This window comes from Neovison vison, chromosome 13, assembly GCF_020171115.1.
Source record: "Neovison vison isolate M4711 chromosome 13, ASM_NN_V1, whole genome shotgun sequence".
Taxonomy (NCBI): Eukaryota; Metazoa; Chordata; class Mammalia; order Carnivora; family Mustelidae; genus Neogale; species Neogale vison.
Window position 1 is genome coordinate 101,372,835 of NC_058103.1, and position 144,179 is coordinate 101,517,013.

Sequence of the window (144,179 nt, forward strand, 5' to 3'; positions counted from 1 at the left end):
TCCCTTTCTTTGCCCTTGAGAGTGAGGGAGTCTTGCAGCAAAAGAGCATCAAAATTATGCTTTGTAGGCCAGCAGAAGCAGCTGCAGGGAGTTTTTTCCTGGTTTATAGGTGCTGTACTCTGAGGAATACAAGAGTCCACTGTCCACCTCCTAGGAAGCCAGGGGTGGGTGTCCTGAGGCTCTGATTCAAAGAGTGGCAGGATGGAACTGGAACCAAGGAAGAGAGTGGAAAAGTAAGCAGAGAGGGGAAGTAAGACAGGGAGAACTTTCATGTGTTCATTTGAGATGCATGCCTTACACACTGGAAGGCAATCCAATAGGACAGGCAAGAAACATTGTGAACCTTCCTCAGGACTCTTGATGGTGGGTCCCAGGTTTGAATGGGCACTCTCCAGTAATACCTTCACACCCTTCCCGACATAGTGACAAGTTCCATATGGAAAGTCATTGGGAAACTAAGTGATACTGTTATCACTATGACATGGATTCAATTCAATATATATTTACTGAATGTATTCTGTGTGCCAGGCAGTGGGAACCTAAGGAAGGAAAGGAGACAATAATCATTGAGCCTTTGCAGCCCTAAAGGGATGCTGTTAGTCAGATCTTCTTATCATAGATCTCAAAGCCATATACTCTTCTTATCATGATGGCAGTTTCACATATGTCTGTGATTTTTTTTCTTACTGCGTCTCAGGCTGTAAGGTCTATGAGAGCAGAGAGCTGTGTCTTTTTCCTCTTCACCATCGTGTCTTAAAGCTAAGCATAGATGCTAGTATTGGAAAGACATCCAATATTGTTGATTCATGAGTGTTACTATGTATTACCCCTTTGTGTGTGTGTGTGTGTGTGTGTGTATTGGGGGGGGTATTATCCCATTTTATAAGTGTGGAAACAGCCACAAAATACCCAAGTCCACACCGAAGGCAGGATTCCAAACTGACGAAGGGAGGATTCCAAAACAGCTCAGGCTGACTCCACCACCCAGGGTCTTAATATCACGTCATGCTCCATTCCCCGGGGTTGGAGGGGCCCGGACTGGTGGGAGAGACGGACAAGAATGCATGTACTGGGTAAATACTAGCGACATGAAAGAGACACGAACCGGAGGCGGTGAGGCGGGGAAAGGTGTGGGGGGGTCCCCAACACTGTTTAAATCCCGCGCACCCAGAGGAAGCAAAATTGAGTGGATCGGCTTGTGCATCCTGCTCAGTATCAAAATTGCGAGGAAGGTGGAAAGAGTTAGGACGCCCTGGGAAAGGAATGAGGGAGAAGGGAGGAGGAAGGGAAGTCAAGAAGAGGGTTGGTAGCAGTTGCTTCTTGCGTCGTGTCTGTTGCGGCGCAACACAATCCTTGGACCCAGCGGGGGCCGTCAAGGCGATTCTTTAAAGGGCACTTGGCAGCCTCGAGGCTAAGTTCACCTGCCCAGGTGGGGCGTCAGCACGCGAGCAGCTTAGCAGACGGTGGCCTCATAAAATAGCTTCTCCCCGATCTGGAAGGGAGTGGAGGGGAGATAAATGACGCTTTCTTGTGGGAAAGAGGTTTAGTAAATGAGGAATGTGAGGGCTCTGGAGAGAATTACAGTGCAAGCACCATGGCTATTATCCTAATCAGACACCATTTCAACACCTCTCCCTTCAAGTCATCCAGCCCTACAACAGGATTTATTTTCCAATAAGCGAAATCCCCGCCCGCCAACTCCGAGCCGCTTGGATAAGAGCTCTGTGGGAAACAGCAGCGACGAGGAGAGGCTATTTTGGGTGTGGGAACGCGGAGGGAGGAGGGGCGGCGCCGCCAGGCTGGGCGCGGGTGCGCGGGGAAAGCCTCCAGCTCGGGCTGCCACGGCAACCGCGTCCAGGCAACGCGCCCGGAAGCGGCTCGGGCGGCGCGCGGCGGCTCGCGCCCCCCGGGAGCCGCGAACCCGGCCGGGCCGCGCGCCGGGCCAGGCGGCAGGCGCGCGCTGATTGGACGGCGCTCCCCGCGGCGCGGGCCCGCAGCCGGGCGCCCCGCACAGCCCGCGCCAGCGGCCGCCGCACCCAGCCGCGCCGGCGAGGACATGGGCAGCCGCGGCGCGCCCGCCCCCCGCGCCGGTGAGTGCCGCGCCCCGGGCCCCCCACCCCGGTCGGACGGGCTCCGCTCCCCGGTGGCGGGAGCTCCCTGGGACGGCCGGTGACCTTGGGGCAGCCGCCGGGGAGATAGGCTTGGGGGGCAGAGAGAGAGCTGCGCGTGGCCCATGTGACGTGCTGCCGGCGAGAGGGTTAACTGCATGCTGACGCGAGGGGATGAAGTTGGGCACGGAACGCAACTGGCATTGCATTTCTGCGGGGGCCGGGGGGAGTTGCGTGCTAGCAAACCAACAGAAGCCGGGAGGGACTGTCTGGGGGAGCTGGGGTGCTGCACATATTGCCAGGGGGTGGTGGTAAGTCAGCCGTCCCACTACTCAGAGCTGAGTGACCTTGGACAGGTTAACCTCTCTGCTTCCCCCCACCCCTTTCTCATTGAAGGGAGAGGCTTGGGCTCTTTGCGGTTCCACAGTGCTGTTGTTCCCTTGCACTGTAAGCTGAGAAAGGGTCCCAAAGTAGGGTTCTGCAGGAACAGGATCTACAGGACTCAATCATGTTTGTTAGACAAGGGGTTTCCATTAATTGGCTCTCAAAGTGGCAAGAAATGTTGCCGTTTTATGGAAGATAATGGACAGAAAACCGTGGGTGGCCCAGAGAGTGCCTTCTCGAGATGCCCAGGTTGAAACCTCTTGGGTGCTCTAAAAGTCAGGAACAAAATCAGGGTTAATCCTCCCGAGTTGTTCTTTACTGTAGTTAATCTCATAGGAAACTTTGTATTTGAACAGGTAAAATCAAAACCCAACAGTGGCAGGCAGCAGCAAATTAAGTGAGTCATTTCTTCAGTATGCACGAGGTTTTGTGTGTGTGTGTGTGTGTGTGTGTGTGTGTCTGAGCACGCGCGTGCGCGCGTGTGCGCGTGCCCGGCTGTGCTCACGCTCTCATCTTAAAGTCTGTGTATGTCAGTGATAGGAATTATTTCATAGGAGTAACCAGAAATAACGCTAGAATGATTTGAGTCCACAGGAGTGCAGCTCTCTGGGAAGCAGGGGCAAACATTTGCAGCTTGCTCTTTAAATAGTTGGGTTTGTGAAAGTAAATAGATTCTTTACTGAGAACCATCCCTAGGGTTTGCCCACTGTGTTCCGGTGGGGGCCTTGTCATGGAGTGTGTGTATTGGGAGGAAGGTACCTCTGAGACCCAGTAAGCTGTGACACCTTTTCTATTTTTAGTACTGGCTGGTGCTAAAAAGACACTCAGGCCCCTTTGTATATTCTCAGTACATAAACTTCCCTCTTCCAAGAACAGGAGAAGGAGAAAGTACCCTGTCCCTCTCATAGGTCCTTGGGGTTGCCTCTTCTGGCTTTCTGCTCTAAATCCTTAATGTTCATTCCAATCTGATTTCATCTGAAAAAAAAAATGTGGGCTGGGAAGACATTTTCAGTGTTAATGAATAAGCTTCTGTAAGCTTGTTTACCTGATGGTTTAATAATCTCTAATGGTTTACGTGTTAAAAATCTGATAGCATTCAGACAGAAAAATCCTTACTGCAGGAATTCAACCACTAAGCCCTACAAATCTTTAGTGAATCATACTTCATTACACTTGGAAACCTCGTGGACAAACTAGTCCACTTTCTCTCTCTCTAGACCACTGGCCTTTGTGTCTCCAAACCTGCCTTTCAGTCTCTTGTTTCTCACATCCTCCAGTGATACTCCTGAATTTTCATTTTTCTGCAGCTGAGCCTATCTTCCGTCCCTCCCCTAGCACCAGAGCCCGAGTGAACAATTTCTCTCAGAATAGCCCTCTCCCGTCTCAGTCTCACCGGAGCAGGGATTGGATTTCCTGCTTCTCAGTGCTACCTCCAAACCATTAACCCGTTCACTAACAAAGTCTTCCGTTCACAAGGTCATGGTGTCTGCTCAATGCCCTATACCCTCCTTCTTATGTTCTGGATCAGTGCTTGCTAAACCTGGTGGTTTCTTAGAATGACCCAGAGTATTATGAAAAAAATGTGGCACTTTGGACTACCTCAAACACACCAAATGAGAATCATCAAGATGGGCAAGACCTACAAATCCTTATTTTTTTTTATTTATTTTTTTAAAGATTTTATTTATTTATTTGACAGGCAGAGATTACAAGCAAGCAGAGAGGCAGGCAGAGAGAGAGGAGGAAGCAGGCTCCCCGTTGAGCAGAGAGCCCGAAGCGGGGCTCCATCCCAGGACCCTGGGATCATGACCTGAGCCGAAAGCAGAAGCTTTAACCCACTGAGCCACCCAGGCGCCCCACAAATCCTTATTTTAAAAACAAACCCAAAAAGAAGAAGGAGGAGGAAGGAAGATGGGGAGAGAAAACCGAGTTCTGTGGGTGATTCTGATGTATACCCCAGTTTGGCAAGAACTTCCCTTGATGCTACAAAAACGTAACAGACAGATAAACACGAGCTACTGGCTTGGTTCTCTTCTCTACCTTGTCTCTTGCCCATGACATTGGGGTTTATATTGAGGCTCTATTAACTCATTGACCTTGAAGTTCCTCAGGGTCTTCAACTCCTATGGCCTTAATGTTCACTTAACGTCAACCACTCACATTTTGGGTTTGTTTAGTTTGGGGAATTTTTTCCTACCTTCAAGATCTGGACTTTAGTCTGCTTGGCTGATTCTTTCTACTTACGGCACAGGATTTTAACCATTATTGAGGACTCTGGTCCCTTAATTGCTTGCTCTTCCAATCCCCTTATGGCTCCGTTTCTCCGCTTGGAGTCTAGATGTTGCCAGCCATTTCTGTTCTGTCTGGAATCCTGGAATCTTTATTCTTAACATATTGAGCTTCTCATATTCCAGTCCTCAATCCAAAATCACCCTCATTATCTACTTTTTCTTCTCCCAGCCTGCCAAGTTATCCAGGAGAAAGTCACAAGGACCTGTGGACTGGTTCCACTGCAAATTTATGCTGGCTCTAATTTCACCTAGGTCTTGCTTTTCTATGAAAAAAAAAAATCCATCTTTTATTAACTCACGACTGCATTCCTTTAGAGGTTGTGCCAGATCTTCCCATTTCTTACACTTCCAATCATTTTCCTTTCAGCAGACAGCCTTTTTTCACCGAAGAGATGAAGGATATCCACATCCTGGTTTACTGCCCTCTGCCTCAGTATAAGCTGTCATTGTACCTACCTTACCACCCCATACATCTTTCTTTCTTTCTTTTAGGATTTTATTTATTTATTGGAGAGAGAGAGAGCATAAGCAAGGTGAGGGACAGAGGGAGAAGCAGACTCCCTGCTGAGCAGGGAGCCCACTGAGGGGCTTGATCCCAGGACTCCAGGATCATGACCTGAGTCTAAGGCAGACATTTAACTGACTGAGCCACCCAGGCTCCCCCCGAAACATTTTTCTTTATCCATCTTTGTCCTTCTTTATTTCCTCTTTCTGTGAGGCAAAAAAATGTCTACAAGTCCCCTCCCCATAATTAACCCATATATACTGCACACTCTCCATTCTCTGGACTTCTGCCCTTCCTTCTTGCCTCAGGAGAGAGCTTGCTTTTTCTGTTATTCCCTCTCTTCAGTTTTTTTGGTCCCTCCTTACTCTGCCCAACTCTCACCCCACCGTCTGTGCAAGTCATCTTTCTCATAATAAAAGAAACAGAGTCCCAGGACGCCTGGGTGGCTCAGTTGGTTAAGCAGCTGCCTTCGGCTCAGGTCATGATCCCAGCGTCCTGGGATCGAGTCCCACATCAGGCTCCTTACTCGGCGGGGAGCCTGCTTCTCCCTCTGCCTCTGCCTGCCTCTGCCTGCCTCTCTGTCTACCTGTGCTCGCTCTCTCTCCCTCTCTCTCTGACAAATAAATAAATAAAAAAGAAACAGAGTCCCAAATCTGTCCACTAGAACTTTCTGTGATGTTGGAAATATCTTGTACCTGCGCTGTCCAGTGTGATTGTCACTGGCCACAGTGTGACTACTGAGCATGTGAAATGTGGCTAATGTGACTGAGGAGCACAATTTCCAGTTTTTGTTAATTTTTATTAAGATTTTTATTTATTTACGAGAGAGAGAGAGAGAGAGCGCTCGAGCGCGCGCACACACATTAGTAGGGGCAGAGGCAAAGGGAGAGGGATAAGTAGACTCCCCACTGAGCAGGTAGCCGGATGTGGGGCTGAATCCCAGGACCCTGAGGTTGTGACTTGAGCCGAAGGCAGACACCTTAACCTTAACCAACTGAGTCACCCAGGTGGCCCAGGTTTTTGTTAATTTTAAATTCATTTCAAGAGCACATGGGGCAAAGGCTCCAGTGTCTGGCAGTGTCGTGTGCACCCTGCTGCCGGGTTCTGCTGTCTTCTGGGTTTCCCTCCTCCGAGACTGCCCACTCACTTGTCTGGCCCCACCCTCACCTTTGTGCTGAAACTGCTTTCTTGTGGAGCTCCCGCAGTGGTGTCCTGGTGGCAGAGCTGAGGCCTTTTTCTGTCTTTCCCTCCTTGATCTGCCCTGCCGCCTGCTGCCTGGATCTCTCTCTTCCCTTGTCTCCGTGTCACTGGTTATCCACCAGCAGCTCAATCCTCTTTATCTCCTGTTTCCCCCAGACTTCCGGACGTGGGATTCTGGGGGGTCCTGTCCTTGGCGTTCTTCTCTTCCTCTGCTGACCTCCTGCCTTCTCCCATCCCAGCTGTCAACTCACCTTGCGGCTGACGTTAGTTGTCATTGGGTGGTTGTCCTGGGCGTTACTGGGCGTCGCAACTGACCCGTACCCTGTCCTTTCATCCCCTTCCACGTCTGTGGGGCACATACTCCCATCATTCCTGTTATGCAGGTGAAGAACTTGGAGGAGAGAGAAATGAAAATAACCTAAGTCAGTGACTGGTTGTGAAGGGGCAGACCTGAGAAAGGAATCCCGGCACTCTGACCTGAGAGCCTACTCTCACCAGGCTTTCCCTACACTTCCAGAGGCCTTCAAAGCAGCATTTCGAGCCCACCCTCTCCCAAATCCCATTCGGAATCTGATACCCAGAAGCCCGACTGTTCAGTCTCTAAACAGCTCCTTGTCATGGCTTCCTTAAATCACTTTCCCCTTTTTAACTTTTTATTATGAAATAATTCAGATTTACGGAAGAGTTGCAAGAATAACTTAAATAATTTGCATCTTTAACCCAAATTCTACAAATATTAACTATTTGCCCCACTTTCTTTATCCTTCTCTTTTGTGCTCTCTCCACACACATAGACACACACACACACACACACACACACACACGCATGCACACATACATATGTTGATACAGTTTTTCAGAGCCTTTTCAGAGTTAAGCTGTAGACACAATGCCCCTTTACCTACCTCCCCCAGTACTTCAGTGTTGTTTCCTAAAAAACAGGACATTTCAGGGCACCTGGGTGGCTCAGTGGGTTAAGCCTTTGCCTTCAGCTCAGGTCCTGATCCCAGGGTCCTGGGATTGAGCCCCTCACAGGGCTCTCTGCTCCGCAGGGAGCCTGCATTCCCCCTCTCTATACTTGCCTCCCTGCCTACTTGTGATCTCTCTCTGTCAAATAAATAAATAGAATCTTTACAATAAAATAAAATAAAATAAAACCATAAAACAAGGACATTCCTTGCATAACGAATGTCCAAAATTGAGACATTGCCATTGATTCCGTACTGTTGTCTAATCTACAGACCTTACTCGCGTGTCACCAGTAGCCCTAATAATGTCCTTCATAGTAGAAGAGGAGGAACAAATCTTTAAATCTTTAGCTGTGTTTAAATCTTTAGCTCTTGAATCTCCTTTCGTCTGGATGGTTCCTCAGTTGCCCTTGGACTCGTTGTCCTCGGACTTGACGCTTTGGAAGGGGACAGGCTGATATTTTGTATGGTATCCTTTAACTGGGGTTTGCCTGGAGCTTCTCATGGTGGATTTCAGGAGGCATCCCACAGGGCAACAGTGTGCCCCTCTCACTGCCTTCGCTAATGATTTCCATGCCTGTCACTGTCCTCTGTGACCCGCGCTTGATCACCTGGCTCATTCTCATTTCTCTTCGCCACCCTCCCACATGCAGGTGACCGCTGAGCGTTGAGGTGCTCCCTGCAAGGTCTCCCTCAACTGCTCTGCTTCCTTCCTGTTCCTACCGCCTCCCTCTGCCCACGATCCCAGCGGCCCTCCACCAGTAGCCCCTGCGCTGGGAATTTCCACAAGGCAGCGCTTCCTCTACTTTGCCCTCCCTCCACACTTTCTCTTGCTGCCCTGTGTTTCCTTAACTCATCCCTTTGAATGCCCAACAGTTGGCACCGGTCCTGCCTTCGGCCCAAAGGTGAGGCCTGGTTGGTGCCACTCACGCAGCAGGTACCAGCCTCTCTACTCTTCCCTGTCGGCATGAAGCTCTGGAGGAGGAGCTTTGTCTCGTTCAGCACTGTCGAGGCTCAATGAGTATTTGCTGACTGGACTCATTTCCTTGATGAAATCATTTCGCGAACTGCGCAGAGTGATCTTAGAGTTGTCTGCTAGCATCTGGTACGTGATGGTGGGTGGGAGCCCCATGCCTTACTCTGGGAGTCAGGTAGATGGGGGGTTCAAAATAGGGCCTTTTAGCAAATCGACAGGTAATTTGAAAAGGTACTAACGTGTTGGAAGTGGAGTAAGTGATTTTCCCCTAATGACACCTAATGACACAATGACTTGTGTATGTGTCAAGACAAAGAAATGGCACATTTGATTAAAAAAAGAGAGTAGAGAAAGCTAACATAGCATATTAAAAATGGCCCATCTATTCCTTCACACCCCAAATGAGCAGCTGCATGTGTGAGAAGCAGTTTCTCAGGCTCCCATCCTCCCTGGGAGCCCTCGGACCACCTGTTTCTCTCCTCTTCATTGTCTGGCTGCCTCTCCCTCCACGCCTGGCCCACAGCACTGCCTTTCCGCCTTCACTCCTGCCCCTCTTCTCCCTTGTATCTCCTTCCGCCCGTTCCTTTCTCTTAATAACTCTTCTGCTTTCATCCCTTTCTCTGTCTGCATTATTTTACTTTTTGATTTGTTGGGTGTGGTTTTAGGTTCCATGAATTTTAAATATAAAAGCAGGTGAAAAAAGATAAAAGAGTGTTTTTGTTTTTGTTTTTACTCTTCAGTGGTCTTCTGTTGATCCCCTCCCCAGCCCCCACCATGACTCAGTGGTTCTTGGTATTTTAAAAACATAGCAGAGATTATAAAATGGTTTATTCCGTTACCTTTCGGGCCCACCAGGAAAGTTCCTGGGAATGTGCTGGTTGACAGACATCAAAAGGCCTGAATTTCTCAGTCTCTGCTAAAGCAAAATTGGTATTTGAAGTCAGTCATCAGATTGTCGGGTGGTGAGCTGTTGAGATTGTTGGAATGACAGTATTTCGGCTCAAGGCGTGCCTGTGCTTGCTGGCCGGTGGTCAGCTTTCTTCTCATTCTTAAGAGAAAGCTTTTGTGCAGATGACATCTTCTCTGGCAAAAGTAGCTACAGAAGCGAAGGCAAGAGATAGTGCTGCTTAGCCGAGTGGGGCTTACATACAAAGCGTGTTTATGTGGGAGAGAATGTGTGGGGGTTGCTTTCACATTATGGAATTCTTAAAATTGTTTAACCGGGAAGATGTTATTCAGAAACCCCTGGTGACTTCAGCTTGTTTTTTTTGTTGATTTCAGATTTCTTTTTTCCACATTTTTAATTATCTCTGGAAGAGCACAGGAGTCCTCCCCTGCTCTCTCCAAAATAGTTATAAAATTAATGCACTGAAGTCAAGTTGTTACTCCAAATAAAAGAGTCTCTCATAGACTCTTGTGTTCAGCAGAGAAGTCCAGCCCCCTCCTGCTGTGTGTGAGAGAAAGGGCAGAAGCTGGAGGCTGGATCTTTCGCCCATGGCCACATTCTTAGCTTTTTAGAGATGCATGTAGGATAGAACCCAAATTCTGTCTACAGACACAGTCATGCCTGCCTTCCAGCGGTCCTTGGTGCATCTGGGGGTGTAGGTAATTTAGTAGGTAGAAAGTTTACACCAGCCTTTAGTAATATATTTTTCTTTCTGTTCTAGCTGTTGCCTTTGTCAGATTCCCTTTTTAACATTCAGTAATGTGTCTTCTCTAATGCTAGAAAGAAAGTTGCCAAATATAGCTGTTGAACATAATAAAACACCCTGAAAGTAATATTAAGACACTTCTTTTTGGTGTGGGTGCCCATGCGCACTGCAGGGCAGCCTAAAGGAGTCTGCCAGGCTCACAGCTGGAGGGGATCTTGAGTCAGCCATCGCTCTGTCATCCGGGCAGAGCAACTCAGTAATTAAAACGATGGGCCTTACCAAATTAGAAGAACAAGCCAATGAGCAAATATTTCCGAGTGTCTGTGAAGAGGTGCTGTGCTGGGCTTCACAGGGGTTATAGGTGCTGATGGTAAGGTGTCCGTACGGCCCCAAAGTAGCTCAGCTGGAGAGACATAATCCATGAGAAGTTCAAATAACAATAGAAGATTTAAATAGCATTTCAAAAATGGCTGTTATTAATAGATGGGAACAAAAACCAATCTGTTTTTGCAAGGTTCACCTAAAAACGTTAACATCGTTCTAAGGTGGGAGAATGGGTTAAAGCCATACTGGTGGCCATTCCTTGGGTTCTAGGGGTTTGGATGATTCCAATCCATTCCCATCTGGACCAGAGGCCACATATATGTTACAGATTTTCTGGATTGCCTCAGTTATATAGCGAGCCCTGCACTTGCTGGCAGCCACAATCAATGTTTTGAGCATTTGGAAGGTTTTTTTTTTGTTTGTTTGGTTTTGGTTTGTTGGTTTTTTTTTTTTTTTTAGGATTTATTTATTTATTTGACAGACAGAGATCACAAGTAGGCAGAGAGGCAGGCAGAGAGAGAGGCTGAGCAGAGAGCCCAACTTGGGGCTCAATTCCAGGACCCCAGGATCATGACCTGAGCCGAAGGCAGAGGCTTTAACCCACTGAGCCACCCAGGTGCCCCTGTTTGTTTGTTTTTAATGGGTCAGAAATACAGCCACTTTCCCCCTCAGCAGAGGGGAAAGAGAACAAGTTTTGCAAAGTAGAATTAAGGTCATTTTCACAAAAGGCATTAGAGATAGTTGCCTTGGGACCCTGTGGAGGGACTCGCGCTGTCGATGGAACGTGAGACTTTTGGGATGCCATGCTGGGGGCTCCCACCAACGGCAGCCATTGGACCTGTTTGCAACACCTGAATCCCAACGTAAGGGCAATCCAGGGCTTTGATGAAAGCTTCAGCGAGCGTACTGGGCTCAAGCCTCATGATGTGCCCACAGGGGAATGGGGCTTGGGGAATCATTCACAGGAAACCAGGAGCTGTTGTTTGATGTGTATAGAGTTTTAGTTTGGGAAGATGAAAAAGTTCTAGAGATCTTTATATCTCTAGATGTAGATCTTTATATCTTCTAGAACTCTAGATATAAAGATTTCTAGAACTAGATTTCTAGAGATAGAAAGTTAACACTACTGTAGTGCACACTTACATTTTTTAAAGATGATAAATCTTGTGTTACCTGTTTTTAACCACAGGAGAAAAAAAAAAGCCTATAAAACTTATTTTACCTGAACCATAGCATAACCTTTAAACCCAGAATCAGGCTTGTCTCTTGATTTTGATAACTATGCATGGGCAGTTTCTGTTTTGTTTTGTTTTGTTTTTGCTCATTGGCACTTTCTTTTCCTCAAGAAGTTTGTATTTAGATTTTTGTCATTGTGAAAACAACATACTTATTAAGGTATTTTCAAAATAAGGAAAAGTGGAATAAAAATGTACCCAATGCCACTATTTATATTTTGATTTATGCCTTTATGTTGTTTTAAGAAAATATTATTATAATAGTACTTCTAGTTCTGGAACCCCTGCTCTACTCTGCTCAGGACAGTTGAGGGACTTTTGGGTTGCTGGAGTAATGTAGAATTGGAAAGAAATGTCTGGGTGTGTCAGGTAAGATTAATTCGCCATTGACCTAAGGATATTTTGATATGAGGACACCCAGTGTCTTAGACGCTGTGTAAGGCCTTATAACATTCCCTCCTTTGGTGACTTACCCAGATTTCTCCAGATCCACCTCATAACCATAATGCCATTTCCATGCTCAAATGTGCCAGCCCAGTACATTTCTTGCAAGGATGGCTCGTCTATTCACCCACATGCTGTCCAGGTTTAGGGAGAGGGAGTTGTCTATTAAGAAGAAGACAGAGTGTTTTATAAAGACTTATTTGTGCTGTTTCATTTTCTTTGCACATAATGTGGTGGCATTCTCTCAATCTGAGCCCTGTGATGGACTTATGGAAGGCTCCTGCTGTTATCAGTGGTATCTTTTCGGCCATTTTTATCAATCTAATACTTTGGCTTTGGAATTAGTCATCCCTGGCCGCAGGTGCATGGCCTTCTTTCTCCTCCTTGTACTGAAAACAAATGATTTACCTAGATACCAGCTATTCCCATCCCAGAGCAGTGCCAGCAGTCTGGCACAGGGTGGGTTGGGGGAACGGCATTAAAGGTAGCTGCAAGTCAGGAAGTGTCCATTCATGGAGGCAGAGCCCTGTGGTGGGTCATTTCAGAGAGGGGAGGAAGGCAGATAAGGGTGGCCTGTGCTGGGGTGCTGGGGTGGCTCAGTCGTTAAGGGTCTGCCTTCTGTTGGGGTCAAGATCCTGGGGTCCTGGGATCAAGCCCCACTTTCTGCTCAGTGGAAAGCCTGCTTCGCCCTCACCTTCCTCCACTCCTCTGCTTGTGTTGCCTCTCTCTCTGACATATAAATAAATAAAATCTAAAAAAAAAAAGCATGGCCAGTGCTCACAGAGGGGTAGTGGTTTCCTTGTCCTTGATGGTTCCATCCACCTCCACAGGCCCAGGGTCAAGTGAGCTCCTCACCTTGGGGAGGAAGAGTGGAAAGAGAGGGGAGTATGGCAGATGACCTTAAAAAATTGGCCTGTCTTTTAAACTCAAGTTAAAATATTTGTACCATCTATATTGTGGTGCCAAGGAGCAAAGCTCTGGTTTCCAGGCTCTGATTATGGTTTTATATAGGGCTATAAATCCTTTTTCAAATCTTATTCTTTAAAAAAAAACTTAGCATTATAGCTGGCATATAAATATTTTTTTATGTTACTTCATAGTCTTTGTAACCATTATTTTAAATGGTTTTTGATATTCTCTTGAGTGGGTGTGCTGTGCTTTAGTTAACTGCTCTTTTATTGTTGGACATTTAACCAATAGCCATTTATAGAAATATTAACATTTAGATAAGATCACATGGTAAGTATGGATGAAATGCCTTAGGGCCAGGGATCTGATGAAGATTAGTTACTGTTCTCATTTCACGGTCCTCAGAAAGTCTAGGGAAAGACTGAGTTCTGAGTGTGTGTGCTGGGGAGACTAACACTCTGACTTCCTTCCACTTCATAGTCTTTACATGATTATGTGTTTGTTTTAAAGATTTTATTTGTCCAAGAGTGAGTGAGAGAGAGCAAGAGCGAGAGAGCATGAGCAGGGGGAGTAGCCGGCAGAGGGAGAAGCAGGCTCCCCACTGAGCAGGGATGTGGGACTTGATCCCAGGACCCTGGGATCCTGATCTGAGCTGGAGGCAGGTGCTTAACCGACTGAGCCACCCAGGCACCCCTGTTTGTTTATTTTTAAGTAGGGGTGGAAAGAAGTAATTTTTTTTTAATGATACAATGAAAAATGAAGAAGTAAAACATCATACATTTAGTTGGAAGTGTCTGTATCCATATGTCTGATCCCTCTGTCACTCAGAGACAAATATGACTCTGATCTGGTGTCTTCCATGCTCGTCTTTAAATATTACAGATTTGGCATATTAACTTGACATATTTTAAACCTTTATAAAAAGATCATTAGGTGTCCATATCCTTCTTCAGCTTGCTTTTTGACAATGTATTTGTGGGATTCATTCACATTGAGACTTGTAACACTAATCCATTTATCTCCACAACGGGTGATTCTTCATTGCATGAATGTGTCATGCTTTATTCATCCTTTTGCCTGATGATGGGTGTTCAATCCACACCCCCCAGCCACCACCTACTTTTTTGCTCTTAGAAATAATGCTGCCTTGAGTATTCTTGTAAATGTCTCTTTGTGAACATGTTTGAGAGGGCTTTTTTGGTGGTTTTGTTTTTGTTTTATTTCTTAGCAGTGGAATCATTGGGTCACAGAGTTTGCACATCTTCAGCTTTACTAGATACTGAAGATTGCCTTCCAGAGGAGTGGTACTGATTCACATTCCCATCTGGTGTTCCTCGTGTTCCATATATATTCCTGTCAATACCCGATCTTGCCACGCTTGATTTTTGCCATCCTGACGGGGTGAAATGGCATCCCTTGCAATCTGATCTCTTGTGGCAAATTAGATTTATTTTATGATTTGTTTCCACTGGCTAGCACGGAGCCAATGTTAGGAAAAAACTTGTTAAATTTCTTTTTCTTTCTTTAATGTATTTATTGAGATTTTTAAAAAGTAAAATAACCATTTAGAAATTTAGTAAAAGACTTAAACATCAGATTATAAAATAAATCATCTCTTCGCAGTGAGCAGAACTACACCCTGTGTGATTTGGTATCAGAATCCCGGGTGACTACAGCTGCTGACTGAAGACAGGGGACTGCCACTTGACTGGTCTCTGCCGTATTCTGTGGGTTAGGAGCAAGTCATATGTACCACCACATTCAGGGGGAGGGGATCACACAGATATGGACTCCAGGAGGCAGAGATCATGGGGGCTACCTTACATACTAGTCTGTCCCCCACAGCAGGTACCATGTTGGGATCCTCCTGTTTCAGTGTCAAGTTTCACGTCTCAGGTTTCGATGTTTAGCACTGCTATGGCAGTCAGAGACAGATTTTGGGAGACAGGCTCACACAAGTCTGGTTCCCAGCACAGTGAGAAAAGTAGCTGGCAGACTGGGGCTTGTGCTGCTTCTCGCATGTTCTACTTTTACACACATCCACACAGGAGGCTAAATGATACGCTTGGTGAATTTGGGCTCAGGGCAAGAGGAGCGAGCAGGAATACCTTGGGGGCTAATGGCCTTGGACCATGAGAACTTAATACATCCCTCTCCATCACAGAACCCTTTTTGCAGCCCCAGATTCTCAGGTTGCTGGAAACACTGATAAATTTTTCCTCTTTAAACTCTGCTTTTACTGGATATGCTGTGTATACTATCCCTCTTTCTGGTTGCGCATTCATTCTCTAGTCAGAATATAATTCAGTTGATTAAAGTCAACATTAGGAAATGTCTTCATTTCTGTCATCTGTCCTTGAGATTCATTGATCCAGTAAATATTCGTTGATCATCAGTGTGCCAGGTGCTCGGAATAAAGCTGTGGACAATTCAGCTCTTCATGGAGCCCACAGTATAGAGCCGAAGACTGACCTTGAACCAGTAATCACAAATGTGATGACTGCTTGCTCTGTTTTACTTGTGAGTGTTAGCAGTATCTTGGATTGTTCTTAAAGATCTGCTGATTTCATCCCTTCCTGATTCTTTAGATATCATTGTCAGAGTCACACTTTATTTATTTATATGACAGAGAGAGAGAGAGAGAGAAACCACAAGCAGGGAGAACAGCAGGCAGAGGGAGAGGGAGAAGCAGGTTCCCGGCTAAGCAGGGAGCCTGACATGGGGCTCAGTCCCAGGACCCTGGGATCATGACCTGAGCTGAAGGTAAATGCTTAACCCACTGAGCCACCCAGATCCCCTAGAGTCTCACTTTAACCTCAATTTTGGAAGTAGCTTGCACTCTGCCCCTCAGACTTTTATACTACCTGCATTATCTCATAAAAGAAAGGAAAGGAAAGGAAAATTGAGACAAAAATTTGAACTAAATCATGATTTAAAATAACATTTCTGTGTAAATGTTCATCAGTAAGGAGCTGCCTAACAATTTGGTATATCCATTCACTGTAATATTATGCCTGCATTAAAAATCATGATGTGTCTTTATATATGGAAAGATGTTCATGATACAGTGCCAATTAGGGAATGCAGGGCACACATGCTATAGAGAATGACTTTATTTTTTTCAGAAAGGAAAATGTATCCTGGGGAGAGATCTTTAAAAAAAAATGTAAATCAATACATTAACATCAATTTCTGAGGGGTAATTTTCACTTTGTTCTTTATGCCTTTATGTAGAGCTTAAATTTTAATCACAGAAAGCATTTTTCAGTTTAAAAAAAGGTGTTTCTTAAAATGTTTCAAATTTCCTCATACAAGGATGTGTGTTGCAAATTGTTCTTTGCACATGTGTGCCTGATTGAAAAACACGAGTGACAGCAAGACTTCACTGTAGCTGTACCCTCACCAGAGGAATAGCCTTGGCCAAATGAAAGGGTTAAAGCAGATGCCCGTCATTTCCCCACTGGTACCACCCAGGAAACCATCTGATACCTCCTTAAACAAATGGGTACTATTTGTAGGTAGAGAGGTAGGCAGAGAGAGAGAGAGAGAGAAAGGGAAGCAGGCTCCCTGCTGAGCAGAGAGCCTGATGTGGGGCTCGATCCTAGGACCCTGGGATCATGACCTGAGCTGAAGGCAGAGGCTTCAACCCACTGAGCCACCCAGGCACCCCTAAAGTGTTATTTTTAAAAAGAGATGTGTTTTCTCTCAGATGTGCATTTGCCAGGGAAGGGAAAGGAACCAGTCCTTCCTGGGAGCTTGTGGAGTGCCCTAAGGCCAGACAGCGTTGTCGATTCCCTGTAGTCCTCCTGTGGGGTAATGCCTGGTGAGGAAGAGGCAGAGGCCCAAGTTCAAATCCCTGTGTGTGGTTGGGCCAGTTCCTGAACCTTTCTAAATCTGTTTCCTCTGTGTAAATGGTGATGGTAAGAGCATTCCTTCGCCAATTGTGAGGATGAATTCGACGAATGCCCGAGAGTATGCTCCGGAGTGTCGGACAGGGGTTAGCCCTTGTTGAGAGTGAGCAGCTGTTATGTAAGAGGTCCCCAGGCCAACAAGCTAAGGCCAGCCTGCTAAGATCACATCTGGGAAGCCAGCCTTCAAATAAGGGTCTTTCTGACCTCACTGACCTCACAGTGCTTTCCAGTGCTGGACAAGTGTACCTGCGGTTGCACAAAGTGGGAGGAGGAGAGGCAGGGAGAGCACAGTCAGGAGGGGGAAGGAGAATGGACAGTGGGAATGAGAGAAAATGGAAGGGGCAAAGGAAAATGCACGGTGAGCCCTGAGGTATAGGAAAAGGAAGTGGAGAGGCCAGAGCAATGGGAAAAGCAAGAGGGAGGAGAGAGGAAGGCAGAAGCTCCTCTCCAGGCCCTGCCCCCCCCAGCTGAGTTCCTGGTCCTGGGACCTCTCCTCGCTTCTGACCCTCCCTCAGCTTGCCTTTCCCGTTCCCAGCCCTGGTCCCGTCACCCGTCTGCCCCCGCACTGCGCAGGGTGGAGACCAAGCCCTGAGCGTGGGACAGCTACGTTGGAGCACGGTTCCCTCCCACCTGTCTTTCTAGGCACACCTTCAGCTGTTCTCTGCTCTCTCTCCTTTCCCTTTATTTTTAACTATAAGAAAATAGACTTTTCCCCCTACCACCAGATTACAACCACTTTATTCATAAGTGCTTTGCCTATTTTTTTTTAAAATTCTGACACCTAGCAGAACCCATCAGTACTGTATTTTGATAGTAAAATGAAAAACTAACTTAATTTTTACATGATTGACATTGAATTTTTCTGAAAGTTAAAACTGCCATTAGCAAAAGTCATGTGTCATTTCACATTTGATGATACTAGGGGTATTTCTACCCTGTGTCATCTTACTTTATTTTTCAAAAGATGTATTTATTTTAGAGAGCAGGGAGGGGACAGAGGGAGAGAGAGAATCCAAGCAGACTTCCCACTGAGTGCAGAGCCCAAAGCCGGGCTCTGGATACCCCCTGGATATAATGACCCGAGCCAAAATCAAGAGCAGATGCTTAACCACCTGAGCCACCCAGGTGCCCTAAGTGTCATCTTACTTATAAAAATCTAATGAGAATCCTCATAATCACAATTAATTATTTTGGTTTAGATAAGAGCATTTTCCTTTACTCTTTTGTGAACTCCCAAACTCTATTGATATTGAACATTGTGGTTTTTACTTTTTTACATTTCTTTCAACTCTTCTCTCCTTTTGCTTACCTGTCCCTTCCTCTAATTTTCCCATGTTTTTTAAACTCATAAGCTGGGGATTAATATTATATCAGCAAAACACAGCAGAGTCAGACCAGTAGATAGTCTAGATCTGCCTAATAATGTTGTGGTACTACAAGCTCAGATTTATAAAAGATTTATAAAAGTGCAGGAACGGATGACCACAGGCAGGTCGGCCAGAATTGACAATGGGAAGATCTGGAAATGATCTTTGAGAAGTTATTTAACCCAATGACTTATTTATTTTAATCCTTATTTCTTTGTAATATAGGTCCCATTGTCTGATAAAGAATCACAACACTAACCAACCAAGCAAGCTTGCTCCCACCACATTTCTTGAAGAGGGCACCAGTTCTGAACAGACCACAGTGTGTGTTGTGACTTCATGCCACATGACATTTCCTGTCCTAGAGAGTGCATAGTGCTTTGTAATAGGTTTGTTACTGAAAAGCAATCTCAGCCAGAGTGGTGGATAGACTCCTTTTCCAGCTAGTTGATGTGGCTGGGCTTCTTTAGCTCAGGCAGGAAAATTCCAGAAGGATGAAATGACCTTCAGAGAAGGGGGTTCCAAAAGTGTCCATTCTTTTACAAATATTATATTGAGTGGCTGTTTGGGTGCAGTCTCAGTAAAGAACTATACTTTTTAACGAAACACTCTCTAATGCCTTCATTGCTCCAGTTTCTGATACTGGGATGTAAGTCATGCTTCCATTAACAGGCACGTATGGAGAGTTCTAGGTCAGCTCTGTGTCCATTAAGATTTGAAATATGCCCTGAAGGAGCATGTAGTTCAGTAAGGGAGACAGACTATTAAATAGCTAAAAATAATAGAGTGTAATAGGTAGTATAAAAACATACCGAGTAAAGTGCTGAAGAAATACAAACGAGGGAGCTATTTTATTGAACTGAAGGGCAGAGGGGCCTTAAGGGATGAATAGGAGTTTTCTTGGGAGGCAGAGAGAAGAGTGTTTCCCATAGAGCTCACAGACAAAGGTGTGAAGGCAGAAGAGTTCATGACATCTTCAAGGACAGTGGTGGGTGGAGTGGCAATGGGGAGGGTTGGCATTGGCTAGAGTGGCACCGTGTGCAGTTGAAGAATGGGTTAGGCCAGAGTGTGCTGAGAGCATAGAAGGTAGATGTGATGGTGGAGTCTTCAGGAAAGAAGGTGTAGAACAATCTCTCTATTCTGTACTTTGGGAAATCCTACTCATTTTCATTAGTTCCTCTCCTCCTAGCTCTCTTTCCTACCCAGGGGAAAGTAAGGCCTCTCCTTTTTCCCTCCCTGTGTGTTTTTGTTCATAGCCATTTATCCCATTGCTTCATGGTTGGCTTAGATATCTATCTTTCTCTGTAGGCTGTGAAGTCCCTGAGGGGTCTGGATTTTGTTGTATATATTTAGGTTACTCAGCTGCATCATAGATGCCAGATAAAGGTTTCTTAGATTGGGCTATTCCATAGATTAATATCTCAACGAAGGTACATTACAAATTTAAAATGGTAAAGATTCTATGATTCTAAATCTTAACATTTCCACATTGGCCTGATTTCATGTAGTCTTAATGACAGAGATGATTATCTTAAGAGCTGAAGATCTCCTTTGGCATCATAACTTGTTTGGCATGAATCACTTTTTTTCTTAAATGTAATTTGTTTGAATTCAAAGTTCTTTGTCTAGGAAAATGAAATGTTCACATTTTGAAACTCTAAAAATAAGACACTGGAAGAGTTGATGCCAAAACAATGGTTTCAATCAGAAATGCTCTCTGAATCCAGCATCTAAATGAGAACTAATTACTGAATCAGATCACAGTTACTAGGCATTCATTGTTTTAAGGCAATTAACAGCAGTATTGAGAAACCTAAGTAACAAAATATTTTTAAAACTCTCCAGTTTTGCTCAAATTTCTAATGTGTTAGGATGGCCAAATGTTTCTTACAGGCAAGATATAATATGAATGATGATATCTTATTAAAAAAAAGTTTTAAGGAATATCAATCACATTCTCTTCATGGATAGATAGGCTCCTCCAAATTAGATCCAATTGATGATGTATTTTTTGATTTATGATTAATTTAGAAGTAAGTGCTCTCTTAATTTGCTATGGAATTTGCTGAAGTTGCTGCGATCAGATTTACTAAGGTAGTTTCCTGCCTGACATGACTGAATAAAGCCTTTAAAGAAACTGTCTTGTGGGCGCCTGGGTGACTCAGTTGGGTAAGCAATTAACTGCCTTCAGCTCTGGTCGTGATTCCAGAGTCCCGGGATCGAGTCCCTCATCGGGCTCCCACTCCATGGGGAGTCTGCTTCTCCCTCTGACCTTCTCCCCTCTCATGCTCTCTCTCACTGTCTCTCTCTCTCAAATAAATAAATAAAATCTTAAAAAAAAAAAAAAAGGAAAGAAACTATCTCATTTGTGTAAAAGTGGTTTCTCAAGCTTAAAATGCAGTTATGGGGTGGGAGGGTAGGAAGTTTCAAGAAAATCTGCTTAACAGTCCCCAGTGATCTATCTAGCAAGGCTTGGCAGTATTAATTTTGATTTTGCTTGATTCTTTTCTCCCTACTTGGAACATTTACTGTTCATTTCATGTATAGGACATAAGACATTTAATAATATAACTGATCGGTGTGTCAGCATAATTTACAATCCACTTAGTGACTTAATAATAAGGTTTAGATGTCATTTCAATTCCAGATATAAACTGTTAAATAATTTAATGATTATTTTTTCAACAGATGTAAATTATTAAAAAGAAAATGGCCCAACGGAGCACTGCATTTCCTTCTCTCGTCACTGAGGAAAGGTATAATATATGGAAAATATGCATCTAAGGTATACTTTTCCTTTCCACCAATCCCATGAGGGCTGCTAGTGGGTGTGATGGTTATTATAAATGAAATTTTGTGGCTGTTACGTTACCCAGGGATGATTTTGTTCAAGGGCAAGAGAAGTACAGTTGCGTCCCTCTCCAGCATCCAATTTGTAGGATCTGCTCAGTGACAGTGAGAAGTGGAGACTTCATAATAACCTTACAGTACAGCTGTACTTCTGGTCCCTAGGAAAATGCAACTCTGGAGCCTTGAGGGCTAATGTCCCACTAACCCTTTTAAATCAGAAGTTGCAGATTGAGGGTCCATAGACCAGAATTGGCTCATGGAAGCACACTGTTTGGCCTGCATTATCTTAAATACTTTTTAAATGACTCATTAACATTTAAAAATCAGGTGATTTCACATACAAGTCTGAATTTCCGCTTTTAAAAAAAAATATGACATAATCTGAAAAAATAGACCTGCATTCCCAGATGGTCACTCGTGGATGGAGGAAAATTGTAGCTGCCTTTAGTGGAGGAGTGCCCTTTTCAGGTCTCCTAAGTACCCCCCATGTGATGGGCATGATTCATTTAGGTCACCTGCCTGACCCTTGTAGGCATTCAGAGTTCGTTATTATGTTAAAGAACTGCTGTAGGGGAATGGGGGAGGAGGGCATGTCAGGAGACTTTGTGAATATGCTTGATCTTTATAGATTTTTTAAAAAAGATTTATTTATTTTAGAGAGAGAGAGAGAGAGAGCATGCGCATGTGTGAGCAGGAAGTGGGGAGGGAAGGGGCGGGACCGGGGTGGAGAGAAAGAGAAAGAAGCAGGCTCCCTACTCAGTGGGGAGCCCAACGCGGGTCTTGATCTCAGGACTCTGAGATCATGACCTGAGCTGAAATCAAGAGCTGAGATGCTTAACCAACTGAGCGACCCAGGCGTCCCGATAAGCTTGGTCTCCATAAGCTTGGATTGGAATTGGGCACGTGTCAGCATGCCCAGTTCCACCAGCCTCCTGCTTTTGGAGGTTATCAAGCCTGCTACCTGCATGGTTAAGACTCTGAGTATGATTGCTTCAAGATGCCCAGCTCACCAAGAAAACTTGTGGCAGAAACCCTGCCTCAAGCCCCATTTAGCTTGTAGGGTGAGAGAATTTGCATTTACTTCTCTGGGCAGTCTTGAATCTGGCTTTTTGAAAATGACTTTTTCCCAGTGAACAACCTTGCAATGTGGCTCCCTTCCACAGGCGAGTTAGAACCATGCCCCGACACAGCCAGTCCCTGACCATGGCACCCTACTCATCTGTAAGCCTCGTGGAACAACTGGAAGATAGGATCCTCTGTCACGAGAAGACAACCGCGGCCCTTGTGGAGCACGCCTTCCGGATTAAGGACGACATTGTTAGCAGTTTGCAGAAAATGCAGAACAAAGGGGGCGGCGACCGCTTGGCCAGGCTCTTCTTGGAGGAGCACATCAGAAACATAACTGCCATTGTGAAGCAGCTCAATCGGGATATCGAGGTGAGTGAGGTGTGGGAAAGTCAGGGTGGCTGCTTGCCTTCTGCCCGGACCTGCTCCTCCCCGCGTGGGGGCCTGGGGTCAGCAAGTCGACTTCTGCCTCCCAGGCAAGTAATACATTCAGACCAGAGCTTTCTGTCTGTGTGTTCTAGTGATCACCAAGGAAACAGCTTGAGCAAATATCCTAATTAAATTTATTTCAGTATTTGATAGCAGTTACTGTCAGTGTTATTTATGTTTAATCTAAATTTACCTTGCTGACTATTAAATCACTTTGTTTTGTTTGGCTCTCAATAGAGAAAGAGAAGAACCAGTCAAATAGTTTCTCCGTGAAACCCTTCGTATCATTGAAGATAGCTATTAAGTCAATTACTAAGTCAGCCTTTGCTGCTTCAGATTAAATGTTTCTAGGCCATAATGATTATACATAATATGGTTTATTACTCAAACAATTTTGGGATTTGATTTGTTTCTCAGACTTTCCTTTTATTGCTTTATTTATTTTTTTTATCTGAAATGAGCCCAGTAAAAGGCCAATATGGTCAAAATTTTTAAGATATCTAAATCTACTGCTGTTTTTTGAACAGTCACAGGGACCACACAGTTTTTTTCAGGAGCTTAAGATCATTTAGGCTCTGAACACTGGTAATATCCTTCACCTATAATTTTTAAATATATAAGGAAGAGGAATGTGGATAGATTAAGGAGAACCTTTGATTCATGTCAGAGAGATTGTATCTGAGTTATGCTTCCTGAAATTTTCAGCATCAGGTTGTGTTTATTTACTTTTAATGGTTCTATTGAGGTATGAGTTATAAGGCACAAAAATCCACCCAGTGTAAGTATACAATTCAGTATCTTTAGAAAATTTATAGAATTGTGCGACCATCAACATGATTCAGTCATAGAACATTTCCATCACCCCCAATATTTGTATAGATCTGTGTTCAGTCAATCCCCACTTCTCCCCAGGGCCCAGGCAACCACTCATCTGCTTTCTGTCTCTAAATGTGTCTTTTCTGGACATTCCGTATAAATGGAGTCTTATAACATGGAGTCTTTTGCAACTGGCTTTTTTTCACCTCGTATAACATTTATGAAGGTCAGCCATGTTCTAGCCTGTATCAGTGCAGATAAACCTCCGAGATATGACAGGTTTGGCTGCAGATCACCATGATAAAGCAAATATGCAATACAACAAGTCAAATGAATGTTTGGTTTCCCAGTGCATATAAACGTTATGTTTATACTATACTGTGCTATACTGTAACTGTAATCCATAAAGTATACAGAAGCATTATGTCAAGAAAATGCACATACCTAAATTTAAAAACACTTTATTGGGGAGCCTGGGTGGCTCCGTTGGTTAAGCATCTGCCTCAGGCTCAGTCATGATCTCAGGGTCCTAAGATCGAGACTCACGTTGGGCTCCCTGCTCAGCTCATCCCTCTCTCTCTCTCCCTCTTTATGCGCTCGCTCTCTCTCTCTCTCACAGTTAAACAATCTTAAAAAACAAAAACCACTTTATTGCTGTTGAAAACAAATTAAAATAAATAAATAAATAAAATACTTTATTGCTAAAAACTGGTAACCATCATCTGATCTTCCAGTGAGTCATAATCATTTTTTTTTAAAATTTTTTTTTAAAGATTTTATTTATTTATTTGACAGAGGGAAATCACAGTAGACGGAGAGGCAGGCAGAGAGAGAGAGAGGGAAGCAGGCTCCCTGCCGAGCAGAGAGCCCGATGCGAGACTCGATCCCAGGACCCTGAGATCATGACCTGAGCCGAAGGCAGCGGCTTAACCCACTGAGCCACCCAGGCGCCCCCCCCCCCTTTTTTTTTTTTTAAAGATTTTATTTATTTATTTGACAGAGAGAAATCACAAGTAGGCAGAGAGGCAGGCAGAGAGAGAGAGGGAAGCAGGCTCCCTGCTGAGCAGAGAGCCCGATGCGGGACTCGATCCCAGGACCCTGAGATCATGACCTGAGCCGAAGGCAGCGGCTTAACCCGCTGCTGCTGGGTCTTGCCTCGAGGTGGATGGCCACTGACTGATCGGGGTGGGGGTTTTTGAAGTTGGGGTGGCTGTGGCAAGTTTTTAAAAATAAGACAGTGATGGGGCACCTGGGTGGCTCAGGGGGTTAAAGCCTCTGCCTTCGGCTCAGGTCATGATCCCAGGGTCCTGGGATTGAGCCCCACATCGGGCTCTCTGCTTGGCAAGGAGCCTGCTTCCCCCTCTCTCTGCCTGCTTGTGATCTCTGTCTGTCAAATAAATAAATAAATAAATCTTAAAAAAAAAAAGACGGTGATAGAGTTTGCTGTATTGATTGGTTCTCGTTTCGTGAATAGTTTCTCCATACACACAATGGTGTTGATACTATTTTACCCACAGTGAAACTTCTTTCTAAAGTTTTATCCATTAGGTTTATGTAATATTCTAAATGTTTTGTTGTCGTTTCAAGAGTCTTCACAGCATCTTTACTAAGAGTAGATGCATCTCAAGAAACCACTTTCTTTGCACTTCCATAAGAAGCAGCTCTTCATGCTTCGTCATGAGACGGCAGCAACTCAGTCCCCTCTGCAGGCTCCACTTCTAATTCCAGTTCTCTTGCTGTTTCTACCACATCTGCAGTTACTTCCTCCCCTGAAGTCCTGAACCCCTCAAAGTCATCATGAGGGTTGCAATCAACTTCTTCCAAACTCCTGCTAATGTTGATATTCTGACCTCTTCCCATAAACATAAATGTCCTTAACAGCATGGAGAACGGGGAACCCTTCCCAGAGGGACTTCCTGAAGGCATCACTCTTCATGGTAGCTCTAGTCCTGTGAAATGTGTTTCTTAAATAACATGACTTGAAAGTTAAATGTGCTCCTTGATCCATGGCTGCAGAATGGGTAGTGTGTGAGCAGGCGTGAAAACAACCCTAATCTCATGGTCTGTCCCCTTCAGAACTCTTGAGTGACCAGGTGCACTGTCCGTGAGCAGCAAGCTTTGGAAAGGGATCTTTTTTTTCTGAGCAGCAGATCTCAACAATGGGTTCAAAATACTCGGTAAACCATGTTGTAAAAGGATGTGCTGTCATCCAGGCTCTGTTCCGCGGACAGAGAGCACAGGCAGAGTAGATTAGCACAGTTCTTAAGGGCCCTAGGATTTTCAGAACGGTCAGGGAGCAGTGGCTTCAACCGCAGGTCACCAGCTCTCTCAGCTCCTAACAAGACAGTCAGCCTGTCTGTTGAAGCCTTGAAGCCAGGCATTGACTTTTCCTGTCCTAGATGGCCTCTTCTTCCAATGGAAGGCTGTTTCATTTATGCTGAAAATCTGTTGCTTAGTGTAACCACCTCCATTCATCATCTTAACGAGATCCTTCTGCATAACTGGCTAGAGCCTCTGTATCAGCAGTGTTGCTTCTTTGCATTTTGTATTACGGAAACAGCTTCCTTCCTTAAACCTCATGAATCAGGGGCGCCTGGGTGGCTCAGTGGGTTAAAGCCTCTGCCTTTGGCTCGGGTTGTGATCCCAGGGTCCTGGGATCGAGCCCTGCATCGGGCTCTCTGCTCAGCAGGGAGCCTGCTTCCTCCTCTCTCTCTGCCTGCCTCTCTGCCTAGTTGTGATCTCTCTCTGCCAAATAAATAAATAAAATCTTAAAAAAAAAACCAAACCAACAAAAACCTCATGAACCAGTCTCAGCTAGCTTCAGATTTTTCTTCAAGCAGCATCCTCACCTCTCAGCCTTCACAGATTTAAAGAGAGTTAGGGCCTTGCTCTGGATTAGGCTTTGGTTTACGCGAGTGCTGTGGCTGATTTGATCTTCTGTCCAGACCACGAAAACTTTCTCGGTATCAGCGACAAGTCTGTTTGTCTTTCTTATCATTTGTGCATTCACTGGAGTAGCCCTTGTAATTTCCTTCAAAAACTTTTCCTTTGTGGTCACGACTTGGTTAACTGTTTGACCCAGGAGACCTAGCTTTTAGCCCATCTTGGCTTTCAACATGCCTTCCTTACCGAGCTTAATCATTTCTAGCTTTTGATGTAAAAGGAGAGATGTGTGGGACACCTGGGTAGCATGGTTGGTTAAGTGCCTGACTCGTGGTTTGGGTTCAAGTCCTGGTCTCATGGTTATGAGATCCAGCCCCGCACTGGGCTCCGCACTCATTGTGGAGTCTGCTTAGGATTCTCTCTCCATCTCCTTCTGCCCCCCCCGACCCTCACTCATGCTCGCTCTCTCTCTGTCTTGCAAATAAATAAATTTAAAAGAAAATAAAAAATGGAGTGAGACATGTGCGACTCTTCCTTTTACTTGAACACTTCGTGGCCATTGCAGGGTTATTCGCTGGACTAATTTCAGTACTGTTGTGTCTCAGGGAACAGGGGAGCCTGAGGAGAGGGAGAGAGATGGAGGAATGGCTGGTTGGTGGAGTGGTCAGAGCACACACACGTTTAATGATTAAGTTCACTATCTTACATGAGTGCAGTTTGTGGGGTGCCAAAAATCACAGATCACCATAACAAATACAGTAATAATGAGAAAGTTTGAAATATTGTAGGAATTACCAAAATGTGACGTAGAACCATGAAGTGAACAAATGCTGTTAGAAAAATGGCAGAGGGCGCCTGGGTGGCTCAGTGGGTTAAGCCTCTGCCTTCGGCTCAGGTCATGATCCCAGCGTCCTGGGATCGAGCCCCGAGTTGGGCTCTCTGCTCAGCAGGGAGCCTGCTTCCCCCCCCCCATCTCTCTGACTGCTTCTCTGCCTACTTGTGATCTCTGCCTGTCCAATAAATAAATAAAATCTTCTAAAAAATAAAAAAATAAAAGAAAAATGGCAAAGATACACCTGCTTAATGCAGGGTGCCACAGATCTGCCGTTTGTAAAAAAAAACACAGTATCTGGGAAGCACAGTAAATTAAGGTGTGCCTGTAGCTTATCTCTTGTTTCTTTCTGAGAAATATCCTGTTGTGTGGCTATACCACATCTTGTGCATCTGTTCATTAATTGATGGACACCTGGATTGTCTCCAGGTCTTAACTATTACAAGTAAAGCTGCTATAAGTGAACACTTGTGTACAAGCTTGGGTGGATATGTTTTCATTTCTCTTGGGCAAATTGCTAGGAGTGGAATTCCTGGGTCTTAAAGTAAGCTTTGTTTGGGGCTCCTGGGTGGCTCCATCTTTGGGCATCTGCCCTCGGCTCAGGTCATGATCTCAGGGTCCTGGGATTGAGCCCCGCATCAGGCTCCCTGCTCAGTGGGAAGCCTGCTTCTCTCTCTTTCTCTCCTCCTGCTTGTGCTCCCTCTCTTGTGTCTCTTTCTGTCAAATAAATAAATAAAATCTTAAAAGAATAAATAAATAATATTTTAAAAAGTAAGCTTATGTTTAACCTTTTTTTTTTTTTTAAAAGATTTTATTTATTTATTTGACACAGAGAGGGAGAGAACACAAGCAGGGGGAGTGGCAGGGGGAGAGGGAGAAGCAGGCTTTCCCCTGAGCAGGGAGCCTGATGTGTGGTTCGATCCGAGGACCCTGAGATCACGACCTGAGCAAAAGGCAGATGCTCAATACATTGAGCCACCCAGGCGCCCTGTTTATGTTTAATTTTTTAACATAGCCAAATAATTTTCTAAAGTGGCTATACACATTTTACAATCCTATCAGCAGTGTATGAGATTTCTTGTTTGTCCACATCCTTATCAACATTGGGTATTCTGTCTCTCGGATTACAGTCATTCCAGCCGCTGTGCAATGGTATTTCACTGTAGTTTAATTTGTGTCTCCCCGATGACTAAAGATGCTGAGCACCTTTTCATGTACGTAGTGGTCATTTGCATGTCTGCTTTGGTGAAATGTCTACCCAGTCTTCTGCCCATTTTTAAAAATTATTTTTTAAATCGTGGTGAGATATTTACCATTTTAGCCATTAAGTATACAATTGTGTACAACCATCGCCACAAGCCACTTCCTGAACTTTTTAATCATCCGAAACAGAAACAGTGTCCCACTGAACAATAACTCCCCATTCCACACCATAACTCCCCATTCCACACCTGTCTCAGAGTAGAACCTCGGTTCTACTTTTTGTCTCTATGAATTTGCCTATCTTAGGTATGTCAAACATGTGGAATCACACAGTATTTGTTCTTTTGTGTTTGGGTTACTTCAGTTAGCTTAATGTTGTAGCATGTATCAGAACCTATTTTTAAATTGAGTTATTTGTCATATTACTGAGTTGTAAAAGTTCTTAAGATAGGCTAGATATAAATCCCTTATCATATATGTGAATTGCAAGTACTTTCTCCTATTCTGTGGCTTGTATTTTCATTTTCCTAATGGTGTCTTTTGAAGTACATTTTTTTATTTTAATAAAGTCCAGCTTACCAGTTTTTTCTTTTATGGTTTTTACTTTTCGTGTTGTGTGTTAAGAACTGTTTGCTTAACCCATGGTCAAAGATTTTTTCCTATGTGTTCTTCTGAAGTTTTAGTTTTAGTTCTTACATTTAGGTCTGTGATCTCTTTTGAGTTCATCTTCATGTAAAAAGTGAAGTAAAGGTCTAAGTTAACGTTTCCCCCATATAGATGCCGAAGGAGAAGTTTCCCATTTGTCCCTTTGTCGAAAACCAATTGACCATAAAATATAAGGCTTTCTTTCTAGATCCCGTTGATCTGTATTGTTTTCCTATCCCAATACCACACTGCCTTAATTCATTTCTACCTTTATAGTACATTTTGAAATCAGGTACTGTAGGCCTTCAACTTTGATTTCCTTTTCAGAATTGTTTTGGCTTTTCTAGGGCATTTGCATTTTTCATATAAATTTTAGGGTCAGCTTGTTTTCTATAGAAAAGCTTACTGGAAATTTTTAAATGATTATATAATTACTTTAATTATTATATAGTTATGAAAAAATTTAAGTGTGGAAGAGTTCTTTGAGACAAACTGATGAAAGTAAATCTCTTTCTAAGTTGCAAGCGTATTGAGATTTTGATAGAAATTGCTTTGAATGTATAAACCAATTTGGGGAGAATTGCTGTCTTCACCAGATTAAGTCATTAATCATTGCAGAGAACCAACTCTGTTTTATTCATTTTTTCTCTTGCTTTTTCATTTTCTGTTTCATTGATTTCACCTCCATATGATGTCCTTTTTTCCTGCTTGCTTTTATTTAGTTTGCTTTTCTTTTTCTTGTTTCTTAAGGTGGAAGCTTGGTTTGAGATCTTTGGTCTCTTCTGATAATGGTGTTTAAGGCTATACTGTATCCTCTAAGCACTGCTTTAGTTGCTTCCCATGATTTTTGGTATATTGTATTTTTGTTTTTATTCGGTTGAAAGTATTTTTGTGACTTTATTTTTGGCTTGTGTGTTATTTATAAGTCTGTTGTTTAATTTCCAGAGGTTGGGATTTCCCAAAACCTATTTCTATTGTGGCGCTCTAGTTTAATTCCATGTGGGTGGAGAACATACTTTTTATATACTTTTCGATCTCTTAAGTTTATTGACTCTCGTTTTATCAATTATTTAAGTCTCCAGCTCTAACTGTTGAATTATCTTTTTCTACTTTCAATTCTGTTAGTTTTTGCTTCAAGCGTTTTAAGGTTCTGTTTTTCAGTACATATACATTCAAAATGATATATTGGCCTTTTCATCATTATGAAATGTCTCTCTTTCAGGGCACCTGGGTGGCTCAGTCGGTTAAGCATCTGCTTTTGGCACAGGTCATGATCCCAGAATCCTGGGATGGAGCCCTGCATCTCTCTCAGCCCTTCCCTTGTGCGTGCGCTCTCTCTCTCTCTCACAAATAAATAAAATAAAATGTCTTTCTTTATAGTATATATATATAGTATATTTCTTTATATATAGTAATATTTCTTATCTTAAATTCAATTTTGTCTGATATTAATATAGCTATCCCAACTCTTTGATGGCTACTGTGTGGATAGTTAAATTTTTATTTATTTATTTATCTTTGGGTGGTAATTCTCACTTAGCTTATACCTAAGTGAGGTTCTGGTGTACCACATGGTTACCAACTTTCACTGTTCATTGAGATTCTCACATACCTTTACAAAGACAGGGTTTCACTAGAAATTGTACCCTAATTAAAATACATGTCTTCAGGGTTCTAAAATGTCTGTGTATCTTATGATGTTTAAAGAAAAGATTTATGTGTTTGTTGTTCAGGGGATGTAGTGGATCTTTATTGTTTTGATGACTGACAGTATCGATTCCAATTTCTTTTCTTTCCTGTCTTTCTTTTTTTTTAAGATTTTATGTATTTATTTGACAGAGAGAAATCACAAGTAGATGGAGAGGCAGGCAGAGAGAGAGAGGGAAGCAGGTTCCCTGCTGAGCAGAGAGCCCGATGCGGGACTCGATCCCAGGACCCTGAGATCATGACCTGAGCCGAAGGCAGTGGCTTAACCCACTGAGCCACCCAGGCGCCCCTCTTTCCTGTCTTTCTTTTTCTTCTTGTTTCTTTCTTTCTCTTTTTCTTTTTTTTCAGAGAAGGGGAGAGGGAAGGGGAGGGGCTGAGGGAGAGGAAGAGAGAGAATCTTAAGCAGGCTCCATGCCCAGCTCAGAGCCCGACGTGGTGCTCCATCTCATGACCCTGAGATCATGACCTGAGCTGAAGTCAAGAGTCATTTACTCAACCAACTGAGCCATCCAGGTGCTCCTCCAATCTCTTTCAGTTACAAAAACTTGTGTTCCTTTTGGTGTTTACCTTTCTTCCATTGGTTACAGATTGGGTAGCTATTCATCAGGTGCCATATCACCTTTTTAGCTGAGAGGATTGGAACACATAAATGATTCCAGAGCACTGAGACTCACTCCCTGGAACCTGAAACCTGAGCTGAGCGATCCAAGGAGTGGGAATGCTTGGAGCATCTTCCCTGCAGCCCCTGTGCCTGCAGGACACTGGCCAGTGTTCCTGCCACCCGAACTCTAGGGAACACCTTTTACGTCCCTTTCAGTCTGCATCCCCAGCTGCCCTGTTGGTCATGTGCCTCCCTCCCTGAATCATTCCAGTAAGTTCCATCTTTTCCTCTTAGCCCAGAGTCAGGTTTCCATTGCCTGCAACCAAAGAACTCAAGTGATATCAGAAGAGTGTAGGAATTTTTAAAGATCACTGTAGATAATATACATGTTTTTGGAAGGTGGTGTTGGTGTTTAGAGTGATCTTTCCAGTTTTCTTTTTGTGTGCTAAAGCAGTTTTATCCCAGAGGCTGAATGACTTGGCATCCCCAAGTTGGCATCTTTACTAGATTGAGGAACCCTAACTTAAGGATTTCAATTTTGGAAAAGGGTAGAGATATATTAGGGGGCTAATATTCTTGCTGTACCCAAGTCTAGAGAGGGAGACAGATCAAAACAGTTGGGGATAAATCATGATTCTCACATTCCCATCCCCTTAACCAATGGCAAAGAAGTGTTTCATAAACAAATACAAACACCCCTATGTCTCATGTCAGAAAATACTGTGACCCCTCCATCCTTTCCATGCCCCACTTTTCCCTGGAGGTACTCAGCTAACTTCCCTTTGCTCATGTGGGTGGCGGGCAGACTGAAGACTGCAGTAATACTATTCTGGCAGTACTGTTCTTAGGTAAAAGCATAGAATGTAACTGCGCCCTTAGAAAATCCAGGACTGGGGGTGCCTGGGTGGCTCAGTGGGTTAAGCCTCTGCCTTCAGCTCAGGTCATGATCTCAGGGTCCTGGGATTGAGCCTCACATCAGGCTCTCTGCTCAGCAGGAAGCCTGCTTCCTCCTCTCTCTCTCTGCCTGACTCTCCACCTAGTTGTGATCTCTGTCAAATAAATAAATAAAATCTCTAAAAAAAAAAAAAAAAGGAAAGAAAATTTGGTACTTGGGGCACCTGGCTAACTCATTCAGTGGAGCATGTGACTCTTGATCTTGGGGTTGTGAGTTCAAGCCTCATGTTGGGCGTAGAGCTTACTTAAAAAAATAAATTTAAAAACTTAAAAAAAAAAAAAAAAGGAAAAAAAATCCTAAGAAAACCCTGGCCTTAATTTTTGCTGTCATCGTAAAAAGTGATAGTGCTTTGGCTGCAGCTGTTGGGGCTGGGGAATAATTTCTTCTTTGGTAGATGCTATGTACTAATCCAGTGATCAGAACCATATAATCTCCAAGCTCAGTGGAGCCCTAAATGCTATTTAATAGTTTTTTTTTTTCATTACAGGAAGACCTCCCTGCCAGCTCCTCCTTTGCCTTGAATTCCCTTTCCCTAAAGGTATTCTGAGCACCCAGCACTTGCTGCTGTTACCACAGCATTTACCGAATAGGACTGGTATTGTTTCTTTACTAGTCTGTTTGCCCAGTAGCTTGTTAACTCCTCAGAAAGAAAGAAACCTTGTCTGATTCATCTATGCATTGTCCAGCACAGTGTTTGGAGCAAAATGCCATGAATGCTTATTAAGTGAATAAATACCCAATTCATAGTGAAGCTAGTTGCAGATATGCTGGTAGCAGAAAGAGAAGGAGAGGCCCTGAGGTCATCTTTACAGACTGCAGCTTTCTCATATAAGACATCCAAGGCTCAGGGAAGTGAAAGGACTTGTCTGAGATAACAAGGCCAGGAAGGAGCAGCGCTGAGACTAAACCCAGATTGTTAAAATCCGAAAATGTGCTGCTTTTCTTTTCTACTTTGCCTCTTGGAAGCTCTTCTAGAACTCTGATCTTAGGTGGCCAACTCTCAAATGTTACAGGGAGATTTTCAGCCATTCTTTGCTTTCTAAGTATCTTTGTCCCTTCAGGAAGAATTTCTTCATGAAAATAGATCATTCTAGCTTTAGTTCTCACTGAGTTCTCTCCTGCCCCATCATTCCTTTGATGCAAGTTCATTAAACTGCTCCATTTTAGTTATTAGCAAACATCGCTACGAATCCAGTTGTCAGTCCTGTAGGCTTTTCTTTTACTAATTATTTTTCTAAAGGTGTGTTTTTAAAATATGATTTTTGAGCACCTTCCAATGTAGTGAGTTTTAAAGTTATTTCAATTCTGCTGTTTTTTCATCTGAAACACGTTGTATGTAATGATTATTCTTGTCGGAGCCAGACAGCACTCTTTTCCATTTACATATATTTTTGGATTTGTGGTTTGCAAATGAAAAGATGATTTCCGTTTTAGAGAGGAAAAACTGAGTAAAATCTGATTCTGATAAAAATGTACTTTGCATGTATGAGCATTTACTTTTTATAACTGGTAATAACTATATATCATTATAAAGTAACAGAAGGAAGTTTGGAAATTTAATAGACTCCAGTATGAAACACTAATTATATGGTTTTACATATATTATGAGCCTAAGCATGTTTACCCAAACATAACTAAAATTAGGAGGCTTGATGAGATATCAGAATTGCCACATTGTAGCCAAAATTTGTTAAAGTAAAACCGTGGTGTAGATTGAAATTTAAAAAGTACTAAAAGGAAGTCTTTATGTATAAGTAGTATAAAATTCGGATGGTGGGTATTATGCAAAGGCAATATTTGCATATTTAAAGAAAAGAGGTGTGAAGATATTTAAACAGTATTTAAATGATGTGAGAGATGTATTTTTGTCTGTAGATTCTTTTTTTTTTTCCCAAGATTTTATTTATTTATTTGACAGAGATCACTAGTAGGCAGAGAGGCAGGCAGAAAGAGAGAGAGGAGGAAGCAGGCTCCCCACGGAGCAGAGAGTCCAACATGGGGCTCAATCCCAGGACCCTGGGATCATGACCTGAGCTGAAAGCAGAGCTTTAACCCACTGAGCCACCCAGGTGCCCCTCTTTTTTTTTTTTTTTTTTTAAAGTAGCCTCTGTGCCCAATGTGGGACTTGAACACACAACCCCAAGATCAAGAGTCACATGCCTTACTGAGTCACTGGGTGCCCCTTGTCTTTAAATTCCTTTTTTTCGGGGCGCCTGGGTGGCTCAGTGGGTTAAGCCGCTGCCTTTGGCTCAGGTCATGATCTCAGGGTCCTGGGATCGAGTCCCACATCGGGCTCTCTGCTCAGCAGGGAGCCTGCTTCCCTCTCTCTCTCTCTGCCTGCCTCTCCATCTACTTGTGATTTCTCTCTATCAAATAAATAAATAAATAAATCTTTTTAAAAAAATAAATAAATAAATTCCTTTTTTTCTTTTCAAGATTTTAAAATTTATTTTAGAGTGAGTGAGAGAGAGAGAGAGATAAAGAGAAGGAACATGGGAGGAGGGGCAAAGGGAGAGCGACAGAGAGACTGTCAGGCAGAGTCCCCGCTGAGCATAATGCCCCATGTGGGGCTGGATCCCTGATGTGGGGCTGGATCCCAGGACCCTGAGATCATGACCGGAGCCCAAATCAGGAGTCAGACCCTTACTGGACTGAGCCATCCAAGTGCCCCCTTGTCTTTAGATTCTTAATGAATTTCTTCAGTGAATTGCCTGATTTGAAAATTATTCTTATTACTGGTTTACATTTGTTTTTCAGTTCAATAAATAAAGTTTTACTGGGTATTTGTTTTGTTAAAATCTGTCCCTATAAATGATTTTGTATCACAAAACTAAAGCTGTAGCCATCTCCAGACTCCTAATAGAGCTCTTCAGATTGAGATATCTTAATACTGTATCTTGGTGAACTTACCTTGATAAGTCTTCCAGACTTTCTGTCATGTAGCTCTAATCACAGCACACAGGAAGAATAGTAGTGTCTTGTCCAACCACACACTGTGTGATCCTCAAGAGCTAGAACTGAATCTTCATTTTTCTATTGTCTAGCGCATAGTAGGAGCTCAAAAGATGTTTCATATCAAAGGTTCTGGGGATCCTGGCCCTTCCAAAACCCTATAGTTATTGCCTTTATTTGGTCAACAGACTCCAGTGTCAAAACAGATGACTCTTGTGTGCTAGTACACAGTAGGTGCTTGATAAATGTCAAATGAAAGAATCTATTGTTTTAATGCATCCCCACCCATTGTCTCCACTGGGAGTTTGCCTTATGATGTGGAGTATGTTATCAATTATTTATCCCTTGGAAACATTCCACAGATAATTGTCATCATTATAAATTTAGAAGAGGTAATGTGGTAAACTATGAATTATACATGTCTAGATTATCCATACTGTCTTTAATTTAAGCTTTTCTCAATCTCCGGAGGCTGACTCCTGATAAGCAGTCCATGGCTCTTTTGTTGGTGGTAAGCTTCCCCTTCAGTGCCACTTGGGTGGCTTGGGAAGTGGTTGAGACCCCCCTGTCTGCTGAAGGTTTTCACTGTCTTTGGACTTTGGGGAACCAGGCTGTGCTCCCTTGCTGGTTGAAATCAGCAGACATACTCTTGGTTTCCATGTGCTTAGGCTTCATTGTGTGTCTGGCTTGGGGTGGCTTTGACCTAGTGAGGTTATGGGGAACTGTGTCAAGCCCTCACCTATTGATTCAACTGCACATACTTTGCTAGTTTAGTAATTTGCATATGGACCTTATCAGCATGTCACAGCAGAGGTGTAGACAGTCATGTTAATGGGTAGTTGGATGCACAGATGGGAGCTTGGTTCAGTGTGCACCTGACACTGTCAGCAGAGAGTCTAGGCTGCCAGACTTCATATGTTTTGGCTAAACAGGGAATTTCAGCCTGCAGCTGTGTTTTTGTCCCATTGGAACAGGTTTATCAGCAGAGGGATTTTCATGTTATCATCTGTATTAGTCAGGGTTCCCCAGAGAAACAGAACCAATGGGTTGTTTACTTATTTATTATTAGGTATTGGCTCACATGGTTATGGAGGCTGAGAAGTCCTACCATCTGCTATCTGCAAGCTGGAGACCCAAGATAACCCGTGGTATAGTCCTGAGGCCTGCGAGCCAGAGAGCGGATAGTGCAGACTTGAGTCCACGTCTGAAGTCCTGAGCACGAAAGTGCTAAGGGCAGAAGATGGATTTCCCTGCTCAGGCAGAATAGGAATGCCACCTTCCTCCTCCTTTCCCTTCTATCATGGCTCTCAAAGGACTGGATCTGAGCGTCCCTTGGCTTGGTCAACTTGGCATATGATTAATCATCCCACTATCAAAAATCATTTTGTTTTCAGTCTACCCACTGGATTTGGCTTGTCATGTGACTTGACACTAGGGGGAGAAGACAGTGAATTGAATGCAGTTTGAGTATTTGTTCAGTTCTGCTGATAGAGGTTTTTCAGTGATAATAGAAAAAATTGGTGTTCCGCTGTGTGCCTTTGCCACTAATACATTTGAGCTTGTCCACGTCCATCTTTGAGGACCTAATCACCTCTGGGCACTGGCTAAATATAATCTCTAAGACTTGAATGTGGAAGACCAAGTCCTAGAACCAGAGCTAAGTTAATCGATCTCTGTTGGGAGCCAGGCATTGTTAGGAGCACTGGGGCTCTAGTAGTGACTAGACAGGCAAGACCCTGCTCTCAGGCCTGCTGCACATTCTAGTAATAGGGTTTACGGCCAGTAAACACTAAGTAACCAAGGTAATTTCAGCCTCAGTCCGGTGCTCTGGTAAGATAATATAGAGGAGAGTGTTTGTGGGGCTCTTTCAGGAAGAGGGTAGGTTAGGCAACGTGTGAACTGAGATTTAAGTCATGGAAGGGGCCAGCCAAGCCAAGGTGGCGGGGTGGCGGGGAGGAGACACACAGGGCAGAGAACATTCCAGAGAGAGGAAGCTGCATATACCAAGGCCATAAGCAGAAAGGAACTTGGCATATTTGCTGAGCAGAAAAAGGACCAATGGGATTGAAGTGCCATGGAATGAGTGAGGCAGGTGGGTGGGGTGTGTGGGAATAGGACCAGATCTTTAGCCTTAGAAGTTATGATGGGGAGTTTGGAGTTTGGAAATGGGGAGCCATTATTTAATTTTAAGCAAATGAACTTAATTCAAACACTTGGTGCTGGGGAAACATTAGTGAATGAAACATAAAACCCCTTGTCCTCCTGTTGCTTACAAACTGATTTGTGTTTCAAAAAGATCACTTTCTGGGACACCTGGATGGTTCAGTCGGTTGAGCTGCTGCCTTCAGCTTGGGTCATGATCCCGGGATCCTGGGATCGAGTCCCACATCGGGCTCCTTGCTCAGTGGGGAGCCTGCTTCTCCCTCTGCCTGCCACTCTGCCTGCTTGTGCACTCTCTCTTACTCTGACAAATAAATAAATAAATAAAATCCTTAAAAAAAAAAAAAAGATCACTCTGGCTACTGCATGGAGAAGGGGTTATGAGGGGGGGCACCTGGGTGGCTCAGTGGGCTAAAGCCTCTGCCTTCAGCTCAGGTCATGATCCCAGGTTCCTCGGATCAAGCCCCACATTGGACTCTCTGGTCAGTGGGGGGCGTGCTTCCTCCTCTCTCGCTGTCTGCCTCTTTGTCTACTTGTGATCTCTGTCAAATAAATAAATAAAATCTTAAAAAAAAAAAAGAAGGGGTTATGGGGAGCAAGAATGGAGGCAGGGAGATGGGTTGGGGCTGCCATGGCAGGAGAGGACCAAGGTGTTTAGGATGAGGGGAGTCACAGTAGAGATGGGGAGAAGTGGGTGGGTTTCGGATCTGTTCTGGAGGTAGACCTGACAGGACTTCTGGTACATAGGAGACAGAGAGACTTTGTTTAGGATGTGGCAAATTTTAGGGACCCCTCCCTTGTATGTCCACATGGAAATGCCCAGAACGCAGTTTGATGTGAAGCTGGAGCTCTGTGAAGTTTTAAGTCCTGTTGTGAAGATGAAAAGGCATGTAGAGGATACTGTCTTATGAGGCCGGCCCTGTTGTAGCTGGGCCTTTCTCTGGGTGATACTGGACTTACACTTTCTTTTCCAAGTCCTCACAAACCTGGGAAGAGTTGGAGGAGAAACAAGCAGAGCTGTTTCTTTCCAGGCCATTCCTAGGCAATATTAGCTTCTCCGGGGGGGCGAGGGCTGGGGGTGGGCCTGGATCGGTATCACTTTTGGGTAGACAGTGAGGCGTAGTGTGGCAGCACTCATAGGGGCGTGCCATTTCCTATTGTCTTTGCGAAGGGAGATTTTGTCAAGATAGGTCATATCTTAGAATAAATAAATGAAGACTTGGGAATCACTTTTTCCAAGTGTCTCTTTACTCTGTGAAACATTACTGTGTGGTTTTATTCTATGGGCTTATCACTCTACAGTCTGCTGTTGCCCCACTGAGCTCCCTCCCTGAAGGCAGGCCTGGGGCACAGCACATGATGGACACGCAAAAAATAGTCTCTTGGGACACCTGAGTGGTTCAGTTGGTTAAACATCTGCCTTTGGCTCCGGTCATGATCCCCCAGTCCTGGGACTGAGCCACACATCCCTCTCCTTACTCAGTAACAGGCTTGCTTCTCCCTTTCCCTCTGCCTGCTGCTCCCCCTGCTTGTGCCCTTTCTCTCTCTCTCTCTGTCAAATAAATAAATTAAGTCTTAAAAAAAAAATTCTCTTGAGTTGGACTGACAATAATGCAATGTCCATGATAGAGTAGGAATATAACCTTTTAAAAGTAAATGCATCATTTTGATACATTGTTCCAAAATGACATATGAGGGAACATTACTGGCTGTAGAGAGGGTTTGTTTTTCCAAGGCTTCATCAGAGAATTCTCTGATACTTTCTGTTTTTACATAACTTTTCAGTAACATGAATATTGCATTAGGTTTTGATGTAATTCTTTTCCATATTATTCAAAGAAAGCACTTCTAATACAATATCTTATTCGTCTGCTTAGGGATTGTGAAAGTTAAATGGGCTTTTCTTATTTTTAAGTATTAAAACACACACACACACACTTTTTTGCTGGTTATAGAAACAATGTAAGGCCTTTGTGGAAAATATAAAAAAAGAGGAAGCAAACATAGTCCCCCTTTAGAGAATAGCAACACGTTAATATTCTGTTATTTTATGTATCTTATATACTGCTGGAATTGTGCTGTATGTTTATTTTTATATTATTACCCTTTAATATATTTAATTTATTTTTAAAAATTTATTTAATTAATTTATAATATTACCCTTTCTTTTTGTTTGATATTAAGTTGTACACATTTTCTCTTATTTTTAAATATTTTCCATGAATTTCTTGCGTAATAATATATAGATACCTTAGAAAATACTAGGTATATCTTACTAGGAAGATAGCTTTGTGTATCCATTTTTGTCAGCTTTGTTATTATTTCCTTTAAGATTAATTTCAGGAGCTGGAGTCCCTGGATCAAACATTATGAACATTGTGCATCTGTTTGGATGGATGATGTCCTAGAAAGATGTATCAGGAAGGGCCAACTGTACATTTTTAATCTTGACATACATTTTAGTATTATAAATTTAAAATATTTACTTTTTTAACAAAAGAGAAACGATATGATTTTTAAAGTCTTAATTTTCAGTTGATTTTATTAGGAGAAGTTTAAGTTCACAGCAAAATTGAGCAGAAAGCACAGATTTCCCATAGACGCCCTGTCCCCACACTTACAGAGTGTCCCCCATTATCAGCACATTACAGTGGCGAATTATCAATCACAGTTATGACTTTTATTTTCTGTTTCTTTGTTTACTAGAAAGATCGAACCTTTTAAAACCTGTGTTAATTATTTTTAACACCGTTTTGTGGGTTGCTGTTCATTTTATTTGCTTAGTGATTTCTTGATTGAGAGACAACTCAGACGAAGTAAGATTGGTTATAGCCTTTGCCATTTTTCCTTTCAAGATTTTATTTATTTATTTGTCAGAGATATAGAGAACACAAGTAGGCAGAGCAGCAGGCAGAGGGAGAGGGAGAAGCAGTCTCTCCACTGAGCAGGGAGCCCGATGTGCTCGATCTCAGGACTCTGGGATCATGACCACAGCCAAAGGCAGCCCCTTAACCAACTAAGCCACCCAGGCATCCCACCTTTGTCATTTCTATGGCATCTGATGCAGCGTTCCTCGAGGGGTCTGTGGTCCTTGAACTTCTGCCTTTCTGGGCCCACACCCTAGCTTTGGCTCTCTGGCAGTTGGGCCCAGGGGATTTGTGTATTTAACAAGCCCCTGGGGATTCTTTTTTTTTTTTTTTTTTTTTTAAGATTTTACTTATTTATTTGACAGGCAGAGAGGCAGGTGCGGGAGTGAGGGGGTAAGAAGGCTCAGTGCTGAGCAGAGAGCCCGATGTGGGGCTCGATCCCAGGACCCTGGGATCATGACCCAAGCTGAAGGCAGAGGCTTTAACCCACTGAGCCACCCAGGTGTCCTGCCACCTGGGGATTCTTATGCACCTTAAAGATGCTTAAGAACCCCGGTCTTGAGTATTACAATAAAGGTTTGAAGCATTACATATAAAAGATACTTTATATAAACTGTAACGAATAAGTGTTACTTCCTATGAAAAGGGAACACCAGCGCCTTTTCATCAGTGGGAGAGTGTCAGAACCAGATTAGTCAGATATGAAGTTTTCTTACAAGAATGTGTTCAGATGACTAACGTTTTGTCATTCACCGGTATTGTAGCTGGTTTGCATTCTTCTTAATAGAGCTTTCTTCATTCAGAAAAAGCTGGAAACTATAGCAAATAACAGGTCTAGCAGTTCCAAATTCCTTTCAGTGAAATATTCCATATTACTGTTACTCTCATCTATACAGGCTCCAACTGGTTTCCAATAAGGAAGACACAAAGGCCTCCCATTGCTAATTTCTGCTTTTTACCAGGGAGTTTGAAAATCCTAAAAAATGTATGTAAGTGTAGTTGTCTGCATACTTAAAAAAGAATAGTTGAGAAAAGGCAGCACAGAAACAACTTAGATACATCTGTGCCCAAGTCTCTATGTTGTGCTGTGCGCACCACAAGTGTGGCTACCCACTATCCCCACGCAGTGCTATTACAGTGTCATTGACTGTATTCCCAAGGCTGTGCCTTTTTATTTTCCTGACATCCTCATTCTGTACCTGGAAGCCTGTGCCTCCCGCTCCCCTTCATCCCCGTTTGCCCATCCCCCACCCCTCCCCTGTGGCAACCATCAGTTTGGTCTTTACTTATTGGTCTATTTCTGCTTTTTATTTGTTTGTTTGCTCATGTGCTTTGTTTTTCCGCTGTGAGGACACAGTGAGAAGGAAAGCACACAGCCATCTGCAAGCCAAGGAAAGGACTCCCCACCCATCCCCCCGGAACAGACCAGATTTCCCAGTCTTAGAACTTCGAATAGATCTTTGTGGTTCATAGGCCACTCAGTCTGCAGCATTTTGTTCTTGTAGCCCCAGCTGACTAACACAGGACGCTTAGGAGATCTGGGTACAGCATAAAATTTCTCCCTTGAACTTAAATTTTTACAAAGCCAGTGGATGATTACTTTCATGAATTGAATTAGTTGCCCACAAGGCACAGTAGAAGAGATGCTGGAACATCAGAGTCAAATACAAAGAGAGAAACCATGAGGGGAAAGATAGGAGACCAGGGGACAGATCTAGGGCATGTGAATAATGGAGTTCCAGAAGGAGACAAAGAAACAGATGGAGAAGAAACAATAGCTACATAGGAGAATAATCTGAGACTACAGGTTGAAGATTTCACTGACTTCCAGGTAGAAATGAAATTTAAAAAAAAAAAAAATCCACAATTAGCTACATCCTGGTAAAACTGAACTCCAAAATAGAAGAACAAAATCTTACAAGCTTCTAAGTATAAGGAGCTGAGAAATGTACAGAGGAGAAAGCACCAGACTGGTCAGCCTCTAAGTTCACTGGGAGAAAAGGCCTTGAAGTCAAGAATTCCATACCCTTTCGATTGATTTCCACCCTCCAGGGTGAGAGAAGAAAGGTTGTCAACTTGGCCGGAATTCAGTTTCATCCAAACGCCTGATCTGAGGAAAGTGTTAGGGAGTCTACACAGAGACCCTAAGGTAGGAGAAAATGAAAAGGAGAAGCACAAAGGTAGTCAGTGATCCACAAGACCTGTAGTATTTCATGTAAATGGATATTGAAGGAAGCCTGGGACCGTGTAACAGAAGCACTGAAAGAAAGAGAAAAAACTGTTGAAATAGAAGCGACATTTTACAAGGAAAATTCTAATTATAACCCAACTAGAAGTCCCGAGTTATTTTAGCAAAGCTGAGTTGGGGAAGAAAAGTAAAATCCTTCCCAATAAGCCATCTGGGTTGGAGGGTGAAGGAGGGTGGGCGTGAGGTGTGCTGAGTGTCTCATGCGGAGGAGAGGGGAGCGGCACAGGAGCAGAGCCTGGGGTGGACACGTGTGGTTAGGGACGTGGGGAAGGGAAGGGAGCCATTCGTGGAATAGCAATGGCCACAAACATTCCCCAGTTCACAGGGGGAGGGAGGACGATGAATGGTAACCTGATTAAGCTGGTCAAAATAAAGAAAAGGAGTGAGGAAGCAACAAGAAGCAACATAAATTGTCTATATAAAGTGAGATGAAATGTTGAAGGAAAACACAAGCCAAGGGCAGTGTCATGATTGACAGCAGTCTGTGGAGCCAGAGTCCCCAGTTCAAATCCCAGTTCAGATCCTTACTGTCGGTGGCTTTGGGCAAGCTACTTAATATCTTAGAGATTTCACCTCCTGTGAAATGGGGGTAATAATGGTACCTGCTTCAGGGGGTACTATGTGAGGATTAAATGGGTGAACATACCTACAGTGTGCAGAATAGTGCCCGGCGTACAGTTGGACCAAGCAGGTGTTTGCCCTATTATTTACACAGCATAGTAGCAATGTTAATATTAGGCGAGAAGAAGCAGCACTACATCAGAAGAGAAGGTGATCGTGTAATGGTCAGTCCACTTTGATCACAAATCTGAATGTGCCAAATAAGATGGCAGCTAAAGACATAAAATGAAAAGTGTTAAAAATGTAAGGAGAACTTGATGAAAATATTTTACAAGGGGAGAATTCATAAACCGTCTTTCACAGATGGAGAGATCTACCAAAAATAAATAAAATCTAGAGAAAGTGAGTAGTGGAATCAGCAAACTCAGTCTAACAGACAATATTGAACCGTTTGTTCCTTCAGTAGTTTTTTTGCGTACAACATTTAATAATGTGCCACAAAGCAAATTCTAATATATTAAAAAATTAAATATATCACAGACCATATTTTTGATCCTCAGCCAGTAATGTAGAAATAAGTGAGAAAAATGACCAAAAAACTTAACTGTTTGACAATGAAAAAACACAACTCCAGGGACGCCTGGGTGGCGCAGTTGGTTGGACGACTGCCTTCGGCTCAGGGCGTGATCCTGGAGTCCCGGGATCGAGTCCCACATCAGGCTCCCAGCTCCATGGGGAGTCTGCTTCGCTCTCTGACCTTCTCCTCGCTCATGCTCTCTCTCACTGTCTCTCTCAAATAAATAAATAAAATCTTTAAAAAAAAAAAAAAAGACACAACTCCAATCCTTAGATACCTCAATATCTTCAGATCAAAGAGGAATTCAGAGCTGAAAACCGTAAGAAGGAAAGCACTTCACACCCAACCCGAGGACTCAGCAAATACTGTTCTAAGTCAAGTCTTCATTCTGAAGGAAGACATCATCTAAATAAAGGACTCAATTCTCATCTTGGGAAATTTCTAGAAGAGCGAGTAGACCCAAAAGGACGCAAGAAGGATGTAAAAATATGAAGCTGACATTAATCAAGTAGATGAACATGATTAAATGGTTGAAAGGGAAGAGATACAAGAAATCAAGAGTTTCTTTGCAAAGGGGAGGGAAGGTGGTGTCGGTGAGGGCGGCGTGAGGGGCGGAATAGAAGTGGAGAAGGGGAGACAGGAAGGAAGGCATGCATGAAAGAACAAGGAAATAGAGGAAATGTCGGATGTAACCTGCGCTTTTGTGAGGTCTCCTGTGACCTAGGACTCGGGTTCTCCAGTCTGTCCGTCTGTCTGTCTGTCGTGCTTCAGCCCAGGCTCTTTCCTATTCTGGGCGGGCAGCAAGGCAGCATGTGTTACAGTGTGGGTTCTGAAGCCTGGTTGCTGGGTCAGTGCTGGCTGGTCACTTGCCGTCCGTGGGACTCTGTAGCAGAGCAGCTGCTCGTACCTCGGTCCTGGCCTGTCACACGGGGCTCCTGAGAGCACGGATTTGCTTTGGCACATGGCACTGTGCAGGGCAGCACTAGGCTCCTCTTTCTGGTCCATGCTCAGTAAACAACAGGGTGACCTCCCCATCTGCACTGCCACCACTCCTTAGAGGCATTCCCAGCATGGATGTCCCACGAGGCTGTGCTTCCGCTGGGCCACCGGGTCTTCAAGCAGCTCTCCTTTCATTCAATGCTTCTCTAAGAGACACCATTCTGCCTTTGCAGCACCAGAACTGTTCTCAGATAAGTACGAGAAGAAGCATTTGCTGTCTTTGGGGCACGCTGGGCATTGCAAGTGCTTCCTATGCATTAGCTCACGTAACGTTCACCGTGCTCTGAAGAGTACAATCATCATTACTATGAACCGATGAGGAAAAGGAAGCTAGTACTTTGCACACCTCCCCGGATTGCCACACAGCGAGAGGAGCTGAATTTGGACCTTTTGGTCTGACAACCCGTGCCCATTCCTGTCTCTGCTTGCTCTTCATTTATTGCTTCTTGGTAGATTTAGGGAGTGTTCACTTAAAGCAATGACTATTGAAATGCAGCCTGGGGTGGTAAAAACAGCTCTGAACTATAGAGCAAATGTCCAGGGTCTGACTGAGCTTTGCCCCATCCTGCAGCAGCAGGGGGGAGCTGGGGGGTGGTGGGCTCCACCAAGTCACCGGACTTCCAAGTCTCAGGTTTTTTGTTTTTGTTTTTTTTTAAGATGTTATTTATTTCTTTGAGAGAGCAAGAGAGCACAAGCAAGAGGAGTGGCTGAAGGAGGGGGAGGTGCAGCAGGGAGCCGGATGCGGGGCTCAATTCCAGGACTCTGGGATCATGACTTGAGCCGAAGGTAGACGCTTAACCGACTGAGCCACCCAGGTGCCCCAGGTCTCAGGGGTTTTAGTAGCAGTTGAAGGGACTGGGTCTGTGTGAGAGCTCTGAGTTCTCTCTCAGCCCCTGGTTCTCTGTACACACATCTATCCTGTGGCTGTTAAAAAGAAGCCTCTTAGGAATGGAGTTAAATGGTCTTATTTTTGCCAAAAATAGAAAATGCTTTTGTGGCAGCACGTACATCTCAGCCAACCTTCTTGGTGGTTTTTTGTGTCGCTCAGGTACTGCAGGAGCAGATCCGGGCCCGGGACAACATCAGCTACGGAACGAATTCCGCCTTAAAGACCTTGGAGATGCGTCAGCTCTCGGGTTTGGGAGACCTGCGGGGAAGAGTGGCAAGGTAGGTGGTCAGATGTGTGGGACTCTGTCTGTCAAAAGCTGTCTTAAGTCAGCTCCATTTCACAAAGTATATATTCACAAAGCCCCGGAGCAAATTCTTTGCATTCTTCTAGTACAGCCCCTCCTTTGCCAGTATAATCTCAGGTAGAGCTTACACCTGATTATGAGCATGCCATGATTTCTTATGTTGCTGCAATTGGAGTTGTGTTCAGGGAAGGAAATGATGGGAAAGCGCAGCCGACCTGTGTAATTTGGCCTTCGAAATATTATATTTATTGACTTCAATAAGACAAAGTTGAGACTTCTATTTTGTGTGTCTCTTAAAATTTTCATTTTCCTTGTAATTTATTTTTATTTTATTTTCTGAAAATATTGGTCTGCCACAGATTAGAAATTTAGAAAAAGAGATCTTTGACCTCAGATAGTATGCAAGAGGCTGTTCCACAACTGAAAGCGCGCTCTGTGGACCAGCAGCCCTGGAGTCACCCGAGAACTTGTTGGAAATGCAGGATCTCGAAAATATTCATGGGCCTCTTCTGCCCTCTGCTGCTGTTAAGCATCAAGTACAAGTCTACACGGGAGCTGTGGAACCAATCAGCATTTCAAATCAGGCTGAGGTGAAAATGCAGGTGGTCTGTAAAGGGTTGGATGGAAGAAAGATCAGGACCCATAAGATCCAAAGCCTGTATGGAGTAGAGGAGGCGGTGTCGGGGGTATTTGTGCAGACAGCACGTGAAGAACCTTGAATGTGGGGCGTGTGTGTCCGGGTCTGGTGGGTGAACATCAGTCTCATAGCAGAGAACTGTGAATTGGATGTAGGCCTCATTGTGTGGTTTTCTATTCTCATTTGAGTCAGCTCCAGTCTTCTTAGCATGACCCTTGGTGATGAACCCCACTGACCTCCTTACCTCTCTTACCCCTGGCACTGTACCTTTCAGCAGTGATCTGCTATTTGTTATTTCCTGACTGGGCCATGCTCTCCTATCTGTGTATCTTTGCACATGCTGTTCTTGCACTCAGCATACCTTTCCCCCCTTTTTTCTAATGTCTAGTCAGCCTTTCAAGTTCAGCTCAAATATCACCTCCTTCAGGAAGTCTTCTGTGATTGCCCACTCTCCTGAGCTCTCCTAGCATTTTGTTCTATTGAATCTCTCTGTTTTCTTTACCGTCTTGGGGCGAGTACCACATCTTTTATTTTTGTAATGTGTATGCATAGAGCAGTCTCTGGAAAACAGTAGATAATTAATATTTGTTTGGATGAATCAGTAATCTAGAAAACCTCTGTAATAGGACTGAAAAACTTGAATCCTTTGTGTGGAGATTGGCTTAAAAGCAACCCCGTTCTGTAACACCTCCCAGAAGAGTGAGGAGTTAGAAGGACTTCAGAGCTACAGAGCAGAGCAGGGACTTCTGGAAAACTCTTGAGGACCTGTGTGTGCACTTTAGCTGCAGATGAAGATTAAGTGGAGCAACATATGGATGAGGCCTAGCACAGGGTGTGGCGCGGAGTGAACACATAACCTGCGGGAGTGCTTATTATCACAAGGGCAGCAGCCATGAAAATAGACTCATAAAGCTGGTTCCAATTACAAAATCAAGAGATGATCTTGAAATATTTTCAGGAATTTTACATTCTTCCTATGCAGTTTCTTACTAACTTCTCTACCCAGCAGGTTCCTTCTCTGTAATAAATACTTTATTTACTCTGAAACAATCATGAACATTTGTTATGAAAAACAATTTTTTCCTTTATCTGTGGTTCTACTAGTCTTTCCCCTGGAATGCTAATGAGACTGATTGTTGAAATCAGCTTCTGAGAAAGAAATTTGTTGGCAAAGTTTTGGCTTTCTTGCATTGAATTGGAAGAGTATAACTTTTTTTTTTAAGATTTTTTTGTTTATTTACTTGAGACAGAGAGTGAGAGAGCACAAGCAGTTTGCGGGGGGCGGTGGCAGAGGGAAAGGGAGAGGCATGTTCCCTGCAAGTAGGGAGCCCGATGCGGGACTTGATTCCAGGACCCTGCGGCCATGACCTGAGCCAAAGGTGAAGTCTTAACTGACTTAACTACCTGGGCGCCCCTAAACTTTTTCTTTTCTTTCTTTTTTTTTTAAAAGATTTTATTTATTTATTTGACAGAGAGAAATCACAAGTAGATGGAGAGGCAGGCAGAGAGAGAGAGAGGGAACCAGGCTCCCCGCTGAGCAGAGAGCCCGACGCGGGACTCGATCCCAGGACCCTGAGATCATGACCCGAGCTGAAGGCAGCGGCTTAACCCACTGAGCCACCCAGGCGCCCCTAAACTTTTTCTTTTTAAGATTAATTTATTCATTTGAGAGAGAGAAAGTGAGAGAAAGCACGGGTGAGCAAGGGGAGGGAAGAGGGAGAGGGAGAGAGAATCTTAAGCAGACTCCGTGCTAAGTGCAGAGCCCCGTGCAGGGCTCAGCACAGGGCTTTATCTCACGATTCTGAGAGCAGGACCAGAGCCAAAGCCAAGAGTCGGATGCTCAACCGACTCTCCCACCCAGACGCCTCAGTGATACGAACTTTTTAAGTGGTCATCTTCAATTACTAGTCTGCTGTCTTGTTTCAGGTTTTATTTTCCAGTGTTTGTGCATCCATGGGTGACGCCACACCATGCTAGGAAGCAGGACCTGCAGCTTCCCCCATGCTTCTGTGTGGAGGGGAGAGACACCCTTACCCCACTAAGAGTGGCACCCTCTGAACAGGACTTTCTCAGAGGGTTTCCCGTTCCCTCCTGAAGTGGAGCAAAGGGAGTTCAGCATTCCCATTCCCACTGGAGCTGGTCTGTTACTTGGCCTGCTGAATCATTTATTCTAGGGCTCAGTGGCCACTTCCACTTTCCCCTACAAGGTCTGTTTTCCTGGCATCAGAGCCTTAGAGGAGAAGTGGCTGCACACAGAGGCAGATACCCAAGTTCCCTCAAGGTAAGCAAGTCCAGGTGCACAGGAAAAAATAAATTGGACATCATCAGATTAAAAATCTTAGGCTCTTATAAATAATGCTGCTACCAACATTCATATACAAGTTTCTGTGTGGCCATATGTTTTCATTTCTTTTGGATATATATACCTAAGAGTGTAATTGTTGTATAATGTGGTAACTCTATATTTAACCTTTTTAAAAAAGATTTTATTTATTTATTTGAGAAAGAGATGAGAGAGGCACAAGTTGGGGGGGGGGGAGGATGGAGAAGAAGACTCCCCACCCAGCAGAGAGCCTGACATGGTGCTCGATCCCAGGACCAGGTATCATGACCTGAGCCGAAGGCAGATCCTTCATCTACTGAGCCACGCGGGCGCACCTGTATTTAACTTTTTGAGGAACAGAACAGTCAGACTGTTTTCCAAAATTGGCTGCACCGTTTTATGGTGTCAGCAGCCCTATGTGGGGGCTCTGATCTCCCCCCTTCCTCACCGACACTTGTCTGTCTCTGATTAGAGCCAACCTGATGGGTGGGAATGTGGTTTTGATTTGCATTTCCCTAGTGACTAATGGTGCTGAACATCATTCAGCATGTTTATTGGTCATTTGCAAGTCTTCCTTGGAGAACTGTTTTGGAAGATCCTTTGCCCATTTTTTTTTTTAAAAGATTTTATTTATTTATTTGACAGAGAGAAATCACAAGTAGATGGAGAGGCAGGCAGAGAGAGAGAGGGAAGCAGGCTCCCCGCTGAGCAGAGAGCCCGATGTGGGACTCGATCCCAGGACCCTGAGATCATGACCTGAGCCGAAGGCAGCGGCTTAACCCACTGAGCCACCCAGGAGCCCCCCTTTGCCCATTTTTAAGTGGATTAATTGTCTTCTTATTATTGAGCAGTAGGAGTTCTTTATTCTAGATTTAGTTCCCTTACCAGATATCTGAGTTGAAGAATTTTTCCCCTTTTCTGAGGGCTTTCTTTTCACTTTCTTGATTGGGTCCATTTTGTCCTTTAAAAAAATTACTTCTGTCTCTTTGTTGATACTCTCTATTTGATGAGACATTATCATTATACCTCCCTTTACTTCTTAAAGCGTGTTTTCTCTATTTCTTTGATCATCCTGCATTTATTATGGCTGCCTTGAAGTCTGTGTCTATTAAATCTGACACCTGTTTCCTCTCACTGGCAGTTTCTTTTCCTGCTTTTATTCTGTGCTTAGTTCACATTTTCTGGTGTTTTTCTCATAATTTTTTATTGAAGACTGGACTTTTTAGGTATTATAGCATAGCAGTCCTGAATACTGACAGCCCTTACCCCCATTTGCTTTTGTTGTTGTTGATTTGTTTAGTGACTTGGCTGGGTTATTCTAGTGATGTCTGTTTCCCCTGGAATATGAAGGGTCTGGTGCTCAGTCACCTTGTGAGGACAGTGGTTTTAGCAAGACTCTCTTTGACTCTTTCCCTGATCGATCGATTATTTATTTATTTATTTCCTCTCCCCCCCCCCGCCCGATCTTTTATTAAGCTGGCGGCCTCTGCAGGTATCACACCTAGATCTTAGGCTCCATTCATTGCTGGTAAATTGTTCTACTGTTTGTGTTTAAAGATTTCCTTATTTATCTTCTTACTGAGGTGGGGGAGAGAGAACGAGCAGAAGGGGCACAGGTAGAGGGAGAGAGACTCTTAAGCAGACTCTATGCTGAGTGTGGAGCCTGATTCAGGACTCGGTCTCACAACCCTGGATCATGACCTGAGCTGAAACCAAGAGTCGGACACTTAACCGACTATGCCACCCAGGTGCCTCTCTACTGTTTTTGACGATGCCCTGTGATAGAAATTGCTCTATGCTCTGATTCAATTAAATTATTGCCTGCCTTTAAGGGCTTAGCTGTGTATACATATAGGAATTATTATATATATAGGTAATATATATATATATATAGGTAATTGTAATATGGAATATGAACAACTTAATGTTTTAAATGTCACTGCATTTGGTGCACTATGCCACCATGTCACAAACTATAAGAAACATTCTGCTTAAGCACGTTGCCTGGTCAGTCTGTTGCTAGACCTCTAGGACTCTTGGGCTTCTGACCATGTCCCCATCACTGATCAGATTACCAGGTGAAAAGTTACTCTGCCACACAATGGCCACAATTGAGAACTGCACCTGGGAGGCAGCTACATCTAAAGACCTGAAAAGGGAAATTTTGTAATGACTACATTATTGGCTCATCTATAATATAAACTTGGGATAAAATAGGGCAAGGGCAACTTGTCAGTTTCATTGTGATTCTTGTTTAACAAAAGCTGCTGAGCCATTCACACAGTTATATTTAGAACCCTCAGGCTGTCTTTTATGAGTGTTTTTTGGGAAAGGACAGAAATGATGCTTTTAATTCAATATTAGCCAAGATAACTATATAGTTTCCCCCTTTTGTAGTATTTATCTATTTATTTATTTTGAAATAATTTGAAACCTACAGAAAATTTGCAAGATTCACAAGTGTTAACATTTTGTTTCATTTACTCTATTATTCTTTCATATGTAAGTTTTTTTTCCTGAAATATTTGAGAGCAAGGACAACTCTGTTTTTGACCAAGAAAACCAGAGTTGATTCCACTGTGTGTGTTTTCTGTTGGCAGGCTTTGGTTTTATACCCTGCATACTCCCCAACGATCAGTTTTGTCCCCTTACTTATAAAAGTATAGAAGTGACAGGGCACCTGGGTGGCTCAGTGGGTTAAGCCTCTGCCTTCGGATCAGGTCATGAGCCCAGGGTCCTAGGATCGAGCCCCGCATCAGGCTCTCTGCTCAACAGGGAGCCTGCTTCCTCCTCTCTCTCTGCCTGCCTCTCTGCCTACTTGTGATTTCTCTCTGTCAAATATATAAATAAAATCTTAAAAAAAACAAGTAAAATGTGCTGGTAATAAACAGTCAGAAACACTATGAAATATATAACATAAAAATGAAAGCTCACTAGCCCTTTGCTCTGTTGTACTCCTTACAGGTAACTAATGTTAGCAGCTTGCTGTCTGTCCTTTCAGACTTTTCTCATACATAGTTACAAGATAGTAACTTATCATCATAGTAGTATGATTTGCGCATAACAATCACCTAACAGTGTGATTTTAATTTTACAAGTGATATATTATGATGATGATGCAACTTCCGTGCTCCTATATAGCAATATATTGTGGGCTTTCTTCCAGTATACACATAGATCTAACATACTACTTCCTTGGATATGGCGTGTTGTGCTACATGGGGGTACCATAATTTAATCTATGTAATTACTGCTTGGTGTTAATAGAAATTTATGTTGTAGTATTTGTGTTTCCAAGTGAGAAATAGTATTGAAGCCAAGCTATAGCTCGTGAAAATTAGTGAGCCATGAGCATCAGGATAATTTTGAGGCCTTTCTAAATAACTTTTCAAACTTAGTCTGTCCCTCGAACAGCTTTGCAGAGATAATAAAACTGGTCTGATGTAGCGATACCTGACAGTTTCTAACCAGAAAGCTGTGTCTGGATTGGAAAATAAAGCCTTTCTATAATACCTTTTTTTATTTCGTGGTATGTTCAAACCTCGGATAACCCCAAATAAGATTTAAATAATATATGATAAAAAATTAAGAACTCAAAAAAAAAAAGAACTGTATTAGGTATTGTTTTTAATCATCATTTGTGAAATGGAGATGATTTATGAAGATGAAATGAAGTAATATGTATCAAGGATCTTGCACAGTGTGTGGTTTATAGTAAATATCTTTATGTTCATTCATTCAGTAATATTTATTGAGCCTCTCCTACATGCAAAGCAATGTACTGGGCACTAGGGTTTTTGTGATGAAAAGGGAAGATATTGTCCCTCTTGCTTGCAGTTTATATTCTGTCTAGTAGGGGAGACAGACATCAAACTTACTGTAAAACAATTATTTAATTTTACTTATGATTTGAATAATTTATTTTTAGTTATTTGGAGTTTTCTATAGAAATGTCATTTGTAAATAATGACAATTTTATTTTTTGTTTTTTTATCCTTGTATCCTTCGTTTCTTTTTCCTGTCATTTTGCAATGGCTAAACCCTCCAACACAGTGTTAAGTTGTGATTGGGGGCATCTTTCTCTTGGTTTTTACTTTAATGGAATTCTTCTATGTTTCTCCATTTGGAATGGTAATTGCTCTAGTTTTTTGTTCTTTTAAGTTTTAAAGTTTACTTATTTATTTTAAAGAGAGAGAGCATGCACAAGCAGTGGGGAGGGGCAGAGGGAGAGGGAGAGAGGGAATCCCATGCAGGCTCCATGCTTAGGCTTAATAATGCTCCACACTGAGTGTGGAGCCTGACCTGGGGCTGGATCCCAGGACCCTGATATCAGAATCAAGCTGAAACCAAGAGTTGCTCACTCGACTGACTGAGCCAGCCAGGTGCCCTTGCTCTAGTTTTTTTTTTTTTTTCTTTTTCTTTTTCCTTAAACATAGATTTATCAGATTAAGTTTTTCTACATGCCTAATTCGTTAAGAATCTATGAATTTGTATTGGGTTTTCTCAAGTGTTTTTTGCATCTGTTCAAGTCAGATGGTCTTCTCTTTCAATCTGTCAATGTGTATTTAACAAGGTGGGAAGATATATTAATATACGATTTACATATATATGTACTTAAATAGGTATGTGTATATAATTAATTGTCTTTTTAAAAAATTCCATTTAATTTTAATTCCAATTAAATTTCAGTAGTTAACACACTGTGTTACGTTAGTTTCAGGTGTATAGTACAGTGATCCAGCAAGTCCAGACATCACCTGGTGCTCATCACAAGCCCCCTCTGTCACCCCCATCACCTATTTCACACCCTCCCCCCACCTCCCTTCTGGTAACCTCTATGGTTCAAAATCTGTTTCATGGCTTGTAGTTAATTTTCTTAATAGGAAAACAAGGGAATGATGACACAAGATTCAAAATGCTTACTTTCATGGGTGCAGTTATTAAAAATAATTAACTGAATAAAGTGAGCCAGGCATGGACCAATAATGAGACTATATTATGAAACAAAAGTTGGAGTTCCAAAATAATAACTATCATAAAAAGTTTTAATTACAAGAAGTTCAGCAAAAGACGTAAGTGGGGCATTCCCAAAGTGTGTAATTGGTGTGTGCCTGATCTCTGGGGGCTCTGGGAAGACTTCCTTAAGGAAGTGACTTGTGCATTTAGCTCTGAGGGATGAGCAGTAACTAACCAAGTGAAGAGGTCAGTGATGAACATTCTAGACAGAGAATGGCATGGGTCAAGACCTTGAAGTGGGAAGGAGTGAGATAAGTTCAAAGCCCTGGAATATAATCGGCGTATGTGGATGAAGGGGGGAAAAGAGACAGAGATGTGTGAGATGATGCTGGAAGCTAGAGGATAGGAAGCAACACTTTGGGGGCATTTTTTTTTCTTTTGGGACATTTTCAAGGACTTTTAGTTTATATTCTAAAATAGTAGCAAGTTAAACCATAGGAATTTATACAGATACAGAATTATACTTAGTTTGCCTTTTTATCCCCTCAGTTTTGTTTCTTTGGGGTTAATATCTAAAATCTTTTTACTTAACCCACTTTGTATTCACTGAACACCAAATCGAAAGGCACAGGGAAATATATTTCTGTTTTGGAAAGCTTATAAAATTGATTTTTCTGCCAGTACTGTGTGATATACCTTGATTCTACAAACTTTCTTTAATATTGGGCATTCACATTCAAAAAGATTTCCAAAACAGAAGAACAAGGCATAATTATTGCTTAATTGTCTATATTGTACTATGAATACTGAAAAGATATAAATACATTATATATATAAAATGCATTTATATATAAATGCATATATATATTTATATATATATGCATTTTATATATAAAAGATATAAATGCAGTTTTTTCAGATTGTTTAACATATTTTAAAATATTTTAAGTATTTAAGTCAATATTTACAAAAAAAATTTGTCCCATTAATTTTTTTCTGTTACTTCCAAAAAGGATTATGGCATTTTAACAAAATGAGTTAAACAAGTTGTTCAACTTCAGGTAAATGTGAGTCAGTACCAAGAAAAGACTTTTAAGGTTGGAATAATTGTTCTGGGAGCTTACTTTCTTCGGCATATGCAGTATATTAAATTTACCAGTAATCTCAGTTTGTTCACCATTGTTTTGTGCATCCACTCCCTTCTCTGAATGCTTTTTTTTTTTTTTAAGATTTTATTTTTAATCTCTATATCCAATGTGGGGCTTAGATTTACAATCCAAAGATCCAAAGATCAAAGATCAAAAGTCACACACTTTACCAAGTGAGTCAGCCAGGCATTCCTGGATACTCTCTCTTTTCTTTCTAATGAAAGAAATGATTTAGTGACTCTTTCAGGTTAGGGTTTGTGGGCAATGCATTTCTTAATCTTTGCAAGTCTAAAAGTGTCTCTGTCTTTATTTTGCATTTGCATTTATTTTGCATTTGCATTTATTTTGCATTTGCATTTATTTTGCATTTGCCATTATGGTATCTACTGTCGTCTTTTTTTTTTTTTTTAAGATTTTATTTATTTATTTGACAGAGAGATCACAAGCAGGCAGAGAGTCAGGCAGAGAGAGAGGGGGAAGTAAGCTCCCCACCGAGCAGAGAGCCCGATGTGGGGCTTGATCCCAGGACCTTGAAACCATGACCTGAGCTGAAGGCAGAGGCTTAACTCACTGAGCCACCCAGATGCCCCATATCTGCTGTCTTATGGTACGTACTGTGGACTCTCAGTCTTACAGTAGGTCCTTGGTAGGTTACCTGTCTTCAGAATCTGGTGGCTTTTAAGATTTTCTCTGTAATGGGTTATTAGAATTTCATATGCCCTATTTACTTTATTTATGCCACTTTGTATTCACTGAACACTTGAAAACTCATGTTTTTCTTCAGTTTTAGAAAACTGTCAGCACTCACCCCTTAGGTCATTCTCTCTATTTCCATCTTTAGGGACTTCTCAACTCCTCTGTCACTTATGTTAACATCTTTTTATTTGTCCTCCTTGTCTCTTAGCAGTTTTCCCATGTTTTGACTCTCTGTCTTTGCTGCCTTCTGAGTGAACTCCTTGCTACGGTGTCCTGACTCACTGACTCTCCCTTCAGTCATGTCCAGTCAGAGTTCGTCAGGTCTGAAGACGCTGTGGTTTACTTCTAGTCTCTCTCATTTTTCTCTTATCCACCTGTTTTTCTTCCCTTTCTGCCTACTTTTGTTTAATAGTTTAGAGTTCTCTTGATAGATATTATTTGATTTTTTTTTTCAGTATCTTAAACATATTTCTTTTAAGTCATTTGATCCAGGTTTTTTGTTTGTTTTGTTTGGGTGTTTTGAGCTTTCCGTGGCTGGTGGAGCCCCACTCAAGTCTCTGGTTTTGGTTACCCTGGTTTCTGTGTTCTGTCCCGAGGGGAGCCTGTTCTTACCCCGCGTGCCCTCTGGAAACTAAAACTTCTTCTTACATCTACTCATTTTCAGGTCTGGAGCCCTTTAAGCTTCTAGCACCAGCTGTAGCAAAACATACGCTTTGCTCCATCTTCTGCACCATCTGTCTGTTTTCTGCTTTCTCCCAGACTTTTTTTCCCCTCCTATTCTTTTTTGTCCTTTTGGGTTTATACCTTTTTTATTCATCTGGAGTCATCTTGATGGGTTTTCAGGAGGGAGGCAAATGAGGGCATGTGTTCAGTCCACCATGTTTCACTGACAGAGCAGGTAGTAGTTTTGATTTGCAACATTTCAGTACAAAATGATTAGTAAATTGGTTAAATCTTATAGTTTATTAGAAAGCCCAACCAAGTACTAGCATCCCCTCTAATCTTTATTGAGCTCATAAGCTATAGATCAACATTTTATTTTTCAAACTTCTAGAGGGATATATACTTTAACCTTTATCAATTAATATGCTAGTTTTGATAGTTGATTGCAAATACTTTATATGAGTTAGTGAGTGGGATCCTTTTCAGTATCTAAGTTATATAGGGAACAGTTTATAAACCTCATTGAGGCCCCAGTGCAGATATACATATTAAAGAATACATTCCCAGGGCTTTTAGGAAGATCGCAGACTACTGATTTATTGACTGTGAGTGGTCACAGGTTTGTTCTTCAGTCTGTGTATTTATAGTAACTTGTTCAGCAAGTTCCTGGTCTTCTGAGTTCTTTGTCTGAGTTGTAGTATAATGAACAAGAACAGAATGTCAGATAAGATCTCCATCAATAATAGAAAAATACACACGTAAGTTGAATAACATTATTGTGGTAGTGGCACGAGAATCTTTTTTAAAAATTTCTGGGTTGTGTGGGCGCCTGGGTGGCTCAGTGGGTTAAAGCCTCTGCCTTCAGCTCAGGCCATGATCCCAGGGTCTTGGGATCGAGCCCCGCTTCAGGCTTTCTGCTCATCGAGGAGCCTGCTTCCTCCTTTCTCTCTCTCTCTGCCTGTCTCTCTCCCTACTTGAGATCTCTGTCTGTCAAATAAATAGATAAAATCTTAAAAAAAAAATTGTTTCTAGGTTGTGTGGTATGTGTACTAAAGAAAAAAAATTTGCACCGTGTCCTCATTTTGTATAATTAGCATGTGACAAATAGTAGTCATTCTACAAATACTTATTGACTGAAGGAATGAATTATGGATTGGGGTTCCAACTCCAGCCTCTCAACTTCTCCTGTGTATTGCCCTGAACCTGACCTCACTTTCATGACAGTGACTCTACCCACATTTCTCTAGCTCTGGGTTCCTCACGCCCTAGCCTCATTTTTGCTTCATGGGGAGCCTAGGGAAAGATGGTAGGATAGTGCATGTTCCGTGTAATTGTAATGCATTCATTGTACATGGCTGTTGATTGAGCCATTGAGCCATCATTGTACATGGCTTTGTATAATTGTCTTTCTGATCATAAAATTATATATACTTACTGCAGAAAAGTACAATTTAGAAAAGAATGAATATTTTTTTCAAAATCACACATCCAGAGAAGGTTGGTTAATATTTTGTTTTCTTCCTTGTGAATTTTTTTTTTTTAAAGATTTTATTTATTTATTTGACAGAGAGAGATCACAAGTAGGCAGAGAGGCAGGCAGAGAGAGAGAGGAGGAAGCAGGCTCCCTGCTGAGCAGAGAGCCCGATGCGGGACTCGATCCCAGGACTCTGAGATCATGACCTGAGCCGAAGGCAGTGGCTTAACCCACTGAGCCACCCAGGCGCCCTTCCTTTTGAAATTTTAATGACTATATATATGCATCAAGGTTTGGTCAAGAAAACAGAAACCATTCTAAGTATTTTATTTTATTTTTATTTATTTATTTATTTTATTAACATATAATGTATTATTTGCTTCAGGGGTACAGGTCTGTGAATCACCAGGTTTACACAATTCACAGCACTCACCATAGCACATACCCTCCCCAATGTCCATAACCCAGACACCCTATCCCTCCTCCCCACCCCCCAGCAACCTTCAGTTTGTTTCCCGAGAATGAGTATCTTATGGTTTGTCTCCCTTCCCGGTCCCATCTTGTTCATTCTAAGTATTTTAGCAGGAAGGGGTTTAATTCAGGAAATTAGAGTTTATAAAACCATTGGCAAATTTGGGGAAGCAACAGGAAGGAAACAGCTATTGGCTCCCAGGAAAGTAGCATGTATAAGAATCACAGCAAGGAGCCATTGATAATATTAGCTGTGTGTAACATGGAAGTAAGTGATTTGTAGGTGTGTGCCTGGAGGTGACCGTAAACCTCACATGGGCAGTTTAGCACGTGTTCCCCCAGCAGGAGGGGCACAAGTGCCTCTCACTGGCCGGATCTGAATCAGAATTCGGCTGGCAAGGTTGTTTGGGAAGTACGGTTTGTGGACATCTGCCCCTTTGATACAGAGACCATTCACAAAAAACAGAAATGCTCTGTCAGTTCTGAGCAGTCCATTTATAGAACCCTTTTCCTTTGTCACCAGTGTCTGTCTTCTATGGCTCTCACCATTAGCTAATGCCTGTGAATATCTGGCCATGTTTTATTCTAGGCAAAATAAATCCTCAGGTACACTTTTTGAACTTCTGCCAACTGTGAGGGTTTCCCTTCCTTGATACCCTTGAGGGCCACTCCTGAGTGGGCTTTGAGGTGCAGCAGTCTTCTTCTGTAAGGTGTCAGCTCTTGGCACCTTCCATCAACTAGGCCTGCGTTTTCCTTCTTCGGTCTACCCGGTGCTCAGAAACTCCTCAAGAGGCCATATGTGTGAGTTGACGGAAGGCTGGCAGTAGCAAAAGTATATGCCACAGGAGTCTGGACTCATGCAATTTACTTATGTCTTTGGGACCTGTTGAAGCCTGATGTCTCGGTATACCTCCCTTTGAAAATGGCGTGCTGTTCATATGCCTCCCTTTATAGCTGGATGCCCGTGATGGACTGACCAGATTGCATGGTTACTTAATGTCCTGTGCCTTGGCATGTAGTTTCTACCAGAGCCCAGCAGCAAGCCACCAGCTACTTCTTGAGCAGGCTGGGTGGGTTGGAACGGGGCATGACTTTGCTGCATATTCCCAGGGGGCTATCCTGTTGACTCTCCTAGTAGGGTTTGACAGGTCCGCAACAGAGCTTCCCTGCTGCAGATACTCTGAGCACTGTCGAAACTACCAGGTTGTCAGGCCCAAGGAGCAGAGCAGCTCCACTGCAGCTGGGACCTGCCGCACAAGCTTCTCCTGCTCTGGTGCCACTCAGAGCAGACAGCCACACGGGCAAGGTGGTAGAGGTTAGCAGCAATACTTTCAGATGTGGTAGAAGTTGCCTCCAAGATCCAAAGAACTCCCAAAGCACTTGAAAGGACGGGATGGCACCAAAGAGGGACGGGCCATATCTGGCATGTTATATTAGCCTTTCGTCATTGGGCTCTCATTGCACGTACACTTTCATACTCGTGGGCGTTGTAAAAGCCTTTGCTGCTTGGATGGCTTCATCCCTACTCTTATTAAGCAACATCCCTGTGGTTTAACTTAAAAGCCATAATGAGGGCAGCTGTCTATATTCCTGTGAACGTCTATGGAAAAGGATGAGTCATAGTACAGTTTCTTGGAGTGGGGTCGTGCATTTTCCAGTGTGTCAAGAAGCTTCAGTGCTTGTTTTTAAACTTTAATAAGAGTTAGCTTTGTTGTTTGCCTGGACAGATGTGACGCCAGCATAGCCAGACTCTCTGCAGAGCACAAAACAACTTACGAGGGGCTCCAGCACTTGAACAAAGAACAGCAAGCTGCCAAACTTATCTTGGAAACAAAAATCAAAGATGCAGAGGGACAGGTATGGCCGATTCCAGGTAGCCTTTTAAAAATAGGTAATTTGTTCTTAGCTGAGAATAACATGGTGTTGAGAAACCAGCCATGGTGCCCGGAATGTGCATGTTTTTCCTTCTTCCTCCCTCTCTCTCACTACAGTGGCCCTTCATGGGTATGGCAAGCAAAGCACCGAGAGGTTTTGGTAAGGTCCTACTTGTAAAGATTCTTTCCCCCCATTCATAAAACAATGAATATATTCCAGAAATTCCAAATTATAGCTCCCAAACCAGTTCTTACATAGGTAAGTGATTGGGCTTTCTTTTATATGCCACATGTCCCAAATTTGGGTTCAGGAAGTAGTTACTCATGCTGTGTGCTACTTCACCACAGTCCTTCGTGGGAAAGGATTCAGACAAAGCTAGAAGGTAGGCTGGCTGATGAATCTTAGACTATTCCACCTTGAAATCCACAGATCAAGTTCATTAAGCAAAACTGTTGGCTTTTCAGTTTGTTTTTTGGCCACTTAAAAGTTTACCTTTGCCGTGAAGGGGCCTGTCTTCTAGGACTTGCCTCATGGTTAAAGAGACCATTCCAGTGAAATGAGGCATCTGATCAACTTATTGGATTCAAAGTGGTTGTGTCCAAAATGTATCCAAGGAAGCTCTAAATCTACTTATGTGAAAAACACAGATTTTATAAAGCCATGAAAAAAAAAAACCCTACAACAAAACAACAAGTCCAACAATTTTTTTTCACAGAGTGAGTGAGGACAGAATTACCACATCAAGAAATAAATGCTTAGGAAATACTAAGCTTCCCAGTAGCCATGCCAAGTAAAATCCATATAGAAATCTATAAAAAGAGGCATACTTTTCCTTTGTTCTAGGTCCAATAAATACTTGTTCCATGAATTTCTAAGTAAGGAACATAGAACATCATAACTTTTGCAGCAACTAAATACATGTCATATAGGACTAGTTTTATATTAAATTTTAGTAGAAAGACAAGGGAAAGAGGTAAGTCATGAAAAACAGGAGTTGGAGGGATATAATTTACAAAATCTTCTGGAGACTTGAATTGATATGGAGGTAAATCTGGACTTTTTTTTTTTTTTTTAAAGATTTTATTTATTTATTTGACAGAGATAGCACAAGTAGGCAGAGCAGCAGGCAGAGGGAGAGGGAGAAGCACACTCCCTGCTGAACAGGGAGCCCAATGCAGGGCCCCCTCCCAGGACCCTGGGATCATGACCTGAGCTGAAGGCAGATGCTTAATCGACTGAGCTACCCAGGCACTCTGTAAATCTGGGACCTTAATGGTGTTTGTAAGTGACAAGAGTTCCATTCTCTATGACTAGCAGCCAAGTTTGTGGTAGAAATTCCAGGGTAACAAAACAAAACAAAACACTGTATTTTTTTGTCAGCAGATGGACATAGTGGTCCCGGGGAGGAAGTAGGCTTGCTTATCAGAGAACTGTAAAGTTAAGTACTGAGAGCCTAATGAATATTTTGGCAGTGCTCCTGGTCCTGATTTTTGATGAATGTGCATGATAGAAAATGGAAGTGGAAAGACAAGGTGAGCTCCTAAATTAATTGAGTAAATTATATTGAACCTTAATGTCATGGACTAGAATGTAGCTTATTAAATGCTATCTGAGGTTACCTCTGAAAAGATTAAATGTGATATTACAAGCAAAGCTTCTTTCCCAGATTTCTCAGCTTTTGAACAGAGTGGACTTGTCGATATCAGAGCAAAGCACCAAACTGAAGATGTCCCACAGAGACAGTAACCACCAGCTTCAACTTCTGGATACAAAGTAAGTAGTCAACTAACAGACTTCTTTGGTGGTTGAAGTTCTTGGGAAGCCTATTCCATGGCACAGTTTTTTCCATCTTCACTTTTATTTATTGCACAAAACAAAGTGAAAACAGTCATGAAAGTTAAGAGGAAAAATTTCCTTGTAGCATATTACCACTTTACATGCATTATTGTTTTTAGCAGTTGGCTTATAATCTGTCTTGTCATGCAGTAAATATATCTTGAGTGCTGGCCTAGGTGCTGAGCATCCAGAAATTAAGAACAGACTCTGTTCTTATCTTTGTAGAGGAGATCCTATCCTGTGGAGCTTGTAGTCTAGGGAGTGGATGAGCATTCATCAAATAATGACTTGAGGGAGTGTGAGCTGTATTATTACTAATGATGATCATCGCTTTGAAGGAAAGGCACATGGTTGTGGTAGGCTGCATAATAGTCCCCAAATATCACCATGTCCTAGTCCCTGTGAATATGTTACCTTATCTGGCAAAAAGGGACTTTGCAGATTTGATTAAGGATGTTAGGATGGGTACTTACCGTGGGTTACCAGGGAGACCCGATATAACTCCCAAGTGTCTGTAAGAGGGAGGCAGGAGGGGCAGAGTCATGAGAGAAGAGCACAGCGTGATGGAGGAAGAGAGGGGGGTGAGGCGCTTTGAAGATAAGGAAGGGACCAGAAGCCACAAAACACAGGCAGCCACCAGCAGCTGAAAAAATGGCGAGACAGTGATTCTCCTGAGAGCTTCCGGAAGGAACCAGCCCTGCTTGCACCTCGACTTTAGTCCAGTGAAACTGATTTTAGACCTCTGACCTCCAGAACTATGAAAGGGTAAGCCACCAAGTTTGTGGTAGTTAGTCACCACAGCCACAGGAAGCTGAAACAGTGGCGCCCTGAGAGTGAAGAACAGAGGCCTCGGGGCGGGGCGGGGCCTCCTTCCTCTGAAGGCAGTGCTTGAAGTAAGAGCTGAAGAATGGATGGAATTCACTAGGTGGAGGGAGGTGAGAACACCTGGGAGTGAGGGGTGCAGCATCCAAGCAGCTGCAGGCTGGCCTATGGTGGCTGGAACAGAGAGGGAGGGGAATTGGAGCCTGGGGAGGATGCGGGCCTCTGGCCCGGCCTTGTAGCCACATCCAGGACCTTGGTGTCTGACTTGAGCTCAATAAGGAGCTGGAGGGTTGAGGCAGATGGGGTGAGAGAATAGATTTATTTCCTATCTTTAAATGGTCTTGGTGGCAATTGGAGAATGGATCGGGCCAAAGCAGAGATGGGGACATCAGCTGGGGGCATGGTTGCGGTAGTTAATTGGGAGAGGTGTGCACTAGGATGATTGTGACCTAGCCCACTGACACCCTATAATGGGTTATACTTTCCCATTTTGTTACAGTGATGCTTTAAACTGTTCTTGCCCGTGGGGAAACTCATCATCTGCCCTTCTGCTCAGTCACAAAACCATCTTTTCCTATCATGAATTTTCCTGAGCTTGGCATTTTCCTGCTAAAGCAGAGCCAGTAGTCACTACATGTGTGTTTGTATATGTGTGTGTATGTATTTGACTTAATATTTATTTTTTAAAGATGATTTCAATGTAGAACTGTGTTAGAGGCATGTGGAAATTTTAAATCAGTCCTCTTCCTGGTTCTTACATCTCATTGTACCATACTTAATGCTGTTTCAGGGTTGTTGCTGAGTTAACAGGAATTCTCTTATGGAAAGCATGTTTCTTTTCCTCTAATTATCTATATTTATATAATCGTTATGTCACCACTTCTCATAGATCCTACAAGCTTGCCAAGTACAGAAAAAATCTCTTCAATCCTCTTCCTCCCATCACAGAGGAAAAAAATAAACATCTTGGTATTTTTTCCTCTCCAAATTACTTCCTTAGGAGATATTACTAGTCAGCAGAAATGATCATCTTTATTTTTCTTCCTACAATTTAAAGTCTGGAAGTCTAGACACCAAAGGCTGTTCAGAGGGGAGAGGGGACAAAGCCTGGGGCAGAAGTTCAGATTGGGGACCCAAAAGGTAAACCCCTGTTTGGGTGAACTAGGGAAAAAGCCCATTCCAGGAAGAGAGCCTAAGGAAACTCACCTGTCTAAATCTTGGCTCTGGGTAGAGGTATAAAAGATATTCCTTGAAAATTCAGGACCACAATTCAGCCTTTATTTATTTATAATATTTGTTTATTTTTTAAATAAGCTCTATGCCCAACAGGGCTTGAATTCACAACCCCGAGATCAAGAGTCATATGTTCTACTGACAGAGCCAGCCAGCTGCCCCCACAATACGGCCTTTATGTTGATTTAGAGCTAGAATTCCCATTACCCAAGCAGCTTGAAGAAAACCACAGCGGATAATGTAATCTCAGCATAATCCTGTTTGGCGGTGGCCTGAGATGCATGGTGTAAGCAAATGCAAAACTCAGTGTTCGAGGCTTCCCACAAACAGGTGAAGTTCTAAGGAATACAAGTGTGTAATCGGAAATTGTATAACAAAGGAAGGAAAAAAGCCATGTAAGAGATAGAGTCAGAAGAAACAGGAAAAAGCGGATGCAGACAGACATCTAAATATGGCATATGTGGGAATTACTGGATAAAATAAGTGTATGTGTATGTATAGACATTTGTATGTTGTGTATATGTACACACACACCCCTTTTGAAAAGTGTGACTAAGGAATGAGAGATTATCAAAAGTGGTCTGCCAGAATTGAAAACAAACAAAAAGAACTTCTAGAAAATATGATCATTGAAAATAAAAGTTGTAACCTCTGGCCCCGCCGGATTAGGGAGCCTGCATTGTGACCCCAGGCGGCCTTGGAGCCCACCTTACAGTACTTTCCAGCTGCAGAACCCAGCCTACAGCCCCACCCAGCAAGTGGAGCCCACTGCTCCCACTTACTTTGTTGAGCATTGCCTGCAGCCTTGCTCAAGCAGGGAACCCAGCCAATAATTCCTCCCCAAAACAGAACGTAGACTGGGGCCTTACCTAACCATGAAGCCCAGACAGTGACTGCCTGATCGCAAAACACAGCCACCAGCCCCACCCACTGTGAGGCATAGCTGCTGCTGGCTCCACCTGACCAGGGAGCCTGGCCAGTAACTTCCCTCCGTAGTGCAGCACAGCCAGCAGCCTAGTTGTGGAGCATGGCCTGAGGCCCTGTCTGATCATGAAGCCAGCTGAACTTGGAGGCTAGCCAGTAGCAACATCTGTCTAGGAGGTATAGCTTGGGATCCCACTGGATCAGGTGCAGTTGCAGAGCTCAGCCTGTAGCCCGTAATCATGGAGTCCAAATAGAAGCACTGCCCGGCCAGGGAACACAGTCTGAGACCTCAGCCGACCAGAGGTCATTGCCCAGTGCAGTTAGTGGCTCTGTTTGATCATGTAGCGTAGCCCAGCAGCCCTGCTTAAATGCAGAGCCCAGCTAGTAGGCCCATCTGACTGCCGAGCCCAGCCAGTGTTTCCCCCCACCCCCTGAGCTTAGAGCAGAAGCAGAAGCCCTGTCCAATTAGAAACCTAACAGACATGTAGAACTTTCTATCCAACAGTAGCAGAATACAAATTCCTCTTAAGTGCCCATAGAATACTCTCTAGGATAGATCATATTTTAGGTCACAAAACCAGTCTTTTTTTTTTTTTTTTTAAAGATTTTATTTATTTATTTGACAGAAATAAAGCACAAGCAGGTGGAGCAGCAGGCAGAGGGAAAGGAAGAAGCAGGCTTCCTACTGAGCAGGGAGCCTGATGATGCCGACTTTGGTCCCAGGACCCTGGAATCATGACCTGAGCTGAAGGCAGATGCTTAACTGACTGAGTCACCCAGGCCCTCCTGACAAAACAAGTCTTAAATAAATTAAAGAAGATCAAAATCATATCAAGTATCTTTTTTGACTACAATGGCATGAAACTAGAAATCAGTAATAGGAGGAAAATTGGAAATTTCACAAATATGTGGAAACCAAACAACACACTCCTGAACAACAGATGGCTCAAAGAAAATCACAAGGGAAATTCAGAAAATCTTGAAGTAATTGAAATAATTATGGGATGCAGCCAAAGCACTTTTATGAGGAAAGTTTGCAGTAATAAATGCCTACATTAAGAAAAAGGAAAGATCTTGAATAAACAACCTAAATTTATACCTCAAGGAATTAGAAAACAAAGAACAAACTAAGAACAAAAATACAGGAGGAAGGAAATAATAAAGATAAGGCCAAAATTAAATGAATAGAGCATAGAAAACAATAGAAAAACATGGGATGGGGCACCTGGGGGGCTCAGTAGGTTAAGTCTCTGCCTTTGGCTTAGGTCATGATCTCAGGGTCCTGAGATCGAGTCCTATATCGGGCTCTCTGCTTAGCGGGGAACCTGCTTTCCCCTCTTTCTTTGTCTGCTGCTCTGCCTACTTGTGATCTCTCTCTCTCTCTCTGTCAAATAAATAAATAAGATCTTTTAAAAAAAGAAAAACAATGGGAAAAATTAATTAAACTGTTGGATTTTTTTTTTTTAAAAGATACACCACATTGGGGGTGCCTGGGTGGCTTAGTGGGTTAAGCCTCTGCCTTTGATGCAGGTCATGATCTCAGGGTCCTGGGATCGAGCCCTGCATTGGGCTTTCTGCTCAGCAGGGAACCTGCTCCCCACCTCCCCTCCTGCCTCTCTGCCTACTTGTGATCTCTCTCTCTCTCTCTGTCAAATAAATAAAAGTAAAATCTTAAAAAAAAAAAAAAGATATACCACATTGAAAAACCTTTAGGCAGACTAACCAAGGGGAAAAAAAAAAGAAGACTCAAAATTACAAATGAAAGAGGAGACATTATAACTGATAGCACAGAAATACAAACGATCATAAGAGACTACCATTAACAATCATATGCCAACAAATTGGATAGCTAGAAGAAATGGATAAATTCCTGGAGACATAAAACCTATCAAGACAGAATCAGAAGAAAAAGAAAATCTGAACAGACTAATAACAAGTAAGGAGATTGAGTCACAGTCCAAAACTTCCCAACAAAGAAAAGCCCAGGACCAGAAGGCTTCAAGGATGAATGCTACCAAAATTTAAAGCAGAACTAATACCAATCATTCTCAAACACTTCCAAAAAATTAAAGAGGAAGAAACACTTCTAAACTCATTTTATAAATCCAGCATTACCATGGTACCAAGGACAGGCCATTATCCCTGATGAACACAGATGTAAAAATTCTGAACAAAATGCTAATGAACCAAATTCAACAGAAAATTAAAAGGATCTTACACCACGATCAAGTGGCATTTATCCCTGGAATGCAAGGAGGGTTTGATATAGGCAAATCAGTAAATGTGATACACTACATTGACAGAATGAAGGATTAAAAAAATCATGATTATCTCAATAATGTGGAAAAGGCATTTGACAAAATTTGATATCCTTTTCGTGATAAAGACTTCCAACGAATTGGTTATAGAAAGAATGTATTTTGACATAATAAAGGGCATATATGACAAGCCCATAGATAATAATCTACTCAGCAGAGAAAAGCTTAAAGCTTCTCTAAAATCAGGAACAAGGTGGGGATGTTCACTCTCCCCACTCATGTTGAACACAGTACTGGAGGTTTTAGCCAGGGCACTTAGGCAAGAAAAAGGAATAAAAGGCATCCAAATCAGAAAAAGAGAAGTAAAATTATCCCCGTTTACAGATGGTGTGATCTTATATAGAGACACTCTAAAGACCACATCAGAACACTGTTAGAATAATGAATGCATTAAAGTCGTGGTGTTCTCTGGCCAGTCTTCATGGTCAGGCAGGGCTGCAGGCTGAGCTCCACAGTTGCGTGGGACTAGGGGTTGGCTTTCTGCCCAATAAGGCCCAAGAAGCTTTTTATATAGTGGCATGGCCCTGGAAGTTGTACCTGCCACTCTTACATGTGTCTCATTGCTGAAGCTGGTCACGTGGCCACACATAGCTGCAAGAGAGGCTGGGGACATGGTCTTTGGTCAGCCACACATCTGAGGATTTCTTAATAGGAAAGAAGAGGAAGACAGGTAGAGCAGATAATTAGGTTCTTCTACCACGGTGTCCATTTTATTATTACTGTTATTATTTAAGTCATGTGTTCTTTCCTAATTTTATTCCATTTCATAAAAAATGAATACAAAAGTAATGAAGGGGAATTAGCAAGCATGGAGTATTATTTGGAAAGGATGAGGACCAGAGGAATGGAGGGTGGTTGGTTTTTTGTTTTTTGTTTTTTTTTCCTTTCAGTTTGCTTTTTGGTTTAAATTAGGAAATATCTCTATGGGGCAAGAGCAATTTGGAGAACATTCTAGAGAAAGGCAGTCAGGCTCTAGTCCTGGGAGAGAACAGGGAGAAGGTGGAAGAGCCCAGGGAAAGAGGAGGCTGGAAGTGTGTCTTCTGAGCCAAGAGGACCGGGCACCCTGGGAAGGCAAAAATGAGCACCTGATGTGGCTGTGTGTCACTCTGACACCTCCACACCCTCCCCATCAGGTCTTCAGCAGTAGGAAGTATTATCAGGTACGTGTCTGTTGTATCCTCCTTCCCTGCCCCCCACCTACTCTACCCCCAATTTAGTGCTAAAGGCAATTTGAAAGGGAAGGGAAGCTTGGAATTCTGAGGGAGCCAAGGTTCATGCTGACATATTTATGAGAAATTTGATAGAGACTGAAGTTGTATGTTGTAATTTTATGGTTGTTTTACATCTAACTTGCTGATTTTCTTATTTTAGATTTAAAGGTACGATTGAGGAACTCAGTAATGAGATTTTATCTGCACGGAATTGGTTGCAACAGGAACAAGAACGGATAGAGAAAGAACTTTTACAGAAAATTGATCAGCTTTCCTTGGTCGTTAAGGAAAACAGTGTAGGTATTGATGTATGGCATAATATAGTAAAGTTACTCGTGGAGACCTACAATGTTCGTGAATAATCCCTACCAACTTAGCATTGATTGATTTAGCACCACATTAAGCTGCTCAGTTGTTTCTTGCCTTAGAATCCTTTCTTTTTCTATGTTTGTTATAAAGAGAGCACTTGGGCTTGTTTTGGTTAATAAAGGCAAAGTAGAAAATTTCAGCACTTTCAGCTAAGGTGAATTTAAGTCAAGACCTTCATGAACCAAATTGACCACCTGCATTTCTAAGTAAAACTAACTACAAACTTCATTCTACTTTGGTTGAATTTCATCATCTGGAAAACACAGTGTTGACTAGGTTTCTCCCGCTCAGCCCCTCTGTCACACTAGAACCACAGAATGCAGAGTCATGGATAGCATGTCAACAAAATCTACCCTTTTTCCCTCTCCATTTTCCGTCTATTTTTGCCTCACTCTCTCAGAGAATGAAGGCTTGCAGAACTGCTCAAAAGCCATCAGGAAAGCCTTGCTTGTAGAGTATTCAGAAGCTCTGAAACTGGTTTTTGGCAGCAAAAATTTTTTTGGTTTGGTGATTCAGCCTGACCATCTTCCTCTCCCTCCTCTTTTCTTGCACTGCTTCCTTCTATTGGACTTGGATGAAGCATAAGCATCCGGAGCAATTTCCACGTCTGACTCTGCTGTTTCTCAGGGCTGAGCTGCTCTCCAAGCAGACTGCATTATACAACATCAAGAGAGCTAGGTCATGCGGTAGTCCACTTACAGCTCTGTTTATAGTCTTGACCTCCAAAGCTTACCCACAGATGCAGATTCTCGTAAAAATCAGGCATGTTGGAAAGAAAAGAAAATATTTAATATTTCAAATATTTCTTTTAAGTGTTCTCCCATATATTATCAGATCTACTGGTCGATTTACTTAGATTCATACTACTACATTTTGGGGCTTCTGTGGTCTTTGGATAACTGTTTATTTTTACATGTGGATTGGTTAATAACTAACAGTAAACCCCAGGATAATAGTAGCTTTAATAAGATAGCATTGTATTTCTCTTTCACATAAAAGCTATCTGGGGATAGGGAATGCAGGACTGATGTGGTAGCTTATCATTCCTCAACAATCCATGATTCTTCTGGCTCAACTCTGCCAATTCTAGAGAGTGACACTTGTTCTTATAGTTCATTGTGGCCACTAGTGCTCCAGCCATTACGTCTGAATTCCAGGAACAGAAGGAAGCCAAAAGGGATAAGGATAGGCCTCAGCCGCCTTTTAGCTTTTCCTAGAAGCTGCCACACACCCTTCAACTAATATCTCATTGGCCAGAACGTCATCTTTATGGCCAAACTAAACTCAGGAGACAGCAGAGAATGTAGTCTTAATTCTGGATGAGCTTACAACCAGCTGAAAATCAGGGGTCTGTTAAGGAAACAGGAGAGTGGATGGTTGAGCAAGCAACAAGCCATCTTTGTGATCCTCTTCCCTGCAGATTATTGTTAAATGATACTATGACTGATGCAGGTACAGGACAGAATTTCCTTTTGGAATAACCAGGTGCAATTCTTCTCATGGATCTCAGGGAGCCAGTGAAAGGGACATGGAGAAGAAGCTCAGCCAGATGTCAGCCAGACTTGACAAAATAGAAGAAAGTCAGAAGAAGAATATGGAAGTGCAGAGAACAAAACAGGAAGAAGAGAAAGTGCATGGGCGCATCAGCAAGCTGGAGTTACAGATGAATGAGGACATGAAGGAAATGAAAGCAGAAGTTGATGCTGGTAGGCCAAAAAGCAGATGGCTCTCATGGGCTATTTTCTTTTCTCTCCTTTTTAAAAATTGTTCGTCTTTATTCTTTTTTAAAAATGTTTTTTATTTAGATTCAATTAGTTAACATATGATATATTATTAGTTTCAGAGGTAGAAGTCAGTGATTCATCATTTTTCTATAATATCCAGTGCTCATTACATCACATGTTCTCCTTAGTGTCCATCATCCAGTTACCCCATCCTCCAACCCCCACCCCCCTCCAGCAACCCTGTTTGTTTCTGATGATTAAGAGTCTCTTATGGTTGGTCTCCCTCTCTGATTTCATCTTATTTTATTTGTTCTTTTCTTCCCCATGTTCATCTGTTTTGAGATGAGTGAGATCATATCAGTGAGATCCACATAACAGTGAGCTCATATGATAATTGTCTTTCTCTGATTGACTTTTTTTTTTTTTAAGATTTTATTTATTTATTTGACAGAGAGAAATCACAAGTAGGCAGAGAGGCAGGCAGAGAGAGAGAGAGGGAAGCAGGCTCTCTGCTGAGCAGAGAGCCCGATGCGGGACTCGATCCCAGGACTCTGAGATCATGACCTGAGCCGAAGGCAGCGGCTTAACCCACTGAGCCACCCAGGCGCCCTGATTGACTTATTTTGCTTGGAGTAATACCCTCTAATTCCATCCATATCATTGCAGATGGCAAGATTTCAATTTTTTGAGGGCTGAGTAGTATTCTATTGTGTGTGTGTGTGTGTGTGTGTATGTATGTATCTTCTTTATCCATTCATCTGTCAGTGGACATTTGGGCTCTTTCCATAGTTTGGCTATTGTGGACATTACTGCTATAAACATTGGGGCGCACGTGCCCCTTTGGATCACTACATTTGTTATCTTTGGAGTAAATACTCTGTAGTACAATTGCTGAGTCATAGGTAGCTCTATTTTCAACTTTTTTCAACTTATAATTGTATTTCTTCAGTGTTGGTTGTGATCTCTCCTCTTTCATTCATGATTTTATTTACTTGGGTCTTGTTTCTTTTCTTTTTAGTAAGTCTAGCAGGGGGTTATCAATTTTATTCTTTCAAAGAACCAGCTCCTCGTTTCATTGATCTGTTCTACTCTTTTTTTGGCTTCTATTTCATTGATTTCTGCTCTAATCTTTATTAATTCTTTTCTCCTGCTGGGTTTAGGTTTTATTTACTGTTCTTTCTCCAGCTCTTTTAGGTGTAAGATTAACTTGTGTATTTGAGATCTTTTTTGTTTCTTGAGAAAGGCTTATATTGCCATATACTTCCCATATACTTGGGATGCACCTTTGCTGCATCCCAAAGGTTTTGAACAATTCTGTTTTCATTTTCATTTGTTTTTTCAGTTCTTCTTTAATTTCCTGGTTGGCCCATTTATTCTTTAGTAGGATGCTCTTTAGCCTCCATGTATTTGAGTTCTTTCCAACTTTCCTCTTGTGGCTGAGTTTCAGTTTGAAAGCATTGTGGTCCAAAAATATGCAGGGAATGATCCCAGTCTTTTGGTACCACTTGAGACCTGATTAGTGACCCAGGATCTGATCTATTCTGGAGAATGTTTCCTGTGCACTTGAGAAGAATGTATATTCTGTTGCTTTAGGGTAGAATGCTCTGAATATATCTGTGATGTCCATCTGGTCCAGTGTGTTATTCAAAGCTGTTGTTTCCTTGTTGATCATCTGCTTAGATGATTTGTTTATTGCCGTGAATGGGCTATTAAAGTCCCCTACTATTACTGTATTATTATCTATGTGTTTCTTTAATTTTGTTATTAATTGGTTTATGTAATTGGCTGCCCCCATGTTAGGGGCATAAATATTTACAATTGTTAGATCTTCTTGTTGGATAGACGCTTAAATTATGACATAGTGTCTCTCCTCATCTCTTATTACAGTCTTCAGTTCAAAATCTCATTTGTCTGGGGACACCTGGGTGGCTCAGTTGGTTACATGTCTGGCTTCAGCTCAGGTCATGATCCCAGGGTCCTGGCATCGAGTCCTGCATTGGGCTCATTACTCAGTGGAGAGCCTGCATCTTCTGCCTGCCTCTCCCCCTGCCTGTGCTCTCTCTGTCTTTCTATCTCTCTCTGACAAATAAATAAAATCTTTAGGGAAAAAAATTCTAATTGTCTGGTATAAGGATTGCCTTTTTGATTTCTATTTTTTAGATTAGTTCTTTTATTTCTTCAGAAAGGGATTCTCTAGTGTCTTCTTTGCTTTTTTAAAACTAGTATCTTTATAACCATTATTCTGAACTCTATTTCTGACATCTTATTTGTATCCATACTGATTAGATCCCTGGCAGTCAGTACTGCCTCTTGTTCTCTTTTTTGAGATGAGTGTTTCCGTCTTGTTGTTCTGTGCAGAGATGAACAGATGAACGTGAGAAAAAAATACTAAAATGGCAACAACAACCCAAGAGAAATATACACTAAACAAATGAGAAGAGACCCAAAACTGAAAAGAAGAAAATTCTTAAAAAGGATATAATCAGACAGGTGAACAGAACAGAGCACTATACTAGATCCTGAGTGTAGTTTATTTAGAAGAAACTACATCCCAAACTTGTAAAGAAAGAACTTATATACTTACAAAAATAAGATTAAATACATTTAAAGGATAGAATGTAATTGTAAAGATGAAAATGCAAAAAGACTTTAACAAAAAAAAAAAGAAAGAAAGAAAGAAAAAGAGAGAATATGATCAGTCAGTGAAGAGAACAGAGCCATACACTAGATTCTGGGTGTATTTTGGTCTGTTAGAAGAAACTGCACCCCAAAATTGTAAAGAAAGAAAGAAAAAAATTAAATATATATATATATATATATATATATATACACACACACACACACACGTAAAAATAAAATACAATGAAAGGATAAAATATAACTGTAAAAATGAAAATAAAAAATATTTTAAAAAACGAGTTGATAAAATAAGAAATTGGTAGGGGGTGCCTAGGTGGCTCAGTTGGTTAAGTGTCTGCCTTCGATTCAGGTCATGATCCCAGAGTCCTGGGACTGAGTTCCACATTGGCCTCCTTGCTCAGCATGGAGCCTGCTTCTCCCTCTGCCTGCCGCCACCTCTTCCCCATTTGTGCTTGCTCTCTCTGACAAATAAATAAATAAAAAAAATCCTTTAAAAAATAAGGAATTAATTGAAAAAGAGAAAAAAATTAATATTGAGAGACTAAAGAATCGTGGGGAAAAAATAATGAATTCTATATGCTATATTCTCCTAGCGCTGGAGTTTTGCAGTCCTCTATAGGTATGTAAACTTGGTTTTAGCCAGATGTTCCTGCTGATCTTCTGGAGGAGGGGTCTGTTGTGCTGATTCTCAGGTGTCTTTGTACCACCGTTGCCAGGGGGCCAGGCTAAGAAATCTGCTCCTGTTTACTCTCTATGGCTTTTGTTTCCTAAAGGCTTTCATCCTTTGGAGGATGAGAATGAAAATGGCGGCCTCCCAGTCTCCAGCCCTGTAACCAGAAGCTCAGGGCCCCACTCCTCAGTGCGCCCTCAGGGAAAAGTAGTCAGTCACTCCCCTCTCCCTGCTCTCTGTGCTTTCCCAGCCTGTGACTGAGCGTTTCTGTCTCAGGCACATGAATCCATTTCTGGTCTCCAAGCCCTGCAAACTCTTGTGGCACGCACCTGCACTGCCTCTCCCAGTGAAGGAGTAGGGGTCTCATCTCTATTTGCTGCTTCCTGAGCCTGTGCTTAGAGAGCAGTCACCCAACTATGCCACAGTTCATGGTTTATGGCAACCCTGAGCTGGGAGCCCATTCCTGGGCTTCCTGATTTCAACCCTGCTCTGATGCCTGGGAGCTCTGCCACTCTTGGGCTCTCCTGGTCTTCCTGTGACCCCGGGGATCATAAGACCACACTGCCTCACCTAGGATCCCATCCCACTTCCCCTCCTGAGTGCTTTTCAGGCAGGGATGTCCCTCACCGGAGCAGACTTCTAAAAGTTCCCATTTTGTGCTCTGCTGCTATATCACTTGCCGGTAGTTGGCTGACAGAGGCTCCCAACCCCCGCAGTTCTCTTCCCACATATTGCCTTGGATTCATTTCTCTGCACCTCCTACCTTGCAGAAAGTGGTCCCTTTTCTATTTGTAGAGTTGCAGGTATTCTTTTCTTAGCTCTCTGGTTGAGTTCACAGGTGTTCAGAATGTTTTGATAGCTATCTAGCTGAATTCCTGGGACCAGACAAAACTATGGTCTCCTACTCCTCTGCTATCTTGGACTCCCACTCATGGGTTATTCTCAGTGGGATCTGAAAACCAGGTAATGAGCGTCCCCATCAACTACCTGTGATCCCAGCTAACAGTAATCACAGTAAGATGTCCTTAGGGACGCCTGGGTGGCTCAGTTGGTTAAGCAGCTGCCTTCGGCTCGGGTCATGATCCCAGCGTCCTGGGATCGAGTCCCACATCGGGCTCCTTGCTCGGCAGGGAGCCTGCTTCTCCCTCTGCCTCTGCCTGCCTCTCTGCCTGCCTGTGCTCGCTCTCCCTCTCTCTCTGACAAATAAATAAATAAAATATTTAAAAAAAAAAAAAAAAAAAAGATGTCCTTAGGTGATTTTCTAAGTAGCTGTGCTGTACTGAATTAAAGCGTTGTTTCAGCTCTAAATACATAGAAAGCCACCACGAGGGACGGGCACACAAATGAACATTGCTCAGTTTGCAGCTGATGTGCACTTTCTTTCGTGCCATCTGCGGGTTCGTTTCTGTTCATAGCCACGATTATTATGTCTCAGAAATGAACCTCTATCTTGATGTGGCTTTTGAAGGCTTAATGTGGGCAGCATGCTACCATGGCAGCGAATGATTTTCCTCCTCTCCAAAGTCAACAGGGCCCATTAATTCACATTTGTTTAGAAGAAAGTTGTAAAGCTGATTTCCAGGTCTCTAGTACCGTCACGTATAAAGGACTGGTTAGACTGGCTTACACTGTGAGCTTAGGAATACAGTCCTGGAACCGGTATGTGGAAGTTACTTGAAGACATGTTCTAACTCAGCATGAGGCAGGAGTATCCTCAGGTCATGGGTCCTAAAAAGACATTGGTGGCCTTGTGAGCCTGAGAGCTCTTTGTGACTGAACATGTCCAAGTGGAAGCTGTTTGGTTATGGTCAGGAAAGACAAGACAGTCTTACAGGGACAGTCTTACAGTGTGACGAGGGGTGCTGCATTATCTCCTAGCTCCTTCCAGTTCTAAGATTCCATAATTTTCTTCTGCAGAATCTACTTTGGCCCACATGGAAATAAACGTAGTTCGTTATCCCAAGAATAGTTCTGTTGTCACTACCAAAAGTTTATTATTTTATTTTAAGTAGAAGTCACAGAGGTACCTGGGTGGCTCAGTTGGTTAAGCGTCTACCTTCCACTCAGGTCATAATCTCAGGGCCCTGGGATCAAGCCCCGCGTCAGGATCCCTGCACGGTGGGGAGCCCGCCACTGCCACTGCTTCCACACCCTCTCTCTCTGACAAATGAATGAATAAAATCTTAGAAAGAAAAAAGTAGAAGTCACAGCTCAATTTATTCATTGAAGAACTTGTGAAGATCAAAATGAATGTTTTTCTTTGTCTTTGGGGCTATTAGAATATGGTACGTGAGTATTTCATCAGTGTTTAACTTCGCATCATTCCTTGTGGGGGTTCGTTCCCTTCTATTCAACATGCCATTGAGGTGGTTAATATTCACCTAATCAGAAGGGCAGATAAATGTTTTAAAAATAAAAAGATTTACTTTTTCCTACTCCAAAAACAGTATTTCTTGTTTTCTTAATAGGAAATAAGAAAGCACAAAATATTTTTTGAAACCCTCATAACTTCTCTCACCCAGGGGTCATCTTTATATATGTCATTTTATACATATATGTGCTTTTTCAAGTAAAAGCTCATACCATACATTTTTCACCTACTCTTTTACATGTTGTATCTTTCTATTCAATAAGAATGTTATTTTTAATAAGTAATATTTATTCCTTCTATGACATGAATTGTCAATAGAGAATATTTTCTGAGAGAAAATTGTTCCTTTCCTCCTAAAGATTTATTTATTTTTAGAGAGAGAGAGAGTGAGCATGAGACCATGAGTGGGAGGGGCTGAGGGAGAGACTCAGCGCTGAGCATGGAGCTCGACACAGGGCTTGAGCCCAAGACCCTGAGATCGTGACCTGAGCTGAAATCCAGAGTTGGACCCTCAACCAATCAACTGAGCTACCCAGGTGCCCCTGAGAGAAAATTCTAAATTTAGAATTTTAGAATTTTAGAATTTAGAATTTAGAAATGAAGATGTGACCTTTTAAAATGTATTTTAAAAACCCATTGAAATACAGAATAATACAAAATGCTTTTTGGGTGGGGAATTTTTTTTTTTATTTTGCTTTTTATTTTGAAATTATTTCAAATTTAGAAAAACTGTAAGAATAGTCCAAAAATTATTCATCTTTCATAGAGACTAACCAATTGTTAACATTTTGGAAATTTTCTTTATCTCATTGGGTGATGAGAGCACATGCGCGCGCACGTGTAAATACAATTTTTTTCCCTAGGTCCTTTGGGAATAAGTTGCAGAAGTTACGATGCCTTTTTACTCCTTTATTATTTCAATCTATATGGCCTTAGGACAGGGCCATTCTCTTAAATAACTATAGTCCAGTGAAATATTGATGAAAAATTTTTCAATATTCAACTTTCACTGTTGTTTCCATTATAGCAGACCTTCCCTGGTCTAGGTTCTATTCCAGAATTATACAGCATAGACAATTGTCGTATTTCTTTATTTAGTGTATTTTATTTTATTTTTTTAAAGATTTTATTTATTTATTTGACAGAGAGAGATCACAAGTAGGCAGAGAGGCAGGCAGAGAGAGAGAGAGGAGGAAGCAGGCTCCCTGCTGAGCAGAGAGCCCGATGCGGGACTCGATCCCAGGACTCTGAGATCATGACCTGAGCCGAAGGCAGCAGCTTAACCCACTGAGCCACCCAGGCGCCCTATTTAGTTTATTTTAATATGGATCAGTTCCTCAGTGATGTTACGTCATTAATGAATCCAGGCCAAAAAAGAATCCAGGCCAGCATTTTGTGGGATGTCAGTTTGGGCCTGTTTGCTTCCTCTTAATTAGTTTCAGGTAGTGCATTTTGACAGAAATACCACAGAAGCAGGGTGTCCCTCACTTATCAGGGAACCTTATCAGGGGTACGTGATGTTGGTTTCTCCTGGTATTGGTGAAGTTAGCTTTGATAACCTTGGTTAAAGTGGTACCTGCCGGGTGCCTGGGTGGCTCAGTGGGTTAAGCCGCTGCCTTCGGTTCAGGTCATGATCTCAGGGTCCTGGGATCGAGTCCCGCATCGGGCTCTCTGCTCAGCAGGGAGCCTGCTTCCTCCTCTCTCTCTGCCTGCCTCTCTGCCTACTTGTAATCTCTCTCTGTCAAATAAATAAATAAAATCTTTAAAAAAAAAAAAAAGTGGTACCTGCCAGATTTCTCCGTTGTAATAGTTCCCTCCCTGCTTTGTAATTAGAAAGCAATCTGTAGGGAGATACTATAAACCTGTGTAACTATCCTGTTCCCTCTCAAATTTTTACTCCAATAGTCTTAGCATCTATTGATAATTTTTGCCCAAATCAGCTATTACTATATGCTGTAAAATTTGACACAACATTGTTTTTTAATATTAACTCTTGCAAAATTTACCTCTTCTTAAAGGGTTTACGGCCATCTATGAAAGCATAGGATCCCTCAGGCAAGTTCTTGAAGCCAAGATGAAGTTGGACAAGGACCAGCTACAGAAGCAAATCCAGCAGATGCAGAAGCCAGAGCCCCCCATGTGAGGGGAGCTGGGACAAGGACCTCAGAAGTGGTTTTGCTGGTGGGGCGAGAGCCAGGTGCCGCCGTGGCCAGGCGGTCACTGCCTTCAGAAGTGTTCTATTCATGGCGTGCATGTGCCAAGCAATGTGTTTTCATGGGTCTAAATGTTTACCTTAAGTCTCGAAAACACTTCCTTTAAAAGTATTAAGTACAATTTTTGCCACTCTATTTCATTTCTCTAAATTCAATGGAATATCCTCCCAGCCCCTAGATTTGGAAAGGCTTTTGTCCCTCTTCATTTTATGAATGAAAAGACTTAACGACTTTCCTTCAATGCTTGACGCTCTAGCCAAGACTTTACTATTTTGAAAAATGTCATGGTGATTTTTTTTTTTAATTAAGAAACTAATGAATTGTCACAGGAATGTATTAGCTCCTCACCCTAAATTAAGAGAATGTCCTGGTAGATTAGAATTCAACCCTTTAGTCCATATTTGGATTTTATTAATGTTATCTGTGCATTTCTTACATGGTTTCCTTCTTGTAAATCTTCTGTCTTTTGTAGGGAGAAGGGATTTAATTTTTGGAGAACCACCCCCCCCACACCACCATTTATGTAATGAAGATAGCTTAAAGATTGATAACTGCCATATACATTGCAAATTAAAATGGAAACTTAAGACAATTATCTAGCTAATACAAGGCACAATATCCACATCGACCACCTACTTATACCAGGTTTTAATATTGGAAACTTTTTTCAATTGCCTACAGCCTGTATAGTGATAGCCATATATTTAGTAATGGAATGGTGGTTAATAGTCTGTTTATTGCGCAATTAATTGTAAATCATAATAGGATGTGAGAATTTTTCAGGCTTTATGATCTCCTCTAAATGTTTCCAAAATTGGCACAAAGTGCTAACTAAGGTTTATATATACTTCTTGTAACTGTATCCTGTGCCTTGGTTTTACCACGTCAATGCACTGTATCCTCTAAAAGTTTTACAGACAAAATAGAAGGCATGATAATACATCAGAATTATGATGTAAAAATGGGATCCTATGTAATTTTTAAATGTTCTAAAAATTTTATCACTGTTAAGACATTAGTTGTTCAGTATTATTAATGAAATAGAAATTCATACTTTTGTATGGACAGAGAATCAAATTGATATTGCATTTATAACACTGTCAAGAAACTTTCATTTTGAGCAGCTTTGTAGATGATGGGTGTTTTCTTTTCAATCGCCATATTTGATTAGTCATTGAAAATTGGCGCCAGTGAAATTGTTCACCTGTGTTCGTACAAACCAATGGTGAGACACACACTGTTCTAAACTGTGAGGGTGCCCAGGAAAAAGAAAACAATTCTTTAAAGAATTTTTTAAAAAATTGTTTTTGTTTGCCAAGGACTCAGGAAAATTAAAGTATTTTCTATTTTTAGGATAAATCATAAATGAAACATGTAACTGGCTATTACTGTTTACCCATATAAAATATGCTGCTAAAGTAATAGTATTTTACAACTTCAGTGGCAGGACAAAAATTCTTTTAAAATTTGGACCTGAGAAATCCTATAAGGAATATGTCATCCAACACGTAGTTCCTTAACTTTGTCACAATTCCTTGCATCTCTATATAGGAAGATGATTTCCACTTAACAGTGAAAAAACAAAGGGGAATGCTCTTTTGCAATCAGAAAGTGAATTTCATTTTGTGACAGAGTAAGCACATCTGGTACCGTTTTCCCTGTTGAAGCACAAGCCACAGCGCCGAGCATTACACCCCTTCCCTCTTCCGTGGTCCCGGGAGGAGGAAGGGTCCGCACGTGGGCCGCCTGGGGAGAGGGGGCTGGGGGCCAGCTGGCCTCAGGTGGAGGGCTGACGTATACAGGTGACGGCTGGCTGTCTGCTGAGATTGCTCAGGTGCTCCCGATGCTGCTCACCTCCTGTCAGGAGTTCTGGCAGGGGTTCTCCAGCCTGGCAACGTGCTGGAATGCCCCAGGGAGCTCGCAGAGCTACGGATGCCCGGGCTGCCCCCTCGGCCAGCAGAGCCGCAACCTCTGGGAGGTGGGACCCAGGCATCCATAGGCATCCAAGGCCCTCCGGGGATTCGGAGGCCACTGAGGCTGGAAGGCACTGAGCCCCAGTGGACTCTTAGGACCAAAGCCTAAATGACGATCAGCTTCCGTGTTCTTTCCTTCACCAGAAATTTGCAATAAAAAAAGTAAAATTTCCAAATCCACGCGGTGTACGATTTTTAAATTTGAAAGTATTTGAGTGTGAGGCAACCTGCTGGGAACTGGAAAGTCACGGGGAGCTGCTCTGTCTGGGGGTCTCCGAGGCTGCGGTGCCTTCTCACCTCTGGGCTCCTGCCAGCTGGCGGTTGCTAGGGTGTGCTGTGCGCCTGTGCTGCGACGTGTGTTCACTCGTTTCGTTGTAGCAGGAAGTACTTTCACTCGCCTGTTTTGCAGATGAGAAAAGTGGGTCACCTAAAGGTTGGGCAACTTGCCCCAAATCCTGCAGCTAATATGTGGGATTCAGGATTCACACCAGGCAGCCTACTTCCACAGTCCGGGCATCTAACCGGTATGCCACTATCCTACCTCTAAAGATACATCCTTACTTCCGGCATAACTCACTCACTAGGCCACCACCGGCAGCCCCATCTCTATGGGACTGTCCACCATCAGAGCCCCTTTGCTCTTTAATGTCCCAGTTCCAAACACCTATGAGAGGCATCTCAGTAGCTTCCCTTGGGTCAGAAGACCTCTGGTTTATTGTTGGGGCCAGTTGGTGCCACAGGACTGAGTGGTCCCAGGCATTTAAAGCCCTGTGCTTGGGCTGTCCTACGCAATAGACTGCGGTTCTGTGTCTTGGGAGATGAGTTATGCTGGGTGACTGCAGAGCAGAACAGAAGAACAATTCCCTTTAAACTATGCTTATCCCACCTGGCTCTCAGCCTGAAAAAACCCACAAACCACTCACAACATCCTGGAAACTCAGTGGGAACTAGATGGAGTTCTGTCCCTGTCCTCCTCTAGCTGTGTGACCTCAGGCTGTTCTCTTAACCTTTCTGAATCTCAGTTTTCTCATCTGCAGAATGGAAATTAGAATTGTTTAAAAGAGGCAGCTAGGTTATAATTTTTGAAACATTGAAATAGTTAATACAGTATTGGGTATTAAGTGGTCAAATATGGAATATGGGAGAGGAGAAATTGGTGGTGTAACATAGCAAGTATATGGGTGGGGAGTGTGGTCCATGTTTTGGCTCAAAGCATCCCATTACCTGCTGGGATCATTTATGATATCCCATAAATGAAAGTGGTATCCCAGCCTGAGATACAGAAGAGCAGTAGAGCCTGGATGGAGAGATAAGTGGACAGGACCAGAATGGAGACAGTCCCTGAATGTGGGGAAGCTCTGGGCAGATCCTCAGCCTACTCAGGCCCATCCCTGGAGCAAGCATGGCTTCCACAGGACTAAGCCTGGGAGAAGGAGCATCCACTGAGGGGCCAGTTTTGAGAGGGCTGTGATGGGTGGGATCAGACCCAGAAGGAGGAAGCAATGAATAAGCAAACTTATATATGTACAATGGAATACTATGCAGCCATAACAAGGGAAGAAATTCCAACACATGCTAAAGCATGGATGAATCTTGAGGACGTTTTGTTCAGTGAAATAAGTCACAAAAAGACAAATGTTGTATGATTCCACTTGTATGAGGTATATAGAAGAATCAAATTCATAGAAACAGAGTAGCATGATAGTTGCCAAGAGCTTGGGGGTCCGGTGGGGGTGGGGAGCTAGTACTGAATGGGTACAGAGTTTCAGCTAGAGAAAAGGGAAAAGTTTTGATGGTGGTGATGGTTGCAAACAATGTGAGTGTACTTAATGCACTTAATGTACTTAATGACACAGAACTATACATTTAGAAATGGTTAGGGATGCCTGGGTGGTGTAGTTGGTTAAGTGTCCAACTCTTGGATTCGGCTCAGGTTGTGATCTCAGGGTTGTGGGATCAAGCCCTTGTTGGGCTCTGTGCTCAGGGGGAGTCTGCTTAAGACTTTCTCTCCCTCTGCCCCTCCCCTCCGTGTGCTCTCTCTCTCTCTAACATACATAAATCTTAAATGGTTAAACTAGGGGCGCCTGGTGACTCAGTCGGTTAAACATATGACTCTTGGTTTCGGCTTAGGTCATGATCTCAGGGTCGTGGGATTGAGCCCTGTGATGGGCTCTGCACTCAGCGGGGAGTCTGCTTAGGGCTCTCTCTCCTTCTGCCCCTCCCCCAGTCTCTCTCTCTCAAATAAATAAGTCTTCTAAAAAAGATAACTTTTTAAAAGTTATCTTTTAAAAAAGATGGACTTTTTACTAATTTAACCATTTTTATTTATTTTTCATTTTTTAAAAAGATTATTTGAGAGAGAGAGAGCAAGTGAGTTGGGGGGGCAGAGGGAGAGAGAGAGAGAGAAGCAGGCTCTCCACAGAGCATAGAGCCTGGCACAGGGCTCCATCCCATGACCCTGAGATCATGACCTGAGCCGAAATCAAGAGTCGGATGCTCAACCAACTGAGCTACCTCGCTGCCCCAAAATATACATGTCTTACAGACAACAGAACAAAACAAGAGAAATGGATTCCTTGGCTGTCCAGTTAAGCCTTCAGATGAGACTGCAGCCCTGGGAGCTTTACTGTACCCTCCTGAGAGATGTTAAGTCAGAGGTACCCTACTAAGCCATGCCCACACGTCTGACCCAAAGAAACTGTGAGATAATAAGTATTTGTTATTTTAAATTGCTACATTTGGGGGCAATTTATTATATGCAGCAGTAGGAAACTGATGCACTAGCACTGGTAATCTTTTTTTTTTCTTTTTAAATAGTCTATACATTTATTTGACAGAGAGAGAGAGAGAGAGAGCAAGAGCGCACAAGCAGGGGAGGGGCAGGCAGAGGGAGAGGGAGATGCAGTCTCCCAGCTGAGCAGGGAGCCGGATGCGGGGCTCGATCCCAAGACCCTGGGATCATGACCTGAGCTGAAGGCAGAAGCTTAACCAACTGAGTCATCCAGACACCCCCGGCACTGAGTAATCTTGACAGAATGAAATGTGTATTTCTTGTGCTACAAATTACATGTTCACATATATAATCTCATTTAATACATCTTCTGAGCAGGACATGATCTGAACTTATACTGAATGGCATATATACCCTATCCTATTTAATCTTTGTAATTATCCTGTTTGGTGTGTACTATTATTTCCATTTTGTGGATGGAACAGAGAGGGAGAAGTTGAATGTTAACTAATATTACAGTTGACTCTTGACTAACAGATTTGAACTGCACAGGCCCACTTACATGTGGATTTTTTTTATAAATACAGTACTGTAAATGTATTTTCTCTTATGGTTTTCTTAATAAAATTTTCTTTTTTCTAGCTTACTTTGTTGTAAGAATACAGTATATGATACATATAATTTACAAAACAGGTGTTAATTGACTATGTTATCAGTAAGGCTTCTGGTCAACAGCAGGCTATTAATAGTTCAGTTTTGGGGGAGTCAAATGTTAAATGCAGACTTTTGACTATGCAGGGGAAGTGGGGGATGGTTGTTGGTGTCCCTAATCCCCTGCACTGTTCAAGGGTCAACTGAATATAGAAGCTGGAAATGAAACAAAGCTCATATAGCTAATTAACAGAGGAGCAGGGATTTGAATCCATATCCATATCAAAGTCTAGGCTGCCATTTTGCTTCAAGAAAGTCAACACCTACACTTAAGATGATTTGTTCAATATCTAACAATAGTTTGGAAGCAGAATACTGTTGAGCTCAGTGGTTCCCAGAGTGTCCCCAGACTGGAAGGATTAGCACTACCTGGTGGCTTATTAGAAATGTAAGGTGACAGCTCCGTGCAGGCTTCCTGACTCTGGAACTCAGATGAGCTCAGCAATCCGCTTTAACAAGTCCTGCTGATGATTCGCTGCAGGTTAAATTTGAGAATCGCTGATCTAGAACCGCACTGTAATACAGTAGCCCACTTAAATTTAAATAGAATCAGAATTAAATAAATTTAAGAAATCAGTTCCTCGGTTGCTCTAGCCACATTTCAAGTGCTCAAGACCCACACGTAGTTAGGGGTTACGGTCTTGCCCCTCACAAATACAGAACGTTCCTATTACCGCAGAAAGTTCTATCTGACAGCTCTGGTCTCGAGTTCCTGGCTCTTTCAACGGATGACTCTGTCCAAACTCTGTACCTTCGTCTGTCAGCCTAGAATGGGATCTGGACCAGGAACTTTCCTGTGTCTCATCCCTACAATCTTGTGTCAGTTGTCCCTGTTCACGATGATTTTTCAGGTCTTTATAAGGTTTTGTCCTACCTGCTGGTTCTGATTAGCAGATGTTGCTTCTGGGAGTACTGTGTTGAGAAGAATGGGGAGGCTGGTGCCCCCTGGAAGAGCTACAGGGGGGCAGCCAAGGGGGGGGCACTGTGTGTTGCAAGTCTGTCAGATTCGCATCAGGACGTTCAAGGCACGTGCCTGGCAAAGTGTTGTTGTCCAGGGAAACCTCTTGAGTGATTCTGAGGCTCCCTAGTGAAAGGGACCCATCAGGCCTGGGACTAGGGTGAGGCAAAGTGACGCACTTGTCTTGGAAAATTAAAAGGGATGCCAAAAACTCTGTAATTAAGATAATGTGTTAACACAGTATTTTTAAGATCAAAATTAATGCCCAAAAAATGCACGATGAACAAAATTTCAATCATATCATGCAGAGCCATCATGGAACTGAGGCCAAACGGGAAGCTGTGCTCCTAAGTACAAGCCGCATGTAATTTTAAATTTTTGACGTTTCGTTCATTCCAGATTTTTTGTGTGTGTGAAGACAGATTTTTAGAAATACTGCACTGACATATTTGTCTTGATGACAAGATTTTGACTGCTCCCCCTCCTTACATTTAGCATTTGAAGAGGGTGCCCCATTTCCCTCACCCTAATTGCTGCGCTGCCCAGATGTGTAGAAAAGTTGGAACTAAATTCAGGGCTCAGTTATTGTAATGAGCTTATCTCCAGAGTGTCTGATTGCTTTAAATAGATAGTCTCTGGTCTGTTTTTATCCCTAATTGCCATGCTTCATTTAATTTTCAACTTGTGACTTAATTCTTTCTGGAACTAGTTTGAGACACAGATAAAAAGATCCGACTCCTCTTTGAGATGAGGGAGGGGAATGCCAATGCCGGGCACCACTGGGCCTGCTCCCGGGATCCACTGGCCTTTGCTGCCCCCATGTGGACGGGATTAGAAACCCCCAGGGAATTTGTTTCCGTAGGAAGAACGCACAACCAAGGAGCCCCTCAGTGGAAGGGCCCTAGGAGGCACCTGATCTCAATCCTCTCATTTTCTGGAACAGAAAACAGAGTGCTGGAGAAGTTAGAAGTGGGATTGGCAGGGCAGTAAGTACAGTAGTAATGATAGACTGACTGAAACCATAATAGTGATTTAGTACCATCTCTGCACGGGCTGGGCCGTGGCAGTGCATGAAACAGACCAAAATTTATACCTTAATGGGATTTTAATTCCAGGGTGAGGTGGGGTGGGGAAAGGAGATAAGCCAGCAAGAAAATACCAGGTATGTCAGACGATAATAAGAACTTTGGAGGAAGGGGTGCCTGGGTGGCTCAGTGGGTTAAGCATCTGCCTTCGGCACAGGTCATGATCCCAGGGTCCTAGGATCAAGGCCCGCATCGGGCTCTCTGCTCAGCAGGGAGCCTGCCTCCCCCTCCCTCTCTGCCTGCCTCTCTGCCTACAGGGTGGGGAGTCCGGGTGGGGGTGGGTGCGTGGAAACAGGATGGCCAGAAAATGCCTTGCTGAGAAGCAAAGACCTGACAGAGAGAAGGGAGAGCCAGGTAGGCAGGTAGATACTAGCAGAAGAATTTACCTACATCTCACCATTTCTAGAAAATTCAGCTACATATAATTCAGGCATTTGGGGTCCATCTGGTTGCTAACGCTTTGTCCCCCCAGGTATGCGGTGAGTAGAGGCTTCCTCTGCTATACCCGCTGAACCGTCTCACCGTCCCTTGGCCGTGCCCCATTGCCACGCAGCCTGGGTGGCCCATTCCCTGTAGTAAATTCCCTGTTTGAAGTACCCAGTGAGGTTTCTGCTTTCCAAAAAGGACACTAATGTAATGCTTAGGGAGACTACGTTGCCCTGTGATGATGGTGCTTTGTCCACACCTCATGCTGCTCGTCCTCTGGTGCTCTGTGGCTCTTTGGAACGTCATCGTGGCCTGGGCTCTCCCACAAACCCGCAGCACCAGGAAACAGGCTAATGTTTTGGAGGATGTCCCCCGTCAAGGTCGGCACCGATCCCCACATCCACCAAGAAGTCGCAGACTGAGCAGCACCTTTGTGCTTGCCCCAGGCCCCTGCTGGTAAATCAGCATCTCCCAGACCCTCACTTAGGCCCTCTGGAATCCGACCAGGACCTTGCATCTCAGTGAAGTCATCATTAAAAAAGCACTCCAAGAAATAAAAACTCCCACTTAAAAATGCAATGAGAATAAATGTGTGGACCTGCCTTTGCGTTCAAAACACAGGTGGGCTGAAGTGGACGGCTGGCCGGGCTCTTCCTCCTTTTAGGGGACAGCCTCTGGTTTCTCTGGAGTACTAGCCCCTTCCCAGAAGAGCCCCTCCTCCCACCAAGGGGCAAACAACCCTGCCGAGCAGCTCAGACTCTGGCCTGGAAATCTGAAGCCTGAGTTGAGGGGTGCACGGTGCTCTAAGGCCTGTCCCATTCACCTGACAGCACTCGAGAGTTTCCTGCCGATGTCCCTGGAACTGGCCCCATCCCCATGCTGAGTTTTGGGCACAGCCTTCTAATAACTTCTTTTCTGCCTGGGTTAAGCCAGAATCAATTCAACTGGAATCTCTTACAAATGGAAACCTCAGTGGATACAGCGCGTCCGCGAGGGGGCTCAGCAGCCGCTCATGAAAAACATCCAGGGGTTTCAGCGTCAAGGTTAATAAGGGCAACTAACCATTGCCGAGGACGTCCCGCGGTGCTGGGAATGGTGTATGCATTTTCTCATTTAATTCAGCCCTCACCAGGACTTTAGGAGGTAGGTACTAAGCTCCACTCTATCCGTGAGAGAATAAGGCTGAGAAATGAGGTGGGTTTTCTGGGGTCACACAGCTAATAAGCATTAGAATCAGAATTCAAATCCTGGTTTAGCTGACTCCAAAATAGAGCTCCTAACCACTGCTCTGTGTTGCCCCACAAGGGCCCAGTGCAATGGATGGTGGCCAAGACCGACCAGGACCTCCGGCCACGACCAGAGGAGCTAAAGGTAATAGCACATCCTTGCCTTTCTCTGGGGGAGGTCTCAAGGGTAAGCCTACATGTTAAATGCTCTGGCGCAGGGCTCTGGACCCTGGCTGCATATTGCAAACACTTGGGGAGCTTTAAAACTCTGATGCTTGGGGGGCCCCCGGGGGGCTCCCTGGAAGCTCAGTCCGTGGAGTCTCTGTTGCTTTCCACTCAGGTCGTGATATCAGGTCGAGAGATGGAGTCCCACGTGGGGAGTCCTACGTGCTTGGTGGGGAGTCTGCTAGGGAGTACTTCCCCCTGCTCTTCCCTGCACTCCTGCTCTCCTTCTCTGTCTCAAATAGATAAGCCTTTGAGGAAAACCAAAACCAGAACACTGCTGATGCCTGGATCCCATCATTGGTCTGGGGTGCTGCTGGGTCATGGGATTGTTTTCCAGGTTCCCAGGTGATTCTAGTAAGTAGCCATGATTGCCGGCTTATTTTTTTTTTTTTTTTAACTCTAAAGGGGGATACTATAAACTTGCGGGTCCTGTTAAAATGCAGACTCTGATTCAGGGTGTTAAAATGCAGACTCTGGATGGGGCCCAAGAGTCACATCTCTCACAAGCTGGGGGTGATTCTGAGTACAGGAGCAGAGAGTCCATCCCAAGTGGAAGTCTTACTCGTCAAAGGGGTGGCCAGCTGCAGCGGCAGCATCTGGAGCTTGTTAGACTTGTGGCCTCCTGGGCCCCACCCAGCCCCTCAGGGAGGGGTGAGAGCCCAGGTGATTTTTATGCACGGGAGGGTGTGGAAAGCACCGTGAGCCCCTTGCGTATTTAAGGGAGTGCGGGGAGACTGGTCAGGGGATTCAACGCAGAAGCCTGTTAGCGCCATGGAGGGATTGGAGATGTTTAGCTGGGACGAGAACGGGAAGAAGGCAGGTAAGCGTCTTGACCTTGGAGGGCCACCCGAAGGAAGGGGTGAGGAAGGCAACTGCTGTTTTCTGAGTGCCAAAGAATGGGCTGGTCGTTCAGGAGGACTCATTTCCGTTCATCGAGGAAGACACGGCTATGCTTCTTGTCCTGTCGAGGAGGACACCATCCCCTGATCAGAGGGATTCAAGCGCTGTAAAGTCAATGACTTGTAAGCTCCCTCGTTACCCTGAAATTCGGAGTCTGTACAGTTGAAGGGGCAAGATTGTCGGGTCACTTGGGGGCGTACAGCGCCTACGGAGCTGAAATGGGACACGTTTTGAGCAACAGGTACACAGTCTTGGATTGAAACTGACAAAAACTAACTTCATGCGGGGAGATGCCCGCAAAAGGGAGACCTGTATCTTATGCAGGGTTGTAGGGGAGGATATTTTGGAAGCCCCGAAATCCAGTGGAGCCAACTCCAAAGTTCTCAGGCTCCCAAGTTCCCTCCTAGGTCGTGCTGTGATTTGATACGAGGCAATGAGGTGTAGTCAGGAGACAGTGGGCTCGGAGGAGCGAGAAAACCAGTGCTGAGGCCGAAAACTGGGGGAGGGTGTTTATCCTGTACCGGCCATAGGAGAGAGGCTGGGATTCGGGTTTCCTGGTACGGGTCCTTTAGACAGAAACCGTTCTCTGGAAAGGGCAGAGGGGAGCAGTAGCCCCTTTACTCTCTTGTGTGGAAGGACTAGGGTCCAGTTATTTTAACCAGTGTGAGGTCATTGTGAGGACACATGCCTGTGAATTTACAAGAAACTGAAGGACCCGTCACCCCCACGCCAGGGGTGGGGGGTGCTGGTGATGAAGTTCTTGAACCTAGGTGAGGTTCGGTGGGGTGAGGTTCGGAGCCGACGGCTAAGAAAGAATTCTTTAGACGTCTTTGGTGCAAAAAGGTGGTTTATTAGAGCACGGGGACAGGACCCATGGGCAGACGGAGATGCTGCTGCGCCAGGCATGTGAGGAGTGGCTGGTTATATACACAGGAGTTGGGTAGGTGAGGACAAAGGGTTGTTCAGAAGGGCTATTGGGGTAAAGAAGACTGTCAGGATATTGAAGGCCTGGTTACTATCCAGCCAAGGCCACTTTCCCTCTAATGAGGCACTAACATAAAGACCATTGGGAGTCTCCTGGTGGAATGTCACATTCCTGCTATCAAACGTCCTTGTTAGTGAGATTTAGGTTTAGAAGAAATTTAACTTTATTTACTTTTCCTTCTACCTCAGCCTCCTTCAGTTTTTATGGAGGGGAGGGTGACATTAGGGCTTGAGGAACTGAGTTATGTGCCTTTGGAAATTGGGCTATTGATAAGGTAACTTCTTTGTTGTAAATCTCAAGGACATTTGTAAACCAAGGGGGACTCCTGCCTTGCAGGATTGTGATCTCTGCAAGTTAACTATTTGTTTTTCTTCTAGGGTAGTCAGGGGTGCCTGAGGAATGTGACACGTATTACTGAGGGGAGCGGGTGGAGAGGGGTGCAAGGTGCCAGCTTTTGCTTTGTCCTCAGCCAGCCTCCTGCTCCCTTATCACTGGGATGAGGAGGCCTGGGCCCTGGGTGGCTCCACAGGTCAGAGTGTGACTTTTTAGATTTTCCTTCTTGGGCTTCCTTTTGTATGACTCTGTTCCCGCGTGTGTGTGTCCGTCTGTCTGTCTTCTGTGCCTGCTGGCTCTCCAGACTTCTTGGCAGTTTCCACCCTGCTGCAGGTGTTCTGGACAACCGGGTCCAGCGTCCATGGCCTCTTTCCTAGGTCCCCTATAGACCAGATGGAGACCTTGGGCTGGTCACGTCCTTTCATCCTGAGCAGACTTCCCTTCCTATATCAAACACCTGGGAGAACTCTTTGGATCTTAGGGGACGTGCACAGTCCCCTTAGGCAACGTTGCAGTTTCTTTATTGGGTAGAGTAAGACCTTCAGAGAAACCACTGTGAAGGGTTTCCAGGAGCCGGTATGTGTGAGTCCTTAGCCGGGCGGGGCCTCAGGAGCTTTTCTTGCCCCTGTCAGGGAGGCTCACTCAGGGCTTTCTTCCTGGGCTGTGTTTTGGGGTAACGGCAGTGCACAGAGTCTGTGAGGGGCAGGGGCAGGTGCAGAGCTACAGACAACCTGAGCCAGCGTGTGGAAAGGCGAGCCAGAAGGAAAAGCAGTCAGATGTGCAGCAGCAATGGGGTGAGGGGAGCTGGCCTGGGAGCTTGCCTTGGTTTTCCTGACTGGGGGACCTGAGGGGGGAAGGCAAAGGGAAGCCACACCAACTGAGTGACTCCCTACTGTGAAACAAGCCAGGTCCCTCACCTTTATCTCCTCGTTTAATCCTCATAAAATGCTAAATTTACAAGTGAGAAGCTGACTCACAGAGGAGACCTGGCTGGCCCTAGGTTACCCACCCAGCAAGAGCCAGAGGTGGGGGGTGCTGGGAGCTTCTTCCACCTCAGGTCGGAGCCCTCCCCTGGGGTGGGGAGGGGCACTTCCTGCTCAGGAGCCTTAGGGAACTGCTGGGACACCAGGAACCAGTCCCTTTCAGAACTGACAAAAGGCTACTGTTCTCCTGGCCCCTGACCCATTCAGGACTCTCTGGTTTTTACTTTTTTTTTTTTTTTTTTTTTTTTTGAGCTGGTTCTTCTATTTCTAGGAAGCCGGTCTTTGCTTTCAGTTACCTTCCATTTGGTTTTGCTGCTCATTTTTCTTGGAGGGCTCACCAGGAAGTAACTTTGCTCAATGTAAAGTGTTCCAAATACCTTTTTTTTTTTTCTTTTTTCTTTTTTTGACTGAGCTGAAAGTTTCCTTGTACCTGTCACTTGCATGTTTTCCAGCCCTCCTGGGGATGTCCGTCCCCTTCAGGTGAATCAGACTGGCATCTGAGGGCTTTCTTCCTTCACCTCAGAAGGGGAGGAGACCCTGTCTCCTCCGGGACCATTCTTGGAATGGCTCTTCGGTTCATGCTCTCAGCTCCGCTGACCACGAAATCCCAGCGGGGCACTCTGAACACTGCTGCTATTTGCCAGGGATCCCACCACAAAGTCTCTAAGAAACCCTATTTATCGGAAACTTCTTGAAGAAGCTACAACTATTTTTTTCTAAATCAAGGGGAGGGGGAATGATTCTAATGGCCTCTTAGCTGATCTCCAGCAAGTTCGAGCAGGCCTAGTACTTAGGTGATGTCATTTCTCCCCTCCAAACCCTCCCCTTGGAGGATTTTTCCTCTGAAATACCTACAATGATCTTACAGGTCTTGTGTTTTCTGCCCTGCCCTTTGACCATTTTTTTTCTCTCCCTTTAGAGCTACTTAGCTCACCTGTGCTTTTTGCTCTCTTCCCCTTAGCTTGTGTGGCAGTCCTACCTCAGGGCCATTGTACTTACTGTTCCCCCAGATAGCCACAGCTTCCTTCTTTCTGGTCCTTACTCAAATGTGATTTTTTCCTCAGGACTTTCCTGGCAATCCCATACATTTTTTCCTCCCTCTGGCACTTCATCCCCTTTTACTTTCCATTCCCCTTCCCCCTCTGATAGACCCCTTATTACCTGTTGCCTCTTCATTTTCACAAGGATCTTAAGTTTCCTGAGGCAGGATAGATTATTTGCTTACTTGCGGAGAATGGTGCCAAATTTAAAAGGTGCTGGAAAATATCTGTTGATATGAGTAAATGAATGACCAGGTTTCCAAGGCCATGCCTTTGGGCCGGTTATGCAACATAAATGTGTGAAGCCACTGGAGGAAAAACAATAGAGGGTGGGGAATTGAGTCCCGGACCTCCAGACCTCCTTGAGTTCAAGTTCTCGAGTTCTCCTTGAGAACCTGAACTCAAGCCCAAGTTCAAAGGGCTTGAACTTGAAAAGAACTGCAGTAACATCACAAAAACTATCTTTCTCCCACCCCCTCTCTGCCCCCAACCCAAACCCCTCTCTGGGGCCAAGATTGGGTGTGCCAGCCTAGCAGAGGCCTGGAGCCTGGACGTGTTAGAATTGCTGTCCACGGGTGTCGAGCCTCTGTGGAGAGATGCCTTGGTTTTCCTTGAGGGCTCTTCTAAATATTCCTGTGAAACTATCATTTTGTCCGTTCTAAAGACTTTGTTGAGAGGCGCCTGGGTGGCTCTGTTGGTTGAACGTCCAATTCTTGGTTTCAGCTCAGGTCATGATCTCAGGGTCATGAGATAGAGCCCCACATCCGGCTCTGTGCTCAGTGTGGAGTCTGCTGGTCCTTCTTCCTTCCCCCTTGCCCTTCCCCATCCCCAAATAAGTGAAATATTTTTAAAAAATCCAAACTTGTTGAGACCTCATGCATGCACTGCATACCTGTAGAAATCTTGCTCCTGTCAGACCTGTGTTTCTCGAGTTTATTTTTTGAAGATTTTATTTGAGAGCAAGCTGGAGAGCACAGATAGAGAGTAAGAGGGAGAAGCCGACCTCCGCTGAGCAGAGAGTCTGAGGCAGGGCTTTATCCCAGGACCCTGAGATCATGACCTGAGCCAGCCAGGTGCCCCCTGTTTTATTTTTTGAATCAGACCCTAGGATTCATGTTACTCATTCTGTGGTTTCCTCCCCCCTCCCCAGTTGAAAGATTTAAAGTTGATTTGTAACTTTATTAAAGGCCTGAGCTATGCATTCCTGATTCCATCTTCTGTCCTGTCCTTCCTTTGCGGATGCTTTCTTACTCATTCCTATTTTTTGTTAGATTTTATATACCAGTTCTTCTTAGGATAAGCATGGGTATAAGCAAAGAAATGAACACTAACTTAGGCTTCCCCAAATTAAACACATCTAGAAGAAACAATGGTTTCCATCCCCCCACCCCAACCCCAGCCATCACCCTCCAACTGGAGACTGGGAGAGAAATACATTTGGATCTACCAGGAAGGGAGGGGAAATTAGAGGCTACAGAGGAGGTTTGGAAAGAGGTGCTAAGAGCAGGACAGTGCTCTTCCTAAAGCAAAATGAAATAGCTCTTCAAGAGTTAGATTCCAGGGGCACCTGGGTGGCTCCGGGGGTTAAGTGTCTGCCTTTGGCTCAGGTCATGATCTCAGGGTCCTTGGATTGAGCCCTGTATTGGGCTCCTTGCTCAGTGGGGAGCCTGTTTTTTCCCTCTCCCTCTGCCTGCCTCTCTGCCTACTTGTGATCTCTCTCTCTGTCAAATAAATAAAATCTTTAAAAAAATAACTTCTATAAAAAAAGAATTAGATTCCATCTCTTATTGTAGAGGCTCAGACCTCCAGCAATACACAGAACCTCCCGCAATGACCCGGCCAAACAGGCACTATGCCTGGTGTGTTAGAGGAAGTGCAGCTTGTCCTACATGGGTGTCCGAGGTGTCAAAGGGGCCTTTTTCCTGCTCCTGGTGTGTACATGATGTGGGGGTCCTGCCCCGCAGTGACCAGCTGTACTACCCCCAACAAGACAGTCACTCACTGACTTAGTGGCCCTCCCTCTGGTCCCTTCTCAGGGATTTCCTGTTCGTGGTCTGGACAAATACAACCATGTGCCCGAGCCACCAGCTGGGAAGCTCCCAGCAACCGACAGTAGGGATGAGCCCTGGTGGCCTTAGGAGAGGTGATAACTGCTTCTACTCTGACTCCATCTACCCATGGGATGCCCCTGTCCTGCAACTTTGAAGATTTACCACACATGTGGAGTCAATGTTTAACTTTGCTTGCTTTACTCTAATATCTATTCTACCACTTGTATTGACTTTGTGTGCACTTGTCCCTGAACTTGGCATGACAGCTTGAAGCGCTTTATGACAATTAATGACTGCATGACTCATGCCTGCCCATAAATTCTTGTCTGTGTAAGTGAATGATCATCTCTTCTGGCTTGTTCTCTTCCTGCTTTCCTTAACAGGCACAGCCCTCCGATATTAAAAAGCACCTTTGTGGAGTGGGTAGCCCACCTGAGGCGGGGCTGTGCATGAATGGTCCAGAAAGAACACTTGAGACCCTTTCAGTGCTAGAAAGGTGCTTTCATGAGAGCATGGGGACAGGACCTGTGAGCAGAAAGAGTGAAGAGTCACTGATTATATGCTTTTTAGTTGGGGGTTGGGGGATCGTGTAATTCTCTAAGGAGTTTGGAAGCCAGGCTCTGAGGACCTTGAGGGGCTAGCTGCCGTTAAGTTGACTGACTACTGTCTAGGGAGCCATTAGTCTTGAGACCTTTCAGCTTTGCATCCGTGGGCCATATGTTTGAAAGATCCTGCTGACCTGTGTTGGGGTAGGGGGTGCATTTATGGTTATCTGAAGGAAGTAACCGTAACTAGAGCAAAGCTATAATGGTAAAACATTGAAGTCCTTCTGGGAATGGTAGAGTGTTAGAATCTGTATCCCTTCAGAATCCTTGCTGGAGACTAGGAGTCTTAGCAAAGTCTGGCCTTTGTTCCTTTCTCCGCCCCGCCCCCCCATTGTTCTCCTTTCCCCCAACAACTTTGACCCTGAAATCTTGAAGGTTGCTAAGGTTGCGCGGTCTTCTCTTTGTAACTTCTTCCTGCTGAGCAGGGGCATAGAGAGGTCCTTACGGGTCAACGTTGGTCAGTTTAGAACTGCTGGATCTAGAGTTCCCGTATGACAGTCTCCTGGAGTAGGAAGGAGCCTCTGTTGGCTTGAAGGTATGGCAGTGAAGGCATTTGGGCACTGTAGAGACATTGGTGGGGGGTGGGATGGGGAACCCAGCAAAACATTGGGTGAATTCTTCTCGAGGTCTCCCAAATATCCTGAGGTTCATGTACCTGCCAGGATGTGACATTCTTTACTCACCTGGTGAGGCTGCTGGGAACTCTGTAAGGAAGGTATCAGGCTAACAGTTCCAAGGGGCTCTATAGGCTCCAGAGTCCACCTTAATTCCTTAAAGCTATCTGGTCCTGTCTGAGTCTATGCACGTCTCTCAAAGACCTTCCATTCTTGGTAAAGAAACCAAGGTCTCCAGTAGTATCCTGTTAGGAGGAGAAGAGACTCCTATTGAACTTAAGCAATAACTCCTATTGCCATGGAAGCAAGAATACTCAGAGTTTCTGAGTTCAGAGGGTTCAGGTAGGGAGAAAAGTTAAATGTTTCAATTTGTCCACAAAGGAATATTTTACCATATTTTCTGTATATTCTACATATCTTTAGATGAAAGCTTAATCTGGAAGAGCCAATATTAGAAAACCAACAATATTTCAAATCAGAATTTAAAAAAAAATTCTTTTTCAATTTATTGTGTCCCATGTTGTTCTTACTTTGTCTGAATGCAGTTTTCCCCACTAGTTCTGGAAAGTTTTTATTCAGCTTCATCTTATGATCTTAAAGATATCAAATACCCACATTGTCAGAAGTTCTTCTGCAGAATCTCCTTGAAGACCACACATTTTGCAAGAGCATCAGAACAATAATGCAATGACCAAAGGCTCAAAAAATGGACACAGTTAAAGATCTGATTAAAAGCTCATTATAATCTAACTGGCAAGGAAATCTGGTTAACAGTTCAATAATCAGAATATCAAGTGATGACCTCCTACCGGGGCATATCAAAACTTAAAGAATTTAATGTATTTTCTAGAATAGTTATAGCCTTTACCTATACAATACAAACTAAGTCTTACTTGTTTGACAGTACTTTTCAAGTAGCTTAATTATAAAATAAGCCTAATTAGTCAAGACTTTATCTACAAACCAAATATCTGAAGTTTGTTAAAATCCTCCAAGTTTAAAAGTACATGCCTGAATAGGATTATAGATTATTATAAAATCTTAGTTATTTAACCAAGGTGAAAATAAGATTCCAAAGGCAAATGGGTTATATAGTTGTTAGCAAAACCTAGCTCCTTTTTTTTTTTTTTTTTTAACTTAGCTCCTTTAATATTGAGGTTTTTAACTTTTACTTTTTGGGGGGGCAGAAAATGAGGGGAAGGGGAAGGGGCAGAAGGAGAGGGAGAGAGAATCTTAAGCAGGCCTGGCATAGAGCCTGATATGGGGCTTGATCTCATAACCTGAGCAGAAATCTAGAGTCGTTTAACTGACTGAGCCACCCAGGTCCCCTGAAGTTTTAAGTAATTGAAGACCTGATAAAGACAAAACAGAGAGGTTTAATTAAAAACAATTTTTAAAAAAATTTTATTTGACAGAGATCACAAGTAGGCAGAGAGGCAGGCAGAGAGAAGGGGGAGAAGCAGGCTCCCTGCTGAGCAGAGAGCCCCATGCTCTACCCTAGGACCCTGGGATCATGACCTGAGCCGGAGGCAGGGGCTTTAACCCAATGAGCCACCCAGGTGCCCCAAAACATAGAAACTTAAGTTCTCTGGGTGACAAAAGAAAAATACCTTTTACAATTTCTTACCAAGTGCCAATCAACAATCCAAGAAAACTTGGTTTTTTTACCAGAGAGTAAAGCAGAATTTGAATCTCATTACAGTGTTCTTTTAAAATCCACTTATTTCACCCTTAGTCCTGACTGTGATATGTCCCAGTTGGTTGGAGGGGGAGCAAGCGAATGTGGGGAGCTCTGATCAGGTCAGGCTGGCAGCCTGGGTGGTGAAAGCATTCACCCAAGGCAGAACAAATGGGAGAAGTTGATTGACTCCACCTCAGGGGAGCAACGGGCAGGACAGTAAAGGAGAACATGCCAGTGGGGAGGCAGTGGTGAGGGGCCACAGTTGAAGGGCAGGGGGAGGTGGTATGGGGATGTATGGAATTCCCCCTCCCCCACTTTTTCGGTGTGTGTGGGGGCAATCTTAGGCACTGTGCCTGGTTGTGGTTGGTCCGTTAGGCCCTATGGCTATTTCCAGGTGGGTCGCTTAATGAACCTGTTTGCATTCAGCTCAGTCTTTGTGGGCCCTTTTGCCTCACTCTACACAGACCACATATAAATCTTTAGAATTCTGCATTCAGATTTTGTCCTAAGCCTTTATTTTTTTCCAGCTAAACAACCAGTCTCATTTTAGGACAGAATTTACTTTTTCAAAAAAAAAAATTTTACTTTTTCCGGCTCAACAAAGTTTATTCCCATTCCTTAGGTCTTATTAAAAACACATTTTGTATACAGAGTTGCTTTTATTTCTGTCAGTCTTAATTACACTTACTAGAAATTTAAATCTTAGTTTTCCCAGGAGACTAAGATTTCTAAGTAGTAATTGTGAATGGTTATATAGAATTCTTTAGATTGCAAGTTCATAAACTTTATAATTTCTAAAAACAGGTTTTTCCTTAGTACAGTCTTTTGACAAACCATAAAGCATGTTTACCAATGGACCCCAGTATCTGCTTCTCTGCAGTGGGAAACCAAAGCAGATAAATCTTACATTAAGATCTTATATTAAGTAATTCATATCTTTTCTCACTAGGCAAAGACTTAGATACCCAATGAATTCCATCCAACCCATCATCCAAGGAAAACTTCAAACTTTCAGGCCACCAAAGATTTTGACAGCTACTTTTACAGTTACCTGTGAAAATCTGAGACCAAATTAACCATCGTTTTAAGCCATCTTGTGTTAACAAATTGCAAGAACTAACATGAGCTTCTTTGACTTTTAGTAAACCTTGGTAGAATAAAAGTTTTGTAGTTAAGATAGGTCTTTGGAGTTGTTAACATTAAGACAACAAACTCGGGGTGCCTGGGTGGCTCAGTGGGTTAGGCCTCTGCTTTCGGCTCAGGTCATGGTCTCAGGGTCCTGGGATCGAGCCCCACATCGGGCTCTTCGCTCAGCGGGAAGCCTGCTTCCGCCTCTCTCTCTCTCTGCCTGACTCTCTGCCTACTTGTGGATATCTCTCTCTGTCAAATAAATAAATAAAAATCTTAAAAAAAAAAAAGACAACAAACTCATTCATTTTCATATAGAAATATATTTCATATAGAAATATAGACTTTGCCACTCAAAGTCTGTCAGTTTGTTCCTCCTAGTCCATTTCAACCTGGAGCACCAATGGGGAGATCTGAAGTGGGCAGTTCAGGTCCAGGAACGGGGTTTTCTTTGCTCCTTGATGGTAAGGAGCAAGAGCTGATGGGGCTGGAGACCCCAAGGATGGCCTAGGAGATCATCATGCAAGCTGCACACAAGGTGGCACAGAATCTGAAGGAGCAAGTGGAGGCAGGGGAGGGGAGGTGCCAACAGCAAGGATGGCGGCCGACGGGCGGCCAATGGCTCCTGGTCCTAAGGCTTCTCAGCTTGGACGGTCCAGTGGACACACATTCTTTTTCCAGCAGCAACGATAACAAATCGGCAATCCATGTCAGGCTGGAGGAAACTGGGAACTTCCCCAAAACAAAGGTTTTGGCAGCCGCTTGGGAACATTCCTTAAAGTCCCTATCCCGAGGCAGACTAACCATAGACAACTCGCTCTAATTGTCATAACCATTAAGCTGGGAAATGCACAAGGGGAAGATCCCACCAAGAACAAAAATAGCCTGGGTAGGGACATCTGGGTGGTTCAGTTGGTTAAGTGTCTGCCGTCAGTTCAGGTGATGATCCCAGGGTCCTGGGATTGAGTCCCACATCAGGCTCCTTGGTCAGTAGGAAGCCTGCTTCTCCCCAAGCATGTACTCACTTGCTCTCTGACAAATAAAATCTTTAATTAAAAAAAAAGTAACTGGGTCTGTGAGGAGGCCGATTTAGGTAATCCTCAACCAGTATGTTGGAGTTCATTAGCCTGGTTAATGGCCAGACATACTCTGCAAGAGGCCCGTACTTCGAATCCTGCTTTAGGGCCGTGACAGCCTGGGCATAGGGTGCCTCGGTCCATTTGCCCTGTTTCCTGCAGAAGAACTCAAACTGCTATATTGATGCTTAATGCTCCATTAGGGGGCCATTTTTCCTCCTCTCCTAAGGAATACTGAGGCCATGCAGTGTTACAGAAGAAAATGAGTCCTCTTTTTTTCCCTTAAATCTGGCAATCTGAATTGTTTTCAGTGGGTCAAAAGACATCCCAAAGGACAGTCCTTGGGAGCTGAAGAAGGTTCATTACCAAGAAAATGCCCCTTGCCCCAGCCTTAGTCCTGCCTCCTAGGTGGCACCCACACAGGTTAGGTCAGGGATGCCTAGTTTCAAAGCAACTGAAGGCACCCCTCAAATGAAATGGCTGTGAACACAGTCTAGCCCTGGAGGAGGGATGCCAGCGACCCCCAACTTCTCCATTGCATTCTAGACCATGTATGTGTGCTGGCAAATACTGTGCCGAAATACTGTGTCATGCTGAGAAGGACCTGATGATTTTAAGCCATGGAAAATACTAGGGAAGTTTTACAAGGGGAAATTACTGTTGTAATTCAAGTAATCAAGAGGGTACACCAACGAGAAAGTAAAGCTAGAAATCCACCATGGTCTAAACATTGCAACACATGTAGTCTTTACAGCCAGCTTCCCTAGGAGCTGGTCCCTGGTTGGATGTTAATTCAATCAGGCATTGGTGTTTTGTTTTTGTTTTTAAGATTTTATTTGTTTATTTGACAGAGATCACAAGTAGACAGAGAGGCAGGCAGAGAGAGGGAGAAGCAGGCTCCCTGCTGAGCAGAGAGCCCAATGTGGGGCTCGATCCCAGGACCCTGAGACCATGACCTGAGTTGAAGGCAGAGGCTTAACCCACTGACCCACCCAGGTGCCTGATTGGTTTGAGCTAGCTTTGAGCAGAGACCTCATAGCCAGAAGCAGCCAGACCAGGGATGAGGAGAGGATCTCCCACAGGAGTCCTGGCGATTGGCAGCTGTCTTATTACGTGGTTGTCCGGTGCCCAAGAAAGGCCAATTTTTATAAGAACAGGAATAGAGAGAGCATCAGGTTTGTGGGTCTCCTTACCATCGCAGCCAGTGTACTAGCTTCTAGACCAAAGGCAGGCTTTTATTCCTCCCCACGGACTAGCCACCGGCTAGAGGATTGCCGCCCTAGCTATCGACACGAAGGTATTCTAATAAGACTGCACTTGAAAAGCCCCTAGAACGAAAGTAAATGGAGAGAAGGAGGGAGGTGTAATTCACAAAGTTTGTACCAAGGTTCAAAGATGGGAACACCGGCCCCATGTTGGACACCAAAATGGTGTGGGGCCATGAGAGCATTATCAAGAAAGAATTCTTGAGATCTTTTAGGTGCAAAACAGTGCTTTTATTTTAGCTTGGGAATGGAACCTGTGGGCAGAAAGCACTGTCCTGGGATTGTGAGGAGTGATGGATTATATACTTTTTAGTTAAGGGATTTGGAAGCAAGACTTCCAGGACCTGGAGGGTCTAGGTACTGTTAAGATACTGGTGGCCCACATGTTTGAAAGAGGATTGCTAACATGTATCTTGGGTGGGGGTGTTTACAGTTGTCACAGACAAGCAACATTAACCAGAGCAGACCTATTAAATGGTAAAACATTAAAAGAAGTCCTTTTGGGAGTGTTAGAATCTGTATGCCTCAGGAATCCTTGGAGACCACAAGCCACGGCAAAGTGGGGCCTTGGTTTCTTTTTCTGCCATCATACCTATCTACCTTTTCTTCAGGCAGGTACCTAAATAAACGCCTTCAACTCTATATTCTAGCTCCCTGGAGCCAGAATCCAGTACATATTTATCCAGCACCTTCTGTGTGCCACATACTATTGTAGGGCCTGGGGACACAGTAGTGAACAAAATGAACTCTCCTTGCTCCCACAGAGCAAATGGTGCAGTGGGGAGAGACAGTAAATGCAGTCTGTGTTGAAAAGGACGATGGAGGTAGATCAGTAAGGGGAGGAGGTGGTGTGTGGATGTGTGTGGGTGCGTGTGGTTGTAATCTGAAAGTGGGTGACCAGCAAAGGTTCCCCTGAGAAGAGGAAAAAAATGAAACAAGATGAAACTAGAGAGGGAGACAAACCATAAGAGACTGTTAATCTTAGGAAATAAATTGAGGGTTGCTGGAGGGGAGGGGAGTGGGGGGATGGGGTAACTGGGTGATGGACATTGGGGAGGGCATGTCCCATAATGAGCACTAGGTATTCTGTAAGAATGATGAATCACAGACCCATACCCTGAAACAATAATCTATGTTAATTAATTGAATTTAAATTTTAAAATAGGTGATGTTTGAGTCCTAAAGCAGAGAGCCATGCAGAGAGGCAAGGATGAGGCTCAGGGCGTGATACAGACCAGTATAAAGGCCGTGGGGGAGGGAGATGTGAGTGTCCCAGGAACGGCTAAGAGACCCCTGGCTCCTAAGAGGGGCAGAGAAATGTGTTGAGAGCTATTGGGGAGGCAGGTTATGTGAGGCCTTATTGGGCCTTGTAAGGGATTTGGCGTTGGCTGAATTGGCACCTGTTAAAAGGTCATGAGCAGAGGAGTGACATACCTGTTTTATGTTCCCTGTAACTGCTGTATGGAGAATAGCCAGGGTCAAAGCCAGAAGCAGGGAGCCCCATTAGAAGGTGGTCATGCGGAGAGGTCAGGCAAGCTCTCTGTGACCTTCAGGGCACCCTTGGATGATGGCTGGTCTGCTGTTTCAAACCATCTAATGGTGAAAGTTCTAAATTGGGTGGCTCTCATTTAATTTTAAAGTTTTTTTTTTGTTCTTTTGTTTTTTTTTTTAAATTTGAGAGTGAGAGCGAGCATGGGAGTGGAGGTCAGAGGGAGAAGCAGACTCCCCGTGGAGCTGGGAGCCCGGATGCAGGACTTGATCCTGAGACTCCGGGATCATGACCTGAGCCATAAAATCTTTAAAAAAAAAAGAATAGATTTCAATAAATGGATGTTTGGTTCTATTTGGAATGATGAAAGTACTATTGGTGAATTGTGTTATATTCTGTAGCAGTGTCTTACTTATACAGACTTTTTTTTTTAAAGATTTTATTTATTTATTTGACAGAGAGAGATCACAAGTAGGCAGAGAGGCAGGCAGAGAGAGGGGGAAGCAGGTTCCTTGCTGAGCACAGAGCCTGATGCGGGACTCAATCCCTGGACCCTGAGATCATGACCTGAGCCAAAGGCAGAGCCCTTAACCCACTGAGCCACCCAGGTGCCCCTGAGTTTTTTTTGTTGTTGTTGTTTTTGATGGCTTTATTTTCAACTCACTCATGACATAGATACAGATACCATTATCCATTTTACTTTAAGCAAAGTAATGCACAAGATAACCTAGAAATCAGACAGAACCAAATGGTATGAAAGTGAGAGACAAGACTCCTTGCTCCTCTCTGCCTTGTCTCTGAGTCTGTGGTTAAGGTCTCCAGCACATAAGACCATGGAACTTCTCTCCTCCACCCAAGCAGGGTCAGAACAACATGTTTTGCTCTGTATTTCTTTGCTTCCTGATTGATTCTTGGTGCCCTTGCCATACTCCTACATGGGATATATCCCCCTTCTTTTTATTGTCTCCACAGAATTCCAAGCTATGGATGTATCTTATTTAAAAAATTATTTAAAATTTATTAAAATTATTTAAAAACACTTTTAAATAATCTCTATGCCCAGCATGGCGCTTGAACTCACAAACCCCAGGAGTCTCACCCTCCCCTGACTGAGCCAGCCAGGCAGTCCTAGATGTACCCTATTTTAAATAAATTCAAATCTATATTTAATATTAATTAATATCACATACATTATAATATATAATAACAAATATATTAATATTTAATGTTTAATAAATAAATTTAAATTCATAATGTTTATATTTATATTTAATTTAAATTTAAAATTTAATTTAAATTTAAAATTTAAATCCATTTAAAATAAGATCTGAGTCTTGGGAGATAGAGTTAGTGTCATTTTCTCATTTCTTGAGAAAACTCCAGTTCCCAGAGACTAGTCCTGTGTTTTGCAAGCAAGGATAAGTACTGGGTCTAGGTTTTCTGACCCCTTTCTTCCTTCTACTTTAATCAAGAGCATTAGGAGTGAGAGGAACAGAAAGCAAGTTCACTTGTTCACAATATCCTGCGGGATGGGCTCTCAGGCTATCAAGGAGCCACATGGGGAAATCTGGGGCCTCTCCTGATGGCCATCCTCCCATTCCTGTCAGCAAATAATCTGCTTTTTATCTTATCTACTTGCTAGATTTCTTACCAGAAAAACTCTGACATCAGGGGAGCAGTTAAGCTGTAAGATGCAAAGATACACACTTTGCATCTCCACTTCCTCATATCAGGGAGTCTTTCTCTGATTGACTTATTTCGCTCAGCATAATACCCTCTTAGTTCCATCCACGTCCCTTAGAGTGACTGCAGTAGTCACAGTCCTGAGCCACTTCCCGTTGGAATTTTTTCTTTTCTTTTTTTTTTTTAAGATTTTTATTTATTTATTTGACAGAGCGATCACAAGTAGGCAGAGAGACAGGCAGAGAGAGAGAGAGAGAGAGAGAGAGAGAGAAGCAGGCTTCCTGCTGAGCAGAGAGCCCAATGTGGGGCTCGATCCCAGAATCCTGAGATGACCTGAGCTGAAAGGCTTAACTTCCTGAGCCACCCAGGGACAACCCCCACTTCCCCCAGCCCCATTTGAATTTCTATTTGTCCTTTCCTTGATAGGGTAAGAGGTGCTGGCCAGGATGGCCTACCTTAGCAAAAGTGAAGGGCACACCTGGTAAAGAGGTTCTTCCCTCTTCATACACGTTTTGTATTTTCAAAATTGGGTCCTAACTTTGTGATTGTAAAAATTGTGTTCTTTATAACACATATGTATGTACACTACATGTGTATATAAAATAAATTTTTCCACGTAATTCTTTTAATGCAGTGACACACCAACAACCATGTACGTCTGTCTTTCCAGGCTTTTCGGTGTGTCTGTGTGTGAAAATATTTGAGTGTTTCTTACAAAGATGAATTATTAGGACACCTGGGTGACTTGTTAGTTAAGCGACTGCCTTTGGCTCAGGTCATGATCCCAGAGTCCTGGGATTGAGTCCTGTATTGGACTCCCAGCTCCATGGGGAGTCTGCGTCTCCCTTGACCTCCCCTCTCACGTTCTCTCTCTCTCAAATAAATAAATGAAATTTTAAAAAAAAAAAAAAGATGAATTGTTAGTCCTATTGTCCTACATCTGTCTTCACTGACCACATGTCATGGCTGTTTTTCCAGGCTGTCTTCCTCTATGATCTGCTTCATTTTTTAAACTCCAGATTACTGTTAAAATGTTCTCATAACTTCCTAATCTGTTATAGTCTGGAAGTACCATAATGTATTCAGGGCTATTTTAATTTTTTACTCCTGGGGTGCCTGGGTGGCTCAGTGGGTTAAGCCTCTGCCTTCAGCTCAGGTCATGATCTCAGGGTCCTGGGATCGAGCCCCGCATTGGGCTCTTTGCTCAGCAGGGAACCTGCTTCCCCCTCTCTCTCTGCCTGCCTCTCTGCCTACTTGTGATCTCTGTCTGTCAAATAAATAAAATCTTAAAAAAAAAATAGAATCCTAATGAAGATACATGCATGCATTTTAGGTACTCGATTTTTTAATTCCTCACAGCAGGAGAAACAGACCAATCTTTCAGGCTAGAAGTCAGGGGAGCCAATCTTCTTTCCAGCTCTGCTGTCTTAGCTGTGGTCTTGCTCTGTCATGTGATAGTAGGCCATTCCCTTTACTGCTCTGAAATTTTTACCCAGTTGCACAAAATACTTAAAGGTGTCCATAATAGAGCCCTTGCTACGTGAATGGGATCTGATCCCAGACCACCATGATGACTAAGCAAGACATGTACCTGGTGTCCAAAAGTATTTTTTTTTAATTTTTTATAAACATATAATGTATTATTAGCCCCAGGGGTACAGGTCTGTGAATCGCCAGGTTTACACACTTCACAGCACTCACCATAGAACATACCCTCCCCAATGTCCGTGACCCCTCAGTTTCTTTTGTGACATTAAGAGTTTCTAATGGTTTGTCTCCCTCCCAACCCCATCTTGTTCCATTTATTCTTTTCCTACCCCTTAAGCCCCACACTTTGCATCTCCACTTCTTCATATCAGGGAGATCATATGATAGTTGTCTTTCTCTGATTGACTTATTTCGCTCAGCATAATACCCTCTAGTTCCATCCACGTTGTTGCAAATGGCAAGATTTCATTTCTTTTGAAGGCTGCATGGTATTCCATTGCATATATATATACCACATCTTCTTTATCCATTCATCTGTTGATGGACATCTAGGTTCTTTCCATAGTTTGGCTATTGTGGACATTGCTGCTATAAACATTAGGGTACATGTGCCCCTTCAGATCACTATGTTTGTATCTTCAGGGTAAATACCCAGTAGGGCAATTGCTGGGTCATAAGGTAGCTCTATTTTCAGCATTTTGAGGAACCTCCATGCTGTTTTCCAAAGTGGTTGCACCAGCTTGCATTCCCACCAACAGTGTAGGAGGGTTCCCCTTTCTCTGCATCCTCGCCAGCATCTGTCATTTCCTGACTTGTTAATTTTAGCCATTCTGACTGGTGTGAGGTGGTATCTCATTGTGGTTTTGATTTGTATTTCCCTGATGCCGAGAGATGTGGAACATTTTTTCATGTGTCTTTTGGCCATTTGGATGTCTTCTTTGCAGAAATGTCTGTTCATGTCCTCTGCCCATTTCTTGATTGGATTATTTGTTCTTTGGGTGTTGAGTTTGCTAAGCTCTTATAGATTTTGGGTACTAGCCCTTTATCTGATATGTCATTTGCAAATATCTTCTCCCATTCTGTCAGTTGTCTTTTGGTTTTGTTAACTGTTTCCTTTGCTATGCAGAAGCTTTTGATCTTGATGAAGTCACAATAGTCATTTTTGCCCTTGCTTCCCTTGCCTTTGGCGATGTTCCTAGGAAGATGTTGCTGAGGCTGAGGTCAAAGAAGTTACTGCCTCAAGGATTTTGATGGGTTCCTTTCTCACACTGAGGTCCTTCATCCATTTTGAGTCTGTTTTCATGTGTGGTATAAGGAAATGGTCCAATTTCATTTTTCTGTATGTGGCTGTCCAATTTTCCCAACACCATTTGTTGAAGAGGCTGTCATTTTTCCATTGGACATTCTTTCCTGCTTTGTCGAAGATTAGTTGACCATAGAGTTGAGGGTCTATTTCTGGGCTCTCTATTCTGTTCCATTGATCTATGTGTCTGTTTTTGTGCCAGTACCATACTGTCTTGATGATGACAGCTTTGTAATAGAGCTTGAAGTCCAGAATTGTGATGCCACCAACTTTGGCTGTCATTTTCAATATTTCTTTGGCTATTCAAGGTCTTTTCTGGTTCCATATAAATGTTAGGATTATTTGTTCCATTTCTTTGAAAAAAAAAAAATGGGTGGGATTTTGATAGGGCTTGCATTAAATGTGTTTATTGCTTTAGGTAGCATGGACATTTTCACAATATTTGTTTTTCCAATCCAGGAGCATGGAACATTTTTCCATTTCTTTTTTAAAATTTATTTTTATTTTTTAAAGATTTTATTTATTTATTTGACAGACAGAGATCACAAGTAGGCAGAGAGGCAGGCAGAAAGAGAGGAAGGGAAGCAGTCTCCCTGCTGAGCAGAGAGCCCGATGCAGGACTCAATCCCAGGACCTTGAGATCATGTCCTGAGCCGAAGGCAGAGGATTTAACCCACTGAGCCCCCCAGGTGCCCCCATTTTTCCATTTCTTTGTGTCTTCCCCAATTTCTTTCATGAGTACTGTATAGTTTTCTGAGTATAGATTCTTTGCCTCTTTGGTTAGGTTTATTCCTAGGTCTCTTATGGTTTTGGGTGCAATTATAAATGGGATGGACTCCTTAATTTCTCTTTCTTCTGTCTTGTTGGTGTAAAGAAATGCAACTGATTTCTGTGCACTGATTTTATATCCTGACACTTTACTGAATTCCTGTACAAGCTCTAACAGATTTGGAGTGGAGTCTTTTGGGTTTTCCACATATAGTATCATGTCATCTGCAAAGAGTGATAGTTTGACTTCTTCTTTGTTGATTTGGATGCCTTTAATTTCTTTTTATTGTCTGATTGCTGAGGCTAGGACTTCTAGTAGTAGGTTGACTAGCAGTGGTGATAATTGGACATCCCTGCTGTGTTCCTGACCTTAGCAGAAAAGCTCTCAGTTTTTCTCCACTGAGAATGATATTTGCGGAGGGTTTTTCATAGATGGCTTTGATGATATTGAGGTATGTGCCCTCTATCCCTACACTTTGAAGAGTTTTGATCAGGAAGGGATGCTGTACTTTGTCAAATGCTTTTTCAGCATCTATTGAGAGTTCTTGTTCTTTCTTTTATTAAAGTGTTGTATCACATTGATTTGCGGATGTTGAACCAAACTTGCAGTCCTGGAATAAATCTCACTTGGTCGTGGTGAATAATCCTTTTAATGTACTGTTGAATCCTATTGGCTAGTATTTTGGTGAGAATTTTTGCATCTGTGTTCCTCAAGGATATTGATCTGTAGTTCTCTTTTTTGATGGGATCCTTGTCTGGTTTTGGGATTAAGGTGATGCTGGCCTGATAAAATGAGTTTGGAAGTTTTCCTTCCATTTCTATTTTTTGGAACAGCTTCAGGAGAACAGGAATGAATTCTTTAAATGTTTGGTAGAATTCCCCTGGGAAGCCATCTGGCCCTGGGCTTTTGTTTGTTTGGAGATTTTTGATGACTGTTTCAATCTCCTTACTGGTTATGGGTCTGTTCAGGTTTTCTGTTTCTTCCTGGTTCAGTTGTGGTAGTTTATATGTCTCTAGGAATGCATCCATTTCTTCCAGATTGTCAAATTTGTTGGTGTAGAGTTGCTCATAGTATGTTCTTATATTTGTCTGTATTTCTTTGGTGTTAGTTGTGATCTCTCCTCTTTCATTCATTATTTTATTTTTTATTGATTTGGGTCCTTTCTCTTTTCTTTTTGATAAGTCTGGCCAGGGGTTTATCAATCTTATTAATTCTTTCAAAGAACCAGCTCCTAGTTTCATTGATTTGTTCTGTTGGGCTTTTTTTGGGGGGGGATTTCTTTTTTTTTAAGATTCTATTTATTTATTTGACAGAGAGAGATCATAAGTAGGCAGAGAAGCAGGCAGAGAGAGAGAGGAGGAAGCAGGCTCCCCGCTGGGCAGAGAGCCTGATGTGGGACTCAATCCCAGGACCCTGAGATCATGACCTGAGCTGAAGGCAGCGGCTTAACCCACTGAGCCACCCAGGTGCCCCTGGGGGGGGGGATTTCTATTTCATTGATTTCTGCTCTGATCTTTATGATTTCTCTTCTCCTGCTTGGTTTGGCTTTTTTTGTTGTTCTTTCTCCAGCTCCTTTAGGTGTAGGGTTAGGTTGTGTATTTGAGACCTTTCTTGTTTCTTGAGAAAGGTTTGTATTGTTATATATTTTCTTCTCAGGACTGCCTTTGCTGTGTCCCACAGATTTTGAAGAATTGTGTTTTCATTATCATTTGTTTCCATAAATTTTTTCAATTCTTCTTTAATTTCCATTCATTTTTTAGAAGGATGCTGTTTAGTCTCCATGTATTTGGGTTCTTTCCAAATTTCTTCTTGTGCTTGAGTTCTAGCTTCAGAGCATTGTGGTCTGAAAATATACAGGGAATGATCCCAATCTTTTGATACTGGTTGACACCTGATTTATAACCAAGGATGTGATCTATTCTGGAGAATGTTCCATGTGCACTGGAGAAGAATGTGTATTCTGTTGCTTTGGGATGGAATGCTCTGAATATATCTGTGATGTCCATCTGGTTCAGTGTGTCATTTAAGGCCTTTATTTCCTTGTTGATCTTTTGCTTGGATGATCTGTCCATTTCAGTGAGGGGAGTGTTAAAGTCCCCTACTATTATTGTATTATTGTCAATACGTTCCTTTGATTTTGTTATTAATTGGTTTATATAGTTGGCTGCTCCCATGTTAGGGGCATAGATACTTAAAATTGTTAGATCTTCTTGTTGGACAGACCCTTTGAGTATGATATAGTATCTTTCCTCATCTCTTATTATAGTCTTTGGCTTAAAATCTAATTGATCTGATATAAGGATTGCCACCCCAGCTTTCTTCTGACGTCCATTAGCATGGTAAATTGTTTTCCATCCCCTCACTTTAAATCTGGAGGTGCCTTCAGGTCTAAAATGAGTTTCTTGTAGGCAGTATATTGATGGGTTTTGTTTTTTTATCCATTCTGATACCCTGTGTCTTTTGTTTGGGGCATTTAGCCCATTTACATTCAGGGAAACTATTGAGATATGAATTTAGTGCCATTGTATTGCCTGTAAGGTGACTGTTACTGTATATTGTCTCTGTTCCTTTCTGATCTACTACTTCAGGCTCTCTCTTTGCTTAGAGGACCCCTTTCAATATTTCCCGTAGAGCTGGTTTGGTGTTTGCAAATTCTTTCAGTTTTTGTTTGTCCTGGAAGCTTTTTATCTCTCCTTCTATTTTCAGTGATAGCCTAGCTGGATACTGTATTCTTGGCTGCATGTTTTGCTTGTTTAGTGCTCTGAATATATCATGCCAGTTCTTTCTGGCCTGCTGGGTCTCTGTGGATAAGTCTAATATTTTAGACTGCCAATCTAATATTTTTACCATTGTATGTTACAGACTTTTTGTCCTGGGCTACTTTCAGGATTTTCTTTGTCCCTAAGATTTGTAAATTTTACTATTAGATGATGGGGTGTGGACCTATTCTTACTGATTTTGAGGGGGGTTCTCTGTACCTCCTGGATTTTGATGCTTGTTCCCTTTGCCATATTAGGGAAATTCTCTACAATAACTCTCTCCAAAATACCTTCTGCTCCCCTCTCTCTTTCTTCTCCTTCTGGAATCCCAATTATCCTACTGTTGTTTTGTCTTCTGGTATCACTTATCTCTCGAATTCTCTCCTTGTGGTCCAGTAGTTGTTTGTCTCTTTTGCTCAGCTCATTTATTCCTTTTCATTTAGTCTTCTATGTCACTAATTCTTTCTTCTGCCTCATTGATCCTAGCAGTAAGAGCCTCATTACTGAGGTGCCTCAGATTGCACCTCATTAATAGCTTTTTTGATTTCAACTTGGTTAGATTTTAGTTTTTTTATTTCTCTAGGAAGGGCTTTTATTTCTCCAAACAAGGTTTCTCTAATATCTTCCATACCTTTTTTGAGCCTGGCTAGAACCTTGAGAATCATCATTCTGAACTCTAGATCTGACATAATACCAATGTCCATATTGATTCCGTCCCTAGTCTTTGGTACTGCCTATTTTTTTGTTTTTGTTTTTGTTTTTCGTGGTTTTGTTTTTTTGTTTTTTTGGTGGTGAGTTTTTCAGCCTTGTCATTTTGTCCAGATAAGAATATATGAAGGAGCAAATAAAATACTAAAAGGGTGGCAAAGACCCCAGTAAAGTGTGCTTTAACCAAATCAGAAGAGACCCACCCCATCGTGGGGGAGGGGGGAGAAAGTGGGTAAAAAGAAGTTCAGAAAAAAAAAATTAAAAAAAGAAAACAAATAAAGAAAAAATACAAAAAAGAAAAAAATAATATATATATATATATATAAGACTGGTGACTAGAACAGGGTCACCCACTTAATTTTGGGAGTATTTTGGTCTCTTAGAAGAAACTACCTCCCAAAATTTTAAGGAATGAAAAACATATATAAGGGTAAACACAATGAGGGAATGGAATATGAGTATAAAGAAGAAAAAGAATTTATTTCTAAAAAAGGAGTTGTAATTTATAAATTTCTAAAAAAGGAGTTGATAAGGTAAGTTCATTGGGAGAATAAAGAAAAAGAAAGTGGAGAGAATTAGCTCAGGCTGGAGACCAGAACAAGTCTGGTGCTAGATTTAGGGTGTATTTTGATCTGTTAGAAGAAGTTGTACCCCAAATTTTTTAGAAGAAAAAACCCTATGTGTATATAGAAAATAAAGTTAGATACAATGAAGGATAAAATATGACTATAATAATGAAGTTTCAAAAAAGATTTTTTGCTTTATGAAAGGTATTGTTAAGATAAACTAGTTAAAAAATGTTAAAAGAGGAAAGGGTAATAGTTAAAAAAATTTAGCAGAAGAGAAAAAAATAAAAAAAATTAACTTTTCAAGACTAAAGCTTCATGGGCAGAAAGCCATGAATTCCATGCTTTGCTTTCTCCTCCTCTGGAATTCCGCTGTTCTTATATGTGAACTTGGTCTTGGCTGGATTTCTTATTGATCTTCTGGGAGAGGGGCCTGTTGTAGTGATTCTCAAGTGTCTTTGCCCCAGGTGGATTTGTACCGCCTTTACCAGGGGCAAGGCTAAATAATCTGCTTGGGTTCGGTTCACTTTCGGGAACTTTTGTTCCCTTAATGCTTTCCGTAGAGTTCCGGAGGACAGGAATGAAAATGGCTGCTTCCCAATCTCTGACCCGGAAGAGCCAAGAGCTCAGGACCCCACTCCTCAGTGCGCCCTCAGAGAAAAGCGCTCAATCACTCCCGTCTCCCTGGCCTCTGGCTGCGCTCTGAGCTCACCCAGCCTGTGACCAAGCATCTCTGTCTCTGGCACACAGCTCCGCCTGGAGTCTCCGAACCCTGCAAATCCCTGAGCTCTTCCTGGGGGGCTCTCCCCAGATCTTGTGGGGACCACACTCACAGAGCAGTGGTTTGTGTCATGGATTACGGTTCAAGGTAACTCCGAGTTGAGAGCTCACTCCTCGGCTTTGTCTCTGTAGCCGGCTTCCCTACTCTAATACCTGATCCTTCTGTGGCCCCGTGGGACCTGAGGCCATGTTTTACCCGCGTGGGCTTCACCCCGGTTTAGCCTCAGGAGCGATGTCCCTCAGTGGAGCAGACTTTTAAAAGTCCTGATTTTGTGCTCCATTCCTCCACCACTTGCTGGGAACCGGCCCCTCCCTCCATTGTCTATCTTCCTTTAGCTTTGGAGTCACTTCTCTGGTCCTACCTTTCAGAAAGTGGTCAATTTTCTGTTTCTAGAATTGTTGCTCTTCTTCTCTTCAATCTCCTGTTGGATTTGTAGGTGTTCAGAATGGTTTGATAAGCTATCTAGCTGATCTGCTACCTGATGTTGCTAGCTGATCTGCTACCAGTCTACTACTTCTCTGCCATCTTGACTCCCACCCCTCCAAAAGCATTCTAATCCTGGAGACTTGGCCCATGCAAGTGGGGTCCTCCCCACCATCTTCCCACCTCAAAGACCAGGTATTTTTTTTTTAAATATTTATTTACTGAAAAAAATATATTTATTGACTGAGAGAGAATGTTAGAGCGCACACAAGAGGGAGAGGGAGAAGCAGGTTTCCTGCTGATCAGGGAGCCCAATGTGGGGGCTCGATCCCAGGATCCTGAGATCATGACTTGAGCCGAAGGCAGACGCTTAACTGACTGAGCCACCTAGGCGCTGCCAAAGACCAGGTCTTAATGGGAAAGGATGGCAATTCAGGAATGGCATTAATGCATGGAGGTGGGAAAATGGCAAGAGTATCTGGGGTGGTGAGGAGCACAAGGGGCTAACAAGTTCAGGTGAGTTAGTGATGAAATCAGAAAGGCAGTTTGGTAGGATCTTGAATGTGTCAAGAAAAGGAATGTGGATTTGATCCAAAGCCAATGAGAAGCCCCGGAAGAAGAGGGTGGGGTTGGAAATTCCTGTAACCAGTGTGCCCATTCTGTGACCTATGGTTTGTGCAGTAAGTAAAAGGGGTGGGGAGGGCAGGGGGAGGCCCTGAAGGAGGATATTAGCATTGAGAGGAAATGCTGGAATACAATTACGGGAAAGGCATGTTGACCCAGTTCGGCCAACACCTTTGGTTTGATAAACTAATCTGCAGGGAAGAAGGACCTTGATCCAAGGCATCAGTTGATGACATCACTGCTGTGGACACAAGCCTGGGCCATGCGACAGTGAGACTCTAACCTCACTGTCCTGTCAACTTTGTCTGCCTCTCTGGGTCTCTGCCTCTCTCTCTCTCTCAAATTTAAAAAAAGGAAGGGGGGCAACCCAAGGGAAAGAGCCACAGTACCTATCACCGAGTAAGTGTAAAGGGCTAATGTCCCAATATGGAGAGAACTAGAAACTAAAAGGAAAACAAACTCAAAAGATGGGTGAACAAACAGTTCACAGAAAGGAAACAAAAATGGCCCTTAACCATAGGGGAAGTTGGGGCTCAACTTTACACATAACACTATGCTGAGATGACCGATTGGCCCAAAATGCCAGGTTGAACACCTGTTGGCAAGCCTGTCTGGAAATAGGCATTTCTGTACATGGCTGGTGGAGGTGTGAATTGGTTCCGTATTGAGGATCCCAAGGTTACAAATGCACATACTTTGTTATAGCTGTTCAATTCTGGGGCTTCATCCTACAGCGTCTGTGTGCTTATAGGAGATTATGTACATGCAAAGTTATTCACTGTAGCATTTTTTTTAATAGTGAAAGATTAGAAACAACCTGAATGTCCCTCAGTAGAGGATTAGCCATGGTGCATAGATAAAGTGGAAAACTATGCAGTTGTAGATTTTTATGGAAAGACGAACTTGGAACTAAAAGACGAAATTTGACAAATATCCAGGTGAAGAACAGCAATAGATTTTTACCTTGTGTAAAAGGGAGATAAGGATGTATACTGTGTTCTTTTATATGCATTTAAAAATTTAAGGAAGGATGTATAGGAAACTAATAAAAGTAGTTTCCCATCTGAGGGTATGGGAAGTGGGTGGCACAGGAAAAGGGTAGAATTGCAGTAGAATTTCTCACTGTACACCCTAAATATTTCTACACTCAAACATGGCACATGTAGAAAAGAACAGACCACCTGACGCTTTGCTTAAATAAATCCTAAAGTGAACACTGACCCCATCTTCCAGGTCAAGACCTAGAACACTGCCCTCTGTTCATCACTACTTCTCCTGGAAAGATGACCACTGTCCTGATTATTAGAATGATCACTGCCTTGCTGTATAGTTTGACCACCTAGATATGCATCTGTAAATGTTGGTGGTTGTCACGTTCTTGGATTGGTCGTCTACAGACTTCTTGTAATGCATTTCTTTGCTTAGACTCATACATATGCATAGCTGTGATTCATTTCCATTGCCAGGTAGGGGATTTTGTAAAGATGCTATAATTTACATATCCATTCTACTGTTGGTGAATATTTGGGTGGTTTCCAGTTTGGGGCTGTGATAATAGGATTTATAACTAGTATTTGGTTGTTTGGATGACAAAAAAAAGTGTTTCTCCTAAATATTTGGTCTTCGTCTCAGGTTCTGGCACAAAGCTCCTAAAACACTTGGAACTTCCTAAGTGATAGGCACATCTTTTTTTATAATATTTGTTGTTGTTGTTGTTTTGTCCTTAGTTTTTTTTTTTTTTAAGGTTTTATTTATTTATTTGATAGAGATGACAAGCAGGCAGAGAGGCAGGTGGCGGGGGAAGCAGGCTCCCTGCTGAGCAGAGAGCCCGATGTGGGGCTCAATCCCAGGACCATGGGATCATGACCTGAGCCAAAGGCAGAGGCTTTAACCCACTGAGACACCCAGGCACCCCTGTCCTTAGTTCTTGAAGTCAATTCAGATCCATAAAGGTGAAATAAGTGTCTTATTGTTCATAATAAGCCCCTTTCTACCACAGTGGGGTTTATTAATGAGGTGGTATTTGCAAAGCACTGAAAGATGGGAGCTGGGTGACAGGAGAACCAATCATAAATAGAGGGTTGGAATTTTCAGCCCCACTCCCTTGATTGCCAAGTAGGGGAGTAGAAGTTGAATTAGTCCTCAGTGGCCAATGACTTGACCAATCATGCTTATGTAATGAAGCCTCCATTAAAAAAAACAAAAACAAAACAAACCGGGTTCAGCAAACTTCTGGGTTGGGGAAACACAACCCTTCATACACCACTGTGTTGAGCCCCAAACTCCATAAGGACAGAAACTCTTCTGTTTGGGACCCACCCTATGTGTCTGTTGACATGACCATTGATTTGTACCCTTCTAATATCCTTTGTAGTGAACCAGTAATCTAGTGAGTAAATGAGTTTCCTGAGTTACATGAGCCCATTCAGCAAATTAATCAACCCCCTCCCCACCCAAAAAAGAAACTAAAAAAAAAAAAAAATTAAACCCAAAGATGAGGTAGTGGGAACCTCCCATCTAATCTTGTGGGACTGGGCACTTGACCTCTGTAATCTGATCCTGGGAAGATAGTGTCAGTGTTACCGAATGATCCACTAACTCCAAAAATGAACAGGTGAGTTCTGATGCACTGCCATGGCCAACTGCTCCCATGGAGGACTGGACAAATTGAGGGCACGGCTCCTGGCTGGGTTTGCCAACAATGTTGCCCCAACAAGCTCAGGTAAACTCACAAGAGAAGCCAATAACTCAAGAGACAAGGGCTTGGAAAAGTGAAAGGGAGAAATTTTGGGTGCCAGCCATCAGAGGAGGCGGCAGACTTCAAGTCTTAACACCAACCTCTTTGCCCACAGGATGGATAGCTAGAGTTTTGTAAAGAGGCTTGGGGGGTACCTGCAAGAGAGCAGGCAGGGAACAGTGGTCACGGGGAGGGGTCAGGGTATGTTCAGCTCATGATCCTTGGGCAGGGAAGGGGGTTTGTGGGGGTGTGGCCTTCTAGGCATTCTGTTGCCATCAGGGCTTTTCTGATCTGGCGGTTGGAATATTCCAGTCCTTGCAAAATGCCTTCATCAGTACCTCAAAGTGTGATAAGAAATAAGCACAATGGGTTTTAGTTACAGCATGAGTTTAACAGTCTTATCTATTTTCGGTTTTAGCTATTGAGGTCTATAGTTGAGCAAGAGGGCTCCCTGACATCAGAAGGAGTTGAATTGTAGGACATCCAGCTGGTGCTGGAGAATTGTTTGGGGGGGGTGGGATGCTCCTTCCATACACATGATGAATGGGTGTGTAAAACTTACAGGGACAGTGAAGACAAGGTTCCTAGAAATATTTTTGTACATGTCTCTTGGTTAAAACATATGCACATTTCTGTTGCTTATATGCCTGGCAGTGGAACTGCTGAGTCAGAGCATGACTGTCTTGAGTTTCAGTAGATGCTGCCAGACTGCTGGGGGCCATACCAATGTATAGTCCAACCAGCAGGTGATTTGTTCACTTCGCATCGCAGAAACACTTGGTATTACCAGTCTTTCAAATTTAGCCATTCAGCAGCTCTGTCATGGCATTGCATATGCTGACCTTAAGTTGCACTTCCCTGATTACTAATAAGGATGAACCCATTTTCATCTTTATTGGCCATTTATATATCCTTGCTTATAAAAATGTCTTTTACCACTTTTCCCTTTTAGATTTTGTCTCTTCACAGAAAGGAATGTTTTGTTATTTACAAATACCATCTTCTCCTCTGTGACTAGTCTTCCTTCTCATTCTTTCTCACTATTGCTCGCTTTACCTGGTAGTATATTATGCGTCCTGTTCTACACTGGTCTTTTTTTTTTTTTTTTTAAAGATTTCATTTATTTTTGAGAGTGCGAGCAGGGAGAGAGAGAGGAGCAGAGGGAGATGAAAAGTGGGAAAAGATCCCAAACAGATTCTGCACTGAGCATGGAGCTCAATGCAGAGGCTGGATCCCATGACCTTGATCATGACCTGAGCCCAAACCAAGAGTCAGATGCTTAATTGACTGAGCCACCCATGCACCTATTTTATTTATTTTTAGAATTTAAATTAAGTTTTACATATACTGTATTAGTTTCAGAAGTAAATCTTAGTGATTCATTACTTGCATACAATATCCAGTGTTCATTACTTCAAGTGACCCCCTTTTTAAAAGATTTTATCTGAGAGGAAGAGCACAAGCAGAGAATGGGAGAGCGGGAGAAGCAGACTCTTGCTGAGCAGGGAACCCAGTGTGGGGCTCAACCCCAGGACCCTGAGACCATGACCTGCACCTAAGTCAGACACTACCATCTGAGTAACCCAGGCGCTGCTCAAGTGCCCTCCTTAATGTCCATCACCCAGTTACCCCATACCCTCACCCACCTCCCCTCCAGCAACCCTCAGTTTGTTTCCTGTGATTAAGAGTCTCTATTGGTTTGTCTCCCTCTGTTTTTCTTATTTTCCTTCCCTTCCCCTATGTTCATCTGTTTTCTTAAATTCCATGTATCAGTGAAATCATATGGTATGTCTTTCTTTGACTTATTTTGCTTAGCATGATACTCTCATTCCATCCACATCATAGCAAATGGCAAGATTTCATTTTTTTGATGGCTGAGTCATATTCCACTATATGTGTGTGTATTTCATATCTTTATTGATTCATTTGTTGATGAACATCTAGGCTCTTTTCATAGTTGGGCTATTGTGGACATTGCTGCTATGAACATTGGGGTGCATGTGCCTCTTCAAATCACTGTATTTGTATCCTCTGGATAAATACCTAGGAGTGCAATTGCTGGGTCATAGCTCTATTTTTAACATTTTTGAAGTACCTTCATATCGTTTTCCAGAGTGGTTGCACCAGTTTGCACTCCCATCAATGTTGCAAGAGGGTTCCCCTTTCTCCGAGTCCTCACCAACATCTGTCATTTCCTGAGAGGTTAATTTTAGCTATTCTGACAGGTGTGATGTGGTATCTCATTGTGGTTTTGATTTGTATTTCCCTGATGCTGAGTGATGTAGAGCATTTTTTTTCATGGGTCTGTTGGCCATTTGTATGTCTTTGGAGAAATGTCTGTTTATGTCTTCTACTCATTTCTTGATTGGATTACTTGTCCTTTGGGTGTTGAGTTTGATAAATTCTTTAAAGATTTTGGATACCAGCCCTTTATCTGATATGTTATTTGCAAATATCTTCTCCCATTCCATAGGTTGCCTTTTATTTTTGTCGACTGTTTCCTTTACTGTGCAAAAGCTTTTTATCTTAGGGCATCTGGGTGGCTCAGTTGGTTGAGTGGCTGCCTTTGTGGCACAAGGTCATGATCCCAGGGTCCTGGGACTGAGAACTGCATTGGGCTCCCTGCTCTGGAGAACCTGCTTCTCCCATTCCCTCTGCCTGCTGCTCTGCCTATTTGTGCTCTCTCTATATCTCTGTCAAATAAATAAATACATTAATAAAAGCAATGAAGCAATAGTCATTACTAAAATATATATATATTTAAAGATTTTATTTATTTATTTGACAGAGAGAGATCACAAGTCGGCAGAGAGGCAGGCAGAGAGAGAGAGAGATGAGGAAGCAGGCTCCCTGCTGAGCAGAGAGCCTGATGTGGGACTCGATCCCAGGACCCTGAGATCATGACCTGAGCCGAAGGCAGCAGCTTAACCCACTGAGCCACCCAGGCGCCCTAAAATATATATTTTTGAAAAACTTTATATCTTGATAAAATCCCAATAGTTCATTTTTGCTTTTGTCTCCCTTGTCTTTGGAGACATGTCTAGAGAGAAGTTGCTGTGTTTTTCTGTAGGATTTTGATGGATTCCTGTCTCACATTTAGGTCTTTCATCCATATTGAGTTTATTTTTGTGTATGATGTAAAAAAGTGCTCTAGTTTTGTTCTTCATGTTGCTGTCAATTTTCCCCACACCATTTGTTGAAGAAAATGTCTTTTTTTCCCACTAGGTATCCTTTCCTGCTTTGTCAAAGATTAGTTGACCTTAGATTTGAGGGCCCATTTCTGGGTTCTCTAGTCTGTTCCATTGATATATGTGTCTTTTTTTGTGCTGGTACCATACCGTCTTGATGATTTCAGCTTTGTAATAGAGCTTGAAGTCTGGATGGGTGATGCATCCAGCTTTGGTTTTCTTTTTAACATTATTCGTGGGGTCTTATTGAGACTTCTGATTCCATACAAATTTGGGATTGTTTATTCTAGCTCTATGAAAAATGCTGATTGCTTTGGGTAGCATAGACATTTTAACAATATTTGTTCTTCCAATCCATGAGCATGGAACGTTTTTCCATATCTTTATGTCTTCCTCAATTTCTCTTGTAAGTGTTCTGCAGTTTACAGAGTACAGATACTTTACCTCTTTGGTTAGGTTTATTCCTAGGTATTTTATGGTTTTTGGTGCAGTTGCAGAAAGGATTAATTGCTTGATTTCTTTCTTCTGCCTCATTGTTAGTGTATAGAAATGCAACTGATTTCTGGGCATTGATTTTTATATCCTGCGATTTGCTGAATTTATGTATCACTTCTAGCAATTTAAGTAGTCTTTTATACCTTTCTTTGAAAGAATTATCCTGGAGCTCTTCCCATTACCAGTACATAAAGTCTCTTCCCTTACTAAAGGTACATTGTATTCTAGGAATTTACTCTAGTTCATTTAATTTTAATTAGACCCCATTGACATTGAAGTTATTTCTATTTGCTAATGGAGACAGTGCTTCAATAAATAATATATTTTCACGTGTATTCAAGTTCTTTTACAGGATGAGTTCCTAGAAGTAGCATTGCAGGTCTGAGTGCATCTGTAGGTGCATCTGTAATTTTGATCATTAGTGTCAGTTTTGATCATTGTGTCAAATCTTTCTTTGTAGAGGCTGCTCTTTACCTGAGTTCCTATTTCTGCAGTCTTGTCTCTGGGGTTCTGTCAGATTTCAATTATTTCCCATTTAACAGTCAATAATGTTGGCTCCATGCAGTTAAAACCAAACAAGACAACCCCCCCCAAACAACAAAGCAACCCTCCAAAAACTCAAAACTTTGAGGTATGATTGACCTAAATAATGCACATATTTAGTTTTAGAACCTAATAAATATTGACCTGTGAATATACTTGTGAAACCATGACCACAGTCAAGTTAACATCTCCATCCCTGAAAGTGTCCTCCTGTTCCTTTGTGCTTCCTCCACCACTCCCCAACCCCAAGCAACCAATGATGTGTTTTCTGTCACTATAGATGGCATTTCTTATTTGTCCATTTACCCGGAGATTGACACTTGGGTGGTTTCCAGTTTTTAACTATTTCCTTTAAAAAAAATTTTTTTTTAAAGATTTTATTTATTTGACAGAGAGAAATCACAAGTAGGCGGAGAGGCAGTCAGAGAGAGAGAGGGGAGAAAGCAGGTTCCCTGCGGAGCAGAGAGCCCGACATGGGGCTCGATCCCAGAACCCTGGGATCATGACCTGAGTCGAAGGCAGAGGCGTTAACCCACTAAGCCACCCAAGCGCCCCTTAAAATTTTTAATAGAGATTTTATTTATCTGAGAGATGACTGAGAGGGAGACATGAGTGTGAGAGAGGGACGAGTAGGAGAATATAGCAGAGTGAGAGGGATTAGCATATTCCCAGCTGAGCAGGGAGCCCAGAGCGGGACTTGATCCCAGAACCCCCCGGATCATGATCCAAGCTGAAGGCAGACACATAACACACTGAACACCCCACCAATTTTTATCTATTTCCAAAAACCTATTCTAAAGTGTTCATGTACATATTCTTATATAGACCAATATTTCCCTTTCTCTTGGATAGATAGCCAAGAGTGAATGGCTAGATTACATTATAGGTGTGTAACTTTTTTTTTTTTTTAAGATTTATTTATTTATTTATTTGACAGACAGAGGTCTCAAATAGGCAGAGAGGTAGGCAGAGACAGAGAGAGAGGGAGGCAGGCTCCCTCCCCCCGATGTGGGGCTCGATCCCAGGACCCTGGGATCATGACCTGAGCCGAAGGCAGAGGCTTGAACCCACTGAGCCACCCAGGCACCCTGGTGTGTAACTTTTTTTTTTTTTTTTTTTTTTTTGGTGTGTAACTTTTTAAGAAGATGACTGATTATTCTCCAAAGCAGTCCTACTACTTTTCGTTCCTGCCAGTAGAGTATGAGAGTTCCAGTTTCTCCACAGAGAGCAACACAGGGGTCCCCAATGGTGTCCTGTGGTTTTTACATTTCTCTAATGACTAATCATGTTGACCATCTTTTCATATGCTTTTTTGCTACTTGTAGATCTTCATTGCTGAAGTGTCTATCTGAATCTTTAGCTGATCTTAAAAATTAGATTTTCTTATTTCTTTGTTCTGAGTGTTCATGTTTTCTGACTACAAATTCTTTTCAAATAGTGTTTGTAAAGCTCTTCCTCCATCCTGTGGGTTGTCTTTTCATTCTTTAAACAAAGAACAGGAGTATTTCATTTTGAAGTCTGATTTACCAATTTTTGTTTCTTCTATATTCTTTTGATGTCATATTTAAGACATTTTTGCCAAACCCAATGTCACATATACTTTTAGGATTTCCTCTAGACATGGTAGTGTTAGACTGAGCGTTTGGTTCTATGATTTTTGAGTTTGAGGTGTGTATGCAAGAATTTTGCTCGAATGGATATCCAGTTGTTTCAGGATCATTGAAAAGACCATCCTTTCTCCAAGGCATTAGTTTGGCACATTGTGTTTTAAAAACTCAGTTCATATGTATGTGAGCTTTTCTGGACTCTATTCTGTTCCATTGAGCTTGTCTGTCTTCATTCCATTGTCTTGTTTTGATCACTGTCACTTCATGATAAAGTCTCAAAATCAGACAGGTTAGCCCTCCAATTTTGTTCTTCTTCCTAGTTGCTCCGGCTAATCTGAGTCTCTCTGCATGAATTTCAAAATCAGCTTGATTTGATTTCCACAAAAAAAGGCAGCTGAGACTTAGATTGAGAGGGGCTGCATTGAATCCTATGATTTGGAAAGCTAATGTTAACTAGTACTTTTACCTTTTAGCTGACAATCTTAGGACCTTAACATACTTCTTAGGACCTTAACATACTTTGAACCCATTTACATCTCACCTGATTTATGTCTTATTGGCAAATATTTTTGTTACATATGCATTTTAAACCCCACACGCCTTTGCTTTTATAGTTAGATTCATTTCATTTGTTTTTGTTCTTTCATTTGTTCATAGGATCATTTCATTTATTCTTTCTTATTCCTTCTTTCATGTCTGTGTTTCTACCTGGGATCAAATTCTCTAGCCTGAAATCATTTTTTTTAAAAGATTTTATTTATTTTATTTGACAGACAGAGATCATAAGTAGGCAGAGAGGCATGCAGAGAGAGAGGGAAGAGGAAGCAGGCTCCCTGCTAAGCAGAGAGCCCGATGGGGGCTCAATCCCAGGACCCTGGGATCATGACCTGAGCCAAAGGCAGAGGCTTTAACCCACTGAGCCACCCAGGCGCCCCCTGAAATCATTTTTTAATGTCTCCTTTAATGTAGCTGACCAGTAACATTTTTACTATTTTTCTAAAAATAATTTTTACTGTTATTCTTGCAGAGCTGGTTTAGTGTTCAGAAACTCCTTTAGTTTTTTTTTTTTTTAATATTGGAAACTTTTTCTCTCCTATTCTGTGTGACAGCTTTGCTGCATATTTGGCTGCTTATTTTTTTCCCATTTAGGCTTTTGAATATTTCCTGCCACTTTCTTCTGGCCTGCTAAGTTTCAGTGGACAGGTCTGTTGCTAAACTTATGCATCTCCTGTTGGGGTTGCAGGGCCTTTTGTCCCCAGCTGCTTTCAGAATTCTCTCTTCATCTTGGTATTTTGCAAGTTTCACTATGATATGTCATGATGTTGCCCTATTTCTGTTGATTTTTGAGGAGAGTTATCTGTGCTTCTTAGACTTGAATGCCTGTTTTCTTCCCCAGATTAGGGAAGTTCTTAGCTTTAATTTGTTCAAATAAACCTTCTGCACTTTTCCCCTGTTGCTCTTCTTTTGGGGCTCCTATGATATGGTATTTCACTTGGTGGAATCGCTGAGATCCCTAAGAGTCCCTTTGTGATAGTTTCCTTTCTCTCTTCTTTTGGCTTCATTATTTTCCATAATTTTCTATATCACCTATTCTCCCTTTGCTTCTTCAATCTTCCTTGTGATTATATCTAGTGAGTTTTATGTCTCAGTTATAGCAGTTTTTATTTCAGCCTAATTTTCGGTCTTTATTTCTGTAGCGAGTGTTTCTCTATATAATTCTCAAGTCCAGCTAGTAGTTTTTGGATTGTTGTTCTAAATTTTTACTCAGATCTATTGCTTAAATCTGTTTTGAGCTAGTCCCTCACTGTGATTTCTTTTTGACCTTTCTTCCAGGGAGAATTTCATGGTCTTGTCATTTTGGCTAGGTTTCTGTCTTTAGTGTGTTTTGAAAGCTTGTTCTGTTTCCTGCTCCTAAGAGTTACATTAAAAAGGGATCAGATACTGTCCAGGGCCTGGCACTTCAGGAAGTGTTTCTGGTGTATGCTGTGTCTACTTGGTTTTGGCTACTCTTTCCCACTGGTCAGTCCTCTGCAGAGTTCCCCCTTTCTTGCAGCGAGGAGAGTTTGGATCTTTAAGTGTGTTTTGCTTTGTTTTTTTTTACAATAAGCCTGGAAAAGAAAGAAAGAAGCCTGATCCAAAAAAAGAAGGAATGAAACCAGCAAATCAAAAAACTATAAGCCTGATTCCAAAGAAAACGAAAGAGTGGGGGTGGGAGAGAGAAACAAGAAAAAACAAAACAAAAAAGAAACCTGATCCAAAAAAAGAAAAGGAAATGAAAAAAACAACCAACCAACCAACTATAAGCCTGATCCCAAGGAGTGGGGGTGTGGAAGTAAAGCCTGGTCCTATTTGCACCAGAACTGCAGGTGATTATCTGAAGGACTCTGATCAGTAGACTTGGTGCATGTAGGGCGCTGCCTGTGCTGGTCTTCTGGGGGAGAAGCCTGTTTGTGCTGGCTCAGAGTCTGACCTGCCCCAATAAATACCACTTGCCAGGCACAGGGGTGCGGGGCATCAGTGTAAGCAGCTCTGCCTCCACTGGGGACCACAGTGTTGCTTTCTGAAGTCCAACCGTGTTGGTGGCAAGGGGGAAAATGGTGCCACCCCACTTTCTTGTCCCTGAACAGGGGAATCTCACACCCATCACAGAACAGCGAGGGCCATCAGCAGACTCGGTGCCACAGCTCTCCTATATTTTATCCTTGTGCACAGTTGGGATTCAAAACTCCAATTCTTAAGGGACACACCACTGCTTGGACTCACTCTTTTCCTCCAGAATAGAGCCTCTCCACACTGTATCTGGTGTCCTTTGTCCCAGAAAACAGACCCACATCTGCACAGGGCACAGAATCTATGGTGTGGCCCAGTGAAGAGCAGTGACCAGGTTATCCACCTCTGCATGTGCCTTGGTCCCCTGGTGATGAAAGGTTGTTTACTGGTGCCTGCAGCTCTTTTGTCCTTGGAGGAGCAATATACACTCTTCCAAATGCACTCTAGGAGGGGGAACATTCTCCCTCAGCTTGACCCAGGAAATCCCTACACCAGTTGTGCACTCCCGGGCCAGTGCCCTTCTCCTGTTCTAAAAAAACCGGACTCTTCGTACTCCTCGCTCTCCAGTTGTAGACTGGGATGGTTTTCTTTCTGTTTGAACCCCAGCCTGCATGCTCTCAACCCCTCTCCCCCTCTCTTCCACAGCACCAGTTTTTCTCTTCCCCAATTCTCTTCACCTGTTCCTGTATCTCTCCAACTATGGAGATCCTTCTCCCAGTCATCCGGTCAATTTCCTGGGTGTTTCAAGTGATCTGTCCTTAATAGAGCAGTGTTTGAGGGTCCAGGAGAAGCCTAGCCACCCCCCTACTCTCCACCACCTTAGTTCCTCCCCCCTTTACTTTTAAAGCATTTTTTTCTTTAAAGATTTTATTTATTTATTTGACAGAGAGAGATCACAAGTAGACGGAGAGGCAGGCAGAGAGAGAGAGAGAGAGGGAAGCAGACTCCCCGCTGAGCAGAGAGCCCGATGCGGGACTCGATCCCAGGACCCTGAGATCATGACCTGAGCCGAAGGCAGCGGCTTAACCCACTGAGCCACCCAGGCGCCCCCCCCCCCCTTTACTTTTATTCTTGAAGGATAACTTCGCTAGTTACAGAATTATAGTTTGGCAGTTATTTTCTGTTTGAAGTTTGGGAACTTTGTATTCTCTTCTGGTTTCTATCATTTAGGTTCAAATGTTAGTTCTTAGTTTAATTGTTTGGAAGCAGTAAGCATTTTTTCTCTGGTTGTTTCCAGGTTTTAGGATCTTCTCTTTTCCTATCCTGTGTTTAGAGAAAGGGTTAGAGAAGGGTTGTGTTTAATTTTGCTTGGGGTTTGTAAGGCTTCCAATAAGCATAGATGTCTCTTACTACTTCTGGGAATTCTCAAGTAATATCTTGTCAAAGGTCACTTCTACACCATTTTCTTTCCTTTTCTTCTGGGGCTACAACTAAACACAAGACCTTTACACAGTATCCTTTCTCTGAGCTCTTGTCTGTGTTTTTCATCTTTTGACTTTGTGCTACTATTCGAAGATTTTCTTCAGAACTGGTGGTGGTCTGCTTGTATCAGCTTTCCAAAATTCAGAAATTTCTAAATTTATAAATTTTCTAAATTTCGTATTTAGGAAATTTTGTTAGGTGGTTGATAAACCATTGGTGACACTTACCATGCTTCATTTCAAGTTTTTATACCATAGGAACTGGCAAACACTATAAAGTAGGGATTCCCCTATTATTTTCTACTTACTAGATAGCACTCTTAATACATTGACCTGTATATCCAAAAAGGCTAGGAAACCATATATGACCTGGCTTATTGAAAATTCTATTCAATGGAGATATTCTATGTTTACTACATATGGACAATTTACTTTTAAAGAATAACCCATGATGGCAGAATGGCATTTGACTAAAATTACATAGCACACAACTTATCTACCTGTATTTAAGCTTGATTATGCATCACCATCTTGATGACTAATACCAACTACAATTGTACAAAGTGATAGCTAAAAATGGTGTAGTAGATTGAATAAGTTCTGATTTAATGACGGCCCTGACTTTTTTTTTTTTTTTTTACTTCTTAGAAGTGTTACTATTTCACCTTCTCATATGTGTCTCAAAAAGACAGAGAACATGGTTTGGGGGTGGCAGCAGTGGGAGGAGGAAGGAGAGAAATGTTACTCTTTGTTGTAGATAAATGGGAATGTGCCAGCTTAATCAATATTCTGAGCTGATAAGGAATTTCATGGTAATAAAAATCCAAATATTATTGTGTTACTGATCTCAGTGATGCCAAACGAACTTAAGTTTTACAATTGCCTGAAAGTTGAAAAAAAAGCCACTTTTTTTTTTTTTAAAGATTTATTTGAGAGAGAGTGAGAGTGAGAGAGTGAGCGAGCACATGAGCAGGGGTGAAGGGCAGAGGGAGAAGCAGACTCCCTGCTGAGCAGGGAGCCCAATGTGGGGCTCCATCCCAGAACTCCGGGATCATGACCTGAGCCAAAGGCAGACGCTTAACCAACTGAGCCACCCAGGCACCCCCTTCCCACTCCCCCCTCCACTTTTTTTGCTATGTTGGAAACATTTTAAATGAGTAACTTAGGGAGCTAACCTTCCTGGTCTTCAATGAAGACAGACATGGCATTTTTTCTGCCACTTTTTTGTTTTCTAAGGACTTACTTGTATGACATTTAATTGGCAAAAAGTGCCTACCTTATCTAATACTACTATTTGCTAAAGGATAAAGAGTACTCCTATCACCTGCCATTCTACAGTAATGTTTTCTTTTTGTGTATAGGAATACAGATACTTCCATCAGCAGAAGGACTTGCACATTAAATGTGCCAATTTTTGTAAATGTACCAATCCTAAATTAACTGGCAGCATACAGCTATTCATCTAATTCTAACTATTTTTTTAAGTATCACAAAGTCTGAGTTGAAGGTTTTGGAACAGTGAACCTAAAGCTACTTCTGAATCACTTCCAGATGTTAAGAGTTCAAGGTGTCCCTTCCTCCAACTCCCCTACCCCCCAAATACCTGTGCTTGCAGTCTTGATCTCTTTACTACTTTCAGGAACCGAAAGTGTAATTTTAAGAGAGAAAGTATATTTGCATTTTCTATTTGACATAACTCATACATTTAGTTTTTATCCTTAATCGAACTTCTGGGTTACAAATTAAATGGCTTCTTTTTTTTTTTTTAAGATTTTATTTTTTAAATTTATTTGTCAGAGGGAGAGTGAGCGAGCATAGGTAGACAGAGTGGCAGGCAGAGACAGAGAGAGAAGCAGGCTCCCTGCCAAGCAAGGAGCCCGATGTGGGACTCGATCCCAGGATGCTGGGATCATGACCTGAGCCGAAGGCAGCCGCTTAACCAACAGAGCGACCCAGGCATCCCTAAATGGCTTCTCTTGAAAGCCACCCGGTCCTTCAAATAGACGTTCAGCCCCGAGTGACAGTCCTTCAAGATCTTTCTAACCCCTCCAGTCTGAAAAGAACAGGTAACTTCTATTTGCATTGCTAGGTGATCTGTGTATCCAGTAAACTTCTGTTTTAAAGTTATTTACCAAGAAGAACACAAGTGCCTAATGTGAGTGCAATCAAGGGGAACCCTCTGACAAACTCACTGGTGAGGGACCTTCTACAAAATAACTGGACTGCCCTCTTCCCACATACGTCATTAAGCCTTTCCCCAGTCTTTGCATTTAAGATGAAAGACTAGAGCCGTGACAATGAAATGCAATGCATTATCCAGAATTTTCTCTTGCTGATGACTTAATGTAATTAGCAAAATGTGAATAAGGTCTGTAGATGATTAAAAAAAAAAAATCTGAGCATTGCCCTATTCTGTTTTCAGATGAGAATGGCCAGTGCTATTTTCAGATTGGCTGGGAGGGGTGGGGAAGGTTTTTTACCTGTGCAGTCAGACACAACCCCTCCCTTCCCTGCTGAGCAGGTCTCCAGGTCCGCCTCAGCCACTTTAGACCCTGTGCTGGGAGGGGCTGGACCAGGCCACCGCGGGGCGGGGGGTTTCTGTGAGTGATAATCTGTCCGATCCTGAGCCTTGTGTCCTCATGCCAGTGACACAGTAGCCTCCTATATCACTGACAGCCACTGTGCAGAACATTCTGCTTAGCCTCAAACTGACAGCATTGCAACTGCTGTCAGAACAAGATGAGGGCCTATAGCATGGGAGGCTGGCCTCAAACTTCTGCCTCTCTTCCCCCGGGGTGGGGGTGGGGTGAGGGTGGGGGGAGTTCTGTGCTCAAAAGTTAGCATCCTTCCGTGTTAGTCTTCACATTTTAGCAGTCACACTATGGTAACTTAAGAGGATGTTCTTACTTTGAGAAAACTGAAAGCAAAGGTTTTAGGTACAAAAGGCACCGTGTCTGAAGCTGACCTCTTAATGGTTCAGAAAATGAACCATATTTGGGGGCTCTCTGAAGGGTATAAGGGAAATTTTTGCCACCTTTTTTTTTTTTCACCTTTTCTATAAGTTGAATTAGGTCAAGGTTAAAAGGAAAACTGCATGAGGATGCAATCTCTTTGAAGATATTAATATGTAGGAAAGAATGAGGAATCTGAATTAAATAAAAATACCATTTTGTGAGGAGTCTCACAGATGGGTGACAGGTGTAGGAACACCTGTGCTGTCCAGCCAAGTGTACCCCACACAGAACAGTGACCGCCATCCCTGCCGCAGCCCCCCTCTTCGCCTAATGGCCACTTGATGGAGGTGGTAAAAAGATAATCTTAAATGTTGAGCACCTACTTTATGCCAAGCATTTCTCCATTCAAAATATCTCTGCTTTAAAAAAACCTAGTTCTGCTTCGGTGGGTATCTAAGTGTTGTTAGCATTAAGGAAATAGGGCATTGATACTGATAGACCCCGATGATACAAAGGCAGGAGGAAAAAGTTTGTGTCAAAAAGAACTCCCAGGTTTCTCATAAAAGCCATCAGTGCCATTGACTGAAGGGACACCTGGAAGAGAAGCGGATTTGGTTGGGGGAGGAGATGCTCGCTAATGGAGGGGGTAGTGAGAGCCTACCTAGCTTGAGACATTTTAAACCCTAGAGCAGGAGATTTCTGAAGAGCAAGGAGTGTACAGATCTAAATTCTAGACGAGAGGGGCTGGACTTGGAGAAACGTGCCCCCCGCACAGTTCCAGAGCACTTGGGAGAGGTATAGCTGTGAGGTGGGCAACAAAGAGTGGGAAACGCCAGGGGAGGTCCCTTTTTCCACAAAAGGTGAGTTTTCATGGGTTCAGTACTAGGGTTGAGGTTCAGTGGGTGACCTAATCCTTCCCTCCGTCCTCGGCTCTGCACTATACTAGGACGCTCTTCGGAAGGCCTGAAGGGAGAGGGTCCCAGGAGTCAGGCTCCTCAACAGACTTCTGGCGGTTACCGCAGACCTGGAGTCTGAATGCAGACCTTGTGCTGGAGGGCCAGAGTTCGGTCTATATTAGTCACCAAGGTCACCGAATACTGTCCCATTCTACACCTGTGCAGATGTTGAATGACTTACCAGAAGGGATTCTAAAGGTCTCTATGTAACAATTTCTGTTCCTTTTAGAAGTAAAAGAAATGACGATGACCTTTGCTCTTGCCTTATTTTTGCTGCTTCCAATGAACTCCAAATCCATCTCTTTGATAATCCCTCTAATTTCCAGGGACCGAGGGGACTACAAAGCATGCACACACAAAAAGAACCCAACCTACTAAGCTTGTTTTTTATTTTTACTTTACCTGCACTAAATATATTATTACTAGAATTGAATAAATAAGAACTGAAACTGAAAGAACTGACTTTTTATTCACTTGCAGATAAAAAGTTGTAAAAAGTTTCAAGAGCTTGGGGCGCCTTGGTGGCTCAGGCTGTTAAGCATCTGCCTTTGGCTCAGGTGATAATCCCAGAGTCCTGGGATCAAGCCCCACATTGGGCTCCCTGTTAAGGCAGGAGCCTTCTCCCTCTCTCTGCTACTTCCCCTGTTTGTGCTTGTTCTCTCTGTCAAATGGTCTTCAAAACAAAACAACAATAAAAAACCACACATAAAAGCAATCCTGAAGCCCAGATGATTTCATTGGTGAATTCTACCCGACAGTTAAAAAAAAATTTTTTTCCAAGATTTTATTTGGGCGGGGGAGGGAGGAAGAGCACAGAGGGAGAGTGAGAGGGAGAAGCAGGCTCCCTGCTGAACAGGGAGCCAAAAGGGGTGTGTGTGTGTGTGTGTGTGTGTGTGTGTGTGTGTCCTCAATCCCGGGACCCTGGGATCATGACCCGAGCCAAAGGCAGTCACTGCACTGACAGAACCACGCAGGCACCCCTCTACCAGATACTTAAGAAATAACATCCCTATACGAACTTTCAGAAATTGAAGAGGAGGCAATACTTATCACTTCTATAAGGCTAGCGTTTCTGTGGTGCCAAAGTAAGGGAAAGACCGTGCAAGAAAAAGCTACACCATGGGGCACCTGGGTGGCTCAGCTGGTTAAGTGACTGCCTTCAGCTCAGGTCATGTTTCCAGAGTCCTGGGATCGAGCCCCACGTCTGGCTCCTTGCTCAGCAGGGAGACTGCTTCTCCCTCTCCCTCTCCCTGCTACTCTTTCTCTCTGTCCAATTAATAAAAATTCTTAAAAAAAAAAAAAACCAGAAACCAAAACCCTACACCGTGAATAACTCACATGAATATAGAGGCAACAATTTGTAAAAGGTTAGCAAAACAAATCAAGAGTATATAACAAAGATACTATATTGAGACCATGTGAGATTTATCTAGGACTACAATGTTTAACATTACGGATATCAGCATGTTTCATCATATTAACAGACTAAGGAAAAAGCCTGATTATCTCAATAGATGCAGAAAGATCCAAGGTCCATTCCTGCTTTAAAAAAAAAAAACTCTCCAGAGTGTCTGGGTGGCACAGTTGGTCAAGTGTCTGACTCTTGGTTTCTGCTTAGGTCCTGATCTCAGAGTCCCAAGATGAGCTCAGGGCTGTGCTCAGAGTGGAGTCAGCTTGGGATTCTCTCTCCCTTCCCCTCTCCCTCTGCCCCTCCTTCTCATGTGTGCTCTCTCTCTCTCTCTCTCTTAAATAGAGAAACCTTTAAACAACAGTCCACATACAAGGAATCCTCAATCTGACAAAGTATTTTTTTTAAGAGTGATAGAGCAGGCTCGAGCATGAACAGCAGGGGTGAGAGGGGTGAGGGGCTGGGAGGCTGGGTGGGGCAGTGGGAAAGGGAGAGAAAGAATCTGAAACAGGCTCCATGCCCAGCCCAGAGCCTGACGCAGGGCTTGATCCCTTGACCCTGAGATCATGACCTGACCTGAGATCAAGAGTTGGACGCTTAACCGATGGAGCCACCCTGGTCCCTCCACCTTGACAAATGACATCTTTTTTTTTTTTTTAAGATTATTAATGCATGCATGCGCACACGTACACACACACACACACGCAGGGGAGGGGGCAGAGGAAGAGGGCAAAGCAGGCTCCCCAGTGAGCCAGGAGCTTGATGCGGGGCTATCCCAGGACCCTGGAATCATGCTGAAGGCAGATACTTAACTAACAGAGTCATCGAGGCACCCCTAACAAATGACTGAAAAAAAAAAAAAAACACACCACCTCTAATATCCCAGTCATGGTGGAAGATTGAATGCTTTCCTTCCAAGATTAGGAACAAGTCAAGGGTATGTGCTCTTATTGATTCTACCCAACGTCATACTAGAGTGGCACTGGGGCAAGTCCCCTTCAGAAAGGCGCCCTGGTGTCTGAGCAGCATGGACCGTGAACTAAACCCTAAATGGTGGCGGATCCAAAGAAAATGAAAATCCAGCAGCAACTGTGGTAGACCTTAGAGATCTTACTGGTAAGGACAAATAGGGGTGACCTTTATGGCTCTTCCATCCAGTGGAGAAATGTATCTATAGAGAAACTATTTCTGGTTCTGTTTCTTACATAGGAAAAATTTCTCTGTATCTATATCCGTGTATGCCACGAATAGATTCATTAATTCATTAATGTGATTAGTATCAGGAATAATGTCTGACATATAGTATGCCAGATTCTGGAACTGTACTTCTTAGTCACAAAATCCCATACGAAGTGAATAGCATTATCTCAGAGGTGCAGACACTGAAGCTGATAGAAATGATATCATTTGCTGAAGAGTGGGGAGAGGCAGAGATAGGAGTGGACCCCAACTGCATCTGAGACCCAGAGTGGTGCTTATCGATGCTACTCAGCTTGGCCTCCTTCCCCCCTGCTAGCAGGGTATCTGGGATAGAGTCTCGTCCTTGCTTATGGGCACACAGAGCGGCAGTGGGAGGGAGAGAGGAGGACTGAGGTTATTTGAGAACAGCTAGACCTTAGATTCCTTCCAGACTAGGCTTTTTCCTCACCAACAGTTCCTTGCTCCTGGTTAACTGAAGAATTCTTGTCCAACCCAGGGGACAGCTTTAATTTGAGAATTCTTTCAAATCGGTTACTTTGACCTAGAAAGTGAGTGCTGGGGGTTCTTTGGGCAGGGAGCATGCTAATTCCCTAACTTGAGGAAAGCTTATAGAACTCCTATGATGCAAAAGAAGTTAGAAGGACCTGACTAAGGGAGGTGCTGGCAGGAGGGAGGAAGGAGCTGGAAGCTTAGAGTTCAAGGCAAGGGCCTACAGGGAACGTCCTGGCTCCCTTGTCCAGCCTTGCCCTGGGAAGCCTGGCTACTGTCATTACTGTCATTCTTCCCTGTGGGCTCAGCTTTTTTTTTTTTTTTTTTTTTTTAAACTTTTCCACGGCCCTCCCTTCTTCCAATGCTGGACCAGAAGGAGGGTATCACCTGTGCTCTCCATTTCTGCTTTCAGATAGTGATTGGCTCACCGCCTGTGAAGCCACTACCAGCCAGCCATATTGCTTGCCGCTGGTACCTGCCCTTCTCCTCAAGGCCCCTTAATCATCCTGGCCCTTGGGGATCAGGTTCGCCCAGTGTTTAGTTCCTGATCGTCCTCCAGGGCCTCTCCAGGTTTCCGGGGAGTGATTCATCGGGTATCTGGCCTCCCTGTGTCTTCCTCCTCTCCACCTTATTTGCAACCCTCTTGGGCAGGTTCCCTTGCAGAACACGAAATGAACACAGAAGTTCCTTGCTGCAAGGGTGACCTTTCACCTTTTCTATTTCATCCCCCCCCCACCCACAGTAGCCTTTCAATTTCTGGTTCCTCAACTCTTCCTTACCTGGCTCGCTGGCCTCCTTTGTCTCCCAGCCCTGTGTGGATGTTGCATTTCACCGTTTCTCTGCCCTCGTGCTCACCCTCTTCTCATCTCCCCCTTGATTTCCTGATCGGGGTGCCTCGCGGGGATCCTGGCACAGGTTGCGCGGCCGGAAACGTCCCGGGAGTGTGCACGCGAGCTGTTTCCACAGTGTTGGCCAAACACAGCCTAGATTGCTCCACGTCATCTCGAAGTTACGTGACCAAGCTTGGGCGGGACCCTGTGTGATTGTGGGGGCTTTTATTTACCCCTCGTTCTCGCCCCTGGTCTCCCCAGCCCTTAGGGATGGGCCCTTGCCACCTCACCCTTCCTGTGCCCTCCCTCCCTCTCGCTGTCCTCTCGAGAAGACTGGCGTGAACCGCCCCGCCGAGGCCTGGCCCTCCTCTTCACCAAGAGGCCCTCCTTCTCTTGGGCTCGTAAATTCTCCCCCCTCAGTCTGCCGCCGTTGAACCCCGAATTCCGGCGGCCTCATCCCTGAGCGCACATCAAGCGTCTCGTTCTCTCCTTGCCCCCTGCCTGAGCACCGCTGGCCCTTCCATGAAGCACTTCTTATGCTCTTTTGCCCTCCTCTGTTTTTGTGGCTTCAATCTCTGATTTTAACTTCTCGAGCTACCAGGATTTTTGACCAGTTTTGTATGTTCTCTTTACCCCGCGCCGCAGACGAGAGGAGGGAAGCGTTTGGAATCCCCGGCCCCCCCGACTGGAGCCGGCCGAGGTCCGTGTTGAGACCACGCATGCGCACAGGGATCGCGGCGTCCCATCTCGGTGCCCCGTACCGCAGGACTGGGGAACCCAGTGCGGCTCTAACCTGGGATGCTCACAGGCAGGACTGCTCACACCGTGGGGGCGACTGTTAACGGTTGTCAGATTGCTCAGGTTTCTGTGCTGACTGCTTTCCTCATCAGTTACAAGAAGGAAGAAGGAGTCCCGCTGCAGTAGTAGTTGCTTTCACAGAGGACTTTTCCCAGTGGGAGTAATTCACAGCATGTTTGGAAAGAACTTTTAAATGGATCAGGGAGGCAAATGTGAGCTGGAGGAATTTTTTAAAATTGTTGTTAACATATAATGTATTATTTGTTTCAGGGCTACAGGTCTGTGATTCATCAGTCTTACGCAATTCACAGCACTCCCCATAGCACAGACCCTCCCCAGTGTCCCATCACCCAGCCGCCCCATCCCTCCCACTGTCCTCCCCTTCCGCAACCCTCAGTTTGTTTCCCGAGATTGAGAATCTCTTATGGTTTGTCTCCTTCTCTGGTTTTTTGTTTCATTTTCCCTCGCTGCTCCTGTGATCCCCTGCCTTGTTTCTCAGATTCCTCATATCAGTGAGATCCTATGGTAATTGTCTTTCTCTGATTGGCTTATTTCTCTTAGCATAATACCCTCTAGTTCCTTCCACATCAGTACAACTAGCAAAATTGCACTTTTTTTTTTTTAAGATTTTATTTATTTATTTGACAGAGAGAAATCACAAGTAGGCAGAGAGGCAGGCAGAGAGAGAGAGAGGGAAGCAGGCTCCCTGCTGAGCAGAGAGCCCGATGCGGGGCTCGATCCCAGGACTCTGAGATCATGACCTGAGCCGAAGACAGCGGCTTAACCCACTGAGCCACCCAGGCGCCCCAAAATTGCACTTTTTGATGGCTATGTAATATTTCATTTTGTATATACACCACATTTTCTTTATCCATTCATCTGTTGATGGACATCTAGGTTCTTTTCATAGCTTGGTTATTGTGGACATTGCTGCTATAAACATTGGGGTGCAGGTGCCCCTTTGGATCACGACATTTGTATCTTTGGGGTAGATACCCAGTAGTGTGATTGCTAGGCTGTAGGGTAGCTCTATTTTCAATTTTTTGAGGAACCTTCATACTGTTTTCCAGAGTGGCTGCACAGCTTGCATTCCCATTAATAGTGTAGAATGGGGTCCCCTTTCTATTTGCCAACATCTGTTTCCTGATTAATTTTAGCCATTCTGACTGCTTTGAGGTGGTATCTCACTGTGGTTTTGATTTGTATTTCCCTGATGCCAAGTTGAGCAATTTTTCATGTGTCTGTTGGCCCTTTGGATGTCTTTTTTGCAGTAATGTCTGTTTCTCTGTCCATTTTTTGATTGGATTATTTGTTCTTTGGGTGTTGAGTTTGATAATTCTTTATAGATTTTGGATACTAGCCCTTTATCTGATATGTCATTTGCAAATATCTTCTCCCATTCTGCTGGTTGTCTTTGGTTTGTTGACTGTTTCCTTTGCTGTGTAAAAGCTTTTTATCTTGATGAAATCCCAATAGTTCATTTTTGCCCTTGCTTCCCTTGCCTTTGGCAATGTTTCTAGGAAGAAGTTGCTATGGCTGAAATCAAAGAGGTTGCTTCCTGTGTTCTCAAGGATTTTGATGGATTCCTTTCTCACACTGAGGTCTTTCATCCATTTGGAGTCTGTTTTTGTGTGTGGTGTAAGAAAATGGTCTAGTTTTGGGGCACCTGGGTGGCTCAGTGGGTTAAAGCCTCTGCCTTCGGCTCAGGTCATGATCCCAGGGTCCTGGGATCAAGCCCTACATCAGGCTCTCAGCTCAGCAGGGAGCCTGCTTCCTCCTCTCTCTCTGCCTGCCTCTCTGCCTCCTTGTGAGCTCTGTCTGTCAAATAAATAAATAAAATCTTAAAAAAAAAAAAAGAAAATGGTCCAGTTTTATTCTTCTGCATGTGGCTCTCCAATTTTCCCAACACCATTTGTTGAAGAGACTATCTTTTTTTCCATTGGACATTCTTTCCTGCTTTGTTGAAGATTAGCTGACCATAGAGTTGAGGGTCCATTTCTGGGCTCCATTTCTGTTCCATTGATGTATGTATCTGTTTTTGTGCCAGTACCATACTGTCTTGATGATGACAGCTTTGTAATAGAGCTTGAAGTCTGGAATTGTGATGCCACCAACTTTGGTTTTCTTTTTCAACATTCCTCTGGTTTTTTGGGGGGTCTTTTCTGGCTCCATATAAATTTTAGGATTATTTTTCCATTTCTTTGAAAAAAGTTGATGGTATTTTGATACAGATTGCATTAAATGTGTGGATTGCTCTAGGTAGCATAGACATTTTCACAGTACTTGTTCTTCCAATCCATGCGCATGGAACATTTTTACATTTCTTTGTGTCTTCCTAGCTGGAGGAATGTTAAAAAAAAATACAACAGGCATGCATTGTGTTCAGATCAGGAAGTGTAAATATCCTGAATAAACAGATCTTTTTTTTTTTTTAATGAAAATCAACTTAAGTAATTCTATGATTCAATAGATTTTTGTTTGAGTTCCTCTTATGGGTAGGGCACTGCTCCAGGCACTAAGGAAATAAAACAAAGTCCCTGCCCTTAGGTTCAGAGAAAGCCTGGCTGAGGAAGAGACATTTGAGGAGAGACCCAAATGAAATGAGGGATCAAGCACGAGGGTATATGGAGCAGGAGTGTCTAAAGAATCTGTATGTGCAAAGGTCCTGAGGCAAGAGATGCTAGAATGTGTGAGGAGTAGCAAGGAGGCAAATGAGCAAGGAACAGAATGAGGAAGTGGAAGGATGTTGAAGAAGTAGCCACAGATGGGTCAGTTGGGTCTCTTGGCCAGGCTAGGGGTATGGTGTGTGAAAGCACTTTGAAAATCCTAGGTGCTGCTGAAAGGATTTAAATAGAATTAACTTATTAAATTATTTGATATTTCAATAAAATAGAATTGCTTTATTCTGTTTATCTTATATATATAAAGTGAGAGGACGTTGTCCCATAACCTCTGTTACTCCCCTGATAGGGCACCATGGGCAGGCCACAAGACCTATCCCTACAAATTTCAGAGGACATGACAATCTCTGATTGTCCCATAAAAGGTATCCTCTGTTTATTATGGATGTTAAGTGAACATATTCTTCTGTTATTATTTGTCCTTTGATCTTGTTTGTGGTATCTTTTGCCATACTGAAATGTTTCTTTTTTTTTTTTTTTTTTAACGATTTTATTTACTTATTTGAGAGAGCTTGCACACAAACATGAGCAGGGGGAGGGGCGGAGAGAGAAGGAGAAGCAGACTCATTGTTGAGCAGGTAACCCCACGCGGGGCTCAATCCCAGGACCTGGAGATCACAGTCCAAGCCCAAGTCAGACACTTAACTGACTGAGCCACCCAGGAGCCCTTGAAATATTTTATTTTTATACTGTTAAATCTCAGGGGGTTTTGTTTTATTTATAGCATCTGTGCTACCTATCTTTGAAAGACCACTTTTCCTCCATTTTTCTAATATATATACATCACAGTATTTAATTTTAGCACTACCTTCATCTAACATGCAGCGATTCTTATGCAAATATATTAAAAATATTTTTATACTGGAGTGCCTGGGTCGCTCAGTGGGTTAAAGCCTCCGTCTTCGGCTCAGGTCATGATCTCAGGGTCCTGGGATTGAGCCCCACATCGGGCTCTCTGCTCAGCGGGGAGCCTGCTTCCCGCTCTCTCTCTGCCTACTTGTGATCTCTCTGTCAAATAAATAAATAAAACCTTCAAAAAATATTTTTATACCAAGAGTAAGTTTTAATCAGTTTGAATTTATTTTATATAAGGTGTGAGGTATGGATTATAACTTACATCTTCCACATGGATAGCCAGTTATGTCAGATATTAAATAAGTCTCCTCCTGGATATATTGACATGTACTATTCAAAAATGAAAAATAATGAAGTTCAAGTTTTCTTAAAGGCCAAGGTAGCTGTACACTAGAAAAATCTCAAAAATACTTTTGAGACCTTACTAGATGCAAGGCATTGTAAATGGTGTCAGTGGGGATAAGATGTGCTTCCCTTTGCTGAAGATGGGGTGTATACATGCATTTGGCCCTCTTTTTTACCTTCATTGTTTCATTGTAGGACTGGTCACTTAACTCTAAGCCTCTCTCATCTGAAAAATGGGAATAATAATTTCATAGGATTGCTGAGGAACTAAAGGAGTAAGACACTTAGCAATGTCCATTCCATAAAAAGCAATTATTAGCTAGTTAACACTTAGAGCAGACTTTATGAGTTCCCTCCATATTCTCAAATTCTGAGAGCACTTAAGCACTCAGCAGAGATCTGCTGAATGACCAAAGGGTGATGTTTGTCTCTGGGACCATGGTTTATCTACTGCTTCTCCAGCATCAGAAGTTTCTTGAAAGGGAAAGAGTAGACTTAGAGCTCAAAAAACAGATCTCATTTATAATCATTATAATTAATTTTTTTTTAAGATTTTTATTTATTTATTTGACAGACAAAGATCACAAGTAGGCAGAGAGCGGCAGGAAGTAGGCAGAGAGCGGCAGGCGCAGAGAGAGAGGAGGAAGCAGGCTCCCTGCTGAGCAGAGAGCCCGATGTGGGACTCGATCCCGGGACCCCGAGATCATGACCTGAGCTGAAGGCAGCGGCTTAACCCACTGAGCCACCCAGGCGCCCCTCATTATAATTAATTTTTAAAAAAGATTTTATTTATTTATTTGACAGACGGAGATCACAAGTAGGCAGAGAGGCAGGCAGAGAGAGGGGGAAGCAGGCTCCCCACTGAGCAGAGAGCCTGATGTGGGGCTTGATCCCAGGACCCTGAGATTATGACCTGAGCCAAAGGCAGAGGCTTTAACCCACTGAGCCACTCAGGTGCCCCTAATAATTATAATTTATAATAATTAACATCTATAGAACATTTAATTTAGGACAGGTACTGGCTGTGCTGTTCTAAGAACTTGACAAAATGTTTCTATATATATTTGTAAGATTTTTAAAATTTCTTTGACAGAGAGCAAGCACAAATAGAGCGGCAGGCAGAGGAAGAAGCAGGCATCCCAGTGAGCAGAGAGCCCAACTTGGGGCTTGAGCCCAGGACCCCTGGGATCATGACCCAATGGCAGACACTTAACCAACTGAACTACCCAGGCACCCCCCCCCATATATGTATGTATTTTATAGTGATTTCACAACTCTGTCTACATTATACTGTGCTCACCACAAGTGTGGCTACCATCTGTCACCATACAATGCTATTACAATACCACTGACTATATTTCCTGTGTTGCACCTTTCATCCCTGTGACTTACTCATTCCATAATTGGAAGCCTGTGCCTGCAGCTTCCCTTCACTCATTGTGTTCCCCCCGCCCATACCCTCCCCTCTGGCAACCACAAGTTCTCTGTATTTATGTGTCTGCTTCGTTAGTTCTGCCTTGTTCGTTTGTTTTGTTTTTTTGTTTTTTTTTAACATTCCACATACAAGTGAAGTCACATGGCATTTGTCTTTCTCTGACTTATTTCACTTAGCTTACTCCCCTCCAGGTCCATCTGTGTTATGAATTGCAGGATTTCGTTCTTTTCTATGGCTGAGTACTATTGCATTGCATGTATCACAATTTCTGTATTCATCTGTTGATGGACACTGAAGTTGCTTGCATATCTTGGCTACTTTAAATAATACTGCAATAAACATAGGGGTGCATATATCTTCTCAAATTAGTGGTTTTCTTTGTAAGTACTCACAAGTGAAATTACTGGATCCTACGGTGCTTCCATTTTTAGTTTTTTTTGTGGAAACTCCACAGTGTTTTCCATGGCGGCTGCACCAATTTACATTCCCACCAACAGTGCATCAGAGTTCCTTTTTCTCCACATCCTTGCCCACACTTGTTATTTCCTATTAGCTATTCCGACAGGTGTGGAGTTCATATCTCATTGTGGTTTTGATTGACATTTCCCTGATGATGAGTGATGCTGAACATCTTTTCATGTGTCTATTGGCCCTCTGTATGCCTTATTTGGAGAAATGTCTGTTTGGGTCTTCTGTCTATTTTTTTAGTTGGGTTATTTGGGTTTTTTTGATATTGCATGAATTCTTTGTATATTTTGGATATTAACCTCTTATCAGATACATGATTTGTAAATATTTTGTCCCATTCAGTAGATTGCCTTTTTATTTTGTTGATGGTTTCCTTTGCTGTGCAGAAGCTTTTTAGTTTGATGTAGTCCCACTTCTTTATTTTTTCTTTTGTTGCTTTTACTTTTGGTGTCAAATTTAAAAAAGAAAGTCATTGCCAAGACCTGTATCAAAGAACTTACTGCCTATGTTTTCCTCTTGGAGTTTTATGGTTTTATATCTCACATTTAGGTGTTTAATCATTTTGATTTTATTTTTGTGTATGGAATAAGATAATGGTATAGTTTCATTTTTTGGCATGTACTGGTCTAGTTTTCCCAGCACCATACATTGAAGAGGTTGTCTTTTCCCTCTTGTATATTCTTGTCTCCTTTGTCATAGATCAGTTGACCATATTGTCATAAATATTAGTTTATTTGTAGGGTCTCTATATGTTCTTTTGATCTATGTGTGTATTTTCATGCCAGGACCATGTTTTGTTTATAGCTTCAAAGCATAACTTGAAATATAGGATTGTGATACCTCAAGCTCTGTTGTTCTTTTGCAAGATTCCCTTGGCTATTTGGGGTCTTTATGATTCCATACAGATTTTAGGATTATTTGTTCTAGTTTTGTGGAAAATGCTATCAGTTTATTGACAAAGATTGCATTGAATCTGTTGATTGATTTGGGTAGTATAGATGTTTTAACCATATTAATTCTTCCAATCCACGAACATGGGATATCTTTCTATTTGTGTCCTCTTCATTTTTTTTTTTTTCATCAGTGTCTTAGAGGTTTCAGAGTACAGGTCTTTCACCTCCTTCTTTATGTTTATCCCTAGGTATTTTATTCTTTATGGTACAATTGTAAATGGAATTGTTTTCTTGATTTCTCTTTCTGCTACTTTGTTAGGTGTATATAGAAATGCAACCAATTTCTATGTATTAATTTTGTATCCTGCACTTACTTTTGTCCAGGTACTTCTGCTGTACTAAGGGCTTCACATATATCTTTTATCTCAACTCTGTGAAGTATGAGCTCATACTTGATGAGAGAGTAAGGCATAGAGAGGTTAAATTGCTCATGCAGTGAAGTCCTACTGCTAAGAAGTTGCAACATTGGGATTTAAACCCAGGTGTCCCTCTCCTTCACAGGTACCTGTATAGCAAAGTTGGTATTCAAACCCAGGTGTCCTGCTCATTCACTGGTGCCTGTGGCATGGCATTGTGCTAAGCAAGCAGGACATGCTCTGCAGTGGCCCCTTTGAGGCTGAGGCTCTGAAATCCTGTAATTGCCCCATCAGAAGGGGTGGCTCCTTCCTCTCTAACTTTAGCCACACCTAAGGCCAGCCCTTCATTTTATTTATTTATTTATTTACTTATTTTATTATGTTAGTCACCACACAATCCATTGTTAGTTTTCAATGCAGTGTTCACTGTTTGCATATGATAACCAGTGATTCATGCAATCCGTGTCCTCCTTAATACACATCACCAGGCTTGGAAGCTAAAAACCATCCTGCTCAAGAGTGTTTGGGTCAACCAGGAAATCAAAGAACTAAAACAATTAATGGAAACCAATGAGAACAAAGACACATTGATCCCAAACCTATCGGATATGGCAAAATTAGTCCTAAGGGGGCAAATGCATAGCTATCCAATCCTCACTCAAAAAAAAAAAAAATAGAGAAACCCCAAATGTACAAACTGTCTTTACACCTTAAAGATCTGGGAAATTTACAACAAATTAAACCTAACCCATGCACAAGAAGGGAAGTAATTAAGATTAGAGCAGAGATCAGTGAATTAGAAACCAGAAATACAGTACAAGGGTAGCCCTTTAGATAACGTGCTGGTAGGGCTTGGTAGATAATTGTGCTGGTAGGGCTTGGACTGAACTTACAGGAAGGCTACACTATGGAGAGGAAGTCCACTATGACCAAGGGCCAGTGCAGGGATCATTAGCTGGAATAATTTAGGATGGCATAGTTTATTCTTTGGGGGTAGGGATGGGGAAGAATTCCTGAAGCATTGTAGGATAACTAGCAATGAGTAGATGTTATGATTTGTTATTGACCTGGAGGTAATCTGTCCATCTAATTCTTTGCTCTTAGACAACAAAAACATGTTAAACATATTAACTCATTTGTGCAAGGCTATGAAGTGCAACATCTCTTGTTGTCCAAAACTCTTAGTCAGGTCAAGTCCATGGGAGTTTTAAGTGATTATTGCCTCAGAAACCTGGAAAATAGAATAAATGGAGAAATTATAATCCCTGAATGATCAAACTTAACATTTTCCCACTGGTAGATTTTTTACTGCTCTAACACAGTAAAATTCAAGACCAACCAGTCAAAGAAAGTATGTTACCCAGAGGACAAGACCTCCATTCCTGTTATCTCCAAGCCCCTCAGCTCCACTTGACTGTGAACAAGCAGGTGAGAAAGAAGTACTCTCGCCACCCAAGAGCAAGTCTATGAATGAGGAAGTTGGGCTACAGGACATCTTTAGGGTGGGATCTCATGCTGCCATCCAAATAATGTTTACAAAGTGAAAAGAGCAGACTACATAACTGTATGCATACTGTGACTTTTTATTCATTTAAAAAAGGGGGGGACTGGAAATAGACCGAGATTTTGCTTTATGAGAAGATTAATTGTCCTTTCTTTAAGTTTTACAAGCCTCTCCTTTCCTCCCTCTCCCTCTTACCTATCCATATTTAGATATATTGCCACCCAGACTATAGTTCTTGGACATTGAGTTCCCACCCAGCCCTCCCATAAAAGATTAAAAACATCATCCATACCAATTCAGCATGCATGATGTTAAATTTGGCTCTTTAGAGTTTTTTCTCTTTTTATTACAAACCAGAATGGAGAAAACCACCATTTTTCTGGTTTTTTGCAGCATACAGCTTATAAGTGAATTTCTAAAGGCTGCATTGCACTTTGAAATTCACAAGTGATTTCTTTTCCCTCTCAATAGATGAGCTTACAGGCCCCAAGAATATGAAATTAATTTCAAATACTGTGTAGTCCATCTTCCTTTTTCCAGAACCCGTATCAAGGGAAGTTCTCTTTTGAAAGAGAAAGCAAGTTGTTAAATAAGATTACTTAAATGCTAAATATAATTCCACTTTTAAGAAAAGTAACATTCCAGAACGATTTGCTTGAGAAAAAGCAAAAGAAGCTTTTAAGAAGTTGTGCAACAGAAAGAATACGGGAGAAGCAGTTGAGCGATCTGGATGCTAGTCCTAACTCGCCAGTGAAAGCTTGTGTAAGCTTGGCCGGGCCACCTAACAAATCTCTGTCCCCCACGCCCTGCCCCCAACTTTATGGAACCACCAGATGGCAAATGCCTGAACTCTCTACTGACTCCGCCTGAGTTACTCATAGATCTTCACCCTACGTATTCCTTCCTGGATGACATAGGAGCTGCTCAGGTCTCTGCCATATTAATATAAAAGCAAAACCAAAGCACTTCCCGATAGGAAGTTTCTCCCCTTCCTCCACTTCACAGTCCAACTTTCTTCGGAGTTGCCTGCACACATCCTCTACTTCTCTACCTGCTTTGACCCCTTAACCTACTCTCAACTAATCCACCGCATCTGCGCTTCTTAAGGTCACCTGTAAACCTTTCAGACTTTTTCTTCTGTGACTTTCCAGCAGCATTTGCCACTGTTGACCATCCCCTCCTCCTCAAAATGGCTTCTCTGGGTTTCCATTACATCCCGTTCTGTTGACTGATTATTATTATTATTTTATTATATAATGTGTTATTTGTTTCAGGGGTACAAGTCTGTGATTCGTCAGTCTTACACAATTCACAGCGCTCACCATAGCATATACCCTCCCCAGTGTCCATCACCCAGCCACCCCATCCTTTCCGTCTCCCTCCCCCCCAGCAACCCTCTGTTTCCTGACATTAAGAGTCTCTTACG

At 43.0% G+C, this 144,179-nt stretch overlaps 1 protein-coding gene across 1 annotated transcript; it reads left to right on the top strand.

The window, feature by feature from the left end:
- The first annotated feature begins 2,063 nt into the window (after positions 1–2,063).
- Positions 2,064–80,540, top strand: FAM81A (family with sequence similarity 81 member A). The gene is made up of 9 exons (XM_044230069.1): positions 2,064–2,090; positions 20,963–21,059; positions 22,288–22,561; positions 45,673–45,791; positions 59,913–60,042; positions 61,727–61,833; positions 68,565–68,700; positions 70,284–70,479; positions 78,197–80,540. The coding sequence occupies exons 2-9, from the start codon at positions 21,040–21,042 to the stop codon at positions 78,319–78,321; spliced, it is 1,107 nt and encodes a 368-aa protein (XP_044086004.1). The 5' UTR covers positions 2,064–2,090; positions 20,963–21,039; the 3' UTR covers positions 78,322–80,540.
- Positions 80,541–144,179: the final 63,639 nt, after the last annotated feature.

Excerpts from the sequence above, each read along its gene's own strand:
- FAM81A (XM_044230069.1), top strand. The coding sequence starts at position 21,040 with ATGGAAAATATGCATCTAAG. Across the intron at positions 21,060-22,287 it reads ATGGAAAATATGCATCTAAG|GCGAGTTAGAACCATGCCCC; the intron begins GTATACTTTTCC and ends TCCCTTCCACAG. Across the intron at positions 61,834-68,564 it reads CTTCAACTTCTGGATACAAA|ATTTAAAGGTACGATTGAGG; the intron begins GTAAGTAGTCAA and ends TTCTTATTTTAG.